At 40.8% G+C, this 111,855-nt stretch overlaps 3 protein-coding genes across 9 annotated transcripts in view; all 3 read left to right on the top strand.

Moving 5' to 3' along the window:
- The window catches only part of MEDAG (mesenteric estrogen dependent adipogenesis), a gene marked incomplete at its 5' end in the record, with an annotated part of 17,613 nt that extends 11,555 nt beyond the window's left edge, over positions 1 to 6,058 (top strand). Inside the window, 3 exons of the mRNA XM_025463836.3 lie at positions 2,244 to 2,356; positions 2,754 to 3,039; positions 4,860 to 6,058. Coding sequence (XP_025319621.1) covers positions 2,244 to 2,356; positions 2,754 to 3,039; positions 4,860 to 4,984 — 524 coding nt within the window. The remainder of the gene's footprint in view (positions 1 to 2,243; positions 2,357 to 2,753; positions 3,040 to 4,859) is intronic.
- Positions 6,059 to 11,585: 5,527 nt separating this feature from the next.
- On the top strand, positions 11,586 to 42,985 carry TEX26 (testis expressed 26). 4 transcript variants are annotated; one of them, XM_025462574.3, is made up of 8 exons: positions 11,586 to 11,809; positions 12,842 to 12,895; positions 17,732 to 17,813; positions 22,555 to 22,720; positions 28,482 to 28,638; positions 35,483 to 35,659; positions 37,463 to 37,624; positions 42,812 to 42,985. In XM_025462574.3, exons 1-8 carry the CDS (start codon positions 11,749 to 11,751, stop codon positions 42,886 to 42,888), a joined length of 936 nt encoding a protein of 311 aa, XP_025318359.1. In that variant the 5' UTR covers positions 11,586 to 11,748; the 3' UTR covers positions 42,889 to 42,985. The 4 variants fall into 4 exon arrangements, with proteins under 4 accessions (XP_025318359.1, XP_025318360.1, XP_025318362.1 ...); XM_025462577.3 differs by lacking the exon at positions 12,842 to 12,895 and adding an exon at positions 13,309 to 13,370 and having other exon boundaries at positions 11,659 to 11,809; XM_025462576.3 differs by lacking the exon at positions 12,842 to 12,895 and adding an exon at positions 19,830 to 19,944 and having other exon boundaries at positions 11,759 to 11,809.
- A 25,296-nt stretch (positions 42,986 to 68,281) lies between these two features.
- On the top strand, positions 68,282 to 106,393 carry LOC112669453 (uncharacterized). 4 transcript variants are annotated; one of them, XM_035719551.2, is made up of 8 exons: positions 70,515 to 70,652; positions 73,253 to 73,353; positions 78,684 to 78,767; positions 84,538 to 84,603; positions 86,148 to 86,378; positions 87,191 to 87,273; positions 89,228 to 89,320; positions 104,460 to 106,393. In XM_035719551.2, coding segments are annotated over exons 2-8 (570 nt in total). In that variant the 5' UTR covers positions 70,515 to 70,652; positions 73,253 to 73,341; the 3' UTR covers positions 104,461 to 106,393. The 4 variants fall into 4 exon arrangements, with proteins under 4 accessions (XP_025318358.1, XP_025318356.1, XP_035575444.1 ...); XM_025462573.3 differs by lacking the exons at positions 70,515 to 70,652; positions 73,253 to 73,353 and adding an exon at positions 68,282 to 68,564; XM_025462572.3 differs by lacking the exon at positions 73,253 to 73,353 and having other exon boundaries at positions 70,526 to 70,652.
- Positions 106,394 to 111,855: the final 5,462 nt, after the last annotated feature.

Below are 111,855 nucleotides of genomic sequence, written 5' to 3'. Positions count from 1 at the left end.
GTATTTGTGGATTTGTGGGTGGCCTACAAAAGGTACACAGTTGTATGACAACTATCATGGAGGGAGGTACAGAGACCTTGTGCCGTGCAATTGTGAACAAAGCCGTGAAACTAAGAGCTTCTATGACACAGAAGCTTAAAATGGTCAAATTTAGATTATGAGAATTATAAGTGAGGTAACGCATCCAACCTTGCTGCTAAACTGCACTTTTGTGCAAATTAGAAAAAGCCGCCACCAGTAACTTAACACAATCTACTAATCCTTCGTAGAGGTCTGTCATAGTAACTATGCAAATAGACAATGTCTATGAATGTCAGTGGTACCTCTAGAGTTGTGCAGTGCACAACCTGCCCAACCAGCGCAGTGTGGAGGGTGGTAGTCCTTGGTATCTAATGAACCTAAAGATCTTAGTTTGGTTTGTGTGAAAGTTAACTCAAGGTACCAAATAGCTTGCTTGCTTTGTTTATCTCTTATCTCAAAGAGGATATAAGAAATTTATATTTAAAATACCCTCCAGAGGGGATCCCTGGGTGGCGCAGCGGTTTGGCGCCTGCCTTTGGCCCAGGGCGCGATCCTGGAGACCCGGATCGAATCCCACGTCGGGCTCCCGTGCATGGAGCCTGCTTCTCCCTCTGCCTGTGTCTCTGCCTCTCTCTCTCTCTCTCTGTGACTATGATAAACAAATAAAAAAAAAATTAAAAAAATAAATAAAATAAAATACCCCCCAGAAATGGTAATTTGAGAGAAGGGAAGCAAGGGTAGAAAAAATAAGATGAATAAGGCTAGTGGAAAAGTTAGCTCAAAATATAATCTTCAGGGATATAAGATTCATTATTGGTGGACCACAGGTTTGGCTCTCAAAGCCAAAGCAAAATGTTCAGTTCTCAAAATCACATTATGGCAGGTCTGTAACCTTTAAACAGAGAGTGCCCATCTATGTTATGTGTCTGTCTAGAAAAAAACACTTGACTAATTAAGTCCATGGAGCTTGATTCTGGGGACTGGAAAAGGTAAGAAATTGTTGGCTTATAGTATTTCGAATTTCCTAATGAGCAAAGAATCTCCTCTTTGCCTAGATTGTATAGAATTAGAGAGAATTGGACATAAGGAATTAAAAAAAAGAAAGAGGGCAGCCCTGGTGGCTCAGCAGTTTGGCGCCTGCCTTCAGCCCAGGGTGTGATCCTGGAAACCCCGATAGAGTCCCACATCGGGCTCCCTGCATGGAGCCTGCTTCTCCCTCTGCCTGTGTTTCTGCCTCTCTCTCTCTGTCTGTCTGTCATAAATAAATAAATAAATAAATAAATAAATAAATAAATAAAATCTTAAAAAAAAAAGGAAAAGAAAGAAACCCCAAATCAAACCACCACCAACAACAAAACAACTGTTTGCTAGGGCAGAGGCAATAGTATTATTTAAACAATGCGAAGGACTGCTCCTCTGCCGGGGATTGTATTGGGGTGGGGTGTAAAGGAGACTCAGTCTCAAATTGCCTTGATCTTTAAAACACTAGACCAGGGATCCCTGGGTGGCACAGAGGTTTGGAGCCTGCCTTTGGCCCAGGGCGCGATCCTGGAGACCCGGGATCGAATCCCACGTCGGGCTCCCGGTGCATGGAGCCTGCTTCTCCCTCTGCTTGTGTCTCTGCCTCTCTCTCTCTCTCTCTCTCTCTCTCTCTCTCTCTCTGTGACTGTCATAAATAAATAAAAATTAAAAAAAAAAAAAACACTAGACCAGCCTTTTGCAGAATGCATGCCAGGTCTTTGGGGGAGGGAGGATGGGGAGAGATGGGTGATAGGAGGAGAAGGCATGGGGTAGCCTCCTTCCCTGGACTTGGCTGATTTTCTGCTTTGCAAATGAGGAAATGCTGGTGAGAACCAAGTTGCTGTTTAAATACCCAGTAAGACTGTTTTGGCTTTAGCCCCTGCCACCCCACGCTGGTTGCATGCCATGGTACTCTGTTCTCATCTGTGACACTTAGAGTGACAGAGTGCACTTGGGGGAGCTGACTTTCTAACTGGCTGTTACAGTATCTCAGAGCTTCCTTCACATCTACAAAGTTCTCAGGAATATTTCTAGAGAAATCTGGTTCAGCTGTGCAGTGAGAGTCTGAGGGGCCCATGAGGGAAGTTGTAAATGAATAAAATCTCCGAATAAGGTAGGAATCACTGCTTTATCAAATGCTGAGAAGTATATTTATGTCACACATGCACACTTCTATCTGAATTCTGCTTCCTAATTTTTAGAAAGAACATATGCATTTCTTGTGAACACAAGGCACCCCAAAATAAGAAGACAGATAGAGCAAGGGATGGACATGATCATCTCCTCGGTGATTGGGGAAAGCTACCGGCTTCAGGTAAACTTCCATCAATCTGAATCCAGGGATGGTTAACCACACAGAAAGGGGTCTGCACATCTTGTGCAAGGCTGAGTCTCTAGAGCTTAATTGTTTTATTATTTCAAGAAAATGAACTTGGTTTCTAGCAACTAATCTAGAAACAATAAATGTCAATTTAACCAAGCAGTTCAAGGGCTTCAAATGGCTAGGATGCAAAAGCAAAGGTCTGTTTTAAAAAATGAGAGCCAACTGTTCAAAAATACCTGTCTGAATGAAAAAGAAATAAAGGGTGTGATATTTTGGATACTTGGGCCGTTGTTAATTCAATTATATAATTCTGTAGTAATATATAATTCTGTAATGTACCATTATAGTTATTTCCATGGCATTAATTAAATGCTTCTCTCTCTTTCAGTTTGATTTTCAAGAGGCAGTAAAAAACTTTTTCCCGCCAGGAAATGAGGTGGTTAATGGAGAAAATTTGAGCTTTGCGTATGAATTCAAAGCTGATGCATTATTTGATTTCTTCTATTGGTTTGGGCTCAGCAATTCTACTGTAAAGGTGAAGGGAAAAGTTCTGAATTTGTCAAGTACAAGTCCAGAAAAGAAGGAGACAATTAAATTATTCCTGGAAAAAATGAGTGAACCTTTAATCCGTAGGAGCAGTTTCTCTGACCGAAAATTCAGTGTAACTTCTAGAGGTATGTTAAAAATTCTCAAGTACTTGAGGAGGGCAGTTAAATGAAAGGGTAGAATAATATCACAGGAGTGGAGAGTCAATTAAATGAAAAAGAAAGGTCTCTTGATAAAGGGGGAATATAACATCACATAATTCAGAACGTAAGAAGCACGAAGTGTATGCTACCAAGAAATACAGTGACTTTTCTTGTGAGGTTCCTTAAAGTTTTGTGACGGAGCACTTACAGCATGCAGCATACCCAGAATATAATTTCAAAATATATTATTAGTTCAAATACATATCACTACTCATTTAAATATTAATAATTTAAATATTATGAAAGAATGATCCTTTCCTGATGTGCATATTCAAGGCAACAGAATGTTAATAGCGTCAGCTGGGGGAGGGTTGTACATGGTCAAGGTATCTATCTTTAAGAATATTTGAAAGGGTTCTCCAGAGTTTGTAAGACCACAAAATAATAACTCTTGAGAACGCTTTACCTAACAGATTTTAACCTAGATGCTAATATTCAGGGCCTCCTCCCCAGCAGTGGGTGAGACTTTGCAGTCTGCTTTGTGGCCAAGGCAGATGACATCAATTAAGTCTTGTCTGGGTTTGTCTTCTGCTGAGCCCATTCTTCTGTCCTGTGCTAGTCTCTGCTGAAAGCTGCTTCCTTGAACCAGGACTCTTGAGGTTAATCACAAGAAGAAAAGAAACAAACAAAAACACACCAACCTCTATGAACCTGCAGTATAAAAAATGCTCAGATGTAAAAAAACAGAGTCTTCATTAGTTATATTTAATGAGAGTTGCTTCCTTCCAATATTTATAGCAAAAATGCTTACTCCTAAGAATTTCTTTTCCTGGAAGTAGCCCCTACTCCTGTGCATGCGCACATGCACTCCCTCACCCTCCTACTCCTTTTTCTTTCCCCTTTTCTCCCTGACTCCTCAGTCTCTTTCTCCCTCCTCCCTTGCTCCTCCACCTGCCACCCTTTCTGTCTTTCCCTCTTGTTCTCCCCCTTTCTAACACCCTCTCTCTTTCTCCCCCACCCTGTCGCTTTAGCTTTCTCTGTCTGGGGGTGTTTCTTACAAAGATACTTTGTGCTTTGCTCCATTGGAGCATGCGGAGGATTATACACTGATTCTTTTGGGGAAAGATTAACTTGCTGGGTTGCCTGGTCCCTCCAGCCCCACCCACTGGACTTGGCAGCCTGTGTGGGTGTGGGGGTGGGGTGGGGGTGGTGTGTGTATGGGGTACAGTTGTACATCCGTCCTCCTCCCTGCTCTGCGTGTGGCTACCTGAGATGTCCACTGCCATCCAGGGGAAACCAAGAAGGATGTGAAGTTGGGCAGTGCTTGCTTGCAAGTTTACTAGGAGCCATGCCCGGGGCCACTTGCACTCCACAACAAGACCTCCTGAGCCTTCATTATGCACCACAAGTGGAACAGCCAAGATGCATGAGCTGCCCTGGCAGGCAGGCCAGGCCTGGCCTCTACTGGCTCTGTCCTGGTGAATCATCTCAGCTCTATCTACTTTGCCTAAATTTACCTTTGTCCTAGGCCTCTGCTCCTGAACTGTGGGCCTTTTGCCACAAGTGAGAAAACTGTCTGCACGTCTGCTCTGGCCCACGGAAAAGCACCTGGTCCACGTCCTGCTAGTAGACAGACACACACAAAAAATTGTTTAGCGTTTTGAGTTTTTCTGAGGAAGTCAGGATTCTCTACTAATTATTGAAATGGTTACATTGTATGTTGTGTGAGTTTTAAGTCATTGTTGTTTTGTTTTTGTTTTTGTTTTTCCAGTGACGATAATAATGTGCCTTGTTACTTTTCTCAGGTTCAATAGATGAAGTTTTCAACTGCAGTCTGTCACCCAGATCATCTCTGACGGAGGCTCTTTTGGCAGAATTGCCAGTTGCAAGTGTCCTGGAATCTGAAGAGACACCTAACCAATTTATGTGATGGGCTTGAACATTCTGTGGTCACTGCTACCTGCCAGGCATGTGAGGACAGGAGGCTGAGGGGACGTGAGACGCGGTGGGAGGCAGGCACTTCAACCTGTCGGTCAACCCCTCTACTCCCACAGAAGGTTCCTGTCTTCCATTTCCCGAGTGATGCCCTGGCAGGCCTGATGCAGCTGGCTTCAGGAAGGGAGGGCTTTGGTCCGATGGCCTGGAGGGGTAGCCTTTCTTTTTAACATTCCTCCAAAGAGGCAGAGGGAACAGCAGAGTCCTGCCTCCCTGAATGCTTTGCTTAGTATCCTGGCATCCAGGAAAGCTCCCTTTGAGGGACCAGTCTGACTTGGGTGTTGACTCTCAATACCGTGTAAATCACTGGCCCTCTGCTTGGGACCCCCTTGTCTGAACCCAAACCCATAAAGCAGGTGGTTAGCAGTGCTATTTTCTTGTGAACATGGCTGGACAAAAAAGCCTAGAACATCTTTCACTGAAAGATGTTTCGTTCTTAGGAGAAACATTCTAGGTAAGGGGAGTGGAGGATTGGCCAGGTTGAGAGGACGGTAACCTTGCCACCCACTGCCTGACATTTGAGCTCTCTTGCTGTCTCTCTCTCATCAGAGTGGCCTGCATAGAAAAAGGCCAGATGATGTGGTACCACTGACAGGGGAAGGATAATGTACATGGCAGTGTCCTCTATTGGAAGCGCATTATGTCAGTTGGGTATTTTAAATAAGCTTTTAGCAATCTTAACACTAAAAGCAAAATAGAAGAAAGCTATAACATTACCACAATACATTGTTACATCAATACATTTTTCATCTCATAGGTACAATGGAGTTCTTCAAAAAGAAAAAAAATCCTGTTTACATATAAAAACTTGCATGAACAAATCACTACATATCCTTATAATGAGGAAGATTTATGGGTCCGAGTATAATTTTCCTATCTTTTCTAAACAACTTCTTGTATTATACATTTTGATAGCACTACTGATTGTCCCTTCATTTATATTGATATGTTGGGTACTGTATTTGTGCAATTAAAACTTTTCTTAGCATTCAACATGGAATCAATTAAATTTGTGTATGTGTGATCTTTCCATTGTGCTTTGCAGGTGGTTTATTTGCCTTATAACTTACTAAATTATAATAAGAATTGAGTTTTCACAGCTACTTTCTCCAGAAGAGCTTTTTGAAGAATGGGTCTAAGAAGCATTTGGAGAAAAGAAAAATAATTCGATCATGATCTTTCACAAAAGGAAAAAAGTTCCTTAATAAAGAAGAGGCTAAGCATTTGTTATTCAACTTAGTGCAAAATGAAAGGTATTCATAATAAAATAAGTTTTATAACAGTGCAAACAAACCTTAGGTGGATATCAAATATTAAATGCTTCCCCAAGGAAATAGAGACTCTGATCACAAAGAAGATTTTTTTGGAAGTAGTTGAACTGAGGAAAAACTGTCAGTAATCACTCCGGAATGGACTAAAGATCTGGAAGGTTACTTTCATAATTAAAAACTTTTTTTCATTGAATTAAAAGCAGTTTTCACTGAATACATTCACTCATTCAGTATTCACTCAGCAGTTTTATGAACTGCTTCTAAGGGAATATACACTGTGCTGATGTATTTGTTAACATGTGTCACGAAGAAGTGATACTGAGCAATCTTTAAAATTGGTGAAAAGTATATGGGGACAGATCTTTCTGGGTAAAGGAGGCTTCAATCTGGATATAATTGCAGCCCAATTCAGATATTTTGAAGATCTAAGATCCATGCAAATCTATGGGACAACAATGATCTAAGCAATTCATTCATTTATTCAGTTCATCCATTCATTCAACTCATTCAGCAGAATGATTGAGTGCCTGCTCTGTGCAGTGCACTCAGGTGGGTCTGGGACAGAAAGATATTTAAAGTACGGCCCCTGCTTTCAAGGAGCATCCAGTCTTAGAAGATAGGTGTGTAAGCTAAGAATAATTATAAAATGAGTGCTAGGAGAGAAGTTCTAAAAAGAGAACATCTAAAACACTTAGGATACAGTTTTGGATGTAAAATTAATAACATGAAACTATAAAACTTAGTTTTAAAACCAATATATGAGGATTGATTTATTCAAGTGATTGATTTACTGAAGCCCTCAGTACAAGAGTCACCTTGGAGGCTATTAATTTATTCCAACAAGAATGCAAATCCAGACATCTGTAGAATGAGGGAGATTTTTTTTTCTCATTACCTCATAGTTATAGTTTGATTTTTGGCTAAAGGATAACATTGCCCAACTTGATTGCCTACCTTAATTATCAGCTCGAATGTGAATGTCATTTTACTGTTTCAAATTCCCAATCTATCTTCAAAGAGCCAAGTTATGCCCCTATTTAAGAAATTCAAAAGAATATGCATCTAGTTCTGAAGGGAGTTTCTAAAGAATTTCGAAAATGCTTTAAGCAATGGCAGTGTCATTAGAATAAATTATTGCTTTGAAGAAGAGAGCATTCATTTGGATGGGTAAATGCTGGTATAACAGATTTAAAAGGAGTGTTCACACTTGATATTCACTACTTGAATACACTTGAAAGAACAGACAGTGTAAAGCATTAGTAATTACCCAATGGCTGGCCTGGCCCACTTAACCTCTCAAGAGTTCAGAGAAGAGGAACACAGAAGAACCAGGGAGGGCAGAGCTGGCTCAGAAGTAAGGTGACATTTGTACTGGGTTGACAAGGTTTGACGGAATCAGCAGTCTGAACTTGCTGCTATGGCTTTGTTTGGATAAAATGCAAGTAAGTTTAGTGAGTGGCATATTAGAAGCAGTACTTAGAATCTGCCCCATTAGATTGGAGTGTCCTAATACAATAGAAAACATTGTAGAATTTTCTTTTCTTGAGCTTTCAATAAAAGGATAGCAATCATTCTTGACTACTTAACAACAACCCCTCTGAGTGGCAGATATGAATTAGTTGACTTCAAAAAGATCTGGGTCCGTCATGACTAATTTTATGTGCCAATGTGTCTGGGCCATGGTGTCCAAACATTATTCTTGGTATTTCTAGGAGAGTATTTTTGGATGAGTCCAATATTTAAATTGGTGGGCTTTAAGAAGGGAAGAACTGTCCTCTACAATGTCAGAGGGCCTCTTAGATCAATTGAAGGCCTGAATAGAACAAAAGAGTGACCTCCTCTGAACAAGAGAGGATTCTGCACAGGTGGCCTTCAAACATGAACTGCAATGTCCATCCTGCCCTGGCCTCCTACATACTGGCTTCCTTTGCAGATTTTGGACTTGTAAGGCTGCACAACTGTGCGAGCCAACTCCTTAGAATGAAATAAGTCTCTCCTCTCACTCTCCCTCTACATACACATACACAGACTCTATTGTGTGTCTCCCTAGAGAACCCCGAATAATACAGATTCCATCACAGAAATTGAGAAAATGTTTAATGAATGAATCAATCAGCTAAAACAAAGGAGAAGAAGCAACATGCTTTTTTTGGTTCCTTTTTTTTCTTTTAACATGAAGATCTTTGAATAAAAGCACTGCATACACTTAGTAGTAGAAAAACTTTTGCCCAAATGCAGTAAGCTGGAGAAACTTCATTCAGTACACCCATATCCAAAGTACACAGGAGATCACCTGTGGCCTCTCGTGGGCTTTTTTTTTTCCTTTAAAGATTTTATTTATTCATGAGAGATGCACAGAAAGAGGCAGAGACGTAGGCAGGGGGAGAAGCAGGCTCCCTTTGGGGAACCTGATATGGGACTGGATCCCAGGACCCCAGGCTCACGACCTGAGCCAAAGGCAGATGCTCAACCACTGAGCCACTCAGGAGCCCTCTCCAGGGCTCTTGGAAGCAAGTCTTCTGCTGCTGAATCTTTTACACATCCTTTGTTGGCTTGCTCTTTGAATTCTCCCATCAACTAATTTTTTATATTCCTTCTCATTCAGGAGACACCTTGGCCTATGATAGTTCCTGGAGCACAGCTTCGCCAACTTGATTATGTCTAGGACCTTCTTGGAGGTCTTGCTAAAGCTGCAGACTCTGAGTCATCAGGTCTGTGTTCTAACAATCTGGGTGATGCAGATTCTGCTCGTCCTAGGACAAGGCTCTGGATCTGTCCATCTCAAACTTTATGAATCTCCTAGGCATCTTGTTAGAAAAGGAGAATCTCAGGCCCTTCCAGACCAATTGAGTCAGAATCTGTGCTCTCGAGATGCCCAGGTGTTGGTGGGCATGCCCAGTTTGAGGAGAAGCATGTCTGTCTTCTCCAAGTCTAGGTCCCATCGGCTTTTTCCACAGTGGCAAGCCCCATCTCTCTCCCTGCTTCATCCCCATGGCCTGTGAACTTGGTTACTTCTCTTTTGTTTGGATATTAACCTTACCCACTCCCTCTCCTGACCCATTCTCTCTCCTCCAGCTGGAGACTCCCTTCTCCTTCACAGCCAAAAGCTGGGTAGTTCTATCCTTGCTGTCCCCTCCGTCTCCCACCCACCTGTCGCTACTCCTTCACATCACATTCCTGCAGCATGCATGTGTTTGTGCGTGTATGTACACAGAAAGACATTTATTATAATACTTTAAATTGGAGACGACCATTTAACATTTAGCCCGTTCACTATGACTACTTTCAATTGTTTGATGATCGATTCAAGACTCTGTAAAAGGCATATATTAGTAACCTGGACGTCTTAATTTCTGAATGATTAACCTTCACTGGTAGGTGGTATGGATAACTGTGCTTCTCTTTTCCCTGGAAAAAGAGGCTGGGATCTGTATAAACTTCTGACCTGATCCCTTCACTCTGTTGCTTTAACCCACTCCACTGCTCAGGGGAGGCCCAACTTCCTAGCACAGCCTGCAGGGCCTTTTGCTGCAGTTTCCTAGGCTCTGCCTTCACTCTTTCCAATGTGGCAATCCCATGTTCCCTGCCTCCTGGGCCTTTGCTCCACCTGGTGGCAGCTCTCCCTCTCTTGGTTTGCTCCTAGGCATCCTTGAGAACTCAGCACAGGCACTAGGAGGAGCTAGGGCCAGCTCCCCAAGCTCCCATCAATATCCAGGGCATTGCCCTCAATGTCATCATGCAGCTCATTTTCAGTGCAGTATTTGTTGGGAGGAAGAAGAAAGGAAAAAAAGTCAACTTAATCATTGAAAGGGGTTGCCTCAAGCAACCCTAATTCAGAGGCAGGAATAGTGCTATACTGCTCACAATAAAATGGACTTGTACCAAAAATCCATTGTGAAACAGAAAGGAAAGGCTATAAAAAGAATAAATAAGACAATAGAGCAATATCTTAGGTTTATGTGGCTTTATAATTTATAAATTATTGTTAGAATTATTCATCTTTACAGCCCGGTGAGGTGGGCACTGGTATACTCGTTTTATAGATAAATTGGGGCTCAGAGAAGTATTTGCTTGATTCCCAAGGGCCCCCAGGTAGAAAGTACAAAGAGATCTCCCAACTCCCGATTGGGTGTGTGGGGCCACAATTTTTCAGCTTGCCTAAGAAGAGACAAATATAAGATATTAATAAGAATTCACTCTCAACATTCTAAAGACTCGCTGTTTCATTAAAAAAAATTATTTTTTCTTAACTTATGCTATCCTAATGAGCTCTGCCATTTTCAGACCATAATCTGTTATTGGGTGTTATTTCCCCCATTTAGATGCTACTACTAAATCCTCGTTTAAACTCATTCTTTTAATAACATTGACAGAACTCTAAACCTTCTGAGTGTTCCACTATCATTCATAACTATAAAATTAGAGAGTCCAAAAAATGCATTATACGTGTTCCACTATATGGATAGGACTCCTCTCAGAAAATTCTACTTTAGTTCTTAATTTTTAAGCAATGCCTTGCATACACACTTGGGATGCTTACTTTGATATGTATTCTGTGACCTTTGATAAACTCCTTTTTTAAAATGTCACACCTTCACCTTAGGTCCTACTTTCGAATAACCCCTTTGCAGAGGAGGAATGGTTGCAAATTGCTTTCTAAATATATTGCCAACGTCTCTAATGAGTACTTCCTCTCTTTTCTTTGCACCCAGGTAAGTGGCTAATAGCTATGTCCTAGCCTAGAGGCATTCAATTTTACTAAGCACCTACTATGTGTCAAACTACCAAGATTCTTGTCAAGAATACGAAGATAGAAACCCTCCACATTCTGGAAAAACTATGACACACTCAGAGGCGGAGGGGGAGGGGCGGTGAGAGACAGTTCAGTCTGTGGGAATTGAACAATTAAATTGACAATCACAAAACACAACGGTTTGTGCCAGAAACCTCCCCTGGTGAGGGGAAAGGTGTCACACACAACCCTGCCCACTCTTGTTTCCTACTTAATGCAAAGATCTAGACAACTCTGCCCACAGTCACTTAAGTTGAAAGTTAGGAACAGATGAAAATTTGCAATTGCAAATCTGACAATATGACTTTCTCTTCAACACTTGTCTTTATGCTCTTCTCCCCAGATATACAAGACAATGCACAGGAAAGCTCGTTGCAAGAACTACAGGAATACACGGAAGGAAGGAAGTATCCATATTCCTGGAAGCACAAGTCTGCTTCCAGGTCTCCAGCACCCGGTCTCCAGCCTGCCTGGTGGAGCGCGCCGGCGCCTCCCGCACCTGTCGGCCCCCCGCTGAGCTGCGGCGAGTGACCCGCGTCTCCATAGCGACGCGTCACAAAGCAGCCCCGAGCTGCTGCCCAGAGCACCCAGTCCAGCAGGGGCAGTGGGCGCCGCTAGGGCTTCTTTTGAGCAAGAATGGCATTGCCTGGGCCCGAGGCCGCGAGCGCCTCTCAAGACCGCTTCAAGAGGCAGCCAAGTAAGGCTGTGGACCCTGCGGGCTGCGAGGGGCGGGGGAGCGGCGGGGGGGGGGGGCGGGGGGGGACGGCGGGCTTTTTCCTGGGAAGGGGGTGCACTAGAGCAAAGGCTGCTTTGGTCTGCAAGGCTCCTGGCCTCCCTCTTATGGGCGGGACTCCATTCATGGAGGGTCTGGGAGTCAGAGAGCATGAGATGTTCATGACTTGTCCTTTACAGCCCTTCGCTGCATTTCTGCAGAACCTCTCCCTGAACCGCTCAGGTGTTTTTAAACACCCCGCAATGTGCCTAGGAAGGGATAGGAGAAAGGAGGGAATAGTGCATTTCCAGGAGAACAAGGTCAAAGACAAACAAGGTACAGAGGTCAGATGCTCTGAAGACAGCAGATCCAGCAGAGATCTGATCCCCATCCAGGATTTAGAGAACAGCCCAGAAAACCTGGAGATGCAGAATGCAGGGGCTCCTAAGCGGATCTGCGGAAGTAGCATCCCCCCATGTAGCTGTAGCAGAGGCTGGAAACTAGGCATTCAGCTGCCACTTCTATCCAACCTTTGCTGATTTTTTTCAAAGTGATTTTGTATTTAACTGAGGTAGAGCTTTTAATGCTAATTTTGCATGCAAATGCAGCAGGTTTACAAAGTCAGCTTTTTGTGTTAGTGGAGGGAGAGCCGTTCTAACTGTGATGCTAGTGGCATGATTACTGTGTAGTCAGCTCCATCCTGGCCTTTCTCATGGCAGTAATAACCCACCGCAGCCCTCCAGCTGGGTAATTGTGGTTCTGTGGTGGCTACAGAGCAGTGGGAACCGTTCAACTGCAAAGTCTCTAGAATTGCAGACCCACCAGAATGAAATGCATATTTTCATTCTGTTGATCTCTTTGTAAATTAAAGATGGAAAATTAAAATACTTAATTCGCACAAAAAATATTGAAAACACTGTTTCTGTATGACGACAAGGCAAAGAAGAGAGATAGGGAGAACCTCCTCCCCAGGGTTTCCCCACTGCATTCTGTTTGAATCTCCTCCTCTCTTTCCAGCCACCTGTCTTGGTATCTTTCACTGTCTCTTCTCCGCCTTCTCGTCTGGGGAATGTGAGTCCTCCAAGATCTATCCTTTTTGATTTACATCTTCTGTGCAGTGGCCATGTCCTACCAAGGGCTTCAAGTCTACTGGAACGTGCCAATGGCTTCCTAATCTTATGTCACACTCTCTCTTCTTCATTTTCATACCGAAGTATCCAACTGCCTACCAGATAGTTCATTTGGATGTCACAGAGGGCTAATATATACAAAGTTCCACCCCTTGTTCTCCTAGACTTTGCAGGATCAGTTAGGAAGATGCCAGCTGCTCAAGGTAAAAAGGAGAGCAGCTTCACTGATGCCCCACTTTGATTAGTAAGACTTATTGATTTTGCCCCCAAAGTTCCTCTTCTAGTGGGGAAGTTTGACTCTCCATGCCTAGTCTTGGGGCTCTAATAGAGTGCCACTCTCTCTTCCACTGCTAGAAATGTCATGCTCCAAAAGGTGGGACTGATGTGTCACTGCCCAGCTTTGGTCCAAAAATAAGGTGAGGTTGACAATAACTATCCTGGGCTACTTGCTATATAGTAATCGAACTATTATTGTATATGGGCTTATAATTGCTGTGTCAGTTTGAAGGACCATCATGGATAACCGTGAACTGGTGGCTTGAAACAAAGGACATTTATTGTCTCACATTCTGGGACCAAAAGGTCAAAATCAAGGTGCTGACGTGGCTGCACTCTCAGCGGTAGTTCTGGGGCAGGATCCTTCCTTGCCTCTTGCAACTTCTGGGAGCTGTCAGCGTTCCTGACCTGGGGCCCATCCCTGCAGCCTGAGTCTCTGTGGTCACATCACCTGCTCTTCTGTGTGAAATCTCCCTCTGCCTCTCCTAAGGGGGGTGAAATTGCATTTAGGCACCACTGATAATCCAGCATGATCTCCTCATCTCAAGATCCTTAACTGTATCTGCAACGGCCCCTTATTTGGTACCATTCACAGGCTCTGGCGTTTGGATGTAGATTTATCTTTTGGGTCCCCTTTCAACCTACTAAAAATGCTTGAATTTACCATCCCCTTTAGTCCTCCCAAATACAAGGCAAACTTAGAACAATCAGGTACTGTTTATACCTGCCCATCTATTGGGCTGTTGTGAAGCTAAAATGAAATTCCATACATGGAAACACTTTGAAAAGTGTAATATGTGTAATATGCACATGCTAGCTACTGTTTTATAATATTTTCAAAACCTCATAATAAATTTTCATAATTGTGAATACCTCCAGGGGTGATAAAGCACAAGGGTATAGCAGGGCTAACCAGGCATCACTGACCTGTCATTGGCCACTTCCTCCGCCTTCCTCACCTGGACCTTTGCTGTGTCTCAGACTTTTATATGTCATGGCACTTTGTCTGAAAAATGTTTCACTCTGTGTCCTCCTGTGGTTACTGTCAAACTCCCACTTTTTTTTTTAAGATTTTATTTATTTCTTTATTCATGAGAGACATAGGCAGAGGGAGAAGCAGGATCCCTGCAGGAAACCCAATGCAGGACTCAATCTCGGGATTCCAGGATGATGACCTGAGCCAACGGCAGATGCTCAACCGCTGAGCCACCCAAGCATCCCTCACACTCCCTCTTTAAGTCCTGGCTCAGACACCACCTATTCTATGAAGTACCTCCTGGACCCACCTTCAGTGTCCTTTCTCTCATCCAACCAGAAAGAATTACACCCTCCTTAGAAATATCCTATGGCACACAGCACAGCAGTACATCTATAAGCTTGTGCTCATTGGATATTTGTCATCTCCTCTACTCACCTGTGAGTTCCCTAAGTCCAGAACAGGGTCTGTATGTCCTAGGGCCTAGCAGAGGGGTTCATCCATGGGAGTGATGTAGGACTTGACTATAGAATGGACAGAAAATGAGAGAAGGTAGAAATAGGAAGACAGAATCCTAGGAGAGGTGGACACAGAGTTATAGGGAGAAACACTGAGATACTTACCAGGAATAAATACAAAAGGGAGCAGGGGGACACGCTGGAAATAGATGTTTAAAATATTATGATTATAGATTTTTAAGTTATTTCTGTTAATGAAGAGGATTTGTTCTACTTTTTAAAAAGACTTTATTTATTTATTTGAGAGAGAGAGAGAGAGCACAAATGTGGGGAGGGGCAGAGGAAGAGGGACAAGTAGACTCGCTGTTGAGCAGGGAGCCTCATGCAGGGCTCGATCCTAAGACCCCTGGCATCATAACCTGAGCTGAAGGCAGGTGCTTAACGGACTGAGCCACCCAGGCACCTGAAAGAGGATTAATTAGAATAACATTTTATTTTCAGAAGCTTTGTCAATGGAAATATGAAGCATAGACACTGACCTGACATCTAGTAAGAAAAGTCATTAAACAAAAAATTGTAGAAAGAGCTACTGGAAATTGCACATGTCATCATTTTAGTCATCCAAGTGGGTTAGAGTTAGGGAGAAGGAGGTACACTTGGTCTCAGATCCTAGAAGCAGCTGGGCATGGCCCCTCCTGCACCTGATGCCTTCTGGAATAGGATCTCAGCAAAAGGAGGCTGCCAGCTGCCAGCCCCCAGACTGTCCTCAGAAAGGGGAAAGGCCGTAGGCAGGAACATCCAGAGGAGGGACACCCAAGCCATAGTCTGGTTTGCCCATGTGATGGATTGGGAGAATTGGGAGATGTTACCTGGAAGCTGTATTGCCAGGGTTTTTTAGGCATATTTGGGCCTAACAGGACATTGATCTGGATGGGGTTAGTATCCTTTGCTTTAGGAAGAAGAGGCTGAAATTATGTGTGGTGTCTATGCAGAGGACCCTTCCTGATCCTTGCAAGAGACATATTCCGAGGTTCAAATCAGGTTAAGTGAAGGTTTCTTTTAAGAACAGCACTGCCTCCCAATTTCTTCCCACTTACTTGTCCATACTTGGAATTCTCTGAACAAAGAACATTTAATTCTGCCATTGGAACAAAATGCTTGAAAGCATGAAGTGACTCCCACTAAAAGCAGTGACATCAGAGCATAATGTCATTTCTCACAGAATGGGATCAGGGCGTGGGCCCCCAAAGTGTGTGTAAGCAGAGGCCCCGAGTGTAGCATTCAGGGGCTAGACTTTTGTTAGACTGGGGAAGCTAGTGGAGGTGAATCTCAACCAGTGAAAAGGCCGTGGGGAGACAGTCATGGATGAGCAGGTCCAGCTGCCAGGCTGCACCCAAGGGCCTGTTAAATCAGAAACAAGACCTGGTTGGGAGATGTGGAGATGAAATAGGAAGAAGTGCGTAGACAGCAAAAATTCAATGTTTGGTCAGGGCCCTATAGGCTGGGCAGTGCATATAGATTTTAAGACTATTTGGAAATTGTAGACATATTTGAGGAAAGTATTTTCCAGCACTTGTATTTGATGCACAAGCAGGAATGTCACAGGCAATGAGGTGGCTACAGGAGTCTAGCAGTGAGGTGCTTTCCCCCAGCCAGCAGTGTATGAACGTGAAAGGGGACCGTTTTAACCAGGTTGTAGTGAAATGTAAACAGGTTAATGGCCCAGAAAAGAATAATGAGAGAATGACTCAGTTACATTTAAAATCTTTACTCGCAAGAACTTTGGTGGTACTCCCGTGGACAATGGGAGGTTGGGGCAGATAAATGCTGCTGTTGTGAGTGTGTGCCTGATGGTTACTTCTCTGTCTTCATCTTCCTGGACCTGGCCAGCTTTGCCATAGGCCATCCCTCCCACTTGCTTCCTGGAAACCCCTCCTTCCTGTGGCCTTCCAGTCACACATGCCCCTGGTGTTGCCCTGCCCTTGCTGACTGCTCTTCTTGGCCTCTTCCCCAGACTCCCCTTTTCCCCAGGCTCTTGACATTGGTACGCCAGAGGCTTCGACCTTTGGACTGGTCTCCTCTAACTATACTCCTCTTATGGATCCCACCCGCTCTCGTAGTGTAAATCTCACCTAAGCTACAGAATCATGAGCAGTTGTGATGAAAAACACATTAGAGCTGCCCCAGATGAGTTGGAAGGCTTTCGTGAATTATGAGCCCATTTTTGTAAAACAAGATGGTGAAAACTAAAACCCAATGCCAACATACTTGTTTTTTTTTTAATTTTTAATTTTTATTTATTTATTTTTTTGCCAACATACTTGTATATGTAAGTCTCTAGATGATTGTATCTGCAGTTGTTAAAGCATGGAAAGAAACCAGCACAGTTATTAACATGGGGGGGGGGGAGTTGGGGAGGGGAGTAATGATGAGCTGAGGGAGGAAGGAGAGAAAAGGTGCTTGGGATAAAATGGAATATGTAAACTTTATGTAAAGTTGTTTCATGTGTGTATAGGTTTATCTACTATGATACATGAGAGGTTGGTCACTAAAGTCATAGTGGACATCTTAAGGTGATAGCACCTCAGACTTTCTGTTTCATATTTTTATGTGTTGTGTGAACTCTTTAAAATAGCCTGTATGAATTCTCAGGAAAAACAATGGACCTATTTTTATTTAGATAATTCACCTGAGCTTTCCTCTTTCCTACAAGAGGCTGCAAATTGGTCTTTATTTCTTTAGACTTTAAATTATTATCAAAAAATATTTTTCTCTTGAAAAGTTATTTTAATTATTATTATTATTATTTTTTAAAGATTTTATTTATTTATGAGAGACACAGAGAGATAGAGAGGCAGACACACTGGCAGAGGGAGAAGCAGGCTCCTTGAGGGAGCCCGATTTTGGGACTCGATCCCGGGACTCCAGGATCACGCCCTGGGTGGAAGGCAGACGCTAAACCGCTGAGCCACCCAGGCGTTCCAAATTATTTTAATTATTAAAACAACATATGATGGAACTTTTCTGGTCTGACACATTTCAAACTGTTTTGTCATACTTTTGACAGGTGATGCCACCTGGGATTCCTATGCCACCACCATGAGGACTGCATTCACGCCCAAGACAGGAGCGGTTCCTGCTCTAATTCGGTAGATCTTGATTTATGTCAGGTTGATGTGCACACCTTAAACTGTTCACCTGTATTCTATTATTCAGAGTCTAAAACCAAGACAAAGAGTAATCAGAGAAGGCTTATGAAAATGCACTGAGGTACAGTGCACAGTGCTCCTCCAAGCACCAGACAGGCTTCCCTTCTTAAGACAGTATCCAGACCTCTTACAGGAGAACTAAGGAAGGGAACACATGGAATCTTCATAAAGTTGATGCAGGTCATGCTTTATGATAGAGCCAGTATATAGGTTAACTGAATTGTGCTACCTGAACATGGAGTAGGAATCAAATCCATTATCTGGTATAGAGTAGGCAGGCAATGACAATTGAATAAGTGGCTGAATGGAGAATTGTTAGCACTTCCATCACCAACATTGGTCTTGGAAGCTGGAGGGCCACCAGTACTTACCCTTACCTTCACTGCTCCACTTACTGTTTCCTAAAATGGCTTGCAACAGCTCCATTTCCACCTGAATTGTGAGTGTTGAGAATTTCTATCCATCAGCCACCTCTTTAAACTCATTGGTGGGTGAGGAAGAGTGAGATCAGGAAAGCCCTATCATTGTTCATTGCATCCGTGGTGGGTGGGAAACCAGCATGGAGAGCCTTCTGCCTGCCTGTGTTTCCTCTGTGAAGTGTTTCCCACAAAGAGGATCTTTTCACCTTAAAAGTTCAAGTTGCTGGGATGCTTGGATGGCTCAGTGGTTGAGCATCTGCCTTCGGCTCAGGGCTGACCCCAGAGTGCTGGGATCGAGTCCTGCATAGGGCTCCCTGCTTCTCTCTTGCCTATGTCTCTTCCGTCTGTCTGTCTCTGTGCGTTTTCTCATGAATACATAAATAAAAAATCTTTTTAAAAAAAGTCCAAATTATTGAGAAGCCAAATGGCGTAAGGGCGAGAGCACGGCTGAAGAGTACAGCAGAAGTCGATTTTACCCTCTGCTCCCCTGCTCTACCTGCTATGATCGCTGCTACCTTCAGCAGGTTACAAGCCATCCGTGGCTCAGTTTTATGGTTGGTGAAGTGGGAATGATGATCCCTGCCTTAGGGGTTTTTCTAAGGATGGAATGAAAGCACTAGTACAGTGACTAGCACCAAGAAATTACTCCGAATTTTTCATTAATTTTTTTCTCAGTATATATCTGATAGACTTTCAAAAACGACAAGCCTGCAAGACTCTTGATATCTGAGTTACTGTCTATCCCACTGAGTTACATTATGTCCCCTAACTGGGAGATTTATCATCTGACGGGAATGATCATGCCAGCTTCCCAGTCAGTAACAGTTGTCTCAAGAAGAAACATTTGGGAAAAATTCCAAAAACAAATGGGTCCTAATGGAGTCTAGGTCAGTGGTCTTCAAATTCGCATATTTTTTTAAGTTCACAGAAAAGTTTTCATTGTAAAATAATTGTGAGAGAGAAAATGCATAGCCCATCCTAAAAGATTGACATTTTAAAATGAAACTATGAAGTCAGCAGAAACAAAATATAGCCAATGGGTAATCTAAACACTTTAACAAATTGATAGTTGGTATGATCTTTTTGAAAAATACGCACCTTCTTTAATAGGCCATTTATTTCATTCCCTTTGCTTCTTGAACTCTCTTATTCCACTCCACTTCCTCCAAAGAATTTTAATCTGCTGTAATATATTTTGTTTGAAAGCAATTTATTGATCACTCCATTATACTTTGTTGAAATTCTTTTAGTATATTAATTGAAATTAATTTTTAAACATGTTACGTGACCCTAAGTATTGAGTTATCACAATTATTTTTAGTACATGATTGCTCAAAGCAATAAATACATTACAAATGTTAATAATTACTAAACACAGAAAGTAAATTTTTTGAAATTGCATCTTAAAGAGATAAATGTGACTGTTCTGTTTGAAATTAATTTATGTATCCAGTTTTAAGTGTTATTATTTTTGGAACGAGACTGCATTCAGCATCAATTTTTTTTCTGCTTCTGGTGTTTATTTTTCAATTTATAGATGCTACTGTTGAGCAATCTTGTTCACATGAGGAACTGTGAATGAAAGGAGTTAAGTGTGGGATTGTCATTCAAGACTTTGAACTCTTTCTGAGTTATATGCCAAAAATTACAAGGTGATTTTTATGATTGAGCAGCTGACAACTTGGTTGGGTACTCTTTCGATTTTATTGAAAGCAAATAATTAGATGATATGTCATCCAGTTACTGAGTTATTTGCTAACTCATTTTCTGAGAAGTATACTGAAAAGCTACGTCTTAACAAATGACTATTCAATTACATCAGTTACTCTTTCACTTGGAAGAAACTTGTTTAATATTTTTTCCCAGTTTTATTAAGGAATAATTAACATGCATCACAACATATAAGTTTAAGGCATATGGTATGATGTTTGGTTTACATACATTGTGAAATGATTGCCACAATAGATTCAGGTAACATCTATCTTCCCTTATAGATACAAATCAAACATGTATTATGCACTTAATGAAAGAGAAAGTTCTACATGCTGAAAATGAATTGGTCTGGCAAGTCAGCATATTACTTCCATGTATTGTTACATATTTTACAATATAAAATAAAATGAGGACTGGCTGTATTAGAGTAAATATTTCATAATATGTTTGGGTTAAAAAAATGAGACTTAAGTACCTTATTGAATGATGAATACAAAATCTGAAGGAAAAAAATAACATTTTTATGTACCAGTTTTATCCAGTGAGTATGAATCTGGTAGTCTTTTTCTGGTCCCAGAAAAGATTCTGGTTGTGTTCAAAAGAATCAGCATTACCACCCTGTACTGCTTTACCTATTCAGAGATGCTTTTCTTTCTAGTGAATGACATGTCCTAGGGATTTTTTTTAAGCTGGAAAAAAGTTTAATTTTAAATATGTGGGGGAAAGGGCCATTTTGAAGCACTCTATATTCCCTGTTCTCTTCTCAGATGCTTCTCCCTAAAGGGAGCTGAACATTCTGTAATTGTTAGGAAATGAAAAACTAGACATTGCTCTTAGCTATAGCACTCTACAGCATACCTAAATTCAGGACATCCCACATAGACCACATGCCCTGGTTAGAATATGGCATCCCCCTCCCTTTTACCCGCCCCTCCTCACCCTCTCAGACCTCCAGAGGCAAGCAGGAGATAGGGGTATGGAATTCGGATTACAAGGTTCCTTCCTTGGAACCACTAACAGTTTCTCTTCATGAGGCAACCTTCTTGACCTCAGAGGCTTATACCCAGAGGTGTCTTGCACTGATGTAAGATCCTATCATGATGTGCGGAAGGGTGAAAGGTGTGGGATAGAAAACACCTGTGGAGATCTGGAGGTTTGTTCTCAGGCAGAGGCGCATTAAGAAAGAGTACATTGAGGGGTGGAGATCTGAAAATCAATTCCCTTAAAGCGATTTTATTTGTACTGTGTTGCCTTTGGAAAATCTTCATGTGCCTTTGATTACTTTAGCTGAACCTACACATCTGAATGACAAGTAAAATAGTCCATCATCCAGATGTATCCCACTTTCTAGATGTTTGGTTTCTTATAGACAGTACCTGAGTTCAACCCAGGCTTCTTTAAAAAAAAAAGCCAATATGAAACATTTTAGACATACACAAAAGAATATGCAATGAATCCCTAGCTATTATCCAGCTGCAATAATCAACACATGGACACTTTTTATATATATCTTCCACCCAGCCTTCCCGCTGGGTAATGTTGAAGCAAATTCCAGGCATCATATCATTTTAATTCTAAATATTATTTTTATGTGTATCTAAAAGAAAAGGACTCTTTAAAGATATGCAACAATACCACTGTCTCAGCTAAAAAAGGAATAGTTTCTTAATATCAAATGGTCAGTCAGCAATCAAATTTCCCACTAATGTCTCATAATTAAAAAGAAATAATTAGTCAGTTAGAAATTAAATCCAAATAAATTCTACACATTGCACTTGGTCATTATATTTTTTAACCTCATTTAATCTATAGATTCTCCTTTTTTTTTCCCCTAAGAATTTCTTTCTTGAAACAGATAATTGTTCTGGATTTTTCTGATTTCATTCCCATATATATTTCTTTCCCATATATTCCCATATATATTTTATTTTATTTTATTTCCATATATATTTTAAATAATATTTCTCTTTTCCTGTATTTCCTGTAATCTAATATTCCAAATTCATGTGATTCAAGTTTGGTATTTTGACAAAAATATTAATAGGTTTTGTGTATGTCCATCCAGGGCACATAATAGCTGGTGGACTCTCTTCTTGGACTGTGAGTAGGAACTGGTGATCATTGCCTGGATGCATGGTTTTATTAGGGCCTTGCAAACTAGTGGTATCTCAGTTCTTATGTATCTTCCTTTAATTAACTGGAATACTTCCATAGAGAGAAACATTTCTTCACCAAGTATTTGATTACATTGAAATACTGTTTATACAGGAGAGTACAAGCATTTTAAAAAATTAAGTGAATTAATGAACTTCAGATGGTTGTTCTTTTAAATTCCATTTTAGGTCTCCCATATTTTTGTTAAGAGCCATCCTAAGACACAAAATTGTTTTTTTTCAAGGGAATCTGGAAGTTAAGTGATTTCTGGCATAAAGTCTTAAACTAACCAATCTTAAAAAAAAAATGTAACAAGCTAAATTATTTGACATGTGTACTGCTGTAAGACTTGGTATTTAACCCCTCATTCTGATTTTCACTGTCTTTTCTTGTAGCCAAAAAAGTATCAGAAGACTAGGATATACATATTCCCTTAGTGATCCTATTCCCAATCAGACACAGTACAATGATGAGTATGTTTGGAAATTTCCTTCTAAAGAAGATTTGATCAAAACAGGGACTTCAAGAAGAACCAGGAGCCACAAATTTCACCCCAGTCAAGTAAGATAATATCTACATATCCATTGAATTTAATACAGTATCAAAAAAAAGAATTTAATACAGTATCAGTAATCCATACAGAATGAGAATTTGAATATGTCCCCAAATGTTTCATCTATACTTATGGTCCTTCTTATACTACTTTTGCCCACCTTCTCACATTTATTTGTAACCACTTCTCCCTTATCCTCCAAAATTTTAAAAAGACTTTTAAAAATTGAAATTAAATTCATGGGGCATAACATTAGCCATTGTAACATAAAGAATTCATTGACAATTAGTACATTCATAATGTTCTGGAACGACCACCTTTATCTCATCCCAAAACATTTTCATCATCCCAAAAGGAAACTCCACACCCATTAAGAAATTACATCCTGCTTTCCTCTTCCTTAGCCTCTGATAATTACCAATCTGCTTTCTAGCTCTATGGATTACCTATTCTGGATATTTTTTTATGAGGAATCATACAATATGTGACCTTTCGTGTCTGGCTTCTTCACTTAGTATAATCCTTTCAATGTTCATTCACATTGTAGTATCTATCAGTACTTCATTTCTTTTTATGGCTCCCTTTTATGGTTGAAGAATATTCTATTGTATGTGTATACCACATTTTGTTCTTTCATTTATCTATTGGTGGACATTTGGGCTGTTTCCAGCTTTTGGCTATATTGTCAATAATGCTGGTGCTCACAAATATTTGTGTTTGGTATTATGTGTTCTCCAGCTACCAGATCTTTTGTCATTTTGTTTACTCTGTCTGGAATCCCTTCTCCTGTCCACCAAGGAAATTCAGACATTCCTCAAGGTGCAGCTATCTCTAATTCCCTTCTCCTCCAGATGGAAGCAACTAATATTCCCTCTGACTTCCGTACCCTTCTCCCACCATAGAAAGCAATATTCAGTTATAGTAAAGGGTTTCATTTACTTGGCTACCCCCTTGGTATGGTGCCATGTGGGATGGAGCCACCTGGATGCATTCAGTAGACACTAAAGTGGTAGAAAGGGCAGGATTTGGTGACTGAAAATATATAAAACACAAGGAAGAGGAAAGAATGAAGGATGGAGTTTCTGTTTTTGACTTGGATGGCTGGGTGTATGCTGCAGCTGTTTGCTGAGCTGGAACATGGGTTAGGACCAGGTTTGGTGTGAAAGGGCATGGGGGAAATGTGAGTTCAGTTAAAGACATGTTGGTTGAAAACATGTCCAACAGGCAGTTGAGTATGTAGGTCTGGAGTTTGTGTGGAAGAGGAGAGCTATAGATGTAGACTTGGGAGTAATTAGAACATAAACACATACCCGATTTAATTTGGTTCCTCATGCTTCCATTTATTTTAATGAGTTTACCTCTTAAATATTTGCCTTAAGATTTTAAAATTATGTAAAGCAGTCAGTTACAATATTATACTATGTATGTGTTATATCCACACATACACACAAAGCATTTATTTTCCATTTAGGTGTTGTTGAAGGCTCTCAGCCAAAGAGAGCTCGAGTGGTAGGGCGTCCTGTGCATTCTCGGCCAATGAGTGGTAGCGGGGCAGACTGCCTTGTGCACTTTCAACCAATGAGGGTTACACACCAGGTGGCGGCAGCTCCAGCACCTAAATGCCCTTCCCCTTGACCTGCGACCTGCGTTGAGCGTGTGCTGCCTTGTTTACTCTGCTGCACCCTCTCTACCTGCTACTTATTTGTTTTTGTTGAATGGTTTTGGCTGTGGCTCAGGGCCTGACCTAGGATGAGGCTAGCAAGGTGCACCTTCTTTGCTAAGAGAGAGGATCTGCCTCTAAAGAACAGTTGCCCTGGGAGTTAAAGTGTAGACTAGTGGTTTGGAGCTCCTTCAAGGAAAGGGTGGTGGGAAACAACGGCCGGCTGATATATACGGGTGGCAATTGTGATGCATCCCAGTGTGGACAGTCAGGTGGAAAATGGGCTGGAGGTGGGTCAGTGTTTAATCAGTGACTACAGGACTCTGCAGCTGATTCTGTTCACTGGCACCTTTTGCTTGCAGGGCTTACATATATAGGAGGGCCCTCAGAAGACTAGCACTACCAGGGAGAGCATGTAGAGGATAAAGATGGGTGTGCCTGATGAAGTCCTGGGGAATCCGTAGGTTTGAGGTGTAGGGTAAAGAAGGAAGCAGTAAATGGAGACAAAGGAGCATTCCTAAAGGAAAGCCTGAAGGATGTGGTATCTGAAATGTCTGGGAAAGAGATATAGAGCAATCTATCATCATGTAAATTATCTCTGCTATCCATGGAGTATCCCACCAGAGGTCACTGGTGACTGCAATTCCTGTTCAGGATACCGGAAAAAAAAAAAACAATTTACCTGGGCCTAGCAATGTTCTGGGAGGGCAAAGCCTTCAGGCAGTGACTGGTTATCTGTACAACCTTTTTATTTACTTGTTTAAGCAGCCAATATTTATTGAGTGCCCAGCATGTGCCAAGCCCTCTTCTGAGCCTGGGGATGTAGCCGTGAACAAAACAGGAAAAAACCCTTATCTTTGTGGAGCTTACACGTTTGTAGGGGGAGACAGACAACTGATAATAAATATAACACACAGGCAAACTTTAATGTGCCATAAAAGGTTAGAAAGTGTTAATTTTATGGGAAAAAAATGATCAGGGAAAGGGGGATCCAGAGTGGAGTGGATGGGGTAAGGGTCTGCAATTTTATGTGGGATAATTTAGGGAGGAGTCATTTAGATGGTGACCTTCAAACTAAGATTTGAAGGAGGTGAGAGAGAAAGCCATGCTGATATTTCTGGTGAGAACTTCTCATCCTTTCAAAGGCAAAGCCTTTAGGCAGAAGTGTGTCTGGTGTTTAAGGAATTGCAAGGAAGTTTTGGTAGCTGGAGTTCAGTGAGAAGGAGGGGGAGGTGAGAACAGAAAACAAAGAGGAGGAGGGTTGGGAGGGGGAGAGGGATAGATGTGTGCTGAAGTGGGGGGAATAAATCATGTAGAGCACTATAGGCCATTGTATGGACTGTGACTATTATTTTGAAAGATATGAGGAGCCACTGCAGGATTTTGAGAAGAGGGGTCACATGATTATGCTTTAACAGGATCGCTCTGGTCAGGAGTAGAGTATAAGAGAGTAGAGGTGGAAGGCGAGATACTGGTTAGGAAGCTATTGCAATAGTACAGGAGATAAACACTGATGGCTCAGACTAAGGTGGTAGGCATGGTTGGGAGAAATGGTCAGATTCTAAATATATTTTATAGGTAAATAAGATTTTCTGATGTAAAAAATGTGAGATGGGGAGCAGAGAGATGGGCCAAGAATGACTCCAGGGATTTAGGTCTAAACAGTGGTAAGGATAGAGTGGTCATTAACAAAATGTAGAATATTTAAGACTGAAGAGGACACTCAGGAGTTCAGGTGCGGGAATGTGAAGTTAGAGGTGTCTTGGTAAAATTCCAACAGGAGATCTACAGGAGGACATTGGATATAGGGATCTGAGTTGAGGGAGACGTCTAAGCTGAAGATGTATAGGAGTTATTCATGTATTCGAAATAAAATGAGACTGGATGAGATCATCAAGCTAGAAAACAGAGGAGGTTCAAGGAATGAACCTTGGGGCACTTCACTATTAAGAGGCCAGTGGAAGAAGTAGCAAAATGGACTGAGAAGGGGCAGTCAGTTGTAGAGGAGAAAATCTAACTGAGTGTGTTGTACTGGAAGCTAAGTGAAGAAAATGAAGAGAAAGGACTGACCATTGTGTGAAATGCTGCTAGCAGGTTTAAGAAGATGAGGATAGATTGGCCATTGGCTTTAGCAGAATGGAGGTCATTGGTTGCCTTGGAAAGAGCTGTTGTGGTGGAAGAATGCTTGATTAGTGTGAGATGGAGGGCTTCTTGGAGAACTGGCTAAATTCCAGATTTGGATTGGGAAATGTGCAAAATGAGTCTGGAACATCTTGTCATGCCACAGAGCAAAATATCCATTAAAAAACTACTAGAGTTATAATGAAATTTTGCTCACAGGCCAAAAAGAATTTGAGGTTTTTTTTTTTAAAGATTTTATTTATTTATTCAGAGAGAGAGAGAGAGAGAGAGAGAGAGAGGCAGAGACACAGGCAGAGGGAGAAGCAGGCTCCATGCAGGGAGCCCGATGTGGGACTTGATCCCAGGTCTTCAGGATCATGCCCTGGGCTAAAGGTGGTGCTAAACCGCTGAGTCACCCGGGCTGCCCAGAATTTGAGCTTCTATAAGGATAATATATGCAATAGATTGAAATACATCAAACATGCTTAAATCTGTGAGTTCTGTTAAAAAGTTGGGGACACTTTCAGAGGATAAGAAACCAATTCATTATCTTAAAAACTGACAATGGGGAAAAGATCAAACTTTTATCCCTTGCCTTATATGAACTATGCCACTGGTAAACTAAATGATAGATGAGGGAAAATGTATCTTTATAAACACATTTGTGTGTAAACTAAATGATAGATGAGGGAAAATGTGTCTTTATAAACATATTCTAGCAAATAAATGAAAAAAAAGTTGGAATATCACCCCTTTGCATCTATTAATCTAGACATTAAGCATTAACAGCTGGTAACAGCACACAAAGAGAAACAGCTGTATGTTATAGTCCTCCTTGCCAAATAGTCTTGCCAGACGGATGTATTCTGAGTGTAAGTCAGTCTCCGGATCTAGTTGTCAATTGCAGGAAATACAGGGAATAGAGAAACTTGCTAAACTACACAATGAGTATGCATTCCACAAAATCCAGAGTGTGGGAACCTCTACACATTGAATGTCTTGGTTTCTTCAATAGAGGGATTTAAAGGGAAAGAAGAGGATGCAGAGGGACCCTGAAGATTAAAGACACTTAAAAGACACATTTTGGGGACAAGGAATATATGTAACTATTTTGGGGAATTGCAATATAAAGGCAAATTGAGACATATCTTAATAATTAGAGGGGAAAGTAGGGTGAAGAGGGAGTTTTCTTTTTAAGAGAAGTGAAGGCAAGCTTGGATATTGACGGCCATGATCCCAAAGAGAGGGAGAAATTGAAGTTGTAAGAGAGAAGTGAAAATTGTAGGGGTCATGTGCCAGAGTAGACTAAATGTGTGGCCTGTGGCACACCAGGGCCCATGGGCCCTGCTAGGAGCACCTGCTGCTCTACTCCCATCACAGCATAAGGGAGTGTGGGTATGGTAGCTGGGTGGTGGCATGGTGGGTTGTGTGTGTGGAGGTTCTCATCAGATGGCTTCAATTTTCTCAGGGAAATAGGAAATAAGGTCATGAGAGAGTGAAAAAATGGAGAGAGATGCTGGAGGTTTCAAGCGTCATAATCATAAAATTTCTTTGCAGGAGAGAGGACCTGCCCTCCCGCCTCCTATAGGCTGATTCTGAGGCCTTTCCATGGGAGGCAGGTATCTCTTGAAGCCTGGGGCTCTGAGGGGAAGCAGTGGCTGTCTGCTTCTTGGGCACTTACAGCTAGAGCTAGCACTCACATGGGTCTTCTCTGGTTTCAGCTGGAGATTTCTGGTTGCAGGTATAACTCTTTGGACTTTGCAATCACTTTTTCTTGTCTCCATAAGAAAAATCAAAGAAATTATGAAGTACCTGTGTTACAGCTGGGTAAACTGATGGCTCCTGTTGGAATAGGCTCCTGTATACACTGCAGTGTGATATCTGGATGTAAAGGATACAGAAGAATATGTACACACAAGCACACATAGTCTTCATTGCATTAGGTGAACCCATATGGATTTTCCTGAAAATTGTGTCTGTATTGATAGGACCTCTTTCTTTGGACACTACCTCAAGGTCAATCAGCAGCATCAATAAAGAGCTACCTCCCTTGGAAAATCGCTGCTACAGAAGAAGAGGTTAAGAAGGCAATATCAAATCAGTTTATTTCCAATACTAGAAGAGACTTTGTGGACAGAGCAAAAGGTAAATGTGTTCATATTTCTCCTTTCTCTGGTTATATGTTGTGCAGTGGAGTTGTAGTGGTGAACAGCACAGATTCAGTCTCTTCCATCAGGGAACTCACAGTATAGACTCAGAAAAAGGCAATTTAGCAAACAAAAATAGTCAAGTATAAAAAGGTGCAGCGTGTGGGTAATGCTGTGGGTGCGCACAGAAGAACATGTAACCTAAAGTGAGGGGAAGGACCAGGAAAGGCTTCCTGGGCATGAAAAATGAATATAAAAGAGCCTGGCAAAGATGAAGAGGTAAAGTTAAACATGCTGTTTCCAATTATTGCTATTTTTAAAAATTAAAACTTTCATTAAACGAATGCATGCATACACAGAAATCAAATAAAGGCTTATTTCAAAATAACAGCTGTTCTTTAACCCTACTCCCTACTAGCAGTCAATTCAATCGTTTCATCTGTTTCTTATGTAATCCTCCATATTTTAAAATAATATGCATATAACTACTACCTTTGATTCATCAATTTTAGGTATTATTATTGATTTCCTATTATGGTGGTTGAGGATTTGGCTCTCCTGAAACTCTTTCTTATACCCCTTCCATCCATTCACTCAATAATTATATTACAATTTCTGTTCAATTCAGTTGCTAATGTGTATATTGTGATGATATGATTATGTAAATATTCACTGCTGAGCCAGGTGGTATTTTATGATTGTTTCCTTTCCTTTTTCTTTCTTTTTTTTTGTTTTGTTTTGTACTTATCAGAGTTAATAATTGACTTTGTTTCACATCCTTAGTTTTTGATGTGCCTGTCACTAATCTTTTCCAAATACTTTGGCACATACTTACCAAGATTTTTTTCAAAACACAGTTTCAAACACTCTACCACTTCTAGTATTTTTCCCAGAGATGTTTCTGACACCCTCCATCATTATCCTCTAATCTAGACTAGTTATTTTGTGGGTTTGCAGCCCAACTGTGCCCTGGGACTTCCTTTCTCATCATTCTGGGGAATTGCTTTGGCCTCTGCCTGCATTGGATCTTGTTTCCTCTTCCTCAGTTTTGCTGAAGCCCATCTCCAGCAGTTTCCTAAGCAAGAGTGCACATGAAGAACTTTTCTGAGTGTATTCTTCCCAATTTGGAAATGTCCTTTTTAATTCCTTACACTTGTCTGATAGTTTGGGTGGATATAAAGTTCTAGGATGATAATCACTTCCCCTCAGAATGCATTCCTCCCAATGTCTTCTAGCATCCAGGATTTCTTTGTAGAAAATTGATGCCATTTTGATTCCTGACCCTTTTGTATTTTATTCTTCTGGAAGCTCTTAAGATCCTTTCTTTATTCCTGACATTCCAAATTTCACAATTGTATACATTAGTAATAATCTTTTGTCTTTGATTATGCTGGATAATCAGGGGCTATAGAGGCTAGAGTCATGTCCTTCAATTCTTGGCATTGTTTCCTGCATAGTCCCTTCTTACTTTTCTCCCATTTCTTTTCTCTATTCTTTTCTAGGATTCCTAGATTAGTTGGATTGACCCTCCAATTTTCTTACCTTTTCTCTGCTAGTATCTTTCTCTTTATATTTTTGTTCTGCTAACTTGAAAAATTCTTTACCTTTTAATGTAGATCTTCTATTGAATTTTAATTTCCAAGCTCTTGTTCCTCCTCTTGCTGATTTTTTGTTTGCAGAATAAAATTAATAAGTTCTACTTACTGCAATATATAGACTCCTGCCTTTAACATGATTATTTTTTAAAAGTCTTCTGTTCTTGTTTTATACATGTAGTAATTCTCTTACAAAATTTAGTATATTTATGATAGACCTAATCTTCAACATTTTCATCTATTGTGTTGTCTCCATTTTCTTTGAGAGTTTCAATGGTCTAATGAAAATTTGATCTTCTGTTCATATTTACAAGATAGTAGAGGCAGATTTACTATGATGCCAATAAAATTGTCTCATTCCGTGGACTCTTCTTTTTCTTGAAGTGAGTGTATGCAAAATATTAATCTCTAAGTTTCACAAACTTACAAGGGAGATACTAAAATACGATTGGAAACTACATACCGAGATGGGGCTTGTTAGCTGGTCCTTGATTTAGATGGTTAGGTCATAAGCTCTCTTTTTGTTAGGAAACCCCTAAATGCTTCTATTTATAGGTCAGTTTCTCCAGGGAGATAAACGTTTGGCTATTGGCATTTTGAGAGCAGGATAAGGGAGGAAACTGGGATCTTCCTGCTTGCTGTGCAAATTCTCACTGAACCCCTCTCTTTTTTCTGTTCAGCATCACACTATGCCCACATTTCACTGTGCCTCATGTCCTGGCATACAGAGCTTCTTTGGTTCAGTTTTGTACCTAATAAACTTCTGGTTAGGAAAGGACAATCAAATAACTGCATGAGCTTAAGAAGATGGTGCGGAAACTCTATCCACTCTGTATATAAGCTTTCACCCAAGCCTCTTGTTTTCAGTCTGAGCTACAGTACTTGCCTTTTCCAGTATCTGTTACAGAAACCTATTGGGGTTCTATTGTGTATAATAGCTCACGGTTTTGTTATCCCTTTTGACAGTCATTTCGTTTTAGCTTCCTCTATTTTGCTAATTCAGTTGGCACATCTGTATTTGATTTCCATCTTCTAAAAATGTGTTAACTTCTAATCTACTATCATTTTAGTGGAGTTTGGGGAAGGAGTAGTCAAATATGATATAGATGATCTTTTATGAATCTAAACTGGATCATATTATTCTATGGCTTTATGTCACTGGGTTTGCATTGCAGTTTGAATCCAAGTTTCAGTTTTTCAGTTCTTTCTCTTTGTTCATCACATCCTGCAAGGTTGGCCTGGACTTTGCTTCCCTCCTAACTGTTCCTTCTCCCTCTCATTCACCAGGCTCCAGCCACATGGCCTTTTAAAAATTCCTATAAGATGCTAATTTTCCCCCACCTTCAGCCAGTGTACAGGCTGTCCCTTTTGCCTGCATTGCTCTTCTCCAAGCTTCTGTGATTTTACTGTGTCATCTATAGACTCCAGCTTAAATGTCACCTTGCCTGTGAGAGCTTTTCTTACTATTTTGTCTAAAGAACTGTGCCACAATTCTAGCACCTTGCATTTTCCAGTCATTTGTTTACTGATTCTTGTTTTTGGTTGTTTTTTTTTTTGCTCCTCCTCCACTCTTCAGCGGGTTCCCCAAATGCCTTTGTTCACTCAGAATCTAGCTCAGTATATAGAGTCTAATCCTGGTGTATAGGAGATGCTCTGTAAATATTTGCTGAATGATGGAAAAAAATATATGGGAAGTGCACTTTCTGAAGTTAGATGAGTATAGAATCAAAAGACCTCCATACTTCAGATAAACATTAAGGGTGATGGGAAGACATTTGAAATGTCAGCATTCTTAAAAGATGTCTTCAAGCTTCTAATCAAAGTCCTTTCAATGTGCACAAATTACCATTTCCCCATGTGTAGATAAATACCCAAGACCTGCCAAGAGTCTCTCCTAAATCTTTTAGCTCCATCTGCTTCTCTTCCTCCCCAAAGCCACTGCTATCATGTCTCCTCCTTAGATGACCTCTAATCCAGCTCCTTTTTTCACTTTTGTTGCCTCCAACCCACAGCCCATACTATAGTCATTGCAAGTTTCCAGATGTGCAAAATGATGTCACCTTCCAGATGAAAACCCTTCAGTGACTCCCTATTGTCCACAGGATAGAAGCCAAATGCCGCAATGTGAGCCTGTACAATCTGGTCTCTTCCCACTATACCAGCATTCTCCCTCACCACTCTCCACGCTCTCTGTGACACCGACTGCTTTCCTTCCTCAGACTCACCATGCCCCCAGCAGCCTTGTGCCTTTTGCACACATTGCTTCCTTCCTGTGGAACACCTGTCCCTCCCTTCTTTTAGCCTATGTCTATCCATTAACTTCATTTCTCTCCTGGGAGTCTTCTCTGATCCCTCAGTTTGGATTGGTGGCCCTTTCATATGTTTTTATAGATCTTATTCTTATCTCTTTTGCAGTGTTTATCACCTAATATTGTAATTCTCATTTTTTGTATCTGTTTCTCTAAAGCTTTAAGCTTCTGAAACGCAGAGGCCATATCTTATCTTTGTATTTTCATTATTGTATTAAGGCAAATGAGTGAAAAGCACTAAAAGGTGTTTGTTTTCACATTCAGGCTTGGAGAATTTGGCTCTGATGAATTGGAACAGCAGACAAAGACAGCAGAACTAGTTCTCAGTAGTCCCAGTGGTTTTGAATAGTCCTTGCTGCAGATATACTTTTGAATTGGGTCTTTCTGCAAATGCCATACTAATCTTCAATGGGCCAGTTTCTCTCTTTGGGCTATAGCTACATTAGTGTAGTATCACTGTTATCAAGAGGAAAAGAAGCAGTGGGAGCTGAGCTCCTGAGGAACAGGGATGGCTCCCTGGGAGGAGTCCAGGGCCTGGAGGTGTGATTAGTATTGGGTCTGGTTAGCTCTGAGTCATGGTTATCCGCCTGTCCAAACTTCGATACCACTATGGGGACTTCAGGGGTTGTTGGGTCCCTTTGTATAAAGAATTTCTCTTCTTAATAATGCTGAAGAAACTCATTAGCATGAAATTTTATAAAGGCAATAAACGCATTAGTTGAGAAGAACTACAGATTACTGTAAGCATATATCACGTAGTCACTAGCATGTGGTTCAGATTGTTTCTGATTTTTTTCTTTCATTCCCTCATTAATTTAATAAACATTTAATGAAGTTTGTTACTGTGATAAGTGCTAAGGTATCAATGAAGAGTAAGGCTTAATCTTTATTTTCAAAGGAACTCAGTAGGTCTAGGCCCCGATTTTTGCCTTTTCTGGGTCTTCATCCCCAATTGCTCCACTGTACTGATTCATTATGGTCTATGTGAACTAGCCTCTCAGGACCCTTTGCCAACTGGTTCCTCACCTCTCCTGCTTTACCCTCAGCTATTTCTCCCTGCCCTGCATACCTTATACTTCTGCCAGCCAGACCATACTTCACAAACACACTGTGTACCTTTTGCTTTAGTGTTGACCCATCATTAAAGCATATCCTTTTAATTCTTGTCTTTCCTTCCCTTCCCCTAACTGAGCTCATTGTACACTTTCTGGGCTTCTATAGCACCTATCAAAGCCTCTGAGGGAGTGATTCTTAAGCACATAGGAAGTTTGTTCACAGTTTAAGTGCCTCAGCCCTACTTCTAGAGATTCTCAATGTCTGGGATGAGGTTCAGCAAATGTGGTTTGGAAAAACCTTCCCAGGTAAGTCCGATGTATTATCTCCATATGAGAACCATGGTTCCAAATACAAGACATCACATTCCATGTCTGTTTCTCCTGTGTATATCTTTCTAATCACACTAGTTTGAGGTTGTCTCAAGGTAGAACAGTGACTACATTATTTTTAATTTTGGCACAGAGCACAATTAGGAACTGAAGACATTTGCTAATGAGTGGTAACTCTAGGGAAGAAGGATAAGCATATGTAGCACGTACTTCAACAGGAATTTGTTTTCTTCCTATAAAGCTATTAGTAATTTACAAAAAGCCAAGTTATAGATGGTGCTTACCAGGAACAATACCAGATGATTTTCCAAAGTATCTTTTTTTTTAAATCTTAAGAGATGTCCTAATTTTAAGCCACAGAGTTGCCTCTTCTCTATAACCTTGTCTTGGGCAGTTTAAGAGGTCAGTATAAGGCCCTTTGAGTACCCACGTCCTCTTTTCCTGAGTCATCTAAATAAAGAGGCAGCATATAGTGAAACTTTCTCTCACTGTGCTGGTCTAGACAGAGATCATCTTTTAAAAATCAATATTAAAATGCTCTTGGATGCCAGTAGATGATGTCACATATTGTTTGATACATATCTGAATTTATTTTGAAAAGACCTATTGAAAAATGAATTCAGAACAAGATTCGAGTTTAGTTTTAATAGTAATTGGCACTATTTGAATACTGTGCATAATATCCATGGTCTTAACATTTTTGTCCTGAATAAAGTTGGTGTTACATAATGTGCCTCTGAACCAACACTTAGTAGCAAGAATTAAGGATGAAGTCATTCTAAGGGAGATGGCATGTGACTCCTCTATAATCTGGTAGTGCTTGTGGAACCTGACATTTAGTGCTTCATAGCTATTTAATGATTTTTTGTTTAATTAATATTTGTTAGCAGAGTGATTTCAAAGAAATGATAGTGCTATTGTCCACCAATGAGGACAATGTTACTTACCCCTTCATCGGTAAGGGATAAGCTTCAAGTGGTTCTTTTCCAGGTAATGGGAATGATATGTACTGCCCATCTGGGGCTACCAGATTTAACAAACATAAAACATAGGATGATCTGTTAAATTTGACTAAAGATATAGATTAGATAAACAATGAGCACTTATATACACTTATACTAAGAAATTATTCATTATTTGTCTGAAATTCAAATTTAACTGGTATCTTATGTTTTATATGTCAACCCTGGCTTTACCTAAAAATCTCTCACTCTGCTCCCCACCTCTGTCCTAGGTAGTAGGCAGGCCTACTGGAATGAGGAATGCCTCTGTGTCTACCCAGCAGAGCAAAACAGTACTCCAAACTGACATACAATATCTTCATTAGGAGCTGCTTCTAATCATTGGAGCATATACTTCCTGTGCCTGATAAAGCAGAAAATTATTTCTTGGTTGAAATATCCATAAAAACTACATTGAGTGTACCTCTTAACACAAGAAGAGCAGGTTTAGTGTGATAAATTGGATTCTACTGCCAGAAGCAAAATGGAATGAAAGTACGATGCTATTTTAAATAGCTTACAAGAACTTTTGCATTTGTACCCCCACCCCAGCTCAGAAGATTAAGGAAAGTTCTCAGGTGCCTCTGGAATGGAAAAAGTTACTTCCTCGACCTGCAGACACTGAATTTCGAAGGAATTACCAAGTTCCAGCTAAAATTCCTGAGCTACGGGATTTTAGTTTCAAATACGGATGCTACTCAAGGCTACCAGTTGCTTCTCAGGGTCTAGGTAAGTACACCTGTAGCTTTTAAAGTGATACCATAGATTCTGTCCTTGTTCTAAGATTCTTTGGCACACAGGGCCTTTGCAGGTAATCTTGGTAACAATCATGAAGAATGCCAGTGATCCCTGCATCCCTGCAAGGAATCAAAACTATGCCTAGCTTCAAACCCAGGGAATGAGTAAGTCTTTGAAAAGAACTGATTGTTTATGCTTATGAAATGAATACCTGCTCTTTCTGAGGGTGGGGTCAGGGAGGAGCAGTTGTTGGGATTAGAAGATGCTTCCCCCTTATAAAACAAAAAGGAAGGATTTAGTTGCTATAAATTGAACAAAAAAGAGACTGGGTAGGACTCAAATTAGAGTTGTCAATTATCCACTGGAACTTAACCGCATGGTAAGCATCTTCAGATTTGACAACCATTCTATTCAAGTGTTCTTTTATGATCCTGATTCCTGTTGCTTTCACAGAAAGGTTTTTAAAAGTTTCGTGATCAAGCCACCTTGAAGCTACTGGTCAAGAATATAATTTAGTATCAGTCTGGGATTAGTGATAGATTCCTGGCAAGGAGTTGGAATCGAGTAGTGCTGTAGTGAAACAAACAAACCACAGATAGAAGCTTAGCATCTATCTCTGTGACTATCATAAATAAACAAAATTAAAAAAAAAAAAAAAAGAAGCTTAGCATCTAGAGGTTAGAAGACAGTCTAGAAGTTACCTCATCTAGATCCTCACACCATGTGGGAATCCCCTCTATCCCATCCCCTTTGCTAAGGGATGATGTCATCACTCTTTGGGGCAGTGCATCACCCCAAGGCAGCTTTTTCATTCTTAGATACTGTTTGAAAGTTCCCAACAGCTAGAACCTTCCTTGCTAACCTTTTCTTTGGTTCTACTTCTTCCTACAGAGGTTAACTAATATAAATTGTTCTTCCTATATACAAAAATTTTATTATATACTTTTCATATTCTCTACTTAATGCATTTCCAGACCTTATAATAACACTATTCTCAGAATGTAGCATCAAAATCCCCTCGTCAGCCTGCTTCTTCCCACTGGCCAGTGGTCCCTGTAAAGGAGACACCTGGGGCTGAAAGTAGTATTTAAGATGTCCTTAAGATTTACAAAGTTTAAAAAAAAAAAAAAAAAGATTTACAAAGTTTGGGCATGTTTTGGAAATTAGGTTCTCACATCATATTTTTATTGCTTTTTTTTTTGTCATGATAATTCCATCACTATCAGAACCCACATTAAATGGACAATATTCAGAATCAGACATAAATGATTTTGGTTTTTCTTGCACCTGATACTTCTATTAGCCTGAATATGTAATAAGTGCTGGCTGGACATATCATCACTGCTCATCTGAACACATCTGGATCCCTAAGGGACTGCTCTTAGTGTGTGAGCCCACGTCTGCACAGGAGATTGCACAAAAGGGAAAGAAGCTTCTATGAAGGCATTTGTTTACTAAGGAGATAGTGACTGCTACCATCCCAACATGTTGACCTGTAGAAGAGTCAATTTCAGGGAGAACTTTTCTGAAAATGGTAGTCAAACCTGAGTTTCTGGCCATCAACCCCAACCACCCCCCACTGCTAGCAACTACAGTCCTGAGTCCCAGAAGCTCTGCATAGCCCGAATCATAGGACGAATCACTCCTACAGTGCCTCACTTTCTAGTACCTTCAGGATCCTGACTAAGCTCCAAGTTGGGCTCAGGGCTGTTGGGGCTTGTTTGACAAAGAAGGGCAGGAATTCTTTGCTCAGCAAGAGCCTCCATGTCTTTCCTTCTCTTCTGTCCCTCCTAGTCCCTTCCGTGCTGTTCAGCCACATAAGGAATCAAGAGCGTACAAAGAAGCAGACTATCTACCAAAGTGATTACGGGAAAGCCTACCTGGATTTCTTAATGATTTTAAACTCATTTACTCCTTCTCAAGTCACAGAGTACCTTCAGAATGTTTCCTACAAAGGTAAGCAGAGGCTTTGAGACACTATTGAATGAATTTACAGATCGTAACACATTGCTTTATGCCAAATAGAAAATGTTCCAACTTTTAGCCACTGGAGTTAAATGTTCACAAAAGGGCAGCCCAGGTGGCTCAGCGGTTTAGCGCTGCCTTCAGCCCAGGGCCTGATCCTAGAGACCTGGGATCGAGTCCCACTTCAGGCTCCCTGCATGGAGCCTGCTTGTGTCTCTGCCTCTCTCTCTCTCTCTCTCTCTCTGTGTGGGTGTGTGTCTCTCATGAATAAATAAACCAAATCTTAAAAAAAAAAATGTTCAGAAAAAAAGATGAACATTGTTTCAAAGAAATGCCATAGTTTTGGGCAAACCTCAACCCCAATGAAAATAAATTTTTCCTAAAAGAGGCCGCACTAGTGACTGTATCCCCACTTATTAAAAAAGAAACATCTAGCTTTTCACTCATTCAGACCATGGTTGAATTGCTCTGGGATGACTTCAATATTTATTGCCGTTAAGTGATTTCTTCTGTGGGTGTTTATACCATCTCACAGTTTTATCTTACATAATCTTTATTTCCTGTTTGATGGTACTTTTTGTGACAGGCTTTTTAGGTACATGAGGATCTCTGTGTATAATATCCTCCATTCTCAGGACAGTGTTAGTTCATTCTGTTTAACAGACTTATCCCAGCGCTGGGCTCAGGGACTGGTATCTGCTTGGGAGCATCTCAGGGGCAACTGGTCAGTCTGTGTATGTGTAAAATGTCAACTCAGAGAATAGAAGTTGGGGGAGAGGGTACTAAATTCTTCCAATGGCTGCCCTCAGCATCCATTGCTAGTCAACACACTCCATTGCTCTGCATTTTTTAGCACATGCCTCAATGCAGACATATTTATTTCTATAAAGTATATTCATACTCCACTAAGCTAATGTATTATGTAAGTTATAAAACATACTAAATGCCAAATAAACTAAAAAGTGATACAATATAATCCTATATAACATAAATATGCACACAATGGATCATCTTCTACATGCCACTTGGGGCTGTGGGCTATGTGGTGATCACTGCCTTGTTTTGTGCCCTGTGGTCAGGCTTAATTTAGAACTTCCACCAGCTGCTTGGTAACCCTCCAACTGATCCCTGCCTCCTCCCTGCCTTTGGTCCCCCATCTCTGTCCTTTATCTGTCCCCAGCTACAATGAGAAGAGCTTGACCCTCTGAAATCCTCACTGAAACTCTTTTATGCTAGGATCTTGTGCCCCACACAAAACTGAAACCCTACTGTGGGCGAGACTGGAAAGGGGGTGTGCATGTTGTGTGTATGTGTGTGAAAGGAAGGAAAGAGGATACTTTCCATTATTACAGACTGAAGGTTGATGGCCCAAAGGCCCTTAAAAGAGCTTGAATGTTGGGTTTCACAAAGTACCAGAAGCACATGTTTTACCTCGATCTAAAGAACAAGCAGAAGCCGTATTTGCCATTGGGAGAGTACCTCATTCCTCTTGACAGATGCTTCTGGGCCAGTTTGATACTTCCGAAGAAAACCAAGAGGCTCCTTGAGGTTGGCAGCTCAGATCTTTCAGGGAGGCAGAGCAGAAGCTACCCATCAAGCTGCAGCCTGCCTTGCAGCCTGCCTTCAATTCTTTTTCCCAGCTTGGGTTCATATATATAAAACCATAGTCTGCATTTTTACCTTTAGAGCCACATCTGTTTGACTCTACAGAGTGCTCCCAAAGCAGGTGCTCCCATCTGCCCAGGGACTGGAAATATAGGCAGAGTTGCTGCTTCTCTGCCTGCCTGGAAAAACCATGGTGGCTGCTGGCACCTCTTTTCTTTATTGTGTGTGTGTGTGTGTGTGTGTGTGTGTGTGTGTGATTTGTAACTGAGCCTTAGTGGTTTCTTTCAAGGGTGAACTAAGGACTCCGCAGGTGCTTTGACAGCCTCTGCTCGACTCAGATCTACCTTCTCCAAGATTCCTAGCATAAGCTGATTCAATTGGGTTTTTCCAACTGGGTTTTCTCCTTAAACAAGTGAGACATTATCTATTACCAACAAGGTATCTTTAGAGCCAATCTAGGACTTGGTTGCTTTTCAGGTATCCTGCTTTTCTGGTGAACTCAGGATGGCACTGGGGGCAGGTACCCGGATGCTCAGGCTCCAGAGCTTTGCCATTTTGCACTGACTTGGGTGTTTGTAGGATCTGCTTATCATGGGTTTTAGTTTCTTTTTCCTAGTTTTGCTTTAGAATGACCTAAGCATCAGCCAGCTATGCTAGAGTCTGACAAGCAAGTAGGAGATTCCCTTTGAATTCTTATGTCCAAAAACTCTTGTCATTTAATTGTCATTAGTGTTTGGGATGACACTAATACTTTTCAGATGGCGAGTGCCTCAGCAGAGCTCATTTGTGGTAGGGCTGAGCCAGTATGCAAGAGAATAAAAAACTTGGCAGATATACTAGGCCGAATGAATTATTACCATCTTGCTTAAAGTATTTTACTAGGTTATCCATCTTAGACAGTCCTGGGGCCCAGAACAGGTACATTTTGAAAGAGAGAGAGGAAGGGGAAAGATGAACATCATGGCCTGAGCCAGACGGCTAGGGAGATGGTGGAGTGATGTGGGATAGAGAAGACTCCAGGAAGACAAAATGAAGCTGGGGAAGTAAGAAAGGAGGAGCAACTGAAGACAAACCTTTTGTTTCTAATAATTCTGCGCATCACTATTTGGTATTGAGTTCCTCTATTATAATGTGAGGGATTTGAACTAAATGTTTTTGGTGGCCATTCTGTTTTTGTAACTGTTTTAATCTCTGAGTGATTCAGTCCAACCAACAGCTTACTCTTTGTGCCTCTGTTATCTATTGATATAGACTGTCATCTCCCTACTTATTCCTCCCTTAAAAGACAAAATTACCTGAAACCTGGTTTTCAGAATCTTTCAGCTATTACTCCCTCGCCAATTCTTCCAGTCAAAACTCATGGATATGACTATCCAAGGGTATTTCTTCCTAGGGTATGATTCAGTGTTGTTAAGGATATATATGTTCACTGGCTCAAGAAACTTCATTGATTGAATACCTGTAATGCTCACTTGATACAAAGATAAATAAAACACAAATCCTTCTTTTCAAAGAACTCATTGTCAGGTGTGGGAGAGACACATAGGTATAATGTCATAGGCTCTATAATCCAAGTAGTCTTTGGGTATATTAGAAGCCTGCAAGGGGTACTCCCAGCCCTGTGGATTGACAGGGCATTAAGGAAGACTGCTTAGAGGTTTCTTTTAGGGGTTGAGGATGATTCAGCATGACAGGAGAAGCAGGGCCATTTAGAGGGAGCAAAGGGAACAGCATAAACAAAATCACTGGGACATGAATCTGCATCTACACATAATAAATACAGGTAGCATTCGAATGACAACTGGTAGCCTTTTTGAACAGTTATTTCAGTTGATATTAAATTTGATACAATCTCATCTTTTTTATTCATTCGTGGGGAACTTGATTCATCTTGTATGCTTATCTTTGGCATAAGAAGGATTTTTTTAATTTGTTTACTTGCTTATTTAAAATTAACTCTTTGTTGTAAGATTTAAATGTTGAGAATATGAAACAATATGTTGCTGGTAGGCATATCAAATAGTAGTAGTATCACTGTAACATTTCTGGCAGTTTCCCATAAAGTTAAACCTATACCTATTCCATGACCCAGAAATTCTATTTCTGGGTATTTACCCAGGAGAAAAGAAAACCTGTGTCCACTGAAGGACTTATACAAAAATGTCCACAGCCATTGTTTTCTTAGGAGTCCCAAACTGGATACTACCTGACTTTCCACCACCAGCAGAATATAAACAACCTGGTTTATTCACAAGATGAAATACTACTAGGTAATAAAAAAGTACCAGCTATTGTTGCATTCAACAACATGAACTTCAAAAACATGCTAAGTGTCAGAAGCCAGACATAAAATCTTACATTTTGTGTGGTTGCATTTATGCAAAGGGCTGCAACAAGCAACACATCTCTGTGATGAAGGGAATCAGAACACTGACTTTCTTGAGGTAGGAGATGTTGACTGGGAAGGAGCAGGATAGGTTTTTCTGGAGTGGTGGCAGTGATCTTATTATATGAGTATGGGTTACACGCATGCAAGTGTAACCCATTGAACTGCACATGAAAGATCAGTGTGTTTCACTTCATGAAAAATATACCTCAATTTTTAAAAATGCAGAGGTTAAAAAAGATATAAAGTAGGGTGGGGATGTTAGGTCACAAAAACAAAGAACCACGAAGGACTGGAGAGTAAACCAAGACCACACACACACACACACACACTCCTGATCTTTAGACCTCAGCTGACATTTGTAACACTGAGTATGGTAACACAGACATTGAACATGATAACAAGGTACCACTTGCATTCTTCCTCTCTTTTGGTTTTTGCTGCACAGATGACAATTCTAGGAGTGAGAAAAATTCTACAGCTTTACTCTGTAATGTTAGTACATATATGTCATGAGAATCAGGGGCCTGTAGATATTCAGAACCAAACAAGATTCCTTTACTTTCCAGATGAGGAAATGGAGGCCAGGGAGTTGAAGGGCCCTCTTATGGTCAGTTATCAGTCAAAGATAGCAAAGCACACCAACATTGGTGAGCAGAAAAACAGTGCCAGCTTCGATGAAGCCCTGGGAAAGATAGCCTGTGTTGTTTTTTTGTCATCACTATTTATGACTGTGTTCTCAATAATAAAGGGTAATGCTGTCCTATTTATTGTCTCTTATGGACCAGGTCCTATCTAGGTGCTTAACACATAGCATTCCTAATCCAATCCAGTAGGTGTGCAAGGTAAGTCCTCTTGAATACATTCAAAGAAGAGGAAATGAAGAAATGGAGAGGTCACATGACTTGCTAAAGCTTGCCAGTGCAGAATGGAAAAGCTAAGTCAGTTTCATTCAAAACGCTCTGCTCTTTCCAAGAAGCCCTGCCGATCCTTTGAATACTAAGTTTACTCTTTTAAATCAATAATTACACAATTGTGCATTTTATGTGTTAGACATATGCCCGTTGATTATTTTGGTCTCATCAAATTTGTATATACAGTACTATTATCTGATACTTGCCTCCTTTCTAGAATTTCTCTATTTAGTACTTAGATAGTTAAATGGAAAATTTCATCCTGTTTTTCAGACAGACAAATTCTTGATCGCTTTATCCGCTCTCACTGTGACTTTGGTTTGGAGCAGAAAAATAAAGGAAACTGTTGAAATGAAGAAAATTGAAAATCGGTGAAAGCACTGGATCGTTTTCTCAATAATGAAAAAAAAAAAAGAACTAAATTGTTCCAAATAATCTATTCCTGGGTTTGTTTAATCTTGTTTTGCTTTATTTTGTTTTTAAACAATAAAATCATTTAAGGCCATAAATCCTTCCCCCCTCACCCCCAATGTATCCAATAGGCTTTGCTATAATGTTTTTTCCAATTCTCTGGATACTTGATTTATAGTTTGAATTTTGATTTCTTCTTTGACCCAGAAATTGTGTGGAAGAGGCTTCTTAATTTTCCAATAATTAGAAGATTTTTAAAGAACTTTTTATTATTGATTTTCTGTTCAAAAGTTTTAAAACAAATCTTTGTTTTGGGATATTTAGCAAAGTTTTCTTTTATGCAAGTATGTGATTAATTTGTATATTACATGAATACAAGAAGCGAAAAAAATATATAGTTTATGGTATTTCTCAAATCTCTTATATGATACTTCACTTTAATTGTATACTTGAACTGTCAAATTCTGAAAGTATATTAAAAACATCCCACAGTAAAAATGTTTTCACCAATTTTTTCTGTATTTTGAGGATTTCATATGTATTTATACAATATATATTATGTATATATTTATATCCATATATGTAAATATATAATATATAGAGCTGCTATGTTTATCAATGTTTGATTCGCATAGAGCTTTTTCACTGATTAATTTTTCCCCATTACGTGCTATTTCTCTCTGGCTTCGTTAATAATTTTGGCCAAGAATTACATTTTAACTGATTTTAAGGTTGCCATTCATACTGGTTTTTTTTCTTTACCTTTTCTTTATTAAAAAAAAGATTTTATTTATTTATTCATAAATAAATAAGAGACACAGAGAGAGGCAGAGACATAGGCAGAGGGAGAAGTAGGCTCCCTATGGCGAGCCTTATGTGGGACTTGATCCCAGGTCTTCAAGATGATGATCTGAGCCAAAGACAGATGCTCAACCACTGAGCCACCTAGGTGCTCCTCTTTACCTTTCCTTGGTATATATTTGCCTTCCCTTAATTTCCAATCTTTTTTTGTAACTTTCTTTCAGTGTGCTGCCAGAAATACATTATGTTTGGGTTTTATATTATAACTAATATGAGAATTTAGCCTGTACTCAATAATTACAAGGCTTGGCATACTTGTTTTTATGATTTACATTTTTTGGTTATTCTTTGTTGTTCTTTTTACTCTTTCCTAATTTTTTCTTACACTGTTAATTTTTTTTGAGAGAGAGAGAGAGAGAGACAGCAAGCACAAGAATGTGAGTGGGGGGAGGGACAGAGGGAGAGAATCTCAAACAAACTGCCTGCTGAGTGTAGAGCCCAACTTGGGGCTCAATTACATGACCCTGAGATCATGACCTGAGCCAAAATCAAGAGTTAGATGCGTAGCTGACTAAGCCACTGGATGGCCCTTACACTGTCAATTTTTAAATTATCCTATTTCTATACTAGCAATTTTTAAAAAATCACACATGACCATTGCTAAATTTGGATTTTTCTATTAATATATAAAGATTACACAATTCCTATGCTTCCAGTATATTTACCTTCATAGTTCTTCCCTTCTTTGCTGAGAGGAGATCTTTAATTTTCCATCCCATATTGTACATCCTACTCCATCCCTGCACACTCATGGACACATACATTCATACTCACTTCATGGCTCAGATAGTTTGGAAATTTTTGCTTCAAGCTTTTCTTAGGGATTTCCTTACAATTTCTTGTCCTATTTAAAGAAGACTTAAGATATAAACTTTGGGTCACATATTTATGTTAGTATCATCCATTTATACTTAACTATCACTTGTTCATGCATTTCTTGTTTTCCCAAATGATCAGATCCATGATCTGACTTTTATTTGGATAAAATAGTTTCTATGTATTTCCTCACATGGGTTGCAAGGGTGGCAACACATTGAATCCTTACTTGTCCCCAAATGTCATTCTTTTGCATTAAATGATATCTTGTGTGTGTGTAGAATTCTTGGAACTTTGATTTTCTCAATAGTCCACAGTCATTCCATTGTCTTTTGGTTGAGAGTATAATTTGTAAGTCAGATATTAGTCTGGTTCAATTACTGCCATAAGTTATCTGAGTTTTTGGTTTTGCTTTTCTGGAAGCTTATAAGATTGTTTCTTTACCTTTGGAATATTTCAGTAACTTTTCGAGGCTATGCTGTTTCATTTTCTTTAACTTCAGGTAATTTCTTTTATTTCATATTTTTTATTATGGCCTTTCTTCGCTATGTTACTCTCTATGAGACTTTTTCTCCTTCTGAATATAATATTTGCAGCAGAGGCCTCCTGGATCTGTTCTTGGAGTCTCTTTTACTTTTTGTATGTAGTTTCCATTTTAAAAAATGTTTTGACTAAAAAAAAAATGTTTTGACTCTGTTGTATATTTCTTCCTTTTGTCCACTCAGAATATCAGTTTGGTTCTTAGCAATAAATGGTCTGTTTATCCTATTTTAATATCAAGGCATCAAATTTTATTTTATCATAAATCTTAGAAAGTCCTTTTTTTCCCTCTATGATTGAATTTCCTTGAGAATTTACTTCTGTTTTGTTAAAATTATCCTTCCCTTCTCCATTGACTCTGTATTCACTGGAACAACCTTTTCTAATCATTGGGTCTTGTCTTCTCCCTTAACATATGGAGTGCTCAAAGAGGATATCATGGGTTGTCTGTACCCTCAGGTTAGGTCAGTCCACTGAGGCCTCTTAGCCAAGAAAAATGAGCTGGTCAATGGGAAGGCTGGTCAATGTATGATTCCTGGATGAGCTGTGAAGGGGCTAACAGAGATGGGGTTCACTTGCTGCTGACAAGTGTCCCCTGCTCCCTCTGGGCTCCTCCAAGAAGCGGATAGACAGCTCTTTCTCACCTGCACAGGCTGGAAAAATTTATCCCACTGCTGCAAACCCTTCCAGGTTTTATATGTTATCAGGCTTGGGCAGCTTGTCTAAGAACCATAAGCAGCAAGGGGACAGGTATGGCCATTCTAGAAGGCATAATCCCATATCTATCCATCTAGGGCCTATCTGAGAAACTTGAAGTCTCAGATCCTCGCCATTGGCTCCAGCAGAGTGCCTTCTCCCATGGCTCTGTGCCTAGTGCTCTAACATGGCATAGGGTTCAAGGAAAATAAAGATATATACCTACCCCAAATCTCTGAAGAATTTGGGGCTTAATACATAGCCTAGGCCTCTCTCAGTAGTGTGCAGTTTGGTTGTAGTGAGGCATTAGAGTGTGTCTGAAGCTCTTTAGAGGTTCTCACTTAGTTTAGGGTGTGCAATGTGGGACTTCTCTACTATCCTCATGACACTCAGTCCAAGGCATGGCCCACACTCCATTGGGATCTTGAGTCAAATACTAAACAATGGGTAGCCACTTCAGTTAATATTTTTTGAACATCTATTATATGCCAAGCAGTGCTTTAGGTAATAGGAATACATTAGTGATGAAAAATATGGAGCATACATTATAGAGGGAGGGACAGATCATAAACAAGTAAAAATGAACATTATAATTCTGGAATATAAATGCTACAAACAATATAAATTGTGCTGAGATAGAGAAGAGTGAGAGGCTTCGATGAGGAAGGATCATTTATGCTGAGCCTTTAAGAGGAGAAAAAGTGGGGCACCTGGTTGCCTCAGTTGATGAAGTGTCAGACTCTTGATTTCCGCTCAGGTTAGGATCTCAGGAATGTGAGATCAAGCCCCACACTGGGCTCTGTGCTCATTGCAGAGTCTGCCTGAGATTCTCTCTTTGTCCCTCTGCTCCTGCCCCAATCTCTATCTCTCTAAAATAATAAATCTTTAAAAAGAGGAGAAATAGCAAGCAAGGTGAAGAGATGAGGCAATAGCTTTCCAGGCTTGGGAAACAGCAAGGCAAGGAGATGAAGATAGGAAAAACCTTGAAGTGTTCTAGAAACTGGCAGAATGCAGAGTGACTAAAGTATGGGGAGTTGGCTGGGCACAGGGCGCAGAGGGACAGTCATAGAAAAGGAGGCTGAGGGGGCAGGGCTCAGGTCATGCATGGCCTGAGTGCCACTGATTCCTCATAGCATAGACTCTTCTTTTTGTTTCTGTGCTCCAGATTACTTAATACATTTCTGTTGATTCAAGTTGTGGATCACCCATGACCATGTCTTGGTTGAATGCTGATCCTCCTCTTCAAACTGTGCTGATAAAGCTTTGTCAAGGACTAGATTTCTCAGCCACTGCACACCACATTGTAGATACATCTTAAGCTTTCCACCTGTCTCCAAAAGGAGCAGGCTCCACACTCTGGGACTCCCAAATGGGATCCCTGACTTCCCTCTTCAATGATTTTTTTTAATGTTTAGAAAATTTACTCTTGGTTCTGTTAAGTTCTATGAACTTCAACAAAAGCATAGTGTCATTACAGTATCATACAGAATAGTTTCACCACCCGAACACATCACCTAGGCTTCACCTATTCAACCCTTCCTTGCCCTTCCCAAACCTCTCATTACTTGTTTTGGAAATGATTTTGGTGTTCCAAGGGCAGGAGGGCCAAGAAAAGCCAACCCCAAATCTATTGCCTTGTGGGAGACAACCTACAGATGCGAATTACCTGTGAGACTGGACACTTTGCTACATACAGAGTTGTAGAACAGGTAAGTGGTTGCCACTCTACAGCCAAAAATAAAGTCTTGAAATGTGCCATTTAACTGACTTATTCTTTAGTCATTGTGGTAACTGTGGTATTTATTGTCTCTAATTCTTTATCTCTTTCTGTATGTATCCACACCCTTACCTGTGCAGCTTTGTAGTCTTTCCTACCAAGGATGGAATGTATTTCTCAGCCTTTGATGGTGAGCTTGACCATATGATTTGCTTCAGCCACTAGGATGGTAGCAGACATAAGCCTGAACTGCCCACTGGTCCCAGGAGGAGGGTGAGAGACATGGGGAAGAGATCTACTGCTATAGTCTGAATGTTTGTGTGTCCCCAGATTCATATATTGAGATCCTAATCCTTGAAGTGATTATTAGCAGGTGGGGCATTTGGAAAGCAAAGCCCTCATGATTACGATTAGTGCTCTCATAAAACAGGACCCACAGAGCCCCCAAGCCCCTTCTGCCTTTGAGAACACAAAGACAGCCATCTGAACCAGGAAGCTGTTACCAGATACCTAATCTGTTGGTGCCATGATCTTGGAATTATCTCCTCCAGAACTTTGAGAAATAAATAATTCTTGCTTATGCACTACCTAGTTGATGATATTTTGTTATAGCAGCCCAAATGGACTCATACAGCTACCTCAGCTGACCTACCCTAGTGAGAAATAAATGGTTTTTGTTGCAAGCCACTGAGATTAATGTAGCTATAGCTAAGTGATTCAGGCACAGTATTTATTTAGATGAGACATCTTGGGAAATCTCAAAATGAAATGAAAGGCTTGGTAGAATCAGTACACCCTCTTAAAAATATTAAGTCTGATCACCACTAAAAATGGGTAGTGTTTAAAAAGTGAGTGTCTTTTAACATAGGAGAGTGTGGTTGTGGTTCCTTTGTATTTTAAAGTCTGCCAAATGGTGAAGGCATTTTAAACATTGAAAACTTCAAAGGTTCTCATGAAGCCAGTAGCCACTGCTTATTTTAACCTGCCAAAGGATATGAATGATTGCTTTAATATGGTTCCTTCTCAGAGCGGATTGTCAAGACCAGATCAATCAATGCATCCGACATGAGATAATTATGTAGTACTAGTACCTCTATTATTATATTTCAAAGAGAATAGTGTTTCAACACAGATAATGATTCTGAAATTGTTTCTCTTGTGGAGTACCCTGATGGCTTTTTTGATTCCCTTTCTACTCTCTTGGAAATCTCACCCCTGCACACACACCTAATAAAAAAAAAGTACATATAACAGGTTTCTATGCTTTCCAGAAACATCTGTTCTTTGTTTTTAACCTCCTGAGGAAACTATGATATAAATACATTTAAATTTTTTGTATTTTGTTTAAAAGTGCTGTCACGAACGGAAGAGTAGAAAAATAACATCACTTGAAATTAAAGGCTGCAGTAATTTATTAAAATATGAAAGAAATAGAAAAAAGAAAAATCACAGTGGGGCATTTATGGTTGAGTTTTCATTACGTGCTAAAAATCTCTCTGACTCAGAGGGGAAGACTCTGAGCCAGAGCAATGCTTAACCTTGGCTGCACAACAGAACGACCTGGAGAGATTTTTAAAATCTTGATGTCCAAGCCACTACCTGGACTAATTATATCAGAAATTCTGGGGATGAGAGCAGCACTTGGTTCTAAATTTCCCCAGGGGATTCTAATGTTGAGCAAAGACGAAGAGCCACTTACCTAAAGAAGTGACCTAGCTGGCAAGTTGCACCTATTAAGGTTAAGTTGCTAATTCAGTCAAGGTCTGGGTAGGAAAGAGAATACACCCCATTTGTTTCCTATGATAAAGTTTAAATGGAGTGCTACTTAAATGGATTAGCATTGGAAGGAAGCTATTACCATCTCTAGGCTTGATGGACAATGTGACCAGAGCCCAGTGAGACTCAGATCCTTGAAGAAGCCCCTGGGCCATGGGGATTGTAGTCAGGGAGGGATAGAGCCACTGCTAGAGACATGCAGCAGGGAAAGATGGGGCAAGAAATAGTCTGCTCTCTTTTTCTCCTGCCCTCTAATGGAATCTGACCCCCTGTCAATGGGTCCCATTGACAAGTCCAATGGACTCCCACCAGAAAGGTATTGAGGGAGATACAGTCCAAAGGGTCAGCCTCCAGTGGCACAGAGCAGGCTAGAGAAGGGCATTAAAGGGGCTTTGGGGACCAAACAGAATACAACCAATGCAACCAGTCAGCCTTTTTTTTTTTTTTTAAATTTATGATAGTCACAGAGAGAGGCAGAGACACAGGCAGAGGGAGAAGCAGGATCCGTGCACCGGGAGCCCGATGTGGGATTCCATCCCGAGTCTCCAGGATTGCGCCCTGGGCCAAAGGCAGGCGCCAAACCGCTGCGCCACCCAGGGATCCCGAGCCAGCCTTTTTGAACCAAAACCAAAAGAAGATTGTGTGGCCAAGTATGAAATATGATTTCTTTTTAAAAAATATTTTATTTATTTATTCATGAGAGACAGAGAGGCAGAGACATAGGCAGAGGGAGAAGCAGGATCCTTGCGGGGAGCCCAACGCAGGACTTGATCCCAGGACCCCAGGATCACGACCTGAGCCAAAAGCAGACACTCAACCACTGAGCCACCCAGGTGCCCCTGAATGTGATTTCTAAATGTAATGTTATAAAATGCTTTAAAAAACAAAGTGAAGTTATCATTTAAATCATCTTAAAAAATAATCACATTTCGTGAATTGGGGTTGTTCCAGAAAATCTAAGGTATATGATTACTACAGTTTAAACTTCAGAAAACTGTTTTTTTTTTTTTTTTTTTTTTTTTTCAGAAAACTGTTTTAAGAGTCTTTTGTGTCAGACACCTTGCCATGCTAGATACAGAAATGAGACACTGGAAACCATGTGTATGTACTTCTGGGTGGCATATTCTATAAATGTCAATTATGTCCTTTTTGTAGTTCAAATCTTCTATATCTTAACTTATTTTCTATTTGAGAGAGGAATGTTCAAGTCTCCAGCTGTAACTGTGGATCTATTTATTTATCATTTTGGTCCCATCAATCCATTCCTGTCCTGTATTTTGAAGCTGTATTGTTAGGTGCAAATATATTTTTATGTCTCCTGAAGAAATTTTTTCATTATATATTTATTGGCCCTCCTTAATTCTGATAATATTCCATATTCCAAAGTCTTGTCTAACATTAATGTAGCTATTTTGGATTTCTTTTGGTTAGTTTCTATGTGGTATGTATTTTCCCATCCTTTTACTTTTGTCTTTTCATTCAAAGTGGGTTACTTTGTGTATATATATATATATATACCACATCTTCTTTATCCATTGGTCAGTCAATGGGCGCTTGGGCTGTTTCCATAGTTTGGCTGTTGTAGATAGTGCTGCTGTAAACAACAGGTAGCATGTGTCCCTTTGAATTAGTATTTTGTGGGTGGGGAGGATGGGGAAATAAGGGATGGGTATTAAGGAGTGCACTTGCTGTGTTGAGCACCAGGTGTTACATGAAATATTGAATCCTTGTATTGTACACTGTATGTTAACTAACTGGAATTTAAATAAAAAAGTTTAAAAAATTAAGAAAATAAAATGGGTTTCTTGTAGATAGCAAAGAGTTGGACTTGCTTTTTGTCCAATCTGCTAGTCTCTTTCTTAATTGGTGTGCTCCTGTCATTCACAATGTGATTTTCTATATGATACAATTAAAACTTACCATTCTGATATGTTTTCCATTTTATTTCGTATATTCTTTTTTCCCTCTTTTCCTCTTTTTTCATCTTCTCTTGCCGATTAATTCGGCATATTTTTATTATGACATCTTTGTCCTCACTATTATTATTTATGCTGCTTTTCCAAATATTTTGTAGTGCTTGCTTGCCTTAGTTTCTCCAATATACATCTTTAATTAACATACATCCACCATCAAATATTTTACTATGTCCTATGTAGTTTAAAGATCTTATAATTGAAAAAAAAACAACAAAACAAAAAGACCTTATAATTGTATATGCCTAACTCCTGCCTTCTTTCTTTTGTGCTATTATTATTATACATTTTATTTTTACCTACACTATACATATACAATACATTGCTATTATTTTTCAGGTAGTTTTCTTTTAGAAAAATCAAATTTTATGTTATCTTTACTTATTTGTATTCCCAGAACTCCTCATTTCTTTGTGCAGGTCTGAGTTTCTGTCTGATGCTATATTCCTTTAATATTTCCAAAGCTTTTCCTTCTGGTAGACTTTAGTGTAAGGGTTAATGTTAACCTTGTCATTAGATGGGCTGGCTTTGGGGTTCGTTGTTGGTAGGGTTATTCTCAGTACAATAAAACCTTTGAATTCTCAGTTTTTGTTGGAGCATGCTTATTTCTCTTTCATTTATCAAGATATTTTTGCTAGGTACAGAATTTTTGTTTGTTAGATTTTTTTTGTTTTCAACATTTTAAAGGTGTTACTCCATTGCCTTACTGCTTGCATTGTTTCTAACAAGGAATGCTGTAATTTTTATTCTTATTCCTCTGCAGTACGTCTTTTTTTTCCTGTGGCTGCCTTCAAAATTTTCTATTTTTTTTTTCTTTTTTGCCCAGGAGTTTGAGTATAATACTGAGGTTTTTATGTGTTCTTTTGTTTGATTTTGGTATTTATCCTGCCCAATGTTCTCTGAGCTTCTTAAATCTACAGTTTGATGTCTAGCATCAACTTTGGGAAATTCTTAGCCATTATTTCTTCAATATTTCTTCTGCCCTGTTCTCTCCTCTTCTGTTTCTGTGATTCCAGGTACACATTTCTTATTGGACATTGTCAGACAGCTCTTGGATATTCTGTTTTGTTCATTTTTTTCTGCTCTATTTTTTGTTTGTGTTTTAGTTTAAATGGCTAATTTCTATAGGCCTGTCATCAAGTTTCATTGATTCTTTTCTTGATTGTGTCAAGTCTACTGATGCATCCATCAAAGGGGGGGTCTTCATCTCTATTTCTACATTTCTCATTTCTAGCATTTCCATTTGATTCTTTCTTGTGGTTTCCATCTCTGTGCTGACATTATCTATTTGATATTACATATTGTCTGTATTCCCATTAGACTTTAATATATTAATCATAGTTTAAAATTTCCCATCATATAGTTCCAACATCTGTGCCATACCTTAGTCTTTTTCTGTTGATTGCTTTGTCTCTTGGCAGCGTACTAATTTTTAAAAATTGTCCCTATATATGCTTCATAACTTTTTGTTGAATGCTGAACATCTTGTGTACAATAGTAGAAACTGGAGGAAATAGTTTTTGTGACTGGGAGTTGGTGTGTTTTTAATTCTAGCAGACATTTTGTATGGGAGTTAGTGTTAAGACCGTCCAGAGTGGGCCTGGGGTTGAGGTTTGTTGTTGCTATGGTTGCCCTCAGTACACCACAGGCTTCAGATTCCTCTTACAATACCTTGTAGTGTAACAGTACCTTGTAGGGTAGCAGCCGGTTTTCCAGAGGGTGTTTTGAATTCCTGTTCCATCCTCAACTTTAGGTCTTTCCTGTGTAAGGTACCTCCTAAGAATGCACTTGTGATTCTCCCAGCAGTATTCTACTGTTACTCATTACTCAGAGCTTATTAGCCTTATGGTGGGAGGTGTTCTTTGCTGTTCTGGTTAAGCCTTATTCTTAGGCAGATACTGTATTCCTGGGTCTTGGGATGCGGCCTTCTTGGGACTCCTGCCCCCTCTCCCCTCCTGACCCCAGCTATAGTTCTGAGCCCAGTCCTTGTTTCTGTGCCTCTTCTATGAGCAGAGGATAGTTTCATTTCCCTTCCCCCAGCAGCAATGGGTTTTCACCTGTACCCTAAGGGCAGTGTTATTTTCTTTCCTCCTACAGATTAAAACTTTTATTCCATTGGGGAGAAAGGAGTCTCGGTAGAGTTTCATGCTCCTCCTGTGGTAGCTGCTCTCTGTAAGGAAGGCCTGCACTATGTTTTCTCTGGAGAGTCACTAGTCCCTTCTGTGAAACTCTTGGTGGGGTTCACGGAGAAGTCTGCAAGGGGGTGGGAACTCCCCCTGTATCTACTGCCTCACTGAGCTCCAGAGTCTCTTGCCAGCCAGTATTCAGTCTCCATCAAATCACTAACTGTCCTTGCTGAATTCTTTCTGGTATCCAGCTGCTTCTATCCCAGGTAAGCAAATACTAGTCCCCATCTCACTTGTAGATGATCATGTCTTCTTAGACTTGGGGCTAGTAGGTTGCCCTATGACCTCAACACAAAAAAATTTGCAAACTTGCAGTCTGTCCAGCTTTCTGTTGCTGCTGTTCTTATAAGGGTGGAAATTCTACCCTTTTTAGGTCTCCAGATCTTGAGAAGAAACTGAAAGTCAGAAATAAGGTTTTTATTTGTCTTTTAACAGTTTCCAACTTTCAGTTATAAGATAAATAAATCCTGGGGATGCAATGTACAGCATGATAACTATAATTTGCAATGCTGTATTGTATATTTGAAAGTTGCTAAGACAGTAGATCTTAAATGTTCTCATCACAAGAAAAAAATATGTAACTATATGAGGTGATGGATGTTAACCAAACTTATTATGGTGAATATTTCACAATATCAACATGTATCAAATCATTTTATCATATAACTTAAACTTATATGATGGTATATACCAATTATATCTCAATAAAACTAAAAAAAATAAGGGGTGATTTTTTTGACATATTAATTATATCAAAAAACCATAAAGTGTTTTAAAAAATCTTATTGATGAGCTTTTTATAATTAATTGGTGGATATAATTAATCAGTAGTCAGTTATTAACTAATTTTATTATTTCTTTAGTTTTATTTAATTTTTCTTATTTTATTTTTTTTTTAAGATTTTATTTATTTATTTATGAGAGACACAGAGAGAGAGAGAGAGACATGCAGAGACACAGGCAGAGGGATAAGCAGGCCCATGCAGGGAGCCTGACGTGGGACTAGATCTCGGGTCTCCAGGATCACACCTTGGGCTGCAGGCGGCACTAAACCGCTGCACCACAGGGGCTGCCCAATTTTTCTTATTTTTATAGTAACTATAAACTCCCATAAAATACTTTGGGTAATATTTAATTAAAAATGCACAGGATCCACATGAAGAAAACTTATAAATTCTCTAAGGAACATGAAATAAGTTTTCAATAAATAAAGAGGCAGTGCAGTTTCATACAGAAGATCCAATACTGTAAAAATGCAACTTTTTCCTAAATTGACTTATAAATTTAATACTAATAGAATTTCTGACTATATTTTCATGAGTATGTGTAGGTGTGTTTGTAACTTGACAAAAGTATTCTAAACTTCATTTGGAAAGAATAAATGTCAAGAACAACCATGAAAATTTTAATCCAGAAGACAATTGGAGAAAATAATTAGGTGAAAAAGTCCCTTACAAATATTAAAATGTGTCATAAAGTTACCATACTACACTCTGTCACAGGTGCAGGGGGAAATGAGATTAATGGAACAAAAATAGGCTAGGAAAAGACTAAAGTATAATGGGAACTTGGTATATAATAAAGGTGCCAGTACAAAACTGTGGGAAGGAAATGGCTTATCAAATAAATGTCATTGAAAACCAACCATTGGGGCAAAAAAGGTATTTGTACATCACTCTATTAATAAATTGCAGATAGATAAAACAAATAAATGTAAAATGTAAAAAATGAAATCATCCAGACACTAGAATTTTTTTTTCCTAGCTAGGGTAAAAAATCCAGATTCTTAAATAAAGAGACTACTAAGTTTGTCCACCTAAAAATTAAAACCTTTAGTATGGCCATACAGCACCCCTTCCAAAGAACCTCTGCCATAAAAATGAGAGACAACTGAAAAAGTATTAGTATCATATATAACAAAGTAGCAATAGTAGGTTTGAATAGTTTTTATAAATGAATCAGAAATTACCAAATGCCTTAATGAAAAGATGGACAAAGGATTGCCATACTGGCAAAGATGAACCAAATAGTGTTGGCAAGGGTAGCAGAGGATGCTCTCATGTATGGTTGGACTGTGCTAATGCATAGTTTGCTAGGGCTACTGTAACAAAATACCACAAACTAGGTGGCTTGAGACAACAGAAATTATTGTCTCACAGGTGGGGAGGCTAGAAGTCAGAAATTAAGATGTTGGCAGGGGCCTGCTCCCTCCAAAGCCTTCAGGGTAGAATCCTCCCTGGCTTCCCCAGCTTCTGGTTACCTAGGCATTTCCTGATCTACAGAAGCATCACTTCAACCTCTGCCTCCAATGTCACAGGCATTTCCTCTGTGTCTTTGTGCTTTCACAAGACCCTCTTACCTCTGTGTCTCTGTCCAAATGTCCCTCTTCTCATAAGGACATTGGTCAAATTGGACAAGGGCCCACCCTGTGTAGTATGACCTCAGTTTGGCAATATATTTCAGAGTTCCTCTTTCATGAGTTTACCATAATGAGATCTTTGCACAAATGGGAAAAGTTACATGCCTAGTTTGTTTCTAAATCAAAGCTCTCTCTAAAACAAGAAATATGTCAACAACTTTTATTTCCATTAATAGGGGAATGTGAAGTAAATTCAGAATGGAACACCACACACACTCTTAGGTTCTATTTATTGATAAAGAAACAGTCTAGATATCTTGCTAAGTGAAAAAAGTAGATTACAAAATGATATGATGCCTTTTCTATAAAATTGTACAACTTCACATTAATGTAAAATAAAACAAAAATACACTGATGTCTACCACAATGCACTTTATCTAGTGGAATAGATATCAGAGTGCTGCTGGTTATCTCATGTGTAGTTTGTAAAGTCAGGGCATCTCCAGAGGCACCTGGGTCGTTCAGTCAGTTAAGCATCTGCCTTTGGATCAGATCATGATCCCAGGGTCCTGGGATCAAGCCCCATATTGGGGGCTCCCTGCTCAACAGGGAGCCTGCTTCTCCCTCTGACCCTTCCCCTACTTGTGCTCTCTCTCTCTGTATCTCAAACAAATAAAATGTTTTTCAAAAAGTCAGAGCATCTCCACATTTTTTATAAAACATCAAGAGAGACCAAATGTGATACAGCTGTAGTGAAGTTCAGAGAACCCCACACTTGAGGACAGAGAGCCAAGCTAGCAATCTTGCAGCAGAAATGGGTCTATTATGTACTGACATGAGATCTCAGATGAGTCACATCCTATGTATAAATAAAGATCACAACACTTCAGGAGTTTGTCCCAAAGAATAAAGTAAATAGAATTTTAGGAGCGACTGCCCAGGTGTGAAGTGCTATTGGTTCATGCTTCTCCTGTACTAGGCAAATTTCTAGGCTCTGGGGAACGAGATAAATTTACCTCCATGGAGCTGATATTCTGAAGGTAGAAAATTGATAACAAACTAATAAACAAATGCACGATATAATGACAGTTACAGCAATATGAAGAAAAACCTAAACATATAATACAAATACACAGTTCACATAAACATACCATGTAAATATATGATGTAATGTGAAATTCAGGAGTATGAAGGAAAATACAGCTGACTAGTGACAGAGAGGCATGAGGGATTGCTAGTTTAGGTGGGGTGGTCAGGAAGACCTATATAAGGGGGCATGGAGCTTATTCCTGACAGAAGTCAGAGAGAAGGGGAAAACCTTGTGGATATCTGGAGGAAGGGCCTTCCATGTAGAAGCCCTGCATGTTCCAAGAGAAGATCAGTGTGGTCCTAGAGAAGCCAGAGGAGAATGGTAGGAGATAAGGCCAGGCAGGTAGAAGGGCAGGCAGATCATAAGAGCCTCCAAAGCTATGGATTTTCCATTGGATTTTACCTGAAGGTGATGAGAGTCATGGCAGGGTTTTGAATAGAGGACTGACATTATCCAACTTCCACTTTTCAAAGAGGGCTCTCTACACAGAATGTATAGTAAAAGGGCAGATATTAAACCAGGAAGACCAACATGAGGCTAGTGTCAATGTCCAGGCAAGAGACATGAGTAGCTCAGATTAGGAGGTATTGCTGGGAAAAGTAAGGAATGGTTGGATCCTGGAGATATTTCAAAAGTAGAACTAGAATTTGTTGGTGAACCAAATATGTGTTTGGGAGGGAAAGAGAAGGAGATAGCTCCAAGAGTTTTTCCATAAGCAATTGGAAAAGTGGAGTTGCTATGTGAGTTAGGGGTGGGAAAGTGGGGCTGAGTAATCAAGGGTTTAGTTTGAAACAGTGGGTAGCACTCCAATATCATTAATTGCACCCTGGCAGGGCAAAGTTATAAGAGTACTTTTTTTTTTTAAGATTTTATTTATTTATTCATGAGAGACACAGAGAGAGAGAGAGGCAGAGGGAGAAGCAGACTCCATGCAGAGAGCCTGACGTGGGACTGGAACCCCGGGTCTGTAGGATCACACCCAGGGCCGAAGGCAGCGCTAAATCGCTGAGCCACCCTGGCTGCCCGATAAGAGTACTAAGAGTACTTTTAACACCAGAATTAATTTCCTTTTTGTTCACTCCCTGGCATTTCCTCCTTGCCCTACCCCCAACTTCATGAAAGCATCAATTACCTTCTCAGGTGATGGGATTAATGTACCTGGGGAGGAACAGAAAGAGGCAGAAGCTACCCTGGTACTCCAGTTACAAACCTTGGTAGTGAGGGGGCATGCCACCATTGTGGGCAGAGCAGAGCTCATCAGCATTGGCTGTTCCCAGCAAAAAATCAGCAAGATTTTCTTCAGCTGACAATTCTCTGATCATTAGTAATTGCTCTATGGGACGGAGAGGACACAATTCTAATCAGTAAAGGAGTAGTTGGCAGATTTCACTGTCTGATATCATGAACTGGAGAGAAAGAAGAGCAGGCTTTGCTTTGGGGATGTTAGAAACACCTCATGTTAAAAGGTAAGAAAAATTATCTTTATTCTTTGCTTTTTTTTTTTTAATCTCATAGAATTTTCTAGAATTCTGTGTCAGTACAGAGAGCTATTTGCTGTAACAGTGGATATTATCAGAAAACTGTTGACATCAGGGAAGCAGGTTTTGCTCTTCAAGAAGAAAGTAAAGGGAAGTTTGTCACATTCATTGTGAAGCCTGACCACACCTCCTGGCCTAGCATGAACATCAGTGTGCAGCACTGGATTGGGCTCAGCGTGCTTACTTAACTGGCTGTTGCTATGGAATTTTGTAATCAGAGCCTCTGCCTTGATAATTTAATTGCACTTAAAAAAAAAACAATTTGAATTTGAGTAAATCCTGAGAACATCATGAGAGGGCTTTTGATTAATGCAAAATTAAAGCTCTTTCAGAAGCATTAATTGAATAAAAAGAACACTATCAAAGAGCTTTAAGGACATCCCAAACCATTTGAAGATACAGATTTTACAGTCATTATCTTAAAATCTGGTTAATTAAAGTATCAAGTGTCATCAAACTTTTTGACTTTGGGATACTTTATTTTATATTTGTTTCTATCTAATTTTCTTGTTGTCTTGACCAGTAGGTATTTTTTTTCTCACATTGCCCAGTCATGTTGGCAGAAAGAGAAGCCCTAAAATATTTCCAATTCAGTTTCAACCCATCCCTCTTAATGCTACGTGTTGATGAAGTATCTTAATTAAAAGTGATCCATTTCTTCTGAGGTGGCTAAGATAATATGTGCTTTTAGCTTGACAGAAGAATGTGTTTTTTTGGCTATGGAAAGAAATACTGTAGACAAAGTATTAAAGTAATATTTATATTGGCAAAGAATACACTTAAAAATTGGTTAATTGCTAGTTCTCCAAATAAGTCAAAAGAAACTGTTAAGTTATGGGCAAAACATCACCTTCCAGTCCTTGGCATAATCATATTACCAGTGAGTGTGAGTGACTGCTCTCTGTCTTGTGAAACCACAGGTACCATCTAGAAGGCTTAGTGCTACAGGTCATGGGAGACCCACAACACCTACGCATTTAGAAAATAGATTACCTTACAACATAATTTTGTTGGCAGAGAGTTCTCTGAAGCTGGTTAATTCAACATCTCAAAAGTGTTATTTAACATAAATATCCTTACTACCTTCTTTGTTCAGGCTTTTGGTCTCACAGTTATGTGTGTTGTGTGTGGTTACAGCATCTCCAACCAGAGTCCACATCTTAGGCAGAAGAACTTGGTTTCCTTTTCTTCACTTTTTTAAAAGCATGAAACCTTTCCCAATAGCCACCCAGTGGATTTCCACTCACGTTTGATTGGCCAAGTTGTGTCATGTGCTCATTACTAAGCCCAAACCAGCAAGGACAGTGGGTTACCTTTGTTGTCTTAGATCCCATAATTCACCTCCTGAGACTAGGGAGGAATCCTGCTTTTCATGAAGGGCATGGCCCCCAACACCTACACAGAGGTAGAGTTCTGTCATGAAAGGAAAGGTGGGAGACAAATGCTGCTGGGTAGAAATGCATGCGCACTCTCTGGTTTTCTTCTTATCTTTTTAGCTGCTCATTTGTGGTCCTCTTACTTCCCTTTCTCTGCCTGTCCTTGAATTAGGATTCCTCAGAACTCAGCCTGTGCCTTCTTTCCTTCTCTATGTGTACTCTGTGCTTAGAAAATCTCATCCAATCCTGTGGTTTTAAATGCCATTTACATGCTGGCAACTCTCCAAATTGATATCTTCAGCCCATAAGTCTCTTCTGAGCTCCACATTTGGCATCTAACTACAGACTTGACAGCTCACTTTTGTGTCTCAGAAGATCTCAAACATGTACATCCAAAACTGAACTTTTAATTTTCCCCCAAACCAGCTCCTTTGCAGGCTTTCTCATCCTAGTAAACAGCACCTCCATCTGCCCAGTGTTTCATAACAGATGTGTGGGAGTCAGTCTTGACATTTAGGCCTTCCCTAACTAACCATCACAACCACTTTTCTTTTGTTCAACATGGCATCTAGCATGCCACTCCAGGGGTCCAGCCCACAGTAAGTGCTCAATAAATACTTGTTGAAAATTGATTGAATGCTTGTGTGCTTGTGTGGTATATACTTTGATTGGAGGATGGAGGTTAGAAAGAGCTCGATGGTAATAATGGGTGGCATTCTAAGAAAGATGTTCATTCTGGGATAAATTAAAAGAAACACTCACAGTGCTTTCTGAGAGGTATAGTGCCATTCTTCCTCCCCAATTCAAACATAATCCCACCAATCTTTTGACAAGACTTCCATGAGCACTAAAGGAGTGGTGGAGATGAAATTTTATAATTTACTTGGATTTCTCTCAGAAACATTGGCCTCCATAATGCTCTTGGTAGCAATGCCCTGTTTGATGATGCAGTGTATGATGACATCCCAGTGTGAATTGAAGTTGTAACATATGACCTGCATTTTCCCTCAGTAAGGCTTGTGATCAGTGACTAATGAAATGGAAAGCTGTCTTTTCCATCATCAATAAGGCTGATAAATCATGATGTTGAAAAGAGGGAGCATTACATCAGTCAGCTACTGCTGCACAACAAGCACCTAGAAAATCTTGATAACATACAACAATAATCATTTATTTCCCATGCATCTTCAGCTTGGCTGAAGTGGCTCATCTAGGTTGGGCATTGCTGAGGTAGTTTTTGAAGCTGCGTTTGACAGAGGTGACTTTGTTCCGCTTGTAATCATGTTGGGTCCCAACCGAAGGGGCAGCAGCTTCCCAAAGGAAGTTCTCATAGTGGTGATAGTAAAGGCACAGGAGGGCAATGGAAACACTCGAAGTCTCTTAGAGCCCAGGCTCAGAACTGGCACACTGCTACCTTGGTCAACTAGTCAAAGCAAACTACAAGACCAAGAACAGTATGTGATGCCTTTTGTGGGAACATCTACTGAGTTACAGGGCAAATTGCATGGATATGGGGAGGGGTGATGAATCAGAGCAATACTTCTATCTGCCCAAGTATATACTATACATTAAAGAAAAAAGAAGAGAAAGCTTGGGTTCAGCTTGAATTGATCAAGCCCGGGGAGGGCGGGGCTGCATCTCCTCTGTTCCCATCTGCTTGTCACTCTAATTCAAACTACACCTTACGGAGTCCCTTTGGAATAAACTACCTGATATAGTCTCCATCCTTCCCAAAGGCATTCCATTAGTTATCTATTCAGGAATACCCAGATGATTTCCCAGGCTGGTGCCCTAGATGTTGGTTCCTGTAGTATGGTTGTTATGGGAAACATTTCATTTCACATCTGCTGACACAATTTGCTGTCTCTCTAATTTTTTTTTAAAGGAGAAAGAGAGAGCGACTCATACTCTGATGGCTGTAAAGGATAATGAGTAATTTATTCAGAGCTATATACAAATCAGACTATCGTCTTCCAGACAGAATCAATAATATAATTTTAAGCCCACACATTTACAAATGCTAACACTCCAGCGCAGCTGGGTTGCCATGGGCAACCAGGGCATGCCAGCTCGTGATCTGAAACATGCCCATGTCTCCCAGCCTGGTAAGCACATTCTGCAGACAGAATCCAAGGGAGCCAAGGATGTTAGTGTTGGCTCTGATCTGGCCACTGCACAAATGCACCCCTGTGATGGTTTGGATTAGTTCTTGATTGAACTGCTCAGCTTTTTTAAACTCCTATTTGCACAGGACTTCTTCAAAGCCGGGTGGGAGGGTGGGGAGCCCGCGGGGGTGGGGGATGAAGTGGGGAACATGGAAGGAGCTGTGTGGCCTAGAGCAAGAGATAGAAGACTGCCATAGCTGAAGATCAAGACCTCAAGGGATGGTGTTCAGGTCAGAAGTGAGGGAGCAGGCAGGCTGGTGAGTGAACTAGGAGAGTGGACCCCATGGATCTTCTCCTATAGAGGGCCTGATCACATATTAGGCGCTTACCCATGTTGGTTGAGAAAAGAAGAGAAAGAAAAAGATTTGAAGGGGAAGAAGGAGGTGGTCAGGAAAATGTCAACACTGGGAATGGAGTGAGAGGCAGGCAGGTCCGATGAAAAGGGCTGCAGAGAGGGAGGGAGGGCGTGCAGGAATGGCCCATGATGGTTCCATTTAAATGTGTCAACACAAACCAAAATTCACTGTCAAAGAAGTCTGTCTTAGTCAGTTTGGGCGGCCATAACAAAATACCACAGACTGGGTGACTTAAGTGGTAGACATTTATTTCTCTCAGTTCTGGAGGCCAAAAGCCCAAGCATCAGGGTGCTGGCATAGTGGGCACAGAGGGAGTCTTGCTGAGGCCTGTCTTTCCAGTTTAAAAACAGTCAACTTCTTGTGTCCTCACATTATGGAAAAACATATCATCCATCTTGTGTTTTTTTTTATAAGGGCACTAATCTCATTCACAAAGGTTCTACCCTCATGGCTTTATTACCTCCCAGAGGCCCAGTCTCCAAGTACTATAACACTGGGGATCAGGGCTTCAGCATATGTATTGAGTGGAGCCACAAACTGAATTATGAGATGTTCCAGGTAAAAGAGCCACTGATACTCACAAAATCATGAAAGCACTTAGAATTAGGCGATGTTTTATGATGCTATAACATGACCTGTCCCCCTCACTGGCCTTCTCTTGGTCAGATTCAAAGAAGAGCAGACTGACAGAGAGACATAGGCTATATCTCACACCTGCCATTGAACATCAACATGTCTTAACTTGTGATTGAGGCTTCTACCTCAATTTATACACCTGCTACAGCTGGGAGGTGTCTCAGGGAACAAACATGAGCAGAGAGTCTTAAGTGAGACTAGCACAGTTCACTTCTAGGTTGGGGAGGAGACCTGTGAGCCTAAGGGTTTATGTGAGTTGGGGTGGAGACCCATCAGGGGAGTCCTTTTATCCCCCTACCTTTCTTTAAGTGAGAACATTTAAGTTCTACTCCCCTAGGAAATTTCAATGATATATTACAGTATTACCACCTGTAGTCACTATGTTATACATTAGATCTTCAGACTTTATTAACCTTTTAACTGAAAGTTGGTACCCTTTTATCAACCTCTCCCTATTTTCCCCACCCCCAGATCCTGACAACCACCACTTTCTTCTCCATAAGTTTCATAAGTTTGACTTTTGTTAGATCCACATATAATTGATACCATGCAGTATTTGTCTTTCTCTGTCTGGTCTATTTCACTTAGCATAATGTTTTCCAGGTTCATCCATGTTATTGCAAAAGACAGGATTTACTTTTTTTTTCTTTTGCATAAACACCCAGAAGTGGGATTGTGGGATCATACAGTATTTTTATTTTTAATTTTTTGAGGAACCTCCATATAGTTTTCCACAATGGCCATGCCAATTTACATTCCCACCAACAGTGCACAAGGGTCCCCTTTTCTCCACATCCTTTTTTTTTTTTTTTCTCCACATTCTTGACTGCATTTATTACCCCTTGTCTCTTAATAATAAGACATCCTAACGGTATGAGGTGAAGAGTCTTTAAAAAGTGCAGCTGAGAAATCATAAGAAGCCCTTGGGAGATCAGCTGATCCAACCACCTCACTTAACAGACAAGAAAATTAAGGTCACAAAAGTTAAACTATTTGCCCAAGGTCAGAAAACTGGAGAGCGTCTGGTGTGTACAGACTGTAGGACAGTGGGGAGCTTCTGGGCTTTAATTAGAGGGGTGGTGTGAGGAAAGGGTCTTCAGGAAAGCAGATCTGGGGTCAAGAAGAATCAGAGATGACAGTTTCAAAAGTCAGAGAGATCCAGAAACTATCCAGGTTGAGGGTCATAGGGACAGAGGATAATAGTATGGAATGTCTCGGGGACTGGGTGGGTCAAGAGGATGGAGAACGAGAAAGAGGAACATGACCACACTTTTGAGTTTGAGCAGCTGTTCAAAAGGTGGTTCTGCTTCTAGGAAAGTGGAGAGAAGAAAGAATTAAGAAGGTCTTAGTCTCTGGGACTAGGCACCTGGTTCAACAGTGAGGTCATTTCCAGGGAGATGAGACTTTCAGTATGCTGGGATCCAGGAACCATAAGGACCAAAAGGAGAGATCCTGCAGCCAGTAAAGGCTGCCCTGGATTTCAGGAACAGTGGAACGCCCTCACCCCCACCCACACCTCCTAAACCTCATGCTAGGGTAAAAACCGGTGTCTCTGGCTTCAGGGTTTGCCTCTGGCTCTTCTCTCCCTTGTTCTCAAGTCTTCTGGCTTCATATTTCTCAATATCTGCCCCAAAACCCGATCCTTTTTTATTAACCCATGTCCAGTTTGTCCTCCGCATTGCTGACCTTGAGCATCACCACTAGGTGCTTGGCTCCTTGTGCATAGGCACGTCAGCGACATTGACATTTCTGAGAACAAGATACTCTCCACACAGCCTTCCTTTCCTGTCTCCCTTTCTGCTACAATGACCTCTGTGGGGAAGTCTCCCACACTGGTCCCCTGCACTCTAGACCTCTACTTCTGATTGCCTGGCGGACCCCTGTCCCTGGCTATCTCAACAAGAGCTTCAATTCAATATGATCTTAAGTGGCACATCTTTTGTCTTCCTCTATGGTTTTCTTATAGCCTCTCCCCATTTATGTCATCCAGAGGCCTGGAGCCATTCTTCACCTGCCCAGCAACAAAGTCACGGAAGCCTATTACTTCATACATCCACCCACATCTCTTCTCCATTCCCACTACTGCTGAGGTTCAAGCCCTCTGCAATTCTCTCTTAGACTGCTCCGAACAGGTTCTGTCTCTTCTAATCTTTCCCTATTGCTGCAGAAAGAACTACCTTTTTAAAATGTCTTGCTGAGGTGGCTCTCCTTTGTTTAAGGATGAAATCTTAGTATGACACACCTGCTCCTTCAAGACCTGACCCCCACTAATTTTTCTGCATTATCTACCTTATGTCTCCCTGCTCAGCTGCTTGCAGCTCCACGACTACATCCAGCATCCAGCTCATTCTTGCCTTTGCACTGTTTTACTTACTCTGTCTTCCTGGAAGGCACGACCCCTCTAGTCTTCCTGGAAAACTAATTCTTATCTCTCCTATGGCTTCTCCTTTGGGAAGCACTTCCCTGCCCTGACCTGTCCAGCCAGAGTTAAGTGCTTCTCCTCTGTTGTAATAGGGCCTCAATAGATACCTTCTGACATGGCACTCGGTGCAGTGTTAAAATTATTGGCTCATCTATCTGTACTCTGTTTTGTCTTTCTAATGTCAGGATCTAACACAATGTCTATAGGTCATGTCCTTAATAAATGCTGATCCAAGTAAGAGAATGAATGAAGTAATGAAGAGAGAATTTCAGCAATGCTATGCCACCATGTCCACCCTCATTCTGAAGGGTTACTGCTTCCAGAACTCAGGAGCTAGTAGACTAGCTGCAGGTTTTGTGGGGAGTTATAGATTCTGCTAAGCTGGATAATAAGCGGAATAACAATGTGTTTAGAACCAAAATGGAATCTAGAGATTCCTTAGTCCACTTTCTCATTTTAGGGACATGACTGGATAATGAGAAAGCCATTGAAGATAGACCTGACTTAGACTTAGTCTTTCTCATACAAATTTTCTGCTTGCTACAAATAAGTGAATCAATTCTTCTATTTTAAAAGTTTTTTTTTCTGGTTACAAAGTAAGTGTTGATTAGAGGATATTATAAATTGATTGTATAGGCTCATTATAGAACATATAGAAGAGAGAGAAAAACAAAATAAATTAGAAACCATGTGTTGACCTTCCACCAGAGACAATTTGCTCTTTTAATTTGGCTTTTTGCATTGCAAGGGAAAGAAATCTCCTCAAGGTGGCTCAAGACAAGGGATTTTGTGGTGGGCAGCCACAGGTGATCACAGGGATTCTCATGAAAATCTCAGAGCAGGATGTTGTCTCTACCCAGGACCTTGATAGGACAGGAGTGAGTAGCTTTGGATTCAGAGGATACCTGGGAGCCAGGTAGCAGTAGCTCAGAATCTTTCCTGTGGAGCCCTACTGTTCACATAAGTCGGTTTACACCACATAGCTGCTTCTTTCCATCCTGCCACAATTTCCTGAACGCTTTTCAAAAGCCTAGTTTAAACACTGAGAAAGAGACTTGTTCTGGCCCAGCTTATTTCTTCAATAGTCCTCAGCTTGTTGGACATCTTTTATACCTCACCCAATCAGTCATGGGCAGGACAGTCAAGGGCACTTGGTCTACCTGATGTAGGAAAGGAGGAGGCAGGGTGAATCTTAATAACAATATTAACAGCAATGGTAATAACAGCTAAAATGCATGGAGAACATACCATATGCCTTGCACTGCTCTAAATACTTGACATACATGATCACATTTACTTTTCTACCCTGTGAGTTAGGTACTGTGATTATGATCATTTCACAGTTGGGGAAATTGAGCTTCATAAGCCAGGTAGCTATATCTCTATACTCTACCACCCTAAAAAAGTGGCGGGGGGGTGCTTTTGCAGTGCTTCCATTTCCTATCTTCCTCTTTCCCCATAGCTCCCTTCCTGTAGAGGTCCAGTGCCCTCACTGTAGCTGTTCAAGGTACTTCATTTAAATGCCCATGCTCCCATGTCATCCCTACTCCTTCTCCTCTCCATTACTCAGCCAAATCCTACTCTGCTCAGTTCACCTGACTCTCTTCCTCTTCCCTCCTTTTATCACCCCCAAAAACCTGGTTTGTTTGTTTGTTGTTTGCACTCCCCCATTATTGGGGAGCTTTTACTCTGGATAGACTCTGGGTTCTTTTGGTCACATGGAATAAAATTCCAGGGCACCAAGAGTAGGAGACTCTTCAAAGATTTTCATAGACTCTATAGGCTCAGTTTCTATAACTGGCATCTGAGCAACACGCAGGATGCTCCAAAGGGGGCGCCTTATATCTCTCAATAATTCTGAACCTCCAGGAGGACCCACAGTCTGTCTGTTCTAAAGCTTACAGTTGAGCCTCTGGGTAGGATAACTGGTCTACCTTTTTGTTCTCTTTCCCAGAGCCCAAATTATGGGCCCAATTTTTATTGAAATAAGATTACAAACTTCTTTTGCCTTACTTGGCAACCAAAGAGATGAGTTTCTTAAAATTTCTATATTTCAAAAAGATCCTATAAGCAGGAACTTTAAACAGGGAGTTTAAGTAAGGGACTAGTAAGTGCTACTCTCTCCAAGTATAAATACAAAAGGGCACAGTACTTATGAAAAAAAGTCTAGGATCTATTATTGCCTCTGTTTCCTTAAGATGGAAATACTTAAAAAAGCAGCAATCTCAGGCACCCTTGGGGGTTTTCTTGAGCAGCCCCCATAACACTCTTGTAAAATTAATAGTAATTAGGATTATTGCTTAAACAACTTGTCATTTTTATCTAATTACCACCCACTACAATGAAAATTATCATGACAGATTCACTTTGTTGTAGGCTTTATTTAATTATAATCCTTAACTTCTATGGATTTTGTCTTAATAGTTTACTGCTTACTTGTTATATTGTCTGTTCAGAACTGAAAATATTTAAGAAACTAATAGTTCTAGGCTTAGATCAGGATCTCCTTTTTTCCTTTTCTTTTCTTTTCTTTTCTTTCTTTTCTTTTCTTTTCTTTTCTTTTCTTTTCTTTCTTTTCTTTTCTTTTCTTTCTTTTCTTTTCTTTCTTTTCTTTTCTTTTTTATTCTTTCTTCCTTAAAGCAGAGTGGGAAGGGCTCCAATATCTGCTTCCATCTTGGTCAGTCAAGGTAGAGATCCTGCCTCCACCCCTCGCCCCCCAAAGTCATTTCCTACTTTTGGTGTCCCCTCCTAGATTAGACGGCTCACAATGCAACTGCATGTGGGGTCATGGGCAATGGAGATGGAGTGAGACCTGGTCTCCTTACTGGGACCCCTAACATGACTGTGTTCTGGGGTGGGGTCTGGACAGCATCCTGGATGTAGCAGCCATCCTGGGAGAGCCAGTAATGCTCAGAGCCCAGACTTGCCCTGCTGGATCTCAGTCTTCACTGGAGCAGGGGCTGCCAAGGGCCGACCCCCCACGCCTGGCTGCTTCGGGCCTGCCTGACTAGGCAGATGCGCAGCCACTCCATCGGAATGGAGGATCTGGCTCAGGGGAGGACACCACCACACCATGTGGACCTGGCTGGGAGCCTGAGGGCGGAGAAGGTAAGGAAGTAGAACCACACCTTCGTGGGCCATGCAAGTCTCTGGGACTTGGCTGGAATCCCCTAGGGTCCATGGCCAATAACCCAATTTTAAGCCAGCCTTCATACTAGTTGTGCTGTGGGCTCTCCCCATAGAAGGTCCCATTCTTGTGTTTGCTGCTCCCTCCCTAATGCATGCACCTCCCAGAGCCTCTCCTGTAAACCACTAGGCCAGTTTCACCATACTTCTTCTCTCTCCTTTCCATGTCTTTCAACACTTTTTTAAAAATGTCCGGTTCCTTTCCAATATCATTCTTTGCTTTTCAAGGTCACAATTACCTCTTCAGATAAATCAGATTCCTGCTAATATGTTAAGGGTGTGAATAAATTCCATTTAATCCATTTTACTTGATTTCAATTCGGCAAACGATTATGGAGTGATATCATGCACTGAGCCCTAGAGAAAACTCAAGCTTACACAAAATATAGTCTCTCAAGACTTTATACAACTAGCACAGTTTTTCCTCAAGGAAATGGTATTAGGATAAGATTTTAAAAATTGCAGTAATAGCAAATATTTATGTAAATGTGCACTTGAAATCTAACAAGCACATCAAACCTATTATTTCATAATTATTATTGTTTAGAATGTGGCTAAAGAAGGTAGCATGTAAGATAAACAAGTCTATTTAAAGAAACATATTAAGTATATAACACAAAAATGACAAAAATCTGTACAGCTGATGATTGACTCATGGCTAATTTTTGAAGTAGGAGCTCACTAAGAGAGGAAGATTTGTAGACAAAAGACTCACTCGTAATGAGGAGACAGAGAGATGACAAGGAAGGCTTCATGGAGGAAGTGGCATTAGAGATGGGTCTTCAAGGATGACTAGGAGTTTTTTCTGAGGTTGGATGAAGTAGAGGCCACCCCACATGGAGGAAATAGCACAAGCCATGACACACAACTGATTGAGGTACACAAGGTCAAAGAAGCAGAAATGGGATTACAGGACAGTGCGGGTGTAAGTGGATCATGAGGAGTTAAAATTTTAATTTTATTTTTGCCTTTATGACCCATGCAGCTAATATATTAAAGGGAGCTTTCCTCAGGACAGGATCTTCATAGTATGGGTGAGATCAGTTAATGGGTCAGGAGAGTAATTTACTGGAATATGACTGGAAACTAAAAAAAAAAAGAGAGAGAGAGAGAGAGAGAGAGAGAGACAGGAGGTATACCAGAGTGTAGCAGAACAAGTACAAGTAGTGTTTTGTGGAACCTTCGTTTTCTGAGTGTGCATTGACTCGTGATGGAAAATGAGTGGCAGTTCTAAAAGTCTGAAACTGGTGGCTCCCGTGTAGGTTCTACTCCTACCTTTACTTTGCCCATCAGACTCTTGTTCAGTCAACCATAGTTAAAGGAGGTTTTGGTCATTGTCAGAGAATGGCAGAGCTGTGTGGGGCATGTTGTGGTCGAGGGTGAGGTGGTTTTGGAGGAGAGGGCAGGCCACAGGGAGAGAGAGAGAATCTTAAGCAGGCTTCTTACTGGTTGTGGCTGGCACTCCATCTTATGATCCTGATATCATGACTCGAGTCAAAATAAAGAATTGGACACTCAACCCAACTGAGCCACCTGGGCACTTTGAGGGTGAATTTTTTACTGATTGCGGCCAGCCTGGGTTTTCATCCTTTCCTAATTGAGTTAACCGGTTTGGACACTTCAGTTATGCTGGCTACACGTTTGTGACTGGACTGTGTTTGGCAGGGGATCTCTGAGGCCTGAGGCTCCTGTTGCCATCTCAGAATAGTGACAGGATCTGAAACTCCTGGCATGAAGTATGTGTGGGATGGTGCAGAATCAAGGCTATGCAGGAGGGTGTGGGTTGAAGCCACTTCAAAGTAAAAAAGGGCTGGTCTAAGTGGCACATATTTGAATCAGCTGTGGGAAAACAAGCACACAGCAGCTATTTTTAGTTTGTGTCAGAAACTGCAAGAGTGAGAGTTGCTCATAGAGTAGAATACTGGCTTTGGATATAGGAGATGAAGACTTTTTCAGCACCGCCACTAACTTCCGTGCTGACAGCCAGTGAGGAAGAGCCGAGGGAAGACGGTAGGCAACAGGGCCGGCCCATTGTGGGCTAGTTCAAGTTTATCATCACTATCTCCAGACTTATTTAATCTTAGAGGGCTCCAGCCTTGTTCCTGTACAACCCTAGGCCCACTGCTTCATATAATACTCATCCTTCTCTCAAGGCCTACTCTCGGGGAAAGACCTAGTAATTTCTTTCTTATTTGGTCTTTTAGCCTGATAATAGCTTAAATTTACCTTTGCAGAAGTTTTTGTACTTTAGTTAGGCTGAGTAACTTAATGTGGAAAAGAAAGCTCTGGCTGGACTCCAACATTATTCAGGAAGTAGAGCATCTGTCAGCGTGGTAGGGCTCTTCTTGACACAGTTAAGGCACAGTATATAGGTAGTTGCTCGTTCCACCTATGTATACACTCAGATTTGGTCAGACTACTTAGAACCTGGCTTTTAAGCCTGGAAAGAACCTGATCAATTTCCTTTCCTTTATACAGAAAGAAACCAGGCCTCAGAGGGATGAGGTAAATTAGATTCAGCTGAATAGGTATTTTTTGAGCACCTACTCTGCCAGACACCATGCTTGATGCAGAGAAGTGATGATAGATATGATATAGTACCCATCCCTCACCTTCTCAACATCACGTGTCCATCTGCACAGGCTCAGGGTGGGATCATCACTTCCACAGACTGGTCTGTTACTGAAAGTAGGTAGACAGGGCACCGGTTAGAAAAGATTCTTTAACTTGGTGGAGCTGTGTGTGAATAGTGACTCATAATTGGTTTCCACTGAATCTAGAAGTGGAGCTGGGGGAACAGTAATTGTCATGTCCCTGAAATCTTGGGAGATAAGATAAAATCAGCAGACAAGGATTAAAAATGCAAACCAGTAAATATTGTAGCTGTAAGCTTCCCTCAATTTAATCGAATTCAACAAACATTTGTTGAGTGCTTGTTTGTGCCCATTCCCAAGAAGGATATGAGAACACAAAAATGAATGAATCCCATTTGTTAACATGAGAAAGTTTGTGGCACAGAAGCTCAAGGTTTTCAGACTGCAGGCCCTGGCCTTCTAGTGGGTCATGAAATCAGTTTGGCAGATGATAAGCACAATTTGGGGGGAGAAAAAAGGGAAATAGAATAGAATAAGAAGTAGAGTATATCACATATATTAAAGGTAGGGGCTCCTGGGCAGCTTAGTCAGTTAAGTGTCTGCCTTGGGCTCAGGTCATGATCCCGGGGTCCTGGGATCAAGCTCTGCTTCTCTTTCTCCCTCTGCCTCTCCCCACTCTCACGCTCTCTTTCTCTCTCTATTTCCCTGTCATATAAATTAAATATATATTTTTATTTTATTTTATTTTTTTTTAATTTTTATTTATTTATGATAGTCCCAGAGAGAGAGAGAGAGAGAGGCAGAGACATAGGCAGAGGGAGAAGCAGGCTCCATGCACCGGGAGCCTGATGTGGGATTCGATCCCGGGTCTCCAGGATCGCGCCCTGGGCCAAAGGCAGGCGCCAAACCGCTGCGCCACCCAGGGATCCCTAAATATATATTTTTAAATGTAATTTCACAATCATGACTTTCAAACTTTCTTTGATATCACAGTCCTCAGTGAGAAATCTGTTAAACATACATATACACACATGCATGCTATAAATTATATATAAAAATATAAAATTTCACAAAATTGTGAGTGTGTATATATATATATACATATATAATTGATAGCATATATGCTATATCAAAAAAAGTTTAAAAGTTATGATGTACAGTATCTAACATTGGAAGGGCTGATATTTCAGGCATACTTGCCTGTGGTAGAACCCCAACCAATACATAAGCGACAGTACATCAGTCATCTGTTGCCATAATGAGATTGCATAGCAAACAACACAAAATCTCAGTGGCATCCAACACCAAGCATTGGTTTCTCACATACTCGCAGAGTCAGCTAGACAGCTCTGTTCATCGTGACTGGCTGGCTCACATGTTTGGAAACCAGTAGGTTATCAGCTGATCTAAGATCTGAGTGGCTGGGATGACTGGGGCAATTTGAGATGAGTGTGTCTCATCTTCTAACAGATTAGACTTGGCATGTCCTCATGTTGATGGCAGGAACCAAAGGACTTGTGCAAACACTTTTTAAGCCTCCATTTGTATCATGTTTTCTAATTTTCCATTGACTAAAACAAGTCACTGAGCCAAACCTCGAGACAAAATGAGAAGGAATTGTAACTTGGCAAAGAACATGGGCCATTTTTATAGTTTGCCACAACAATGAGCGATGAAGTTGGATTTGCTTTGATTGATTCTATCCCAGACTATAGGTCATTCCTTTTCTGATCTTGATTCTCAACTGTCAGTGTCTAGAACTCCAGAGGGCATGGCAGGAGCCTCTCTTCCCTTTGCAGGCTAACAGGTAGAAGAGTTACAGGTGGTAGGCAAGGAAGTGCCCTCAGGAGACAGACAAAAAGGGGGCATACGGTATGAGTTAAGGACCTGGCATCTCCTGGTAAGGCAGGGCTGCAGTGAAGGACAGTGAGGAGAGATGGCATGAGGAAAGCTCCAGAGAGGCTCTGATAACAAGTGGGAACATCCCTGTCCTTCTAACTCTGCACTTGGTTCAAGGAGAAACTTCCAGTCACCTTGTTCCAGCAGCGGGAAGTGTTATCCCATGTGCATTGTAGAAGGAAACCAGACTTCCAGTCTTGATACTGATGTGGCCTTGGGTAAGTTACTTATCTTCTCTGGTCCTCAGTTCCCCAACTGTAAAGGAAGGGGTATGACCACATGGGTACTCAGATGCCTTCAAGCTCAGTCCTTCGTGGTCTCTTCTCCTGGTTGTCCTGCTCATGGTACAGATGTGTTCCTTCAGTCTCACTCTTCCTTCCAGTACTCATGGCAGATGGAGTGAATGCATCCTGGCTTCTCTGTGCCAAGAGTGAATATTGCCTCAGAATTCTCCTTAACACAGGACTTGATTACTATTATTGATCAGAATACATACGCAAGGTCAGCTTTGTCCTACTTACCTGGGAAGACTGAAAGAAGTGTTTCTCTTTCTCTCTCCCCTCTCTCTAAAGTACTAGGAGGCCATAGAATCTACCCAAGCAGCTGGAAAAGCAGCAATGTACTCATTTTAGATTAATTTAGAGAAGCACGCTGGGAAATGCTTGGGGTGCTCCTTGCAACAAATTTGGATCCTTTTAAAAGCTTACATAAGCTGTAAAATCTGCCCATGGTGGGAAGTCTTTAATAGTCACTGAGGCAAGGGAGAGGAGTTGACGCTTCCAATGTCACCATACTTTTGACCACGTAACATCTAACCATAACCAAAATAAGAAACTAAGAATACCTCCAAGTGAAGGGGAATTTGAGGATCATATTTAAGGTACTAGCAACTTGCACTGAAATAATCCACTGTGATTTTTAGACTCTCCAGAGGAGGGACAGGAATGATAGTGAACAGTATAGGTCTTTTATTTTTAAAAATATTTTATTTATTTATTTATTTATTTATTTATTTATTTATTTGAAAGAGAGAGATCTACAAAGACTGCATGAGTAGTGGGGAGGTGCAGAGGGAGAGGAAGAAACAGACTCCCCACTAAGCAGGAAGCCTAATGTGGGACTCAATCCCAGGATCCTGGGACCACGACCCAAGCAGAAGGCAGATGCCCAACTGACTGAGCCACCAAGGTGCCCCAGGATAAGGTTTTGAAGTCACGTGCTTCCACATTTGTGTTCTCTCAGGAGCCGGTCAGGACCTCAGGCAGAGACTGGGCAGGAAAACACTGAGCTGGGCAGTAGGTGACTTGGTCAGCAGCACAGAGAGCCTGTGTTAGGATCCTAGTTCCAGCGGTTGCTAGTTGTGCAAAGCTGGGAAAGTTCATTGACCTCTCTGTGCCTCAGTTTCCTGATATTTAAGATAGGGATCATAATAATATTTCATTTACAGAGTTGTGAAGATTAATGGAAACATGCAGATAAAATACCCAGTGGTCAGCTCATGATACACTCCATAAAGATTGGATGGTAGTGGCAGTGCTGCCTAAGGCTGCAATAATTATTTAAAAATTGAAGCTGCTCTTTTAATCTTCCTGCTTCTAATATCGCTAAAAAGACCATTTATTTTAAAGCAGTGGCTAAGGGTGAGTCTGAGAGTCCCTGGGATAGTCACCCAGGCCCCCCTCCCCTCCCCTTTTTTTCTCTTCTTCCTAGGTTATGCTATGATTCTTTTGCACACAAATGTTTTCACCATCTAGGTTCACTGCAGAACTCCCTGTAGCCTGCCCCTTTTCCTCTTCATCAGGACAATCTGCCACGGGATCTCCTAAATTTCAACCCGTGGAACTCCCCAAAGCCTCTGGAGTTATTTTCTCTTTTAGAATCTTAAGACCACAGGATCATATCTATTTTCTGAAGCTATAGAGGCAGCCGCTCAAGGAACAGATTTTTCAAAAGGATACTTTATTCGATTAATTAGTCAATTCCCTCGTCGTAGATGTAAAATTACCTCTAAACCATCCTGACTGAGGAGACTCTTACAGTGAGAAGAAGAGATGTTAGGCTGTAACAATAGGAGACCTCATCTGCAATGCAAATCAGCAACCAGCAGGCAAATGAATCCTTATGGGAAAACCACTCTAATCATAAAAACCACTTGCTTTGGGGAGACTGCAATGTAAGGACAAGCAAAATCATAGCTCCATGAATCCCCTCTAATATAGGATATTAGAGAATTATCCAGGTAATTTTCTATGAAATTGTATTTGAGTGAAGCAAAATGCATTGCTGGGCAATAGATAATATCTTTAAAATTTGACTCCACAATTGTAGACTGAATTATTTATGGTTGTCACTATAGCTATGATAGTTTGGAAATAAAATAGGCTTTTTTCCCTGTTTTTATTTGTAGGAAAACAAGTCATTCAAGCTTTTTAGTGATACAATGTGACTTGCTGTCGATGGCAGTTACGAATTTTCAAGCTCTGCCAAGCACAGGAGTACCCAGAAGGGACATATGTTTTCTCTGCTTTGTGTTCCAAATTTGCTTTAAAAACATGCAATTATGTGAAGGCCTGATTTATATTTTCAAGGAAAAGCACAATAATGGCTCTGTTTTGTAGCCGTGTTTTTCCAAAATGTATTTATATTGCGCCTTTTCAAAAGAAGTTGGCTAATGATCATTGGATTTTCAATTTCCGTCATGACATATGAAAATTTGATGAGGTCTGTGAGATTTAAGAACTGTTTTCTTAAGTGCGATGGAGATTTAGTTAACATAGTTTTGTACTGCAGTGCTGAAAAATACTTACCTTTCATACCTTTCCTTATTTTTGTGGGAAGTGGGAGAAGGGGATCCAGGAAAATCTGCGTTTGTAGCTAGGATGGAATAGAATGACCAGGATAACAAAGAGTAAACCTCATAAGATCGGAAGGCTGTATGAGTGTCATGAGTGTAGGATGAAGCAGGGAGGGATAGAATATTTGCTGGGGATAGAGGGATGGCCCTGGGGAGAATGCGAGGTTTTTTGGTTACATTTTACACTTAAATAAAAATGACCATAAAGCCCTTTATAAATTGTATAATCACTCCAGCTGTAGATTTCATGCCCTTCATTACTACTATTAATGATGGCGTTCACGCTATTCTCTCAGCAGCATTTCTAGTAAATTTATTGAGAGATGAGCTAGTCTCTTTCTGGATTGGGGAGCCCCCTCCTGGGAGGTAGGGCAATTTTTTTGTTGTTTATTCTCTTTCAGTAATGGAAGTAGAGAAAGGTCAAAGGCCATGTAATAAGGGGGTTAGCGGACAAATAATTACACAGTATAGATTTTTGGAAATTTTGAAGCTAAGAGGAAGAGGTATCGGGGCAGTGGAAAGACAGACAGAAGGATAAGATATATGCAATGTTGTGATTGCCTTGTACAAATCTAAAGTCATTTTGTTGGTTGAGGAATATAAATATTTTATGTAACATATAGGCTCCTAAAGTATTTATATTTAAAATCATAAGGCTCAGGGCAGCCCCAGTGGCGCAGGGCGTGATCCTGGAGACCCCGGATCGAGTCCCACATCAGGCTCCCTGCATGGAGCCTGCTTCTCCTCTGCCTGTGTCTCTGCCTTTCGCTCTCGCTGTGTCTCTCATGAATAAATAAAAAAAATAAAATAAAATCTTTAAAAATAATAATAATAAAATAAAATCATAAGGCTCAGATAAATGCAATGGAAAAAATGGAAAAAATAATAGCATGTCTTCCCTATAATTTTTCAGTCTTAAGGAAAATAATTTTCAAATTCTTTAAAAAATTGTTTCACCCCCCTGGAATTCACATCTAGGGTGCAGGAAGTGAAGTCACATACTCTTAGAGATGCCACCTTGTCAGGCCTCAGATTCGTGTACATTTTTCTCATATACATTTTGTGTAAGCCTGGTAAACTCTCATCTACTTTTTTGGATCTGGAGGTTTGGTCCAAGCTGATTTGGAATTCATTCAGGGGTCATAACTTTTGTTGGGTAAGTGAAATGGTCCCTCAGTGTGATGGAATCATCTTTCATACTATTGAGATCATTACCTCAGTCAGCTGTTTGATATCACCTTTTGGGTTCAGGCCTTGCCAGAAAAGCCCTACAGGGAAATTTTAACTAGAATCTTCAGGTGGAGTGTTTTCCCATTCTAGAGCTAGGTTTCCAATTTTGTTTTTTGATGAAAGCAAATAAAAAATAATTATGGGATGATTCAAGACAAATTCTGTCTTTTGAAAGGTACTTCAATTTTATAAAATGATGGGTCTCTCAATGGCTTTGGTGTCTGAGTTTTATGGTAAAGGACAACATCTTGGAAGCTTGGAGGCTGGTCATAGTGATTTCAGAGAATGATCCTATTGGGGAAATAGTCAGTTCCATCCTTTGCTATCTTCCTTAAGCCTTATGAGATGGTGCAAGAACCCAGAGCTTAACTTGGCTTTACCCACTGGTCAGCATTTATTCATTCATTCCAAGCCAAAAGTTTAAAGATTTTCAACAATGAAAGAAAGCCAAATTGTTGCGATAGTAGCTCAGAGATGGAGGTAAGAGGAGGAATCCTATAGTCTCTATTTATTGAGATAAGGACAGGTGACTAAAAGCCCATTTCCCTAATATCAAGAACTTCAAGCATAGCTTCAGAAAATGTAGCCTAGAAAGAGAGATCCCAGACTACCTCTCGCTAGACCTCCTCCTGATTCAGCCTGGTGTGAGATGGAATGGGATAGGGTGGGGTGGGGGAGAGATGCAGAGGATTTGGCAGAAGATAAGTCTAATGCACAGGTTGCCTGACAGGAAAGAGAGGATCTTTGGGATATGATGTAGCAAAATATTTTCAGTCTCCCTTTTCCCATTTCCGTCTAGTCCTTGTAAGTCTGTGTTTATCTTTTCCTTTCCCTCTACTACCTCACCACCTCTTCCTTCTTTCCAGGCTCATCCAAACAACCTTTCTCCAGACTTGAGAACTGAGGAGTCAGTTGAATTGGAATAGAAATGAGGAAAATGAGGGTTGGAATATCCTAAGTGTTATACTGAGAGGCTCAGCTATTTCACTGGCCTCTCATAAAGAGAGAAATTATGGGTTTCCAGAACTTGCATTTTATGGACATTATCATTAGTACTATATGTTAAAAAATTTTTTCTTTTTTATGAGATCGAACATCAAGTTACCCTAGAAGAGCTACAAAACTTAAGTGTACTCTTTCAGGTAGGAATTGACCAGGTGAGCTTTCTAAATATTCATCTGTGTAATTTAAGTCTCTCTTTAATGGTTAATTTTTCAGGGAAAAGTACAACCCTTTTAATTCCTATAAAATAGCAATGAAGAATAAATTCACTTTAATTGTAATTTCTTAATGGAATTAGAAACAAATTATGAATGCATCAGAGAAATGAACAAAAGGGATACCATGTTAGAAGTTGACAGGGTTTAAGTAAGTGTAATTAGACATTCAATCCTTTGGGCTCTTGCTCCTAGACTAAACAAAATGCAGCTATGTTCATCATTAATTATTCTTTTTTCCTCTTAGGAGTATGAAAAGAGAGGAAGACAGCTGCTGGACATGGAAACTTTTAAATGCATAATGCAGCAGAGTATGAGGTCACAAAATAAAGTAAATGGATTTTATAAATGTTGGATCATTGAAACCAACCAAGTTAAAACTTTACCTGAATGAACTAGTTAAGCTTGATGTTCTATCAGTAAGATCACTCTCAGTTCTGACCTGTGATTTCTGCTAATGTCTACCTAATTCAAAGAACAGTTTATTTGGGAAAATATTTTTAAATTACTTAAAAGACCCTAGACCAACAAGATATTTAGAGACTTGTATTGAAAAGAAGAGAAAGGCTCTTGTTCCATCACTAATTATTTCTTAGACAGTCCTCAACTTATGATGGTTTGACTTTAAGAGGGTGTTAGATGGTTAGTGGAAACCATACTTTGACTTTTTATTTTTCTCCAGGGCTAGCAATATGCAGTCTGATCCTCTCTCATGAGGCTAGGCAGCAGCTACAGCACCCAGTCAACCATGTTTCACAAGGGTCAACAGCTGACAATACACTGACAACCATTCTCTACATAGGCAACTATTCTGTTTGTCACTTTCAGTATAGTATTCAATTATAAAATTGACTTTGTGTTAGATAATTTTGCCCAACTGGAGACTAATATAAAAGTGTTCACGTTTAAGGTGGGCTAGGCTAAGCTATGATGTTTGGTTGGTTAGGTGTATCAAATGCATTTTCCACTTATGTTATTTTCAATTTATGATGGGATTGTCAGGAAATACCACATCAAAAGTTGAGGAAGATCTGCATATCTGTTGTTTCCAAAGAGTGTAGACATCCTTTCCACACCCAATATGCTGAATTTAAACATTCCCTCTGCTGTATTGGTTAGCCCAGTTGTTAGCTCAGAATATGAAATCTTAATGAATGGCCATTCAGGCTCCTATAACAAAATACCACAAACTGGGTGGCTTATAAATAACAAACATTTATTCCTCACAGTTCTAGAGGCTGGAAGTCTGAGATCAGGGTCAGATGAGGGCTGTCTTCCAGGTTGTAGACATCTTCTTATGTTCTCATGTGGCAGAAGGGACTTGGGAACTCTGTGGGATCTCTTCCATAAGAGCACAGATATCATTCACAAAGTCTCCATCCTCATGACCTAAGCACCTCCTACAGGCCCCACCTCCTAATATCATCACATCAAGCATTAAGACTTCAACATATGAATTGGGGTGTGGGGGATACATTCAGTCCACAGTAATAAATAAGGTTATATTCCTCAGATAAAATACATATAAAAGGAGAAGTTCTGAAAGCACTACTTGCTAAAGTTTTCTGATTACATCTTAAATTATATAAAAACAATCGAGGTAAATCTCTTTGATCTGAAATTTGAACAAAAACATACTCCTTCTAAGTGCAAAGCCCAGAGTTTCAATGGCAACAGTAGAAGTTTAGATGTGTTTAAAATTTCTTCTACAATGAGAAATGATCATTAATTGGAACCTATTTTTAAACAGTTTTCCTCTATTTGTGCAATACTATACAAAGAACTTCTGTTGGGAAGAGAAAGGAGTGTTTTAAATGGATAAATTATTGGGTGTTTTACCAACATTCTAGATCTTTTTAACCAAAGCAGTCTAATTATTCATATTTTTAGAATACTTGTCTGCCTAGTTAACCACTCATTCCCCTATCCTCTTATTCATTCATTCACTCATTCATTCATTCATTCACTCACTCATACATTCATTCAATACATCTTTACTGGGACAATATTCACTTAGTATCTATTTACTAAGGGGCTTTGTTTTAGCCCCTGCGGCACACAGTCAGTCAAGATATGGACTAGAGCCACTCTAGAATTAAACATGGGTGCCATGGGGGCAGGTCTACTAGACCAGGAAGTCAGGCCTGAAGGAGATAAATCTTGACCTGAGTTTTGAGGGACAAAGGGAATCGCTCCATAAAGGAGGGACAGATAGGCAGGCCTTTGAGAAGAGGGAACAGCATTCCTAGAAGCACAAAAGCAAGAGCCAACATGATGCCTGTTACATACATCTAGGGGAATGCATGCAAAGGAATGTAGGAAAAGGATCAGATTATTTGCGACCATTTGTAGTAAGCTTCATTTCATCCAGTACACCACTGAGGAACCATGAAACCATGTCTTTCTTCACTTATTCAGCAAACAATAGATTTTTGATAATGTGACCACACTGTCTTAGGTTCTTTACATATTTTATTTCATTAGCTTCCACAATATCAGAATGGCTTCATTTTGAAGGCATTTTTATTCTTATTTTGTACCTGAAAAGACAGAAGTTTAGAGAGTCTGAATAACTTGCCTGAAGCCCCTCAGCTACTAGGAAAGCATGTGGGATTCGAAATCTGGACTGGAACTAATGCTTAATAAGTCAGTTAAGATTAGGTTCACCTACAAATGGACAGAAAATGCTAAGCCACCAAGACTGAAGCAAGATAAAGTTTTTTTCTCTCTCATGTAGAAAGTCAGGTGGTCAAAGGGCTACATGAAATTATCAGGACAGACTTATCCTGCTTTGCTGCTCTCCTACCTTCAGCACACGGATTCCTCTTCATGGTTCAAGATGACTACTTGGACTTTAGCCAACATGTTCTCATTCCAGGCAGCAGGAAGGGATAAAGGGCAAACAGAGATCCACTCTTTCCTTTCAAGGACAATTCCCAGAAGCTGCTTGTGACATTTTTAACTTTTTAGTCAGAAATTAGTCATGCGTCATATCTAGCTGCAAAGGTTGACAGGTAAATGTAGTCTTTTTTTCTGAGAAGGCATATATCTAGTTAGAAGCTGTGTGTTCTTTAGTAAGGAAGAATGGCTAAGAGGAACAACCTGTGTCTTCTCCACTATTCTAGGGTTTCATATTCTAGTACTGGCTAAAAACCAGTAAGTATCTCTCTTGCTCTTTCTAGGAAATGTTGACTTATTCAAAATTCAATGCCAAAAAGGGGAGGAGGCACTAAAAAGAACATTTAGGAAGAGGGCAATGTATAGGGTGAGCACTTTAGACAGAGGTGGCATCTAAAGGAACAGGAGTCTTAGTCCCAAAGTTCACCAAACCCTTGATCTTGGGGAAGAGCAGAGAAAGTAATGCTCTATTTTCTTATTTTGTACCTTTATATGTATTGTTCCCTTTGCCTAGAATGCTCTCCTCCCCCATTTTGCTTAAGTAATGACTCTCTCTGAATTCGAATTTTTTTTTATATTCCCAGAATCTAGCAGCATGTGTGGCACATGCAGCTCCCCAATAGATGTTGAATGAATGAATGATTTTAAGGCAGTGCAGCCATCATGGACTCAAAGGGGTCTGTCCTAACTTTCCTAGAAATTAATATAGGCTTCTCCTTTTAACCTGAGAGTGGTCTGTAGTTACCTATAGAATAGAACTAATCATTTTGTATTACACACTTTGCTGGTTTGTGACCCCAAGATATGGTGAACACTGTGAGGGCAAGTAATACATCTTTTAGCTCTGAGGTCTCAGCGTCACCATAGGACTTGGAATACCACTGGTGCTAAACCTGTATTTCTTCCATGAGTAAATCAATGTGTGGAGCAAGTTGTCCAATGTCCTTCAGGATTCCACATAATCACACTGAGAAGGCAGTGCCTTGAGCAGAGCCTTTTGTGTATAGACACCCCCAACCCAAGAGAGACCATCTGATGGCCCATGCCCTCCCTGCCTGAGGGTCAAGTCTTGCCATGGCTTAGGATACTGCATAACCCTTGCCTGATGCACTTTGTCTGGGCTCCAAGATGCCCAGGCATACCCACAGCTTTCCCATGCTCTGCTTTATGGTGACAAGGTGACCCTTTCTATTTCTAGTTCCATCTGTGGCCCTATGATTTTCTTGAGGCCATCCCTCTGAGTGTTTTGGTTTGTTTGGACATTCATTTCAAAGACATTTGTTTTGTATTATGTGCATGGTATTGTCTAGTTGCCATGGTGAAATCTGCACTGTCAGCCACACACAGGAATGTGATATGTCTCCATCTGAGTGTGACTTAGAGAGAAGTGGAGCTGAGCTGAGACCCACAGCCAGGGCCTTTCCTCACAACTTCTACACTGGCACTGAGTGTTGATTCACAAACAGCAAAGCCTTGGTGTTTTGAACCCCAGGCATCATTTTATTTTCTCCCTTTTACTGCCATTACTACAGAATGGCAAACACACCTGGGACTTATAAGAGAAAACCCAACATCTCACTCCCTCAAGAGACATATAACCTTACTATTTCTGAAGGTACCTTCTACATATATTTCTTAGATTATGGAATCTTGGGGTTTGAAAGGGCCTTAGAGGTCACTTAGTATATAGCCCCTTAATGTTCAAATTTTCTTCTCTGCCAAGCCATGAGTCAACATAAGCTTGAATACCCTCAGCTAAAGAAAACACAATGTCTTACAAGGCAGCTCATTTCAAGGCTACAGAGCTTCTGAACTTAGATACTTTTTCTCCCTTTAATGAGCTGAAATTGATCTTTCCTGACATTCTACCCATTAGCTCAATTTCTATTCTTTTGAAATAAGAAATTACCATAACAATTACCACTAAAACAAATTACCACAAACTTAGTAGCTTAAAACAAATGCATATTAATTTCTCACTGTTTTTATAAGTTAGGAATCCAGTCAAGGCTTAGGTGGGTTCTCTGTTTTAGGGTGTCTTAACACCCTAAAACAACCAGTCTCATGAGGCTGCAAAAAGGTGGTAGCTTTGACTGGGATATCATCTGAAGGCTTGACTGGGGAAGGATCTACTTCCAAGCACATACTGTTGGTGCCAGGGTTCAGTTCCTTGCTGACTGTTGGCCAAAGGCTGCCCTCCATTCCTTGCCATGTGGGTCTCTCTTTAGGGCAGCTCACAACAGAGCAGCTTGTCTCATCAAAGCCAGACAGGGAGAGGGGATCCCTGGGTGGCGCAGTGGTTTAGTGCCTGCCTTTGGCCCAGGGTGCGATCCTGGAGACCCAGGATCGAATCCCACGTCGGGCTCCCGGTGCATGGAGCCTGCTTCTCCCTCTGCCTGTGTCTCTGCCTCTCTCTCTCTCTCTCTGTATGACCATCATAAATTAAAAAAAAAAAAAAAAAAGCCGGACAGGGAGAGAGTCTGTGAAGCAAGGCCAAAGTTAGGATCTCATGTAATGTAATCACAGAAATGGCATTACCCTCTGCATTAGGTATTCTATTGTCAACAAGCAAGCTAAATTACTCAAGGGGTGATTACATAGGCCATGAATACCAAGAGGCAGGGATCATTGAGTCCATTTTATAATCTGCTTACTACAGACACACAGAAGAAATCTACTCTCCCTCTCATAGAATAATCTTTCTAAGAAGCTCAAAAATAATTTTCACGACTTGCATGTCCTCTTGTTTTAAGATACACCTAAGGGCACATCCTTACCACTCAGCCGTTGTACTCAGAACATGTTTTGCTGTTTTCTAAAGTGGGGTCCCTAAACACAGTCCAGTCTTTTGGCTAGAACTGACTAGGGTGGAGTGAGACCTCTTAGGAGCACATAGACTGAGAGACACAAATCCCCTCATGCTAATTAGGGCTTCATTTCAAAATCAGAAGTTCTAGAAGCCCTAGTCTCTCATGGGGAAAGAGTTTTAGGGTCAGCGTACTGACTTCCAACTAACAGCCCTAGTCCTCTTAATGTTTTGGGGCAGGCATTCCAGAGATCTTTGAGTATTATGCATTTTTATATGAAATTGATAAATTGGAAAAATTAAGATTTCTCCTCCTTTTGCATCTTCTCTCCTAACAACCTAGTGAAGAGTTTACTCTTGTGCGGTCTATATGTAGATTTATTTTTTTCCTTTCCAGAATACTGAACAAATAGAACAACTTTTCATGAAAATAGACTATGAATCAATGGGCAGAATTCAATGGGTAAGTTGGGTTATGTTTTTTAAATCAAATTTGAAATTAGTGAGGAAAACACATAAAATGTTACTTCTGAGCCTGTTCCTTTGTGGAGTACGCTGTGGCCCTCAGTGCTTTTGTGAACTTGAAACTGAACCAAGGGGATATGCATGTTCACAATTTTCAAATTTTGTAATGGCAGATTATACTTGGAATGGTTTCACGAGGGATTTCAATAGCTAAGGCAAGTTCCAAGAAGGGTTTCCTAAAACCAGGTAATAAAGGATGCATTTGTCACCTTATCCCAAAGCAAAAGTGAAACAAACACCAGTGAGGAAGAAATTCTGTGAGCAAAAAACACCTGATGAAAATCTGATCAGTTAACACATGTAAAGTATTTAGAACAGGGTCAGTCACAAAGTAAATTCTCAACAAATATTATCACCATCATCATTATTAATATTACCCAATTTGAGCTGTAGAATAATAAGGAGCTGAAAGATCGGCTTTAAACATTCTCTGCCATTGTGTCTGTCAGTGCCCTTCTATTGTTCCAGGATGAATTAAGTTCTAAAACGACAACTTGAGCAATAAGGCACCTCTTTTCAGACCCTGGGCCAATTCCCCAACCAAATCAAACGCAAGTGTTTACATTGTCATCTGACTTGAATAGGAAATCAGGATTCCAGAGAAGAGAAGGGGAAGCTCTAATGAAGTGGGGCTTTGGGGAAAGTGGAGAGAAGAGATGTTCCCAGACTCTGCAGTACCCCCACCCCATCCCTCTCATCTCAGGCTTCTTTTCCCTAGGTATACTGCTGAGATTCTTTTTTTTTTTTTTTTAATTTTATTTATTTATTCATGATAGTCACAGAGAGAGAGAGAGAGAGAGGCAGAGACACAGGCAGAGGGAGAAGCGGGCTCCATGCAGGGAGCCCGATGTGGGATTCGATCCCGGGTCTCCAGGATCGCGCTCTGGGCCAAAGGCAGGCGCCAAACCGCTGCGCCACCCAGGGATCCCTACTGCTGAGATTCTAAATGAGGCATGTATCCTGGTGGGTGAGAACTGTGCAGTCTGACCAATAAGGACTCAGGCCAGCCACTTGCTAGTTTTTTGATCTTAGGCAAGCAATGCAATCTTTCAAAACTTGGATTTTCAAACTTGTTAAAGGGAAGAACAATAGCATCTTTCTCATTCAGTTATCATGAGAATGGAAAGGAAGGTCTATGTTGCATGGAACATAATATACCGTCAATCACAACCACCACCACCACCACCGCCACTGCCACCACTGTCATCATCATGATTACCACCATCTTCTTTAGAGAGAGAGAGAGACTGAGCATGGGGAAGGGAGCCCAAGCTGGGTAAGAGACTTCCAACCCCAGCTGAACAGGCACATCCCAGTTATGACCCTTGCACTTTTGGCATACTAATGAACTAGTGAGTACTAATAATTATGTCATGTCCAGGGAAGGAATTATCCATACACTCTAATGGTAGAGAGAAATTTTCAAAGAAAGGAACATAGATGTTCCTGTAGATGTTTAATGAATTTTCCTTTATCCTGCAGGATGGCTTCTGCACGTATTTGCAGCTAGAGTATTCAGAGCAAGTGGATGCTTTGGCCCAAGAGAAAGAGGTTTCCTTCCAGCTGCCTGCTGCGCTGCAAGGGCTGTCATATGGGGGTCCCGTGCTGCGCATTCTCTCTATGCCTGACGACACCGTAATCATGATCAGAGAAGATGGAGCGATTTATTTCTGGTCCCTGCAGCTGAAGTTGAAAAGAAGAAAGAGAGTTTTTGTATGTGATTTTCATTTGATAAGGATGCTGAGTGCTCCAGTTTGATTTTATTTGCTATTTTAAACTGCTCTTCAAGTGGCATGATTACAGAAATTGTGTCCTTGAATGTAATATATTCATGTTGCCTTTTGCTAGTCTATAGAATGCAAATAAAATATGATCTCTATATGTAGTACAAGATAATGCTTCATTTTGCTCCTCAAATCAGATGGAGTAATGGACTACATATGACTCCATCATGTAATTTATCATATGTCTTAATGAATGACAAATGGAAGAAAATTTTCTGTTGTTTTTTTTCCTGTTAATAATTATTTCAATTTAGGCAGCCATGCTAAGTTTGTCTTCTTCAATCAGAAATTCAGAAGGCAAAAGGCATTTGGGAAGTAGACTTAGGAATAAAAATGCCTGACTGATTCCAGAATATATCCTGTCTTTAAAGTCATTTTTTTATTATTATCTCATTCAACAATAGTTGAGCCCCTGACATAGCCGAGGCTCTCTGCTAGGTACTGCAGACATAGAAACCCATCTCAGCATTCCAGAAACTTATCGTCTATACTAGAAGTTACAGCTATCCTAAATCCCTCAGGCTGCCAAATAAACCTTCCCTAGAGAGAGGGAATAAAGGTAGCTCTTCTAGTCTATGTAGCAAGTTCTTTATACTTGAAGGAGAATATTAATTTTTTAAAAACTATAACTTCAAGAATATTAATTTTTAAAAAAACTATAATTTTAAGCATACCCATTGTCAAACTGTCTTATAATTAAAAAGGCATATTTTTGTTTATTTCCACTCTTTAACATGTTAGGACAAGTCCATGAGTTGGAAGCCCAGGTCGATGACAGATGTCATCGGCATGCCACAGTACAACAAACTGATCATAGGGACTAGGTAAGTGCCTGCAGCTCGTCAATTGGAAGTAAACAGGCATTGTGTTATGAAATTCATTTCCATGTGTGAGCTTACACAGACACATATGCATTTGTTGTATTTAAAAGTCATGAAGCCCTTTTTAAAACATACTAGAACTCCTAATAACAATCAAAACTATTTTGCAAAGTTCTGGCCTTGTTTGGTTCATTGTAATGATGTCATTGCCTCAAACACCAACAGAGGCCCTGTTTTGGAATACTTCCAGAGTGAAAGTATGGGCCAGATGGGGAAAGAATCAGTCTTGTGACCTTTTAGCACATTTTATTTTAGATTCAAAATAATATTCCTATTTTATTATCCACCAAAATTCAATCCAAAGATCTTTGTTCAAAAAATAAAATCCACAGTAAAAAGATAATGCTCACTGCTGAAGAACCTCAGAAAAATGATCCTGAGCCTGGGAAGAAAGATCCTGAAGATTTTGATCTTGGTAGCACAACGAAAATGAACAGGCACCATCCTAGGCTGCTTGGTTAACCTCACTAATGGGCCACGGAGAAGAGCGTGCGGCTTGGTGTGTGGGAAATTTGGAAAATTTTAAGTCAAGAGCAAAGCAAAAAGTTCAACATGACACAGGGTGGGTGGGTGGGGGAGGGGAGGAAGTGTGAGGGCAGAGGTGTGAATTGTGATTCTGGGCTGGGAGACTGAGGAGTCAAGCTGCAAACCACAGGGCTCTGGAGGCACGGCTAAGGGAAGGGGCAGAGCTTGTAGGGGATTCCCATGACCCTGCCTACTGGGGCTCCCCCTGACTACCCCCAAGCTAGAGGTTTCTCTTCTCTACCTGGCCTCATCCAGAGGCCTCTGGTTCCCTAGGCTTCAACCACTTTAATGAATCAATGGTTAATCCAACCTCAAATAATCGAGGCTATTAAATACAATCCAGTTTAAGATTGAATCTAACAATTAAAACATATTTGTTAATATATTAAAATGTATTATTATAATTAATATTAGCTACTAAAAAGGAACAAGCTTGGGTATATACATTCAGCCCAGTATGGTTTTAAACACCATGCTCAAGAATTTAATTATTGTGTATTTTGCACACATAGCAGTTCAGAGATTGCACAGTAACCTACTAGAGACTCCCTGAGATGACAAATCAGAAGATAAGGCAAGATTTATGACACCTAGAGGCAGAGAACCACTCACGCTGTATGACAGGTGAAAAGGAGGTAGAAAAAAAGACATTCACACTGAAGAAAAGACAAGTCTTAGAATTTAGAGAGTGACCCCTATTTGTTCTATGCCAACAGATCAAAGCAGTAAGTTGTGTTTCTTATACCCACAAACTTGTTCTTCTCTCAGTCAGCTCCAAGGTAGACAAGATAACACAGGAGAGATGGGGTCAAGAGTGCAGGTTGGAAAGGTGGGAAATTAGGGGGCACTGAGTTAACCCCTTAGTTTCTAAAAGAGGTCTCAGCTCTCCACTTTGCAGATCTTACCATCTTTAGTATCTGCAATAAACAACAGCTCACATTTTTGAGCCCTTAGCAAGTCCTACATCCTGGACTAATGACTTTCATGAATTTCTCACACATCCTTTCATTCAATCCTCACAACTCTCCTAGTGATAGGAGATCCACATTTAACAGACGAGGGGACTGAGCGATGAACTGGGATCTGACACCTCAACTACTAGCATCCAGAGCTCATATTGTTGAAAGCTGTGCCAGCCTCCTGATGGAGAAGGATAGGCCAGGCTGGTTTAGAAACAGGCAGAAGAAACATCCCCAAATGGTAGAACAAGGGAGGAAGACCTCAGGTTCAGCCAGAAGGGTTGCTCAGTAAGGCAGGTGTTTCCACTGACTAGGTGTCTCTACTTGGTGGAGTCCGTGAAATATAAAAAATATTCTGTAAAAGTGATGTGGGGAATTTAAGTTTACTACAATTGTGCTTGATCTTTGAACAGAAACCGTGAAATCCAGCTATGTGAATTCTCCAACTGGGAGCCTTACTGTCAGATCAGTGGCTTAGAAGGTGTTCCTCTGAAACTGGACTACTGGTAAGAGCATCTCCAGGACCAGCAGGGCCTCAGGGGGGTACACTCTTTCCAAGGCACTGGGGCCTTCTCTCCTCTCTCCTTGGGCAGTTACATTCAGTTGTGTTCAATCAGTAAATGTCAGGGCTTCATGCAGCCTGTCATGACCATGCCACGCATCACAGTACTACCCAGAATGGAGGGGACCTTCCTACATCTGATAATGAAAGGGAAGCCCAGAGAGATGAAATGATTTTTGGAGTCATGCAATTATGAATTCATCTGTTTTAAATGCAGCTGGATTAATTTTCTTGAAACTTGACTTTGACTATGTTACTCTGCTTTTAATGGTTCCCTCTCCCAAAATTTTCACACCTTCAGAGAACATCCAAACCCCTCTCTGTCTTTTCAGCTTTAATCCCCTCTGAGCCTTCAGGCCTCCCAAGCACCAACATAGCTGAACAGAGACTCCCAACTTGGATCAGGCATTGTCACCACCATGCTGTTCCCAATGTTGCTCCCTTCCCCAACCATCCACCCCACCATGTTTCTTGAGCACGTAGATGCACCCTCATTGTTGGATGTGGGACATATGCATGAATGAGACAAGATTCCTAGGGGCTCTCACAGTCCTACAGAGTGGGTGGTTCATGCTGAAATCCTGACATTCTTCATGGCCCAAACTTCCGTGGTTTCCTCTGAATCTCCTCCATACCCAAAAGTCAATGTCTCCTAGAAGCTTCCCCAACCTTTGGCATTCATTGGTGGTCCTGCATATCATAGGATTCAGGTCCTGAGTAACTCACAGGCAGCACCAGTGCCTTAGTCTATGCTGTGAGTTCCTGCATACTGACTGGCAGGCTCATTGCAGGCTCTCAAGAAATGTTTGTTGAATGGCCAAGTCAGAAAAATCTTATGTAAGTGGACAAAAGGAGGCTCTAGTTTTATTTTGTCTTTCTTTCCCCACTTTTCCTTTATCTTCTGTGTGAGTGTGTGTGTTTGTGTGTGTGTGAAGGGAGTCCTTTGCTATGGGCTAGAGATTCAGGAATTTAACACACAGGACACCTAGTCCTCAAGAGGAATACAGTCTGGTAGTTGTGAATATATTAGTCTGCTTGGGCTGCCATAATGAAATATCATATACTGGGTGGCTTAGACAACAGAAACTAATCTTCTCACAGTTCTAGAGGATGGGAAATCCAAGATCAAGATGTGGGTCTGTTCTGTTTCTGGTGATGGCTGTCTTCCTGGCTCACAGATGGCTGCATTCTCACTGTGTCCTCAAGTGACCTTCCCATGATATGTATACATGGAGAGAGAGAGAGAGAGCAAGAGACAGTGAGAGAGAGCAAGAGAGAGCAAGTGCTGTCTAGTGTCTCTTCTTATAAGAGCACTAATCCTATCATGAGAATCCTACCATCCTAATTTCACCTATTCTAATTAACTCCTAAAAGTCTTGCCCCCAAATACCATCACACTGGGAATTAGGGCTTCACCATAGAATTCTGGGAGACATAAACATGCAGCCAACAACAGTGAATATTTACTGACATAGGAGGTGCTCTCTAATCATGTTACCTGTTCCTTACTGAGGTGTTTATCTAGGATAGAGTCAGCAGTATTGGCCACACACCCATCCCATCAACTAATGGGGTTTTCTGTTGATGATGTCATTCTCTTAGAGCCCCTCCTCTGTTGAAGGGCTATCCTAGGAGAGTAGGGGTGAGATAGGTGTTTCAGATACTTCTTTGCTCCTGTGATATGGAGACTAGTTTTCCCTTTCTTTATTTCATCTTCTTATGTTTAGCTTCCAGACACACCCAACAGAAAGCCAATATGAAATAGCACTTGTAACCCATTATAACCTCCACAGACTGGGTATTGGAGGGAAATGACCCTATGTCACCCTAAAACCTCACTTAAGAGTTGCTGGCTTGATTCCTTGCAGATTTCTTGCTAAGCAACCAGAACATAAACATTTTATCTCCATTTCATCTCACCGCCCCCTCACACCCAGACCTAATCGCTTCAAGCAATATTAGAACCAACATGGTATTTATCATAATATCCTGGGAGAGTAGCGTTCTGGTAAGTACAATGAAAGCTAGTTACGAGGACTGAATGCTCCAGGGAGCATTAATCATGGTGTCTAAGTGCATTTGTGGGAGCCCATTGTCAACTAATTGCGACGTATGGAGCTCATGCTATCATTACCTTTAATACACAATTTCACATACAATACAACTTCTGTTTTGTTGCTTTCACACTACTGTAGGTAGACACACTCTAAGGTATGCTTCAGCCTCAAAAATGTGATATATAAAAGTAAAACAGACAGGCAAGAGAAATATGTTTGATGAATGATAAATGTATCTGCCTAATAGAACCTTTAGATCATAAAAGACATTCAATAGCTATTTTTCACTAAACAAATATGAAAAAAATAAGTATTTTTAAATCCTTGCTTGATCCACTGCTAATTTGTCTGCTAACCTAGGGCAAGACATTGCCCTTCTTGAACATAAACTGACAACATAAGAAGAATAAGGAAAAAAACCCACAAAAACACTTTGTTCAGGGATACAACATCAGTTTACCTCAGAAAATTTCTAGGAAGAAAAACTTACATTTTTCTATTGTTAAAACCATATGCCAGTAAAAGACAGTAGAGATTGGCTTTACTTCCCAAATTAGAGACATTCCAGTTGTTATGTGTAAAAAACATGTTTTTATCTTGAATACTACTTGAATACTACTTCTCCATGAAATGAGCTCTGGAATATAGATTTAAAAAACACTACTTTCTCATCATGTTTGCACCCCAGTGTGGGAGGTAGACAAGCCAACCAACCAATCTTTACAAAATGAGAATTAAGTACTGGATAGAGATGTGCATGAGGTGTGAAGGCAGGGGTCCCACCCATTACTGGAGGAGAGATGGCAGCTGACAGCAAAGTCTCCACAGGGGAGTGACCTTTGAACTGGAGGACAATTAAGTAGTGGACCAGCAATGGAAAGGGCATTCCAATCCATGACAACAGTGTGAGTCCAGGTGGGGTGGGGGAGGAGATGTTGAAGTTTTTTGGAGAAACTAATGTCCTTTGGAATGAAGAACATTTTTTAAGGAAGAGGACAAAAAGAACATCAGGAAAGACAGACAAGGGATTTGCTAATGAAGAGTCACCTATGCCCTGCTAAACACTTTGTCTTGCATCTTCAACTTTATGTGGATTTTATTAGTAAATATTTAGTAGTCTACTTTTATTCAGTCTTAGAAAGAGAAGTAGAATATTATATTGTATACTACAGCCAGCCATGGTATTTTCATTTTTGTAGGTCCAACATGGTCAAATAATGGTAATTTCTTATAACTCAACCTATTCTATAAAATACACATGAAGCTCACAAAATGTAATTTTGATAGATTATATATTTGGCCATATATATATATGGCCAAATTTATATAAATTTATATATATAAATATAAATATGAACATATATATATATATATATATGTTCAAACACATTTTTGACTTTTTATTTAATGACCACTTTGCTTGCCTAGTTTAGAAATGCTCTTTTGGGATAATTTGGATGACAGTTTTATGAAGATTTGGATTACATATTTTTAAAAATTTATTTTATTTATTGTCATAAGAACACAACATGAAATCTCACCTCAACAAATTTTCAAATGTACAGTAGACTATCATTGACTATAGGTACAGTGTTATACAGCTAGATCTCTAGGGCTTTATTGATCTTGCTTAAATGAACTTACAACCACTGATTGGTAACTCTCCATTTTCTCATCTCCCCAACTCCTGGCAACCACCATTCCACTCTTTGATTCTGTGAATCTGACTACTTTAGATGCTTCATTTAAGTGGAATCATGCAATGTCTTTCCATAACTGACTCATTTCACTTCACATAAAACTTTTGTTGTGTTTGCTTTCGGCATCACATCCATAAAATCATTGCCAAGACCAATATGTCATGAAGCTTTCTTCTATGTTTTCTTCTAGGAGTTTTATAGTTTCATATCTTAATGTAAGTCCTTAATCTATTTTGAGTTGATTGTGTCTGATGTTAAATAGGGGTTCAATTTAATTCTTTTGCATGTGGATATCCAGTTTTCCCAACACCATTGGATGAAGAGACTACCCTTTCCCCATTGTATATTCTTAGCACTTTTATTGAGGATTTTTGTATCTACATTCATTAGGGATATTGCCCTATAGTTTTCTTTTCTGGAGGTATGTGTCTGGCTATGATATCAGGGTAATAATGCTGGCCTTATAAAATGAGTTTGGAAATGTGCTTTCCCCCTCTTTTTTTGGAAATGTTTGAGAAAGATCGTTTTTTTTTTTTTTTTTTTAAGGTTTGGTAGAATTCACCAGTGAAGTCATCATCTGGTCCTGGGCTTTTCTTTGTGAGAGGTTTTTGATTATTGATTCAATCTGGATAGTAATTACACATATCATCACATGTTCTATTCTTTTATGATTTAGTCTTCATAGGTTTTATGTTTGTAGGAATTTGTCCATTTTTTTTCTAGGTTATCCACTTTTTTTGGCATATAGTTTTTCTTTTTTCTTTTTTTTTTTTTTAAGATTTTATTTATTCGTTCACAAGAGACACACAGAGAGAGGTAGAGACACAGGCAGAGGGAGAAGCAGGCTCCCCAGAGGGAGCCTGATGATCATGCCCTGCACCAAAGGCAGACACTCAATCACTGAGCCACCCAGGTATCCCTGACATATAATTTTTCATTGTAATCTTTTATCATCTTTTTTATTTCTGTTGCATCAATACGATGTCTCTTCTTTCATTTCTCATGTTGAATATTTTTCTTTTTAATCTAGCTAGAGGTTTGTAAATTTTGTTAATCTTTTTGAAAAACCAACTCTTAGTGTTGTTTTGTTTTATTTTTGTTCTAGTCTTTTCTTATTTGCTTCCTCCTGCTAACTTTGGACTTAGTTTGTTCTTCTTTTTCTAGCTCCTTACAGTATAAAGTTCAGTTGATGATTTGAGATCTTTCTTCTTTTATAATGTAGATATTTGTCACCATGAAAGTCACTTTTAGTACTGCTTTTACTGCATCCCATAAATTTTAGTATGTTGTATTTTTGTTTTCATTTGTCTTGAAGTATTTTCTAGTTTCTTTTTTGGTTTGTTTTTTGACCAGATGGTTATTCAAAAATGTCTTGTTTATTTTCCAAATATTTGTATATTTCCCAATTTTCTTCTGCTGTCGATTTCTAATTTCATTCTATTGTGGTCAGAAAAGATACTTTGTATGATTTCAATCTTCTTAAGTTATTAAGACTTGTTATGTGACATGACATATGATCTATTCTGGAGAAAGATCTGTGTGTTCTTAAGAAGAACATGCATTCTGTTGTTCTTGTGTCAGATGTTCTATATATGTCTGTTAGGTTCATTTGGTCTACAGTGTTATTTGTGTCCTGTATGTCTTTACAGATCTTATGTCTGAATATTGTATCCATTATTGAAAGGGAGGTATTGAAACTTTTTACTATAACTGTATTGTTATCTCTTTCTCTCTTCAATTCTTTCAATATTTGTTTTGTACATTTAGGTGCTTTGGTGTTGGGTGCCTATATATTTATAATTGCAATAAATAATATAATTACAATAAATAATCCTAGTGGATTGCCTGTTTTATCATTATATAATGTCCTTCTTCGTCTCTTGTGACAGTTTTTGACTTACTGCTTATTTTTTTATATATAAGAATGGCCATCCCTGCTCTTGCTTGTTTACCATTTGCATGGAATATCTTTTCTAGTCCTTCACTTGAGCCTATGTGTGTCCTTAAATCTAGAGTGAGTGTCTAGGAGGCAGCATATAGTTGAGTATTATTTTTTATTCATTGGTTGGGGAGTTTAATCCACTTACATTTAAGGTAGTTATTGATAGGAAGGATTTACTATTGCCATTTTATTGTTTTCTGTTAGTCTTAGAGTTCTTTTGCCTGTCTTTACTTCTTGCTGTCTTCCTTTGTGTTTTGCTGCTTTTTTTTTTATTAATGTACTTTGACTCTTTTCTATTTTTCTTTTATGTAACTTCTTTTTTAAAAAAGTATTTTATTTATTTATTTATTTGACAGACAGAGAGATAGCACACATGCACAAGCAGGAGAAGTGGCAGGCAGAGGGAGAGGGAGAAGCAGAGTCAGGGAGCCTGATATGGGGCTCGATCCCAGGGTCCTAGGATCATGACCTAAGCTGAAGGCAGATGCTTCACCACTTAACCACCACCCAGGTGCCCCCTTTTATGTAATTTTTGGGTGTAGTCACCTCAGAGCTTACATAAATATCTTATAATGATAGTAACTACTTTTCAGAAGATAACAACTTAAGTTCAATCACAAAATCTCTACACTTTGTTATTATTGTCACAATTTACATTTATCCATATTGGTTAACTTAATACATTTTAGTCATAGTTATTTGTAATACTTTTGTCTTTCACTTTTATATTAGAATTAAAAGTGATTTACCCACCATTATTATAGCAACTCAATATTCTGCATTTGTCTACATACTTACCTTTATAGACAAATTTCCATTTCCCGGATCTGGATGTCCATTCCCTTCTCTATATTTGAGAAGTTTCTAGCCATTATTTCTTTAAATAAGCTTTCTTTTTTCCTTTCTCTCTCTCTTGCTTCTCTTTCTGGAACTCCTATAGCTTGTATATTGGCCCATTTGATGGTATCTCATAAATCCCTTAAGCTTTTTTCATTCTTCTTTTTTTTGCTCCTCTAACTGAATTATTTCCAATGACTTACCTTCGAGTTTGCTGATCTACTATTTTGCTCGAGCTAGTCCATTTTTGAATACCTCTAGTAAATTTTTCAGTTCAGTTTTGTTGTCTTTGGCTCTATAATTTCTGTTTGGTATTTTAAAAATATTTTCTGTCTTTGTTGAGATTCTCACATTGGTCTCTTGACTTGTGAGCATCTTTATCAAACCTATTTTGGATTCTCTGTCAGGTAAATCATATAATTTCCCTTTATTAAGGTTGGCTTCTGGAGACTTATCTTGCTCCTTTGTTTAGAATATCTTTGCCTGAATCTTATTTTCCTTGGCTCTTTGTGTTGGTATCTGCTCATTAGACAAGGCAGGCATCTTTCCCAGCCTTTATAGACTGTCTTCATAGGAGAAGATCCCCATTAATCAGCTCAGCCAGGGATTCTGACTCTAGGGGAAAGCTGGGAGCTGAAAAGTTGAAATGCTAGACACACAAAGCAACCCTTTCCTCTCCTGGATGAAGCTGGGAGCAAGGGGGACTCTTACTCATCATATGCCGCTGTACCACAATCAGAGATTCTTGTGAGAAGATGTCTTAAATCTCCTTACTAGCTTCAGTGAGGCTGGTTTCATACTCTTCCAGAGAACTGGGGGCTCAAGTACTTTCTGGATTTCTCACAGAGGAAATTTGTCTATGGATTGTTGCTGAACTAGTATGATGGTAGAGGGAGGAGGGCCCAGGGCTTCTTGCTCCACCATTTTGCCAGCATCCCTTCAATGCATATTTTGTTTTATTTTAAAAATTTTTATTTCTTTGTTTGAGAGAAAGAGTGTGAACAAGCTGGAAGGAAAAGCAGACCTGGCACTGAGCTCAGAGCTCAACATGGGGCTTGATCTCACAATCATGAGATCATGACCTGAGCCAAAATCAAGAGTCAGAGTCTTGATTGACTGAGCCACACAGGCACCCCCAATATATATATTTTAAATAGGTGTCTAAGGAGACTCAGAGATGAGGGATGGATTAGTCTGGATTCAGAAAGGCTGATAGAGTATTGCAGAAATTCAGGGGCCTCAAGTCCATCATCTTAAAATGGGTTTCTTTTGATGATTAAATAAATGAATAGGTACAAAGCCCTTGAACTATTGACTGGCATGCAGTAAGTACAAAATAAATAGTAGCAATTATTATTATTATTATCCATATGACAAATGCTGAAAGTAACCAACACAAGCTGAAACAACAGATGGGGTGGCAAAGAAAATGACAAGTTTTTCAGAAGGCCATGTAAAGTGGGCTTGTTACTGGTTGGAGGAGCAGGCCTGAGGGGACCTGAACAGAGGTCACAAAAGTCTGGGTAGTTGATGGAGCCTTTCACCACTCAAGGATTTGGTTTTGCTCAGTTTAGGGAAGATGATCATTAAGATCCCCTCCATTCTCTCCTCACCTGCTCTCCAACTCCATGTCTGTCACAAAAATACAGAAGAACCAAGATAAAGGAGAGGGACAGAAGAGAGGACCTCAAAAGTACCCCTGCTTTACCTCTTTGCCTACTTGGGAATCTCAGATCTCCCGCCTTTGCCTGTCAGACTACCCTCTATGTACTCTCCTTAAGTACTGAAGACTTCAGGTGCAAATAGCAAACGTTGATTAAGCTTGTTGTATGCACCAATCCTTACAGAAGTCAAATGATGGGTAAGGAATGAAGATTAAAGGAAGTGAAGGAGATAGACATGAGTATAGCAAAGAAAAACACACAACCACACCAATGGGGCTCACTTTAAATTCATGACCATGAAACTCAAGTGATCCCTTGAGATTCCAGTCAGTCATCTACACATCCCAAGTATACTCACTCTAACCTTGTTCCAAGTCTGTTATTTCATTCTTTCTCCTCTCTCCTCAAATCCTATCAACTACTCCGTTATCCTCATCCCAGCTAATGACCTTGTTTCTTCCCTTGCTGTGAAAACTGAACAACTAGGAAAGAACTTCCACCAGCTTCCATCTCATCACATCTCCTATCAGCATCTGTACCACATACTTTGCTTTCTCACTTGCTATACCAAATAAACTTTCCATGCTCCATCAAAAGCAAATCTCTCTATTTAGGTGAAGGAGTCTATCTTCTTTCTCAAGATGTCTCTCCTACAAAACTTTCCATCAACTTTTCATTCTACACTGGATCCTTCCCACTAAGTAATAAAAATGCTATTTCTCCCATTGTAAGCAAACAAACAATATCCTGCTCTATATCCCACCAGTACTGCCAGCTCATGTCCCATCTCCTTGCAGCAGAACTCCCTAAAAGAATCAACCTACTCTAAGAAAGCTTTCCTTCTTCTCCCCCTTCCACCAGGTTGTTGCCGAGGTTACAAACAATAACCACATTGAACATCCTTTAGTCAGCTCAACTCAGCCTTTTGAGCTCACTGACTGATCCATCAGCTGTACTTGATCTAGCTGATCATTGATATATTTTCTTCACTTGCTTTCCTGGACACTATACTTTTGATTTTCCTTCTATTTTACTGGTAATTCTTTTTAGTCTCTTTTGCTGGCTCCTACCCCTCTTCCTCACATTTTATACTTGAAGCATTCCCAACTTCCATCTTTGATCCATTTCTCTATCTACACTCATTCTCTTTGGTGATCTTCAGTCTCTTGGCTTTAAATACCACCAATATGTTAATGGCTCAAATTTGTGTCTTTGGAGCAGATCTTCCTGTCAAATTCCAGAGTCCTACATCTAACTACCTACTCAAGGTCTCCACCTTGAAATCTGGCAGGCACATGCAGATACCACATTACCCTTAATTACCTATACCCTACCTTCCCACAGCGCTTCTCCTAGACATCATGTTACAGCCTACTGGGTGGCTTGCTTTTCTCCCCATGTGTGAGCTATTTCCCACCTAGGGGCCCCATCACAGTTTTCTTCACCTATACACTTGTTCAGAATCCACTTATGGCTGATATCCTGCCAATCTCCAGCATCCAGCTCAGATATCACTCTTCACAAAATCTTTATCAATCCTCTGAACCAGAATTAATTTTTTCTTCTGGGTTTCCAGAAGATGTACTTTATTTCTATATCTATTTTAGGCATTATCATTCTCTTTTTTCACAGTCCCCTGTATTCATTCACTCAACAAATACTATAGAAGTACTGCTGTGGGGCAGCCCGGGTGGCTCAGAGGTTTAGCACTGCCTTCAGCCCAGGGCCTGATCCTGGAGACCTGGGATCGAGTCTCACGTCAGGCTCCCTGCATGGAGCCTGCTTCTCCCTCTACCTGTGTCTCTGCCTCTCTCTCTCTCTCTCTCTCTCTCTCATGAATAAATAAATAAAATTAAAAAAAAAAAAAAAAGAAAAAGAAGTACTGCTGTGGGCCAAACACTATTTTGGTTACAGGGAACCCTTCAGTGTACAAAATAAGTAAGATTTTCTGCCCTTAAAAAGTATCCATGCAAGTGTGTGTGTGGGTGAACTGACAATAAATAATAAATACTATAAATACACAAATGATATTGTTAGAAGGTGATAAGTGCTATGGACAAAAGTAAAGGTAATGTCAAGGATGTATGTGCATGTATTGATGGGAATGGGGACAGGGGCTGTCAGTTGCAGTATTAATTAAGTAAGGTGATCAAGGGTGGCTTCAGTGAGAAAGTGACATTCAAATGAAGACCCAAAGAAAGCAAGGGAGTGAGCCAAAGAAGCCAAGGGGATACCTGGAAGACAGCAGCTCAGACAATGGAACAGCCAGAGCAAAGGCCTGAAGCTGAACAAACTCCCTTTCCCTGTGCATTCAGGGACTGACTGCAGCCTGTCCATGGTCTTCTGCTATGTGCCCATGACACCATCACTGCCAAGCTTCACAACCTCACTATTTTTTACTGGTCCTAATGCAATGACCTCCTAAGAGGTGAATCTTTTTCCTCTTTTGAGTCTTCATTATGTTAAAGTCTGTGACATAGACCATTTCTCTCTCCCTGACCTCTGCAATAGTGCCCTCTCTGATTCACCTCCTCAAACTGCTCCTTCTCCTCCCTTCTTCCTCTTCACCCTTCTCACAAGCTGAGAGCCCCTCAGGTGCTACCCTTGGCCTTCTCCTTGTACCACCTTCCCTCCTTAGGTATTCTCTTTGCTTTACTGGGTTTGGCCATGATTTAGAATCTACTTCTTGACACTTGCTCTTGAAATGCTAGATCCATCTCCATGTGGATAACCTGTAGGCCTTTCAGACTTGAACTGTCAAAATACAAGTGCACTCCCTTCAAATTCTGCAGTGCTTCCTGTGTGTTCTGTCATGATTTCCGTCTCCATTTCATTGTTTGAACTGAGAACCCTGGAATTCCCTGTGGTCACCTCTCCTCACCTTCCACTTCCAGTCACTGGCCAAGTCTTGTCCCCTTTCTCTTCTCACTTTTATAACCACAGCCTAATGTGAGGACTCAACAGTTTCTTACACATGTTGGTTTATTCTGCAATCTCTCCTCTTTGCAACTTGGCCCACACACTCTGGGAAGATTTGATTATACTCTGCTCAATCTTGAACAAACATGATCATACTTAGCTCCTATCCTCTGGGTCAAGGCCTTTTGGAGGCATTGACGCTTGCCATGTGATCTGAGCTCCCTACAGCTTCCTCAAGGTACAAAAATGATGTACTTTTTCTGGTTTTCATTCAAGATGACATTAAGGCTTTGGCTGGCTCTCTCAAGACATGGCTCATCCCACAGCAGCAGTCTCCATGATGCCCCAAATGAACCTTCTCACAGTAGTGACAGAAGCCCAGCTACCCTTCAGTGCCTTAATATAGTTGATTTGCTTCAGGTCAAGTATGTGCTAAGTAAAAATGACCTGCATTCTTCCCTTAGCGAATAGATAGGTAGTGGGAGCACTACCTATCTATTCACTCTATTTTTGGAAGGTTGATGTCTAGAGGAGAAGAATCTAACATCATAACTAGAGACACATTTTCCACCTACAAAAAGGCACTGGTTGGCACCTTGTGGACAGTTGTCATCAGTATCAATCTCCTGGATCACCTTTCATAACTGGGCATCAATGATTCTCTCCATTTTAAAGGGGGAAAACCACTTTTGTTCTATGCTTTATCCTACTGCATTCCAAACAGAAAAATATATGGAATTGGTAAGATCATTAGGATTAAGAATACCAAGACTTATCAGAAATCAACTCACTTATCACAATACTTTGCAATTTAGAAAAGTTCAAAGAAACGAAATCTGGAACCAATCCAGACACTGAGGGGTACTTCCAATTTTCTGGCTCCCCTGTTCTTTCTAGGGGCATATGTTGAGCTTGCCCTGGGTCTGAGGCCCTGTCCTAAGTACTGTATGAAAGCTGCAGGTTATTAGATATGACAAAATGCTCTCATGAATTTCTCAGCTGTAGCTAGTTGGATAAAACTCCTCTGTCACCCCTAATTCCCAAAGGAGATGAGAGCCTTTGCTTCTTTTATGGAGGCTCAGATACACCCACCGATTAGCCAGAGAAAGTTCTGAAGAAGGAAGGAAATTATCAGTCTTAAATTGGCTCCCTTTTCATCTTAATAAGAAATCAAAGATACCCTCTTTGAAAAACTCCATCTTTATAGATTGCTATCACCCATGTCTGTTGCTGTTACTGCAACAATGAAATGCTTCAGATGCCTTGAATTCCAGGAATCTGGTTTCTTGCCAGAGCTGCAGAGTGATATGAATAATTTCTGGGCTCTGATACTCAGGATGGATGTGTTTCTGGGATTTCTTTGGCAGAAATACCACTGGAGTCTATCTCTCTTAGAGAGGTTGGTGATTTCATGCCGCGAGGCAGATTCAGAGTCTCCTTTCAGGGTGAGCAACAGCAGAGCAGAGATCTCCACTCTAGGCAACTCTTCCCATTTTTTTCAACAGTCTTGTAAGAAAAATAGGCTGATATCCAGGAGCAAAGATTGCCGGGGTGGGGTGGTGGGGTGGAAAGATAGGCCGGGGATGCACTCACAGTACGTTTCCCATATTTTAATGTACTTGGAATAACGTAACAAGTGTGAATCTCAGTCCGTAGCTTTGGGTGTGGAAGAAGCATCACTTATTGTATTTCCCAAAACTCGAGTTCAGTTCTATTTTGAATTCCTATCACCCACCATAATAGTGACTTCAGGGGTCTCCCACTGACATGGTGGGGGGCTCATTGGTGGAATGTGCCATCAAGGCCCCTTAGGCCCTGTGGTTGGTTGTCACAAACACCCTGCAGGAGGCTGCACACGACCACTTCTCTCATGGGGAACCACTGTTTGTTTATTATCTGCCTCTGGATTAGATTATAAGCACCATGATGACAAGAATTTTATCTATGATATCCCATTGGCCTAGATCAGTGCTGGGCATGTGGCATATATTTAATATATATTTATATTTGAAGAATGAAGGAATAATGGGTTTGGAGGAGTACCTAGACTATAACAGACACTATCCTCGACACCAACATTTATTCAACTGGAAGACAAAGCCCAGAGTGGGTGAGGTGATCCCTGAGTTTGGCTGAGGCTCAGAAATCAAAGAGGCCACACATAGTGGGAACACTGGGATTGAGAAGCCCTGTGACCTCCAGGGCAGGCTGTGGTATTGGCTGAGGCTGGTCACAGCATGGGCTTGCAGGCCCAGTAGCCAAGGGTGAATGAGGGCCACCCGCAGGAATCCGGATGAAGGCCAGACACAAGCATTCAGCTAGCACAGACTGTCTTCCAGTCCACACTCACAATGATGAATGTGGAAGTGGATCACAGAGAACTTTATAAAGGATGCCTTTTTTTTTTTTTTAAGATTTTATTTATTTATTCATGAGAGACACACAGAGAGAGAGAAAGAGGCAGAGACACAGGCAGAGGCAGAAGCAGGCTCCATCCAGGGAGCCTGATGTGGGATTCGATCCTGGGACTCCAGGATCCCACCCTGGGCCAAAGGCAGGCACTAAACCGCTGAGCCACCCAGGGATCCCTAAAGGATGTCTTTAAAAAAAAAAAAAAAAAAAGATTTTATTTATTTATTTGAGAGAGGGATGGAGATCGTGAAAGAGAACATGAGCAGGGAGGAGAGGGAGAAACAGGCTCCCTGCTCACCAGGGAGCCTGACATGGGGCTCAATCCTTGATCCCTGGGATTATGACCTGAGCCAAAGGCAGACACTTAACCAACTGAGCTACCTAGGTGCCCCTAAAGGATGCTTTCTAAGTAAGTACTTCCACAGATAGATGCAGGGCACTGTTTGGGGTGCCAGGACAGTGGAAGAAGCAGGTGAAAGCTATGATCTCAGGGAACTTCCATCCTCGTGGAAGAGACAGGCAGTATGCAAAATCAGTGGGTAGCATGAACCCTTATCTCAGGCAACTCTTCTAAAAAGGGAAGGAGAAAACTGGGGTGATAATTAGAGGGGCAAAGCAATCAAGACAATTTAAAAAAATTTTCCCCAATGACAGAAATAAGAGCATGTTTGTGTGCCAAAGGAAATGATCCAGAATATTGATAAAGCAGGGGATCTGGTGGGATCTGGTGGAGGGCCTCTTTAGAGAGTTTCCATTTTCTCAGTGACTTAGAAAGCAAGATCTGAGACTGGAAATTGGGAGATGTTGGAGATTTTCAGACAAAGGAGGAAGTGGAAATGGTCTTGGAGAGTGTGAGATGAGGGATGGCTGCCAGGAAGCACTAAAAACATATTTGTGGTTTGTGGTCATGAAGTTGAAGTCAGACCACTCAGCACAGTTGTATGGTTTGTCTCCAGCCACATTTTCATGCATGGGGTGGGTGGAAAATCCAAATGAATCAGGGGTGTGCTTGTGCCAAGAAAGAACAAAAGAGAAAGTGGAGAGAACACATGAGGAAGTGGTTGTAACTGACCATGGAATCTAAGCCACATATGAAGGAAAATGAGGCACAAAAGGGTTATGGCCAGTGAAAATGTGTTTGGATCAACAGATCGAAGTCCTAGAGTTAAATCTGTAGTACAATGTAAAATAAGCGGGAAGGACTGGAGGTAGAATGTTTGAGATTGAGATTCTGGAGGGTGTCAATTATTACTAATGACAAAATCAAGGGTGTGACCATAGCAATGAGTGGCTGCAGTATGGTAGAGGATAAAACCACTGTAAGGGAACGAGAACCCGGTAGACTGGATGGATTATTTATGATTGATATTAAATCCCAAGAATTATGAAAAGCGTAGTGTTGGAAATAATGCTAATTCGCAAGAAGCTAAATTCTATGTTTTAAATCATATATATATATATATGATTTATATATATATATAAGAGGTAGAGAGAAATTTTTTTGGTCCAAACAGGTCTTTTTTTTAGATTTATTTATTTATTTATTTTACAGAGAAAGAAAAAGCGAGTATGTGTGTGCACACAAGTGCGAACAAGGAGAGGGGCAGAGGAAGACAGAGAGAGAGTCTTCAGTAGACTCCACACTGAGTGTGAGCCTGACACAGGGCTTGACCTCACAACCCTGAAATCATGACCTGAGCCAAAAGCAAGAATGGCATGCATAACCAACTGTGCCACCCCCGTGCCCCAAAACATGTCTTTTTGATAGCAGAGAGCCTCAGATCTTCGTCTTCTTGACGGACGTATGTGACTTTTTTTTTCTTTTTGCAATTTACTTAACTGCCAACTGTTCTCAGCCAGTATTTCCAACATTGTATGTGGACTGAACTGGTCTTTGCTAGGAAAAGGTATGTGAAGTCTTTGCAGCTAAATATGGCTGCAGAATAAGAATACCTTGGCCATAGGGAACTTGACTCCTTACTATCTTTCTCATTTCTTCTCTAAGGAAGAAATTGGTTCATAATTGAATATTCCAAGAAATAACCTTAACAAGAAGTGTTAAGATAGAGAGGATAACCTTTCTAAAAACCTGAAAGGAAGCCCAAATAAATAGGAGGCAGCTATGTTCCTGGATGAGAAAATTCAGTATTGTGAAGATGTCACCTCTCCCCAAATTAAATGTCAAATTCAAGGGAATTCCAATCAAAATCTCTGTGAGATTGTTTTGGAGATCAACAGGTTGATTCTAAAGTTCATCTCTAAGAGTAAATATGTGAAAATGTCCAAGAAATGTTGAGAAGGGAGAATGAGGAGGTACTTGAGCTACCAGATATCAAAGCACACTATTAAGTTATACTAAATGCAAGAGATAATATACTGGTGTGAAGAAGAGACAGATGGATTGATGAGAGACTTATGTGTATGTGGCAAATAGTATTTGATAAAGCAAGCATTTCAAATTAGTGGGAGAATAGTCTAACAAATAACTGTTGGCTATTTATTGAGGGGAAAAAAACTAAGTCCTTATATCACAATATACATAAAAATAAATTTCAGATAAAGATCTAAGAAAATATAAGAGAACATCTTAACAATAATTAGGGTAAAAAAAAAAGTCTATTGCAGGGTGCCTGGCTGACTTAGTAGGAAGAGCATGCAACCCTTGATCTTAGGGTCATGAGTTTCAGCCCCATGTTGGGTAGAGAGATTCCTTAAAAATAAAATCTTAAAAAAAAGTCTTTTACATAAGCAGGACTCAAGAGATAGAAGCCAAGAAAATATTAACAAACCGGTTTGACATCAAAACTCGAAGAACATTTCTTTTACTAAAGATTAAAGCATGAAAACTTCAGGAGATACAAAAATACACTTATTGCTGTTTATATTTCTAAAACCACATTGTCTAAAAGAGGATTTGGAAACATTTACAGCAATGAACAAACAACAGAATAAAAGATAATATGCATGCACATACATGAATGGGGTGAAGACAAAAATCATATATAGAAAGATAAAGTCAGGGAGCAAAATATATTCTATAATACCTAAATAATTTTTAGAAATGAACAGCATATTTCTATTTGTTTTCTTTTTAAGATTTTATTTATTTATTTATTCATGAGAGACACAGAGAGAGAGACAGAGAGAGACAGAGAGGCAGAGACCCAGGCAGAGGGAGAAGTATGCTCCATGCAGGGAGCCCGACACGGGACTCGATCCCAGGTCTCCAGGATCACACCCTGGGCCGAAGGCAGAGCTAAACCACTGAGCCACACAGGCTGCCCAGCATATTTCTATTTGAACTTCCTAGAAGCCACATAAAAGAGGGAAACAACATCCACTGGCAGCTTCCTGGTGTCTATAAGATAACAGTTAAAGTGTTTAAGAGATACACAGATTTCTGTACAGATACAAAAAAGAAATGTCTCTAGTAGGCCCCTCTTGTCTTTGGAAATAAATGAACAATAAATAAACCTAATATAAACTGACAAATTATTTGCCAAATTTAATGTGGCCACATAATGTCAAACAAGCCTTGCAGATGTAATGTTGATGCTTCCCAGATATTGGTGGGTGTCCATCTCCTGCACCCACAACCACATCACTGGTTTTGACAAGAAATCCAACTGCACCAAACATTGTTGGTGATTTTTGCAGACAAAACTGAAGATTCCAGGGATGGCAAGCAAAGGTCCCACACTCAAGGTCTTGCTACTTTGTTGCCCATTCTCCTCATCATCTCCTCCTGCTCAGCCTCTTCATCCCTCCTCCCTGCCTCCCCTACCCCTCCTGCCAACACCACCCAGGCTCACCAGCCCAGTGTTGCCCAAACCCTTGGAACCCGCCATTTACTCAAATCTGGGAGTTGCTGCATTTCTCCATAAAAATCTGGCTTCTCTGTAAAAGGAATGTCCTCACTCTCCTTCTTATACACTTGGATTGGGGAGCCAATCATCCCTCCATACTTTCTCGTACTCCCACGTGACTGGAGGGATCCCTGCCACTCCTTCCAGGCTGGCTGACATGGTCTAGAGTCAGCTCTACAGAGCAGTACCTCCTTACAGTTCTCTCTCAGCTCTGGCACTGGCTTTAAAATAAGCTTCTTATTTTAATTACAAAGCTGCACAGTGGAAGTAGACAAATGAAGTGAATCTGAAATCACTTCTGATCTGGGCGAAGTAAACAAGTGTCTGTTTCTAAGACCAGTCTGCAAATAGAACCAGGGCGTGACATAAAGGACTTTTGTCAGATCTCCTCCCCGCCCCTCCCCCCCAGCTTGTTCCTGATGTCTGAAGAGCCTTTCTCTTTACATTCTTTGCTGTAGGTACTAGGATCCTGACAAGTGCTTGATTCTCTACGGGGATGATCAGATAGGGGGTGGGGGTAGGGGTGGGGGGTGGAAGGAGAGCAGTAGGCACTTATTCAGGGGCCAGAAGACCATCTGCCATTCTTTCAGGGAGAAGCAAGGGGCGGGGGAGGGAGGAGGGTGGGAGCATCTGTGTCTTAAAGAAGAGATGAAATGAAGATGGAAAGCAACATTATGTCAAATAAATAAAATACGAAGAGGTAACAGGTATGAAGCGCTGGTTCACAAGCCTGGTGTCTTGCTCTTGCTTAGTGCTTTCCATTCGATCCGTTCAATTCAATCACAAGGTGACGTTATGATTGCCATTTGTGACAATGGGGAAACTGAGGCACAGAGCAGTCACGCCTCATTTTTGAGCGTACCCGAGACTGGGAGGTGACAGACTGGGGTTTGAACGCAGTTTGATCCAAGTCTGTGCAGTAACCATTGTGCTTTCTGACTTTGAAGCAAAACAGAAAGGCTGTTCCATCCAGGTCAATGTGAAGACACAGGGCTGGACGGAAAAAATCACTCTGAAGGCAGTGACATCGGAGCACCCCGGGGGAGGGGGCGGTGATAGCACAGCCCATTTGTCTCCCATTAGGCAGGGGAGGCGCTTGCAAACCCAGGCCAGAAGGGAGGGTCCCCGCCTCTGTTGTTTCCCAGTTACAAATAAGGTTTAGATGCAGATTCCGGAGGGGGAAGACACAGGGTGCTGTAAACACAACGAAAGTTGAATGGTCTGGTATCCTAGGATCTTTCTGAAAAAAAGAATTAGCACCGGGCAAAGACAGACCACCAGGGGGGCACTAGCTCCGGAATGGAAGAGAGGACGCCGGAGAGAGGAGGGAAGACGGACCGTTGCAGACGCTGGAATCCAACAGGTCCCAACGTCTAATTTTGCTCGGGTGTGGCCTTGCTCTCTCCTTCCCCTAAAGCCTTTTAAATTTTTTTTTATTATTATTTATGATAGTCACACACAGAGAGAGAGGCAGGGGGAGAAGCAGGCTCCATGCACCGGGAGCCCGACGTGGGATTCGATCCCGGGTCTCCAGGATCGCGCCCTGGGCCAAAGGCAGGCGCCAAACCGCTGCGCCACCCAGGGACCCCCTCCCCTAAAGCCTTTTAATGCAGATTAATAAAACAAGAGACAAAACGAGGAGCCGGAGAGCAGATGGGCGCTCGCGCCGAGACCTAGGCCCCCGGCGGGCGCGGGGACTGGTCTGCGCACTTCCCGGCTGGGGGGCGCCGTCCACACCCGCCGGGAGGTCAACCGCGTCCTGGATTTACGCTGCGCGGCTTCCGGGCCCGGGACTCCTCCCAGGGACTCTGGCCCCGGGACGGGAGGGACGGGAGGGGGAAGCATCGCCCCCGCCCCTGCCCCCGCCGCCGCGGGTCAGCCGTGCTCCGGGCGCCCGGTCAATGGGTCCCCGCGGCTCCGCCCGCCTCCTTGCTGCAGTCCTGGGTGCGGTCCCGCCAAAGCCGGGGAGGCGAAGCCGAGGCCGACCCGGGGCACACACGTTCATTATGATGCAGGTTCATTGGTAAAAATGCAAATGATTCACCTCATTTCATCCTCTGGCAGACTGTGCTGGGAGCAGTACTGGCTGCTCCCTACACCTGTCATCGCCGCAGCGCTGCTCACTTTGTGTGAAAGGCCTGCCACGCTTCAGGTGTATATATAGCAACCAACCCGCGTGGAAGCCCGCCTGCTGGAAACTCGATCGTGCACTGCCCCCTCGTGGACTACATGCCAATGAGCCAATGGCCTGGGTTCTTTTTGATTCAGCTTCTAAGCAAATCAGAGTCGCATTTTATGTCAGGAAGAGCGCCGGAGCCTGTTGCTTTAGTCATTGTTGCTGGTGGCTGTAGTTCTTAATTAACAGCACTTTAATAAGATAAAATGTCAATCGTGGGGGACTCTTTGTGGAGCTATATTTGGATGTGAAAAAAGCCACGACATTTTCAAAGTTGTTTGAGTCCTCATTTGAGGTTTATTTTTAAAGATCAAAATTTCTCTAGGCTAGAAAAAGGCTTAACATGAATGTAGCATCAAAGAGTTTATGTTGTCATCTAGCAAAGCCATCCGTTGTGCCTGAGAGAGAAGTAAGTTTATTATAAGGCAGACCCGATGGCTCTGCCTGTCTGGTCACCTAATCATCCTCAGGAGGTTTCAAGGTCTTTGCAATTTGCATGCTTCTTGAAGGTCATGTATTGAAGACTGAGAATTGAGGACCCAGTCACAAGCAGCATAGGGGAAGCTACATTTGCAATACGTTGACAAAAGGAACGGGAGCTTGGCTCACCAACGTCACAGCACAGGTTCTCTTGATGAGTAGTTATCCTTGGACTTCTTTAGATTATTGCATCTAGCTCAGGATCATGTGCTTAAAGATCATTTGATAATTTTCATCAGTGTTACATTCAGCAGACTGAGAAATCTGTTTCTTAAAATTATTAATCTATTTTTATACCCTTTCTGAGCTATTTTCTCATTGCAAAGCCTTGACAGACTTGTAATTATCTCAGACTTCAGTGACTTCATTGCTCTGACCTTCAGGCATATCTACTCCTAGAATATTCTAGGTGTTAGAATAACTCCCTTTCCATAGCCTAGACTCTTGTCATAAAGACCTCCATTGATATAGTCTAGGGCAACCACAACTGAAGGCATCCCTTGTGTGTGGATTAGCTTCTCACTTATACATCTAGAGTGATACCGTCCTTGGGAGAACTGAAAAAATCATCCCACAGATCATTTTCTGTGCTTTGTGGTACGGACGAGGAAGTCTGGCTCAGCTGGTTACAAAAGAAGTGGAGTCTGGGCGAGACCCACCGAGGGCTATAATGCTATGTCCCCTATCGGACAGCCCTGTTCATCTGATGTGTTTATTTCAAGCTGACAGTAGGGTAGAGGAAATATCCAGGAGAGAAAAATGGTGGTGAGAAAGTCTTCGTGGATCAGCATAGAGCAGAACTCAAATTTTTCCACCCTGTGTAGCTCAGAAACAGCAGGAAATGAAGTGCTTCAGAGTTTTTCCTAAGCAGACAGTAGTTTTCCTCAATCACAGGAAGTGCTGTTGGTGAATCACCAGGTTAAACTTTTCCTCCTGAGTCAGAAGTTAAGCCGAAGCTGCCGTGCAGGGTGGAGGCCCAGAGGGGTGGGGGTGGAGCTGAGGGTGGGGGGACTTGTTTACTAAGTGGTCCGAACTTCCAGCCATGAGACTCAGTAGCCTGCTAAAGAATGCAGTGAAACTCTCACGGTGGAAACTTTCAATACAATAATAAAAATTAAATAGGCTTGGGGGATAACTTGCCAGAGAGAAATAGGTCAGTGGAGCTGCCTTCCTATAAGTCCCCATTACAGCCCAATGGGAAGTCCCATGACTGCCTATTTTATTAAAGTTGGGCAGGCTGCCCATCGAGTGGCTCCATTTTACCTGACCTACTTTGCATTGGTCCATCAACATGTATCCCAGCCCCAGAAGCCCCAGAATGGAGTGATCATCTGGTCTACCCCTCTGCCCCCCACCCCAAGCCAATATCTCTGAGATAGCATCTCTAAAGAGGTGCTCGAGTTGGGACTGAATGAAGTGTCAGAGGCAAAGAGAAAGGGCAGGAGAGTGGGGTCGTGGGTAAAAGCTAAGAATAGCTTCTTTCATCTGCCTTGGGGATTTTACAACCTAACTAGAAGAATCAAGGCAGAACGCGTGTGGAATGATTTAAAAGTGCACATAAAGGAAAACACGTAGGACACAACCAATATTTCTGCTTTCTGAGCTTAGCTACTTTGTCCTATTCAAATCGACGGGCTGCGTGTCCCCGGTAGGCCAGCGAAGCGATCCAGCAGGCGGACGTGCACAGAGACAGCCCCTGTTCCGAGCTGGCCGTCCTTCAGCGGAGGAGCTGGCTTTCTCGAGGCTTCCCGCACGCCTTGCTGCTGCATCCTCCCCGGCTGGTCTCTGGCCAAGCCGCCTCACGGGCATAACTGAGTATGTTTTATGTAAGGGGTTCGGAGCTGCTGGGGCTGTGGCTGTGGCCGCGGGCGGCTGATGCAGGGGCTAGAACCTGGCCTTTCCCGTTTCAGTCTAGACAGATGCATGATTGAATAAAGGATTCATCCAAGCCCTGTGTCACATTGGCCATCTGGAAAGTAGCCAACCACTCATTTAGCAAATTGCTCTGTTTAAATGCAGCTGCTGTGTCTCTCAGCGTTTATACTACCAAGACAGATCGCATGATTCCTCTTCCTTCATTTATCTAAGCCGTTCCTCTCAATCTGCCAGGAACTTAAAAAGGCTGTTAATGCATGACAAGGCACTTGACCCGCGTGATTTCCAAACCGAGGAGGAGCATCCGTCTTGTGCCGGGTCGTCCTTCCCTCAAAAGCAAGGGCACCTTGCCTGTGCTCCCTGTCTTAATGAAAGCTGCCTTTATTAAGAATCCCATTAAGCTCCCCAGCGCCCGGCTATCCAACACTGTAAATATCACCCTTTAGAAATGCATCCAGAGGCCCCGCGCAGGCAGCTGGCCCGGTCTCGCGTGCTTGCCACTACAGTCGGGAGGTGACCTCAGACCTCAGCCCTCTGGACAAAGGGTGATG

The sequence above is a fragment of the Canis lupus genome, chromosome 25, assembly GCF_003254725.2.
Source record: "Canis lupus dingo isolate Sandy chromosome 25, ASM325472v2, whole genome shotgun sequence".
NCBI classification, from domain to species: Eukaryota; Metazoa; Chordata; class Mammalia; order Carnivora; family Canidae; genus Canis; species Canis lupus.
The sequence above is the reverse complement of the archived record's forward strand: the minus strand, read 5'-3'. Positions and strand labels throughout refer to the sequence as shown.

Excerpts from the sequence above, each read along its gene's own strand:
- TEX26 (XM_025462574.3), top strand. The coding sequence starts at position 11,749 with ATGGCATTGCCTGGGCCCGAGGCCGCGAGCGCCTCTCAAGACCGCTTC. Across the intron at positions 12,896-17,731 it reads CGCCTTCTCGTCTGGGGAAT|GTGATGCCACCTGGGATTCC; the intron begins GTGAGTCCTCCA and ends TACTTTTGACAG. Across the intron at positions 17,814-22,554 it reads GCGGTTCCTGCTCTAATTCG|CCAAAAAAGTATCAGAAGAC; the intron begins GTAGATCTTGAT and ends CTTTTCTTGTAG.
- LOC112669453 (XM_025462573.3), top strand. The coding sequence starts at position 68,472 with ATGCGCAGCCACTCCATCGGAATGGAGGATCTGGCTCAGGGGAGGACA. Across the intron at positions 84,604-86,147 it reads CAATGGGCAGAATTCAATGG|GATGGCTTCTGCACGTATTT; the intron begins GTAAGTTGGGTT and ends TTTATCCTGCAG. Across the intron at positions 87,274-89,227 it reads AAACTGATCATAGGGACTAG|AAACCGTGAAATCCAGCTAT; the intron begins GTAAGTGCCTGC and ends ATCTTTGAACAG.